Source organism: Labrus bergylta, chromosome 7 (genome assembly GCF_963930695.1).
Source record: "Labrus bergylta chromosome 7, fLabBer1.1, whole genome shotgun sequence".
In the NCBI taxonomy this organism is placed as follows: Eukaryota; Metazoa; Chordata; class Actinopteri; order Labriformes; family Labridae; genus Labrus; species Labrus bergylta.
In genome coordinates this window covers 20819315-20963493 of record NC_089201.1, presented here as the reverse complement: position 1 = coordinate 20963493, position 144179 = coordinate 20819315, and the positions used below count along the sequence as shown (strand labels likewise).

Sequence of the window (144179 nt, the reverse complement as noted above, 5' to 3'; positions counted from 1 at the left end):
GTGAAAAATGATTTTAAAAGCATCCCATTGGACCTTTCTGTGGATTATTAAACTGTCTTTCCAACAGGGAGCTCCTCTTACAAGTCATGACACAAGTCACCCTACCCCCCCAAAACAGTAAAATGTTTGTGATTGGACAGATCCAGGCCAGCTTAATTAAAAATGTTTTTGGTGAGAGCACACACAAACACATCTACTAGATCAAATAAAACATGAGATTAAAGACTTGGCTACTCTATCATGACAATTATGGGAAAAGTACAAAAAGTACACAGTGTGTCATCGCATATCAAGCGGTTAGAACTTGATTAGATAGCATTGTTGGTACAAGAATGGATATATGGATAAGAAATCTCCACCAGGATTTCAAGAGTAATTGAAGAGACCCTAGATTACTCTGCTTCCAATCCAAGAACCTCATTTCACTTCAAATCTCAATAACATCCACTGTACTTTATCTCACCCTTAATTCCACCTTTTCTCCTAAACCACATACCCCCTTCATCCCTACATGTGTCAATCAGTCAGTCAAGCAGTTGGACGGGCAGGCAGGTCTGTGCACTGTTTCCCAGCATGCATAGAGCCAAGGACTGGGCCCAGCGGGGTTGAGTCATGCTGCAGAAGCATGCTACTGGATGTTAAACAGAACAGTTGCTTCCTGCTGAGTCAAACCCGCAGCTCTCATTAAGTCATTATGCCATAATTAGCCTGCGTGTTAGCGGATAGGTAGCTTAGCAGGGGCCCTGTAGTACAATTCAACAGAAGAAATGTAACCTTCTTGGGTCCTTCAACAACAGGCCACGGGCTGATTATTGTTTTTTGATCAGTTTGTTGATGCATTTTTTGCTGACTTTGACATGCTGCCCTCACACTGGCTAATGCTTGAGTTTTATTTTTCCATAGTGGCAGGTTTAGGTTACAGTTACTGCAGGTCATTTTGTGCACACATTAGTGTTTGGCTCTGAGTCCAGATAAGGTTCTGGCAGTGCAACACGTCTACTCAGAGTGATGAAGAACCCCTGTGCGTGTCCGTATCCTGGCAACAGACAAGCCTATAAATCAGTACCAAGGGAAGGAAAAAGAGGACAGGCTAAGGACAAACGAGACAGCCTTTTAAAAGAGAGCAGTTTTTGAATCATACACTACACTCTCCTCTCATCTCTTGTAACCAAAGGTGTTGTTAGACCACTGACTTGCACTGGCTCACTAATATAGAGGAGGCCATGACCATGGGGTTATTACACCATCTTAACAATTTAATATGTGATATATTTGAATTGATAAGAGCCAGGTCAGAGCAAATGATACAGGGCTTAACATTGGTAACTGCTCAAATGGGGCGCAGCAACACATTGGTTTTGTTAATCAGTGTTTGATGCATACAGAATGCATTTAGCAGTCTAACTTCCTCAGTTGTTTTCAGGTTGAATTCCAGAAAACTGGATTTAAAAAGCAAACAGTGAATTAAGGTGCGGTTACTGACTTTTAACAACTGCGGTGTCTGAAGATTTTCAAATCAGAATGACCTCTACTGTAAGTTTTTTCAATGAATGCATGATATGTTTGGGACAAGCTATGTCTTTTTTTGCAACTCATATCAGAAAGGTGTGGGAGTCAAAAAGAACATCTTTTAATCCTCTCCCTTTAATTCTGTTTGTTTCGACCTAATGCCCTTACCTGTCTGCCTGGGAAATCCCTAATTGCAACATCAGCAGATGCAACCAACATTTAGCCTCTATTTGTGGTAAGGCTGGCATGCTTCAAAGACCTGACTGGAACAAGATGTTCTGAGCTGTCAGGAACTACTGTGAGGTGTTGTCATGCGGTTTTATGATGAGCCATGACCTCGGGGGTCATTTTTCACCAACCTTAATGCAGTTGCTCTGACTAAGTGTTGATGGTAAGAGGCTTCAGGGCCTGGAACTGAACCAGCGATGTGCCAGCCAAAGCAGCAGCTGCACACAGCACATGAGGAGCTGATGGCAGGTAGAGCAGGTGCTCTCCACCGAACCAAGGCTTTTATCAACCATTGCTTTTATCAAGCCTTAATGACACAACGATTATGATTGGCTGGTAATTTCGAACTTTTTATTCAGTAATGATTTCATTGAAACTTTCATCCTGATGTGGAAACGGTGCCAATGAAAAAGGTGACGAAAGCCAGACAAAGAAAGAGCCAAAAAATATGAATGATTAATTAAACTGTGCCAGTTATCTTCATAGATCAAAGGTGAGACTGTATAAAGGGTATTTTAGAGCCCAGTGGCTATTTCTGAACAGCTTGATTTTGTTCAAAGTTTGTAAAAGTTTGTTATTACTAGTCTATGTAGTTCCTTCCATCCGATGAGACATGGGAGTCAACATGTTAGTCACTTCTGCAATTATCAAACTGATGACTATCAGTTCATCCAAAAGCCTCAGAATAAACTGTGCATTATTGCACAAATGTGCTAAAGTATGTAATGTACATCAGCACATGTATTTATAATCTGCCAATTTTAAAAGTGCAGCTCTCTATTTTTCTCATACCATAATTCAAATCATAAATCCAAGGTTTTTATATATTTTAAGGTGAAGTGTGAACTGCACTTCATACGCATGTATTTTGCCACAAACTACCTTTACAGAAGAGTAAAAAAATATGTGCAACAATGCCATCCTGGCTTCTTCACAATCACAGTAATGCTCACACACATAACAGAACAACCGCAGATTATAGACCACTTCTGCAGTAATTACTACTGGCCAGGCCTAAGGCATAATCTTGCAATTTCCTCTATGATGCCCAAAGCATGCAAGTCCAGATGGGCATTCAACTCCACATGGATCCCCATGTTCTTTTATAAACTTGGAGTGCATACTTGTGATTCTTCCGATAAGAGATTAGCCATTACTTCACGTATGCGTGTTTCAATAACAAACTCTGTTTATGTGGGTACATTTCCTTGTGACCATGACAACCTATCTTTAGTCTTTCTCCCAGGCATACATCATACACCTTGTTGCATCACCATGAAGTGCTGGATGAACCACATGACCTACAAGGTTTCTTTTTCTGGTATTCAAGATATTAAATGTATTTAATTCAAAACATAATATTACCACGACCGCAAGGCTATTGCCTTGCTATTCTGCAACATGCTTACATTTTTCTTTCACAGTTTCAGTACTTTTCTGTTTGTCTGAGTTGGTTTTATAATGTTTTTAACTTTTGCATTACAGATACTTTCCAGCCTTTTCTAGAGATTGTCTAGAGGTCATCCAATCAATCAATAGGACAGCCAACAATCCACGACTGTGACAATTTTAACATTACTGTGTGGAACGTTTCCTTTGGTAAAGATCCAAGCACAGCTGTGTCATCTCTGACAAAATACTTCTTCCAGATTCACAGGGTGAAGATTGGGAAGCCTTGGCATTCGCCAGCTATGGCTGTCCTAGAGCCAAAAGTGGTGTGCTCAAGGCACCAAAGCCCCAACGAGGGTTGATCCAGTCATCTTATGTGGGGAAAATCAGGAACAGAACAGGTGAAAACTCTTGATGTTGAAGAAAAAAGTTAATTGAGGGATAAATCGAACATTACCTTATAAAAAAAAGGTTGAACTACACACATGGAACTTCTGTTGCGCTCCCTTGCTAAAAATGTTACATGCATGAAAGAATCTACACCCACAAAACACCAGCTCAACACCTCTTTCATTAACAGAGGAAAGTGCTACATCACATTACATGTGATTTTGCTGCATTGCCTTAAGGCTGGTTCACTTTGCAAAACTGGGAAACACCAATCGTCTTCCTTGTTCCAGTAACAATAACCGGTCATCCAGAATGAACTAATTTGCATAATCATCATAAACTGAACTACCGGCAGACGCTGAGCCTAAAACAACTGTGCAGTGTTTCCAAACTAAAGATTATGATAAAATTATGAGGACTGAAAAGAAAGAGAAGGCTGTATTGAAATGAAGTGAAGGTATTAGAGATCAAAAAAGGAAAGTAAAGGGAGTCAGATATGAAAATATTCCCTCTTTAGGTGCAGGGCACTGCTACTCCAAGGGTCCCCAGTATAGCTGTTTTAGGACATGCTTAAAAATTTATATCCCCGACTGTATCTAGAATTTCCCCTTCCAACAGACTAGTAATGTTGCAGCGAGAAGTTTGGCAAGAGCCAATGTGATAAAAGTCCCAGGAAAATTCACCGTAAGTGGGCGAGCAGCGGTGATGACACTTAAATCTTGTGACTGAAGGGCACCGGCGCGATATTATTGCATAATGAAGCTGATTCATACTCTTTTCTCCTGGCCAGTTCACTCAGTCATTGATACTGTGATGTCCAACAGCATCATGTAGCGCTGCAATTAGTATTACCGCCCCACCCTTTTCATTTCATGTCCTGAGACCTGCCTCCGCTCTCATCTGACAGTAAAAGTCTCTCACTGTGAGGTGGATATGTGAACAGCCAAGTCAGGAAGATTTTTGGGTCAGCCTGTCCTGAAATTTTCTTTTCAGGAATGTGAACCAGCTGTATTATTCTATAAATGAGTTTTAATAGAGGAATTCTGCATATTAAAGATGTGCTAAGCTTTTTACAGAGTGTTTCATAAAACTTAAGACAGGGGGGAGTCCAGACTTAATTAATGAATGAATTTGTAAACATGAAATTTCAAACACTTTATTACCAATATATATAGCGCTTTATTGCACGTCTTTTGTCGCATGAAGGATTCTCAATATGGTGGATTGAATAGCTGTGATATTTCCATGTCATTGGTTTATTTTTTCCTCCAACGAGCTCTGCAGAAACTATTATCAAAAGTGAGCATCTGTAATTATAATACTGTCTCTGTCATTTAATGAGCCACTTTGGTGGAGAATTTCAAAGTTAGTAATAAAGTGAGGCTGGAAAGCCAGGCCTGCACAATGAGAGCTAGACACCATACTGACACCTAGTGGTAGTGCAAGCAACTGAGAGCAAGAGATCGCCTCAGTCTGCCCGCATCAAGTTTATTGTAATGGATGTATTAACAGCAACACAAGAAGGTGCCTGTCAGTGATACTTAAGAATACAAGAAGTTTCATGTAGGTATGAAAAACATAAACAAAGTAGCTGCTCACTGTATGTTTGTGTTTCCCACGCTGAATTGTCAAAACAAATAGAAGGGAGGCTTGAACCAAAATATAAATTAGAGAAGAGGTGAGTGATGCTGATACAACTGAACGTGACATTGTTCTCAAAAACCACACAAAGACAAATACACACGCCTTCATAGACTTACTGTACACACTCACACTAACATGCACACGCACAGGGAGCCTCTCAAAGCGAGACAGCAGACACTGATAATTATGCGTGTAAATTCCAGGACCCCTCTCGGCAGCTCTGCTCTGCTGGCTGCTGTTGAGAGCTGCGTCCTCATGGCCCTGCTGATGATGGTAACCCACATACAGCCAGCTTCCAGCTGCTTCCAGTACCCCTATCATACACTTTCACTGCTACGCTCGAGTGTTGGCATAACTCACTATGCACAACATGAAGACGTACATGTGCATTTGGGTCTGTGTTGTGCTTGGACTAGAAAATGATGAGGCATGATGAAATGATGGTGATGAGGCACACAGGCATAAAATTAAAACTGATGTGCATTTCCCTTTCAGTTATTTTCCTTTGTCTAAAGTTTTAACTTTATTTATTCTAATGTAACTTATCCCTGTACATATTGCACATTTTGTGTGTTATACTTGATTTTACTTGTATCTGCCCTATTGTACCTTAGCACCATTGTAAATGATGGTTCTCCCTCAATGTCTTTTCTGAGGATTCAAATAAAGAAGTGATGATGATAATGAAATCAAAGTGGAGAAATAGTAATGGAAATCCAATCCAAAGGGAGATAAGAAGCTTAAATGACTTCTTCATTAGTTATCTCATCTTCAAAAATAGTCAGACTCCAGGTCCATGCTACATCTTTCTCAATATTTTAGGTCAATTTAAGTTAATGCAATTTCTTTGTTTTGTTATTTGTACAAACACATTAGGTAGATTGTGCTGCTGAGATTTAAATAACCCATATTAACAAATTTGTGAAAAGAAATCTACCATTTCCTTCAATTGTGCATCTCATTCTTAGGAGCCATGTTTCGATAGTAGATTGTGACTACTTACCAAGAGACATAGACACAGATAGATAAACAAAGCATTTCCTAAAATTGTTGCATCACTAAGAAATGAACTAATTTAAGAGACAGGTTTTTGGTGTACTCCCAAATATTTTCATCAGTAAGTCAGATTTGGTACATTGTAATTAGTGGACAAATTTTCATTATTTGCTGAGAACTAAACATACAGGCTATATTCACCTACACCTTTGTGAAACCTGTTGGTCAAACTTAGAAAATATATTGCCAAGTGTAAATGCAACAGCTGTCTCAGGCCTGAGCCTCTTAAAGGTCAACCCCTCATGAGAAATTAAAGCATTGGTAAGCAGGCGATGAACATTCGTCCAGGCATTTTCTATCAGTATACACCCACAATAATGAGGTGCCATGAAGTGACCAAGTCGACCTCTTCCTTCAATGCACATCCCATGAAGTCCATGAGGTCAGCACGACCACCACAACCACAGAGAGTTTTTTTTCCTCCATCATTTCCTCCCAGGGGAATTACAACAACATGTTTTCCTTTCTCTTCTGTATGTTTATTCTGGTAGGCATGGTGGTGCTGTGATATCTGACGTGCACTGAGCCAAGACCTACAGTATGTGAACACTTTCCTTCCTATACCTGACTGATGAATGCTTAACATGACGGTAACACGAGTGCTAGTGAACCACACCAAAGCTACACCTCTGGGCTCCTGTGCAGCACACTTAGCTGTTTCCTAAATACATAGAGAAAATGGGGCGTGACAAACATCGGGCTGAATTCACATCTGCATCTTAAGCAGCGTGTCTGGGATGCTGAAAGGAAGAATTTATTGAACACAGCCCATGTCTGGCTGCACAGATGGCAATCACATAATGCAACTATTTTAGCATCAGAGTGGCTAGCAGGAATCAGCTGGTTTAGTCTGGGAGGTGACTAAAAGGAACGGAAGAGAGGGAAAAGGGAGCTCTGTGGTGACTTGGACTGTACCAAGCTGTCAGCATAGAGCTGGATGACAAACACAGCAGAGCAGATGAGAGGGAAGAGGAGGGTGGTGGTGGTGGTGGTGGTGGTGGTGGTGTGGGGAGGGGGATCTGATTCCTGTTACATCATCTGTGGCTGACAGACAGTGTGGCAGACTTATCTGTCTGTGGTCTCGGGTGGCATTCGTCTGGACAAGCAGTGAGTCACACTTTCTGTTTACCTCAACGTGAACCCACCCCTGAAGCTCCTCATTCGCCATCCAAACAGCCTCCATTCAGCAGCCGCATGAGGGCCGGTAGCAGGGTGGCTTCAACCCGCGCGTTTGCATGCCATGCCAGGAATGTGCTGTGCCCACACCTTGCTAAACCATGACACCTCTCCTGTGGTGTAAGAGCTGGTTCCCTTCGAAAAGCTCTCAGATGGAACCAGGAGAGTAAATATAGCCCTTCTACTGTAGCCGCTCTTCCTCTGAAGCAGACGTAGGTCAAACAGTGTTGAAAATACAGTGCTGCTGTTTGCTTTTGCCTAGGTGCCAAGTTTATAGGAGTCACCACAAAGGACAGTGAATGAATCTAATGATATTTGGACAAGCGCAGGAAAGTGCTTGGAAAGAAAGTTTTTTCGACTTTTCAATGAAAACTTAACTGACTTACTGTATTCACCTGTTGTGGCAAACCCCAACCAGCTGGTGCTCTAAGTCTGCTCAAATAAAAACAAACTTGCTCATTTCTTGCCAGTCTGCCCTGTTGAGGCGATTAACAAAAGGTGATCTAATTCTAGCACTGCGGATGTCAAAGGAAGAGGGAGGCTCCCACACCTTAACTGTTTTATTGTTACCACTCATGCAGCTGGTTGGAGACGATTCAACTGAGATTTGTGCTGCAGTCTTACCATTGCAACCATGAAAGTAGAGTCTACAGATTTTCAGAGCTTATGTTTGAAACTTAACATTAAAGTATTGTATGTGTAGAACTACATTAAATAAAGGCTACTAATGTTTTGCAATGTTATATTAGCTGTATCAAAGAAACAGGGGGATACCAAGTCCCTTGCTTCCCCAGCATCCCCACCCGTCTTCAAATATGTGCACTTCCTGCTAAAGAAAAAACAAGCAATTCATCACATAAATAGTAAATTGTAGCTTTGAACGTTAGTCTACAAAACGATGAGCTATACCAACTTTGTCTATAATTGAATACAAAGAAACATTCCAATGGCTGGGCGATCAGAACCGAAACGAACTGAAAACTGAGGCCAAAAAACTGAGTTACATATTGAACCTTAGGCTGACTGTATTGTTGCACCTCTAGAACAGACGATGAGAGGTGTTTCTATCTTTTGATGGAACTATCCACAAGTATATTTCCTCTAAATGTCAGTACAATAATGCAATGAAACAGTAGGGAAAGCATTTAATCAAAAAAGTTAGCTGAACTTAAATGTTTCTATATGGTCCTCAATGTTGCTTGCGCTGCTTTCTGCAGTAGCTACTTGGCAGGGGCTCAAGTGACCCCCCATGAGCAAGTTCAACATTAACCAATGATGACAACATCCTCAACTAGTCAGGAAGCCCCATCAGTGGGACACAAACTCAGATTAGTGGCTCATCCCCGGTGAAAAGAGCTCCTGGCATTTTGCCCTGGCTTCCAAATCTAAACCAGGAGCGCTCTCATGAGAATGATGGGGGCTTGACTGCCTTGTGTTTGCCCCCACTTCCACCACTCCCAGGCAACTGGTTCACCCATAGCCTTATTTTATTCTCTTTCTCACTGTGTGTTTGTCTCTTTAATTAATCTAGATATCTAAATCTGTTTACAGTGACTTAAGGTTGCATTAAGAAGGGATGGTGGAGGAGCACATTGATTTTTTTTTTTTAACTGCAGTTTGGAAATCTTCCAAGTACACCAAAAATGTATCTTCATTGACTGGGACATTGACATTTTAAAACAGAAATCTGTGCAACAGCATTATCGCAAATATCTGCTTCTTCACGTTTGAACGAGAAAACCACAGAACAGCTAACACGAGAATGATAGAGCCAATCAAGGAAACCAGGCTTTGCATTTATTAAAGGAAGCCCAACAAAGGCCATGGACTCATGCCGTGGGGATGAGGCCACACTTCCAGTAGAGCAAGACTAATCATGAATGCAAATAAGCACAATGAAAGCAATGAGAGCAAGAGAGGTGCTGCGACATCCTTTGGTAAACCTCTGGGAAACAGCTCTTGGCACGTCTCAGGGGGTTCTACTTATCATTTAAAGAGAGACTGAAACACACTAACTGCTGAGACAATGATGTATTCCCACCATGCAGACAGAGAGGGAGAGGGTAATTGAAACCGAGAGAACAAGAGATTAGCAGATAACGCTTGCAAAAGGCAACGTAATCATCTCAGCTAATTTGTTCGCTGCAGTTTGAGGCAACCAGATCCACTCATTAGCAAAGAAAAAGCAGAGCGTACTGTAGAGATGTACACACCATAAGGAAAGATGTTACTGGTCTTTGACAAAATGCTTTGGGGGAATGAGTATGCTGTGAGGAAGAAATCTTTGTGCCCTATGTGACAGGTTTATTGGGATTGATCATGTTTGAGTTGTGTGGTGAAAGCTCTAGAGGGGTATCACTAACTCGAGTCTAGCTGGAAACTGATATTTCTTCATCTCATGCTAAGCTGAACACGCCGAGCCGGCATTTCTCTTTACTACTTTAGATAGTTAAATGCCATTCTATGCAATAATTGTAAACTGCTTATACCACAGACAACAAACAGATACACAGTAAAAAGTGTATAAATAGATGACAGAAGTAAACTGAGATCAAACTGAACATAGCTATTGACCAAAATTGTATAATTTAAATGTATAAACAAAATTATCTGTGTATTAAGTTGATTATGTAATTATCCATAATTATCTGATTCAGATATTTGTTTACGCAGATAGAGATCAGATACAGGTTTAAATGGCTCTACCAACCATAGTTGAAATTGTAAATCGATAGTTAGAGATTTCGAGAAGTACACAATGCCTTCCTGGCGCAGAGCTGAACCATTCAGAGCCACGGCTATGGAACGTGGAAGAGTGTGCCAGTTCACACTGAAACATAAGCAAATACTCAATGAATGAGCCAGCTTCCAGGAAAAGCCAGAGCCCAGTGGAGATAGCTGCTAATCTGAGCATGAAGCAGAAACCCAAACAGAGGGCAACCGCAGGGCAGGCCACCCGAGCACGACAGCCAAATGCATCAGACACCTTCGGGTGATACCAAACCGCAGGACGCACAAAAAGGCTGGGAGCCATGGCGCAAGCTGAGCAGCTGTAACCCACCGTTGAAATAACTGACCACATAGAAAACGTCGGTGATGAACACCCATTCCACCACTGACTTTAGGGAACTCTATACATTACACTTTAAACATGCAATGGAAGATGTGCACAGGAGTCAATGGCTCTCAACACAGCTGATTGACATTCAGGAAGATTTTCAATATACAATATTTCAATGGTTTTAAATAGTCTTGCAAAAACAGGGGAAAACAGAGGTTATTAAAGAATGTTTTGCCAAATGAAACAGAGCATTCAGAAAGGAAACCACATCATATTGAGTTGGAATTTGTGGTAATATAGTTAATCGTCAACATTATGTCGCTGGATAAAACTTGTTGGGATTTGATGTTTAATGCCCAAAATATTCACTGTTAAAGTTATGGCTTAAAACGGTCAAGTCCACTACTTTGAGACCTTTTGACGAGGGATAAAAACTGCCATCCCTTTGTGCCAAGCAGGCCTTGGTTTTTGACTCTGTTTGAATTGCAAACTACCTACAGGACTATGGCATCCCAATATATGAATGCAGAAGGTTTTTGGGAGAGGATACTTTATGCTTAATGGATATGCAGCCACATTGAGGTCGGCTTGTAGATAAGGTCTTTTCTGTACTGTGTCAACTTCATCAAAAAGAGTAAAGTTGTTCAATGTGGCAGCTTGTTTTCCATTTCTCTCGAGTATATTACATGCATTAATGATACACTGTCCAGTGGTTAACAGAACCTAGTGAAGGTGTATGACATACAGCAGTGGTCCCCAACCACCAGGTCTCGGGCTAGTACTGGGCCTTGGGTCATTTCAAACTGGGCCATGATCACCCAGTTGAAAGCAAGAGGGTGGATGTAATCGCTGTATAAGCATTTACTTTCCTGAAATTTGTTATTACATATCACAAGGCAAATCATTTCTATTTTATAAAACAGCACAGCTGCAACACGGACTCCTGTCCTGTGCTTGTTTTATGCTTTATGTGGTTTCTAATTCTCTTGTAACTGCAGGAAAGTCCAAGACAAATTTTCCTTTGGGGACAATAAAGTATATCTTATCTTATCTTATGCAGCCCAGGCAGGGTGATCGGTCACTATAAGTTAGTATCTTGTCTGGAGGAAACACGGAAGAAACAGACGCTATAATCAAGTTCTTTTACTGTGGCTGCTGAAAAAAGGCTCACAGACAGGACAGTGGAGACACCCTCCACTCATTCAGCTCTGACTGCCACCAAAACAAGACTCTGCAGCAGACTGGATGTTAGAAACATAACACCACACTGGGAACACACTTTGATCTTCGTCTCAGGAAAACAGGCTCAGGGCTTACACTGATGGTGAGTTAAGCTTTGATTTTCAATGTTTAGTAGTTCAGGCTTCATTATGCTGTTACTTCACTTATATCTTAACATGACACTAGTAGATGATTGCTGTAAGTTGTGTAGGTCTTTGTGGTCCTGGTAGTTTCTCCCTGGTCAATGCAGTGGTAAATCAAGGGTCCCAAGGCAGAAGCCTTCACCATCTCCAGGCAAAACCAATATCACTTACTTATTAAAGGAAAAAATATGTACTGCATCCTATCTGACGTCTGTTACTTCAAAGTCCATGAAACCTTACACAAGTTCAATCATTGGGGCTATTTTGCAGAAGAGCAATCATTTTAATCATGGAAAACTTTTAAACCACGTAGCAACATAAAAACTCACCCCATGAACAAAAACATAGCACTATTAGTTCACTACACTACCAATAAGCAGAACAAAAACAAAAGCTGAGTTGGGAACTTCTCCCAAAATACATTTTCTTCCTGTCTTAGAGAATATATGGACAAATGATGCAGCCTCTCTGGTGTTTTAATCAAAAATGTATCATCTCAAGGCAAATTATTACTGGAACTATGACCTACAGTGCCTTTTATAATATCTTTGCATGTTGCATTGCAACAAAACAACCAATACTGCAAAAACATACTCTTCTTTAGAAACCAAAATGAATATGGACATTCACAAGTCACTCAGGGGAATACTCCCTTCAGCAAAGTCCAACAGTATCCGGGGATTCCTTTCATAGGGAAACGGACGATTATTGAGGAGGCCAAAAAGTCCTCTCACACTACCGTAATTCAAATTGACAGGAAAACAATAACAGTGTGGTTCTTTCACAAACAAGCGGAAAACACGAATGTGGGCTTTCCCTATATTTTTGTTTGTGGAAAAGCCTGTTTGTCCTCAATATGTCACATTCTCAACCATCATTGGCACAACACACCACATGGCCTTGACCTAATGTTGTGGGTTTCCTGTGAAGCCAAGAATATTTCACCAGCTTATTTCACTCCACCATGTGCTGCACTGATAAGTTTCTGAGAGCAATTCTTGTGGAATGTTAAATTAAAAGAAGAATAGAATATCTTTTGGGTTGATTTCTTAAAATGATGCTTTCTAGCAAGCGCACACACCCACAACTACTACAAAAATTGCATCCAAAGACAACCCCGCCCACCCATAAGGAAGTGAGCACCACATGAGAAAATAATATGGTAAACAGGAAACATGGGCGTAAGAATGCCAAATGCATTCTGTAGTTAAAGCTCCAATCTGTCCTCAGCACAGAAGCACTCTGGGAAAGATTGTTAAAACAGCCTTAAGAATATTGCTTCGGAACTAAAATATCATTGTTTCGGAACGATATAACCAAATATTGAATCATACAGCCCTCAGACTGTTAAGATGGACAGGACAACAGACCCCTGGGAGTAAATCCAGAAGACTTAGAGCTCCTATTGCTGATTGGCTGCATTATGTCATAAATCCCACCTCCTCCACGTTAACAGATGAGTCACACTATGAAACCCAAATACAGTCAAATACATTTTTGTCAAACACCAGATTTGTGTTGTGATAGTTGTTAGCATGCTGATTTATGTCTAAGGACGCACTCACACTGGGCCAAGTTGCCCAGCTGTACTGTGTTGAAGCAGGATTTCCCCCTCCCTGCATCACCACTGGACTACATGCACACTGCTCCAGGTCCAACTGGGCCCTCTGTATATCATCATATACGTATAGTCCTGCTGGAGCGCACCTTTAGTGAGGATATAGAATATATTGCAGTTTGCAAAACAAAGTCTAAATTCATATACACTTTTTTTGTGCGCTCCAAGGTCCTATCATCACGAAAGTGTAATGCAAGAGAGACGATAAAAACCAACACAAAGCTCAGTTGTCATTTTTACATTGATCGATTCACGACATGAACTTATTCACTTATTCACTAACATGAAAGAAAACACTCCAACTTAAACTTTCTGCTTTGATTGCGGCAGGGTTAATTTACTCTTTCCTAGTCTAACAAGTGAGAACAACAGATAGAACATGCCTGCAACTTTACTGACATTGTGGATTATTTTGGGTAATTTCGTTCACATACGGCCCTGTTGCAATCCTGGATTTTTCAAATATGCAAGGTGGGGATAAATTATGAGTCATTTCCGTTTTGCGTCCTCGTACTTGTGTTCATGAGCAATCGCACCGTGCCAAGACACAACTCTTCCCATCATGACAGGAACAAGAAAGTGTAGTCAAAAAACTTGACTGTACAGATTGCCTACAGTTTTGTTTGAATAAAAATACAGTCCTTGAACTTTCCTTCACCATGAATTTTTGTTTGAAATGCTGGATACCTTAGCGGTTATATTATATGTGGGGTTCATGTACAGAGGATATAGTCCTGTAGCAGCGTCTGTGGGTTCAAATCTGACCTCGGCATTTTTCAAAACATCATCCCCCACTCTCTCCCCCCAGCATTTCCTCTCTCTTTAGCTGTCCTATCCAATAAAGGTACCCTCCCCAACAACAAAAAAACATATATAAAAGAAAAAAACCTGCTAAGCTGTATACTGTAACAACCTCAGGGTTGTTGATGTTTTAATTTAAATGTCAATGCACAATTCCATGTCACTAGCTAGCTCCCTTCTGTGCATATCTTGACTCAAAATTACATCAGAAGCAGGTCGTGTCAGCACACATTGCATGGATGTTTTGGTTCAACTTTTGTACAATGAAAGGAGATGGACACACATTGTCCATATTATAGTCCTATAAATGATGTGCCAATGATTGACAGTAGATACATAGATGTGGAGTTTGTGAGCTCAGTAAAGACCCTAAAGAAGGCTAATTTTCCTCATTATTGTCTGCAGCTGTCTGATCAAGTCACTGGCTCTGTAAATTGGCAAGTGGGCAGCATTTCTAGCAGACCTTGGCACTCTGCCAGCTCTCAGTTCCTGTCATTATTTGTGCTTTGTGTCTCAGTGATGGCCACATACACAGAATGAATAGGCAACTCTTTTCTATTAAAGTAATACCCTCATCAAGTGGGCTCCTGTCAGCAATGTTGCCTCTGTGCCTGACTAAGCTTCATGCTTCAAGACAGCTCAGAGAGCGAGGGCCAAAGGCTGGAATTTTAATTGTTTCACAGGAATCAATTGGTTAGCCATCCAAACAAGCAGGCGTAGAACTGCTTTCCATTAAAGATGATGAGCAGATAGAAAGGAGGGATCCAGGAAATGTTGCCATAAATTAATCCTGGATACGTTTTTCAATGCTGAAATGGACTACAAAGGGTGGACTACAAAGAGGAGTGGACTTGAAAGAAGAGTTTAGAAGAAGGTTGAAAGGGGATTGGCGGATACTTGTGAAAAGGAAAGATGCATCCTTTCTAGTCTCAGGGAGATTAGACATTGCTTTAAAGTGACAAAACACCTTATTAACCTCTGCCTGACCTCTGGGGATTGGCCTTTGACTTGTGGCCCTGAAAACTGCTGCGCCTCACTCCGGTTGGGAGTCACCAGCATGAGTCTTTTCATTATGACTACCGTGGGTTACAAAAAAATGCCAAAAAGAAAGAGAGAATGCGAGGATTGTCTGGGTGCATGTGAGGCAGACGATGGAGGGACATAAGTATAAAGTGATGACCCAGAGAGGAGAGTTTAATTAGAGACACAGCACCTCTGGTAATCCACTCTCCCTATTCACTAAAAGAACAGGGGTGGGAGGGATGGGCAGGGTGAGATGAGACATTTTTAACAAGAGGTCAGAGAAACTTTGGCTTAGAACATTGGCCTTTATCAAATCCACAGGCAAATCCGCAGATTAAGTCTATTCCATTGTTTTCAGGAAGTCCGCTCCCACCAACCCAGAATGCAGGAGGCGGATTTAGGTTTAGGTTTTTTAACTTTGCAAGAGCTCCAAGCCACTGAAATAGATGGCAGGGTGTGTTTGTGTGTTCACGTGTAACCGTGTGTGAGTGTGTGTGTGTGTGTGTGTGTGTGTGTGTGTGTCAGTGTGAGCATGGGGGGATGACACAGAGAGGAAGGGGTTTTCAGGAAGGCTTGGGCTCGAAAGTGAAGCTCTAACCAGAACATTCCAATGATCGCTCATGACTTTCTGGCCACCAAAAGCAGAGCAGATGGATGGCGGGCTGCTTTCCCGCTGTGACCTCTCCATTGATAATATGTACTTTGGAAACTGTCATCCTTCATGGTTTCATTAAACCTTTTGTGATATTTACACGGCCTGCTGAGCTGTTCTCTATACAGAGTCGATTTGGTCAAAATATGAAATTCTCCCCTTAAATAAACACTATGCTTTCTTCCATGCAGGGTCACTTAACCACAACCAAAGTCACTGGCATTTGATGTAGAGCTTTGGTCAAAACACTTGTGGACAGCAACAAACTTCAGTCCAGAACTATGTATCAAATATTCTTTCACAAAATTTCAACAAAACCCTACTCGTTTCTCCTTCTCTTCTTTACCTGTTACTTGTCACACTGTGTCTCCAGCACTACGCTTCCTGTGCTATTCAACCTGGGGAAATGGGGCATTGGAGTGATGACATGAAGAAAGAATCACTTGCAGGCAGTGAATATGTCTCAGCACACTCCTGCAACTATTTAAAGTAAGCCTCTTTCAACTCCGAAACCAGGATGGAGGAGAGAAAACACATTAGCGAAATAGGCAGAAAGCCTAGACACAAAAGGCAAATGATTTATTATAGCTTTCAGCAGAAATACCTGCAGAGGAGTGCGTGCCCTCAGGTGCTTTTCTGGCAGAGTATAGATGAGGATAAGAGAGTCAGTGATGAAAGATGCTCTGGAATGAGGAGCCAGGGAGTCTTTGGCATGAGGTAGGCAGAGAAGATGTTGGTACCTCTTTATGCAGGCGGGGATTTCAGAGAGAGCTGAAGGAAGGGTGCTCAAGCTGCTGAAGGGTAGCTGGAAAGCATTACTTTCCAGAGGGGTCTCAGTTGGTTTCTAAATCATCAGGAGGCCTATTAAAACCATCAAAAGAGCATGTTCTAATAAGCAAAGTGTATGTAGATATTTCCAACCACCTTTGGCTAGTTTAGTGGCTCACAATATGGACGCCAACTGAAGAACAGGGCACACTGAGGTTTGATTAAGGTGCTTGATTGTGCATAGGTGTGTTTTGGACATAACATGATACATTCAAAGACAGGTGCACTTGCCTATATTGCCATTACATGATGGTTTTAAGTCTTCATTCATTGACTGGGCTCTAGCTGGCTCATGTAACTTCTAACTTCCATTGTGCTGCAAAAAATTATGTTGGTCGTAGATTTAGGTTACATCCACCCAAGCATTCCCACAGCATTGGAAATAATCAGTGTCATTCCAAATTAAGGGAAACGCTGTGTACATTTAGTCACAAAGAACAAAAGGGTAACTACATGAATGATCAAAATCTTAGGACAGCAACGTCTAAAGCACAGAGGTGTTAAAAGGGGAAGAAATCGTTCTGCCCTTGTCCGCCATTGGAGGTGGTAACAGAGACGTAACACTGGAAAGAAGAAGGCAGAGCCAGCAGGGTGGAACAGTGAGTCTTTAGCCGTTTTCACATATGCACTCCGGATAATATCTAGATATTTACAGGAGGACTTCTCCGGAGATTCTCCCGAACTAGCCGTTCACATATGCTCCTCACAGCGGGGGACTTTCCCTGTCAGAGGGGAGGGGGGGAGGGGGATTTCCCGACGTAAGACGTGACGTAAATAAACAACGCGGAAGTAGCGGCCGAAGCAACAGAGTCCGCTACACGACGTTATAATGAGAATATCTGCCTTTATATCAATGCTATGTGTAATCCAATGGAATGACAACATCCACAAAAGAGAGGAGAACAACATACTGACGAACAGAAAACATAATGCAGCCGTTTAATTACATGCACAGAGATCGTAGTGGTCACATGCAGACACTTTAGCCGGTCACTATATAAACATCATTCTCTTTGCATTGGCTCGAATTGAAATCTCCAGAGTATTTTTGGTCGCGTTCAGACATCAGCTCACTTGGATATTCTGCGGATAAAATACTAGGGGTCTGGCCGGATAAACTCCGGGTAAAGTCTGCGCGAAAAATGCGGCTGTTTGCGTTCACACATGGCCTAAAGAACCTCCGGGTAGCCAAATCTCCGGAGTTTTTCAGGAGATTTCCGTATGTGTGAAAAGTGTTTTTGAGTATGTGTAAGTGAAGCTCCGGATGAGTGTTTACATGTTATGTCTCTTGAGTTTCTGCAAAACAGGGACACCAATGTTATGCCATTGTGGATGCAATATGTAAGCCTGAGGGGTAATAACGATGGAACTCGGTTACAACGCTGTGGAAGAATCGCAATGTGTGAAGGGTTTGAGACTTGACTTTACTTATCATGATGCTATAACATCCTGGGCCCAAAGTTTTCTTTAGATTTCCAGTTGAAAATAAAAAGCTTGCTGGCTAGCTGAAGACACGTGAAGATTCTTTCTAGCAACAACAAATGAATGACTGTCTTCCTGTGAAGTAATTGTTTTAATGATATTAGTCAACATATGTCTAAATCAAACTGATCATAAAAAAGAGCTTAGGCGGAGGAGAAAAAGGAGCAAATGGTTATGTTCAAATAATCTGTAAGACTTGCTGTAGTTAGCATTAGCTTTTTAGTCTTTCTATTCAGAACAAGCTGCAGTTTGATAATCCCATATGATCAATCCTGTTTGTTTATCAAAGAGCACTGGCGCCACTGTTCTGTTTGAATCAATGGACAAATACATATTTGCACACTGCTCTGTAAAGCAGATTTTGGCCACTGAGTAAACTGGATGAGATCAAACAGTTTTTATGAACCGCTGCCATCAGACATGCGTCAGAGCCGAAGCCGAATAGTCAGCCCACTGACGGCTTTGAGGACAGTTTTTACGTAATGGAGCCAGCCAAAAACCTAAGGAACCATTTTTAGACATATTGCACATTGTTCAGTTCACTGTAGCCTATGAAGATACCCACTGCTGAGTCAGATGTTCCCAGCGCTAGGTATCTTCATTTAGCTTGTGGACACTTGACAGATATCTTCCATGTTTATGGGATCTCTTTTGTTGTCCTTGGCAACATGTGGACATCCTCCTCCATTCTAAATGATGTCAAATTTGAGACATTGCATGGCTCTTTCATTCTTTGGAAATATGGGAACTCATTACCAGCCCCAGCCACTTCAGGATTTAGACAAAACAAAACGAAAAAAAAAAAAAAAAAACACATTTTGATGTTTCTCAGAAGAAGCAAATTTGTAACAGCTCAGTTGTCATCACAGGATCATTAAACATCAAGTGGCAAAGCAAGTAAATGGGAATGAGTTTATTTTATTCTATTTTTGTCAAATTACTGTTTTCATGGTCATAATGACTTCCCCACTCCTCTTGATAACAGATCATTTTTTAACACTTTAGCTCCTCATATTTTATTGATAGTCATATAGAACACGTCATTCAACAGAGTAAAAAAACAACTGAAAAGCTTACAGTTAGAGAGAGGGGAGGGATGCATTGGATGAGTTAGTACGTTTGACTTGTAGATAATGTGGTGTTTTTTCACATATTCTCTTAGAAGTTGCAAACACAACATAAAAAGCCAGTTTTATGTAAATAATAAAAAAATACACAACTTTAAAGAAAAATTCTAAAACTACCTGCTTTTTCACCTTCACACACCTTACAAACACTGTTTAAAAGACAGTGAATGTTTGATGGTGTCAGTGTAACAAGTATGAACAAGAGCTCTTGTATTTATAAAAAAAAAACACTTATCAACAGTGACACCAAAGGGAGCAGTAATAAAGAGAATATTGTTGTACGATTCAGTTTGTCCTGGTTTCCATTTAGACTTCACCCTGGATTTCTCCTCTGACTCTTCATGAATAATGTTATGCTTGTCTTGATCAGTGCACAGCATTTCATCCAAATGTTGCACACTGCTGCTTACATGATCAACACTAATTTTATTGATGGTTCTGTTTTGGTTCAGGCGCATGCAGGAATTCATGCTGTGGCTGGTTTTGGGGGGTTGCCTTGCGACACAGCTGCAATCATAAGCCTCATGTTGCTGTGGTTGGCTGTATTTACCAAGTCATTCAATACATTTTTTGCGTCTTTACAAACATTCAGAAAAAAAGAATATTTTTTTTTTTGGTGGACATAACTTATGTGTGGTGTAGAGTACTTGTATGTGTTATTAATTTTCAGAAATGTTCCCATTTTTTTTCACTTGAAGCCTTTAGAAATTTAGTTTGAAATGGGGAAAAATGCATATCAGTCTATTATTCACCATCCACAGAAATTTAAGTGCAAATAAACATCCATAACTATTAGAAAAGCCACAAAACACTGCTTTTTGTTCTTAAAAATTCTGAAGTCTATGGAGGCATGTCCCAAAATATTTTGATCAACATCTGCCTTACTCATCTGCACAGCAAGAGCGTATGAAACAATCAGTGTATTGAGCAATAAACAGTATGTTTATGTACAGTTCTCATAATCAGTTTTATTGGAGGAAGCAGAATCTCTCTAAATGATCTTTTCAACAGGTCTGTGGTGAGTGATTAGTTACAGAATGCACCGTCATTGTTAGCAGTTAGATTTACGTGCAATGTCACCTTACATGACCCCTTTTGTGCTCAAAGCCATGTATGCAATGCCATAATACAGTTATGAGGTGTTATCTAGTGCTAAACTGCCCTTAACTTCAGCTGCTTAAACTCAACAGCCACGTGCAATAATAGATCATCAAATGCTGCATTGGACTCATTAGCCTAAGAAAGACAATCAGGGTCATCACTCTCAACAGCACATCCATCAGTTATTACTGTAAATACTTGCCCAATAACAACACAGAGACAATGCTCGATTTATGCCCAATTCAAAATCCACTATCAGGAAAAAATTATAAAATGTATATGACAATAGCACAAATTTAGATTGAAACAAGTTTCATAAACTTCTCAGATGCTATTATGTATATGAGACCCTATAATATATCAGTCAAAGGCTTCTTAGAATCTTCTGACGGCTTTAATGGTTCATGAAGAAAGTGTGAGACTGGTAGAGAATTGTAACACTGCAATATTGAATCATCAGAAATGGATTTCTGCAGGCCTAGCTTCGAGAACACTCTCTTTACAATTTAGGAAGATGGCATCAATTGCTGTATTGCAGTGGAACTTAGCTAAACAGAGCTGCCCACAACACAAAGTTTTGGGTCAGGTTGATTAAACAGACCTGGGTTTTTGTTTGGGTTTTGCCATCGTGTCATCGATGCCAAGTTACTCATTTGTGATGTCTGCAGTTGTGTCTGTGTATTTTCACAATGTAAATCCTCGATGGAGAAAGGTTCAAACACTGCTGGGATGAAAATAAACAGGACTTTAATTGCTTGCAAAAATGTTCTCCTCTCATGTAGTAAATAAGCCTCAGTGTCTCCTTTCCTTTTGTTCAATCCTTCAGGTCATTCACAAGATCCCACATTCAAATCCAAAGTCACGTCTACCCAGTGTCAGCTGCTGCCTTAATTCTAAAAACGCCACTGAAGGAAAAGCAAATATTTAACCGAAACTTAAAAATAATTTTCCACCTCACTAAGAGGACCACACAGACACACACTCACAACCAACACAAATGCATGCATGCGTGTTGAGCGCAAAGCTGTTCCTCTCTCCTTCATACACCTCTCTCACACACACACCACACACACGCACTAAGTTCTGCTTTTCTTCAAAGCCACATCCTGAATCTCCTTCCTCGGGGAGAAGATTTACACTGTGGTTGTCCTTCAGGTACACCATAAGAGCTCAGTGTTAAACCCTCTACACTTACAACCCCCTGATTTTGGACTATAGGTTTACAGCCAAATTGAAACCATGGAAAGTAAGGAAAAAGTTGAAGTATAAAATCATATTAGTGCATTCACAGAAATGTGAAACTTCCATCTACAGTGGAGAGACTTATTTCTTTAAGACACAAAAAACATGACACATGGGCTAAAAAAGCATTTAAAAAGTTCTTAAGCCTCTATAGTATTTTTACAATTTGTACATTCCTGGGCTTAGCTCCACTTAGGGTCTCAGGCGCAGGTTAATGGGAGCTTGAAGAGGGCAGTCAAGGCCAGGGTGCTGGAGGAAGCAGTGGGAGGAAGAGGGGTTAATCCCAGTGCTGCACATGATCCAGGTTAACTATATTGTCTTGGCCTCTCTCATTGTGGCTTAAGTCAGCTGTGTAAGCAAAATTTATAGAGTGAGAAAAGGGCCATAGCCTTGGTTGGTACACATGTCCAATGAATGTCTGGTAATGGGAAGCGTTTACTGACTATATTCAAACCATAATAACTTCCTGCAACACTTACTTGTTTGTAGTAGTATGATTTTAAAGTTATGTGAACTTGCAAGAACCAAAATAGTAACTTTATAGAATCCACAGATGTTTGCTGTTGAAACATGGTAAATTACAAGACTAACATATAATTATCCCTTAATTTAATGATGTTTATAGGTTTTCAATGTGGTGAGTCCTCTGGAACCACAGGTGGTAATTTAAGTGAGTCAGATGGAAACCAAACTAGGCCCTGAATAATTTTGGATTTATTAAGAAATTAAGAATTTTAATAATTGTACAACTGAAAAAAGTACAATTCTCAATTTTAAGCCTGTATTGTTGTAAAAAAATAAATGTGAACTGTTCAATTAAATTCGATAGAACACAAAACTCTAAAGCCATTTTCACATATTCACAACGGAAAATATCTCCGGAAAAAAAGTACCGGAGATTCTTCCGACCTGGCTGTTCACATATGCACCTCACAGCGGGAGACTATCCCTGTCAGAGGGAGGGGGGGGTCTCCTGAGGTAAGACGTGACGTAAAAAAAAACAATGCAGAAGTAGCGGATGAAGCAACAGAGACACAATGCTATAATGACAATATTTGCCTTTAATGGAATGACAATATCAACAAAAGAGCGGAGAACAACATACTGACAAACAGAAAACATAACGCAGCCGTTTACTTGCAGGGAGATCGTAGTGGTCGCGTGCAGACACTTTATGCACCGTTCGTCAGTCACAGCTATAGAAACTGTTGAATAGGCCTGCACGATACTGTATGAGGAAAATATGCAATGTGCAATAACAGTGTTCAACATTGCAATGATGACATTAATGCGATAAATAAACCCTGGTCTATCCGGGATTTTTCCCTTCTGTTGTAGCCGACTGGGAACCACTGGATCCATGAAGGATTCAGTGTCCAGAAGTTCTTGTGTTGCTGGTCCATCATACTTTGATGCGTTGTCACTACCTGGAGTTTGCATATACGGAGCCTTGGTCTGTTTAAGATGGCAATGCTGTTTGGGCTGGGATGGTCATGTGGTCTGGTCAACTAGTTATGATATAACAAGTTCAACCCCTGTGATGTCCTGGTTCTTGTTGCCCAACAGTCTACATGGTTGAATTGTGGGGACCAATAGAAGGGTAGGTAGGGCATCTAGTATTGGCGTCGCACTACCTTGCTAGCTAGCATAAACAAAGCCTCGATCTGCTGAAGGTGGCAATGCTGTTTTAGTTGCATTGGCAACTAAGGGCCATAGGGTAGGTTATGTAACTTATCAGTAGGACATAAGGGCATAATCGGGATGAGGGGTATCTTCACTGAGCACTTATCCCTTCTTTGTGGCACAAGTGTCTTGTGGTTATTTCAAATACTGTAATCTTCCTATTTAGCAACAAGCGATGTCTTCAAGAGATGAAGGACTGGTATCAAATAGGAAATACTCAAATAGATTTTCCCAGAAAGAGCATCAGTTAATTCTTGCAAAGGATGTAATGTCAGATTTACAGACTCCAGCATATCCAGGTCATCTTTTGCCTCAAACCTCACCTGGTTGGGCAATCTGTAATGGATGAGTGCTCTGGAAGGCTGTGCACCATTTGTGCTAGTTTTAGTGCCGTCTCCCTGCTCTGCGAGATAAGTCCAACCAACTTTTTGCAAACTCCAGCAGCATGTGCAATGACTTCTTTAACAGCATTTTCTGTATAAAAGACAAGGAGTTGTAATTAACTGCATTATAGCAATTTTGTTATGACAATAAGTGATAATCCTGATGCTTTATAATTTAATAAATATTACAAGGTAATAATCTAAGGACATAGTAAACTGGATCAAAAAATAAAGTAACTCATGACACTTCTAGAAAGACTACCAATATGACATTTGTTAGATTATCTTTAGGCACAATTTCAATAAACCAAACCACAAGACAAGGGTTTTCAGGCTTCCCCTGAGACCTTGGCGCCCCTCTGTGGACGCACGGAAAAATGCAAGAAAGCAGCGTCATGTACAATTGTTTCCTAACCCTAACCCAAACTGAGAGCCATTAAATTAGATTACTCAATTGTCAATTTGACAGTAAGGTTGCACATTCTAAATATTTCAGAATTAGCTTAAAATCTTGTTTTAGAGATAACCAAATAGTGGGGAAATGCTAAGATTATTATTCTCATTTCATCATGATCGCATTGTGTTTTTTACGTTACAGCTCCACATCAGTTATATTCAGACAGTTGCATAAAAGCTACAACATGCTTTCCATCATAAAATAACTTAATATGATGTTACAGCCCGAATGAATTCATGGTTTGATACAAATCAAATTAAAAAAATAACAAGCAAGATCATTAATTCATGCTTACCAATTGCAAGATTCAGCCTACGGCCAAAACACTGCAGTCTGACCTTGCAGTTCAGTGCGGTGGCCTTCACAGTGTTCGACCCGTTGTCAGTGGTGATGAAAACCAGCTGGTCCTCCCATTAATGCTGAGAAAGAACGAGAGAGTGTACAGTGAGGCTAATGTATGGGTCTGAGGTCTGAATAGACCAAAGGTGCTATAGCATAGTTGTCAATTGGCCCAGTTCCGATTCCACTGTCCATTTTTGGAAGAGTGACTTCAGAAAAACTGCTTCACGATGGGATCCGATATCTAGACTAACAAAACTATCTTTGATAACTGTTTATAGGCATCATGTCCTCAGACAAACGGCCCAAGAAATGGATCTCTATTGATGTACGCTAGGTTCCTTTTTCTGTTAATGGGTGTGCGTTTTCTCCGGGTGAGATCCATTTCAAGCAGAACTTAAGCCCTGCTGTGTGTTAAATTATGGTCTAGTTTTTGGTAAGCATGCCAGAGTCGCTATGCAAGCTTACTCCATCTGTGATGTAAACAAACACCAAGATGTTGATCCTCCATTCCCCCTCGCTGTGCAACAGATTTCATTCTTCCCCTCTTTCAAGTCTGTGGCTTTAGATGTCTGTTTTTAATTGTACCATTTTCTTACTTTTGTCTTCTTCTATTGCAGAGAATTGCCCTGCAATTGATAAACGGTGACAGTGCTGGTCTGCAGGAGGAGACCTTCAGATATACGCAGTTGAAGAGAAAGGCAGAGATACTCTGTGAGAACAGTTTTACCCCAAGCAGGGAGTCTTTCCGAATTATCTGGATCAGATTAGTCCCTTCCAATTGAGGTGGTTAGAATGAAGCATTTTTTTTCTGATCAGGCTTTATTTCGATTATTTCGGTCCATGTAAAAATAGCTAGTGTTAAATGAATTTGGATTGTACAGTACTCTGAACACTGAATAGTGTTCTTACACAATATGAACTAAGTATTAATGTTATTCTAAAAAAGTATACATGTAATTGTAACCAAACATCAATACATTCTACATTGTAAATAAAAGTTTTTGGACAATTGGTGCTGCTTTTAACAAGGTACTGTTCATATTTGCAATTCCAAACTGGTAATCTCATTCAATTCATGTTGAAAATGATACATCTAAACCTGTCATTCAATGGTTGCCCATGCAGTTGATTGGTTGACAATAAACACCACCCACATATCACAGGGGCCACCAGTTTACAATAAATGATGCTTTAGCTTCCTGTGGTCAGCATAGTGTCGGCTAACACATCATCAGCATTCCTGATGACTTGCCCAGTGCAAACGTCTATTTACACTGCCATAAAAACAATAGTTCAAGTGGGCTGTAGAAAATATGAAATGAAATTGGAGAGGAATGGAATCCAGTCTGATATGCTTGGTTTCTCAGAGGAAGGAATCGTCTGTCTCGTCTTGTTTACTAAACCCAGGCAAAATAAATCATAAAGCTGACAAGTGTACATTTCTTTCCAAACTATGAGCATATAATGTCTTTGTGTGGTTTCTTGTCACAGGGCACCTTGTCAGATACAATTACGTAGAGCAAACCTTTTCCTTAGAAATAAACAATTGAAAACAGAGGCAGCAATACACTTGGTTAAATTGTTGCCCAAGGGCTGCAGTTAGGGTTGTTTACTTTGCAATGCAGTGAGTGCATGTACATTATATTACAATATTGTGTGAGAATTGCAGTTTTCTCTGACCTTGGACATAACACATGGCCTGAGGAGCCAGATTCCAGCATTTCTCTGTTTCATGCTCAATATTGTGGGCAGTGAAAAAAAGTAAAAGGCATGGAGCAAAAGAACATAAAAATTATTGAAGTGCAATACAGTTAGTTTAGTTAGGTACAGTTAATTAACAAATCTCCTCTTTCAGGTCTGTAATAGTCATTTCACTGTATTTCTTTAGTACAGGTCTCAATAAAACATGATAAGACAAGACCAACAGGTGGTCTTCAATTGTTTTCAATGACGAGAGAGCATTCGCAGCAGCAGGCAGGCGCTTGGAGAAAAAGTGCTGCGCCCAGCATCTTTTCCGAGTGCTCCACCTTATTTGTGTGGCTGTTCCAAGCGCACAAGTTGAAAGTCTTTCAACTTTTCAGAAAGGCACTTTTGACATCAACAACGCTCTTTTCCAAATGTATGATATTCCCTTAGTTTTGCTGCCTATGGATCATGTCTTGTACCCACATCCTCTCTGCTCCGTGTCTAATCTGTAAGTAAAAAATCTAAAATAAATTACGTACAGGAAAGAAATTAACAGAGCAGTGTCTGTCATACAGCCGCCGTTGTCAACAGACTGTTGTCATAGAGAGAGGACGGACATGTAGCGCTTCTCTTGTCAGCCCATGAATGCTTCATGCAAGCACTCCCGAGTGCGCAGCCAAAAAAGGCTAGGTGGACATGGGGCCTTATGATGTCAACTCTAGGCGTGGTTCTCATTTAAATTCCATGTGTTTACCTGCATTTTTCCTACAGTATTTCATTATCCAGAAATACTTCCGAATGTCGTCCCTATACTTCCCATTATCACTCAACATCTCCCCATGACGTTAAATGACTGGATAGTTTAACAATAGGTCATGCTAAGCCAAGCAATAGGTCACATTATACACAAAGCACAAATGGCCGCCAAGGAAACCATGTTATTGTCCATCAGTGGTTAGAGCCTCGGCTTCCCATGAAACAAGGCTCCAGAGGCCAAATGTTGCTGCATTTGTGGCTGGGTCACACTACAGTTTGCCCATCACATGTGTCATAGACCTTGTTGGTCCCCTCATGGTGGAACAATGTGTCCAGAGCTGGACTGAAAGGGAAAGCTTCCTGAGGTCAGGGGAGTATAATACACTAGCTGGCTCTCAAATAAAACTTGTTTGTTTTTCTTAAAAGGAGGTTGAGGTTTTTGGGTTTCAGTCCATCACCCCCTACACCACACCACCTCCACTCCTCTCCATTTGTTACAATGGAAGCCTTATGGTGTGTGTATTTTGACCTTTTTGATTTTAAAACAAGGTGGTGATTGGCAGAAAACTTGTTTCATCATGACTGGAGCTCTGGTTTGGCCCACCTAAATGTCAGCTGTGTATAAATAAGGTAGAAGGACTGTGGATATAGTGCCTCAGTTTGAGTGCCTTTTGGCTTTAAAAGTATTACACAGAATTTACAGTATTTTTTGTTGGACAACCTTAGGATATCAGCCAATTTATGAGGATCATGGTTAAACTTTATTTGCAAGGAAATCGCCGGCCATTTCAAAAAAAAAATGTCTTTACCTCTAGAGTGTAACATTTGCTTAACATACACTGGAATAAAATGAGATAGAAAATCTTTTAAGTCTACATAAACAGTATAGTTCAAAATGGAAAACATTGAGTCACTTCTTTTTATAAGGTCAAACTGGAGTAGATATTACATTTTTTAAGCTATATTAAAAATCAGTGGTTGCTTTTTACGTCACATCAATAGGTTGCACTTAAGTGTGAATGTACTCCGTTAACCTCAAGATAGCACAGATCCGAAGTAGTTAAAGCTCATTGGGTGTAATGGTCAACATTGGTCAGTAATGGCCAGTGGTTTGGCCAGATCTGCTCCTTGTTACACAGCTCTTCCTGTCCACACATGTGCTGTATAATAAAGACTTCCTCAACAGTTTGGAAACCACCACACTCTCACGAGCACACCCGAGTTCTTTTTCTCTCTCTCTCTCTCTCTCTCTACCCTCTGATTCTTCTTTCTTTCATTCTTAATTTCTTTCAATTGTTCCCATTCTCTCCATCTCTGTCTTCCCTTCTACACATTGACCTTCCCAGGCTGGCCTGGGACTTTATATTTCAGGCTCTGAGGCTACATCTGAAACAAAAGCAAAATTATGGGTCTGGTTTGGCTTGAGGAAAGCACAGTGACCCCGGCATGTGGTTTTCTTAGGCCAGACCAGAGAGAGGTGAGGTGGGGAGAAGAATTTGTGTGAATCTAGCTGCGTATTTGAAAAAAACCCTAACCACAGCTAATTTGAATGTGTCATTAGCAGGAGGGGGGATCTAAACTTGGGCTGGCCCGTGATGCAGTAAAATCCACAAACTACTTAAGATACCAATAGTTTTTCCTTTTTGTTGAGGGTTTTTTGGGGGAGTACATAGGGGCCCTTGCCTCGAGACTAAGCACACAACTCATCACCTCATAAATCTCACCTCCTCATCACTTGTCCAAGTCTTGAAACTTTGACTTCTGTCATTTGCAGCCCTGGGTCCTCCCATACAATGTGAAAGAGTCTACTGGAGTCTACTTACTCTAGAGGCAAGGTATGACATTAAAAGGAACAATGCAGAACTGTTTCCACGCTATGATGAAATTTGTTGTCTTTATATCAATGCTATTCAACAAGAGGGAGGAGAAGAACACAATGGCAAACAGAAAACATAATGAAGAAGCTTCATAAATTGCACGGAGATCACACCAGTCATGTGCATTCAATGGTTGTGTGCCCCTCCCAGGATGCAAACCTCATCATCCTCTCACGCTCACTTGCAGTGAATTTTCATGAATATGTCCTGCCTATTTTCACATGGGTTCAACCCAACTTCACTTGTAAAATGTATTACCTTGAAAATTTACAAAGGGTCTGTGCAAACTTGGAGTGAAATTTTATGCTGTTTGCATTCACACATGTAACTCACCCTGAAAATTTCAGGAAGTTTTCAGGACTTTTGTGCAAGTGCAAAAGTACCATTAAAGAGGATTACTGCAGCTGTTGCAACAAAAGCATTGCTTGATGAATATTTTAATACACAGAAAACACAGAGGTCACATGGGTTCATACTGAAAACAGAAAGGTGTACCACAAACTAGAGGTGTAGAAATAAAACCAAATGGAAAATTGTGTATTTTGAGACTTTACGCAGATGGATCTCCCTGAAGTAAAACAATCAGTGAAGAAAGCTCAGTTTCTTCCTGTGTCTTTTAGTCTTTCCTACAGTGGCATACTGTGTGGTCTTGAACCCTATTTAGAACTAGTGGGTGACCACTGTACAATTAGGTATGCCATGTTTCACAGCAGAAAGTGGAATTCCTGTCAATGGTGCAGACCTTCTCAAGAATAATGCTCACAGCCTTTCATGGCATTTCACCCAAACTTGCTTATGGTTATTGGTGTTATGCAATATGATAATTATATTTTTAAAAAGACACTTAAGATTCATGTAACTGCAGTTTAGAGAGAAATGTGTTTCTTGGTTTGAAGATGTTTAGCACAACTAATTTAAGGAAGTCATGGGTTGATGTCAGGTAAAATGGGTCAGCATCTCGATTTTGTGATTAGTTGATTAGACTTACAAAATTTAAAGTTCATAATTTAAAATAACCAATATGAAAAGTGCATTTCTATCTGTAAAATGTTACGTTAGGTGCTGCTAGGGTGTTCCCTTGTCACCAATTCTTGGGGGGATGCTACTTTCAAAATCATGCTAGTTTTTCGAAAATTACCAACCCTGCCTTTAAGCCTTTTGTCAACTAAAAAGCGCAAGACAGCTTGTTTTTTGGTGGCATTAACAGAATTAGTGCTGGGCGATATGGCCTAAATTTGATATCACAATATTTTTTTGCCTAATGTCGATATTCGATATGACTCCATATTTATCGCTTATTAAGTTTATAAATGTAGCCTATAAAACTGAAACTCCACTGTATAAAAAAAAAATATCACTGGCCCGACCATTGTAATCACTGGCCCAGGAACATTACTTTTGATTCAAAAAATAACAGTCACCAATTTACTCTTGAACCATTCTGATGCAAAAGTAAATTACAACTTTTAGTTAATTAATTGAGCTCTAATTATAAAAATATTGTGTATTTTTCTTGTATTTATGGGCTCATGTTTGTTCAACATGCTGGTAACTGTAAGAGTCTACTTAATCTGACTGATATTAATATGAGGCTGTGATAGAACTGGAATCTCTCCTTCTTTCTTCACTGTGAGAAACTCTTCATACTTAGATCTTTACTTTAGGAGCTCTCTTAACAGCTAAGATGCTTTGTGAATAACTTTTATCTTTACCATGATCTAGTCTTTAACTTTAACATGTTCCAGCTCCTCCAGCTGTCTGCCACTGTTTCTGAAGGTTTTTTCCGCTCTGTTTTCTTCATGTCCTGCTGTCTTTGAATGCTGATTTAAGCTTGGCTTTTGTCGGGATATGATGATTTTAAAACCGTTTACCAAACGTGTGTTTTAGTAGAGAAAACCTGTGCTAAAATTTGTGTGCGAGTGTACAATTCGAGTGTAGCGAGCGGAAGTGACAGCAGTGAAGCCGCCAGCTGAACGTGCAATCAGCTGGCACGGACTCTGTCAATCATTCATCCGGGCCAGCGGGACAGTTATAATGTCGAGCCCTGCGTTATGTGCCTTTTTCTGGAAGTAATTCGGCCTCGCTCGCATCTTTCTCTTTCTCCTCCGTGTTGGTCGCTTACAAGAGCTAGGCTACTCAGCGGCAGGAGTGGAGTCTCCGCCCTTTTGTCTCCGCGCAACAAGCGCTGCTGTGGAAATCTTGCGGAGCAACGAAATATCGCGAGAAAACTTTGAAGTTGATTTTCCCTTTTCCATATCAAGCATTAATTAAATATTGATCGAATCGAGCTTCACGATATATCGCCCAGCACTAAACAGAATTTTACGGAACGGAAATAACCTACAAGGGCAACTTTACGTCGGATAGAGGTTCTGAATGATGGTTTCGATTCATTTTCGATTCATTTTCCTGCTCTACTTACAACCATAAGCTCATAAGCTAGGAGGAGCCAGAAAACATTTATAGGATCAGCTTGGTAAACTTGCCTAGCCTGCCAATGTAGCCCAGCCATGGACAAGCAGTAAAAATGGATGGATGAAGCATCACATCATTTACATGAATAGCAAAGAAAAGACTAAAGGTTAAAAGATCTTGAAGCAAAGCTTCTAGGCAGAAAAGTCAACGCTGATGAATGACAGCGGACAAATTTCCCAACGACTAACAAAAAATACCTTGTCTTTAATGAGTGGGTTAGAAATTTAGGGGGGAAAATGAACGACAATGGAAAGGAAATCACATTATGGTTCAAGATGTTCCAAATGGTGCCATGCTTCATTCATGATGGTGGAAAGAAGACTCAGAGCCTCAATTTGCAGAGGGAGATTTTACACCCTTGTTCGTTTTGAGAAAACCCAGCAAAAGCCACAGCTCTACAGTCATATGTTAAAACTGTTAAAGGGTAAGGCCCCTTACCACTGTGTTGGTGGGAGGTTTGCTGACAGACCCTTGCAAAACTACTACTGCTTCAACACCCTGCAGCATATAAGATTTAACTCTAGATGCCTCCATAACAGCTTAGCAAAAGGCAAACCAAATGTAATGGCTTCCCAGAATCCACAGTACATTCCAACTGGGCCTACTCGCTCTGTACCACACACACAGTCCATTTAAAAAAGAAGCCAATATTAATTATAGACTTTGACTGAAAGGCAATGAGCTCTTTTGCTCAAGTGGTCATCCAAACCTGACAGTCTGTTCAGATCACAAACAATATAGTAATACGTTACGGTAATACACACTCATTAGTCCTTGACCCATTATCAATGAAACATCTCAAAGTCAAATTTGCTCTCAAATGTATTCTGTGTCTTTCCACATTCCAATCTATGGCTTCCTGGCAGCTCCATCTGTTGGACAGTGCTGATCAATTAGATTAATGGTGGTCACTGTCGGTACCACCCTCTCCCCACAATTTGAGAAAGTGTGTACTGGACAGTGCAAGTTCTGGGCAAAGAGCTGTATGTGGTCCATTGAGCTCCCACGACAGTCCAACGTTATTTTAAAAAGAAGCCAATGCCAAATTCACAATATACATTTAAAAAAACACAACATTTCCTCAATTTTGGGAAATCAAACATGAAAGTATTGTTTCTCTTACTTTGTAAATGACAATTTATGTGCCATCCAAATTCAATATAAAAATGAAGTATTGTCCTTGTAGTCATGTGTTGGGGGGAAGGCAAAGGCTGCTTTTCGACTTGTGCGTTCCTCAGCCCTTGGGTCTGCTCTTAATTGTCAGAGAGAACATCAGCAAGACTCATTCTATTCTTCATTTCATCCCACAGACACACCAGAAAACAGCTAGTAGTTTCTGCAAGCTTCATTTTCCACGGCAGACAGCCACAAGCCCAAAAAAGCAAAGCGCGATGTCATCACCCAGGAATCCAAGAAATACCAGAAAGTCTGACTTTTATTACAAAAATCATCTGTGAGTACAAACAAATGCGGAGCACAAACATGTCTTTTAATTGAGAAGGCAGATGGTCCCATCGCGGGCGGGACAGCAGTCAAAAAGGACTTTGGAAAACAAAGCATCCGCAGTGACCGCGGCCCTCCATTTGTGCCGATCCAACTGGGAGACAGGGTCTGGGGTTGGAACCCACAAGACTCAAACAGAACTCACCATTGTTGCCTTAGCAAGGCACACGGACAGACCAATTCACAGGAACAAGTTGTATTGGGTTTCCGGGGGGAATATTGTTTATCCACTTCATCATCATTGTTGTGTTTGTCGTCTGCTGGTTCTTTGATAGCTTTGGGAATGTAGCCATTTCAACCCTGACTTGAAATCCAAAATGTGAATAGATATTGGGGGAACAGTTGGTCAAAGCACAACATTTACATTGAAATAAACACAGCAAAGACTCTGGAAGTGAGCTACAGAGCAATCATAACATATAATCATTTTTTTCTTTATTGTAATTTGAAGAATTTTGCCAGTTGAAATGCTGTAGATGATTTGTTTAACATATGAAACGTTTTCTGTTGCCTGGGATTTTAACCTACTATTCTGAGGAATTAAATCTCCCCTTAAAGCTGTTTTCCCTCCCAGACTGGTCATAGTAACTGAATCCCCTGTTTAATAGTTTGCTGTAGCAGGGGACTGCCTGAGTGGTTTCCATTCCTCTGGGCTGTAACCGATTGTCCCAGCGACCACAACAAAGGATATAAAAAGGAAGGAGGGCAAGGGTATAGAGAATAACCCGGGGCTCAGTACAGATTGGAGAACCCTGAGATCAATGACTCAATGGCTTCCAGAATCTCCTCTGGCTTAACTACATTTTAACCCTGGCCTTATCTGCAGCATCTGCGTCCTTACCACAAAACAAGTAAAGGCTGTGTAATGCATAGTTTTTATAATATTATCATACACTCCGGATATGGTGTCAAACAACCAGTCTGGTTTCTCTGAACTCCATACTAATAGGTCAGAATCAGGAAGGCTTGATGTATTTAATTCATCCAGACATAAGAGGAAAGAGAAAAAGACATCATCACGGCGGTCTACCAACAATGTAGGCCATATGTCCATTAAGTTGGCATTTTGTTCTGTGTTGTAAAGTAAATGTGTGTGTTAATAAGGGTGACTTCTGAGACGATGAAGTGGCTTATATTGTCAAGCCTGCTCTACATGCATCCATACTGTTGCTGGTAACCATTAACTAAACCTAAATTGTGTGTATTACAGAGTACTCATAGAAGGAACATTATGATAGATTTCCCCAACCCTGTGAAGTTACAAAGGCTGAAAACACCCTATTGAAAGACAACATGTGATATTAATTATAATTGGAAATGTTAAGCTCTGCTTAGTCTGACAGAGAAAGCTCCATCCTAGTGTGTTAGATTCATAAGCCTTCTACTCATTAATATCACAGATGACCTTCTCATTGTGATTCCTAGAAAACGTCATGATCTCATAGCACAACGCAAAAAGTGAAATGAAGCTTGGATCAGACAAAGACAAAATTATATTAATGGGAAGGAAGGCAAATGTATTGTGTCTGTCACCAAATTACAAATGTGCCCTTTGTTGCTTTAAATCTTCTTCATGATAATTCCTCCATCAATTGGATAAATAATTCTCAGAATATTTTTTGTTAAAATGTGAGTGTATGCAGAGACGGTGGTTTAGGAACAATGACATACAGATGTGCTCTTGACAAATCAGTTTTGAGTTACAAACCCATAAATATAATTTCTATCCAAAAGAAAATCCTTTCTTATTAAGATCAGAAAAAGGAATTATTTGTTTCATTGTATCTTATAGTGTCAAATGATTGATCATATTCCCCTCTACTAGTGAAGAGAACAAACTCAGAAGGATTCGTTCTGTTTAATTCATTTGTGTTATTTGTGGTAATTCGAAAGCCAGTTTTTCCAGATTTTTTATATTTAAGGTGTTATCCAATGTCTGCTAATAGGAACTAAGCAGTTAAAGCTTGGTTCATTACACATTCTGTTGAGTGATGTAGTGGTGAATTACAGGGTGTAATGCTGACCACTGAAAGTGATGATTGTAACTGTGAAACTCAAAGGGCAAGTGCAAAGTGAGTTCCTGATGATTACATATTTGACACCTCATATCAAAACATACAGTTGTAATGGTTTCCCTTGTTACAAACGTGCCAAAATCCACTGACAACTCCCTGGGTTTAGAGAGCAAATCTCCTTTCTGCTGATCTGTTCTCTGTCTGGTCACCGCTCAGGGACCCAAAGACATCTGACACGGTACAAGCTCTCCACTGAGAGGTGACACAGTTGGGTGTGTGTACTCAGCCACAGACAAAACAACACTTTGGCAGACACAGCAAACTCCCAGCTCATTTTCACCTTCAATGAGAGCTCAAACATTTAAGGTCTGAAGGCCACTTATGTCGGTGAAGCCTTTCACAGACTTGCCATTGTCAGGGTGTATGGCTAAAGTCCTCAAGGTCCAGGTCTCACCACTGGACTAATTTTTCAAAGTGAAGACAGCTCCTTTATGATGTGTGTTTGATTTGGGAAACATATCCCTTCAAAACCCTAATCTACAAAAAACTGAAAAATAGCATGGTTGCCTTATCATTAGGGATGGCAGTCTGATCTTATTCAAAAAGTTGGGTCAGGTATCGGGGACAATGGAACAATCTATGTTGCCGATCTATACAACCCAGTTCTATGCTATTCTTAACAGCAAACAGGTGTGTGCGCTACGTCAGTGTTTAAACAGTGCACTGGTGAGCCTGTGCATTTTGCAAGGTGAAGCTAACATAGCACAGTGGATGCTAACAACAAAGGCTAAGCAGTTTGGATGTATGTGACACTCGTTGCACCAACAAGTAATATCTGCACAGCTCATGTTTCAATGGGTGTCGGTTTAACGATGAGTTAAAACAAATGAAGAAGGCAGATGACATGAAAATCAAGGCTTCCCAGTGATGTTTTGAAAGCTACAAAACACTTGAGACCACAGTACAGTTTGCCATCACGTCAATAATTTCTAAAAGCGTTCTGCCTGGCTTCTTATAGAACGTATGAGAACACTTATCAGCAGAGTTAACAGATGTAAAAGCTACTAGCTTCATCTGAAGCTATGACATTACCGTACAGCGCAGTGCTATAGGCTAAAAAATGTCCACAGATCACAAACCAATGACTAGATTTCAATTGCCATGAAGGAAATGCTGTATCAGTTTATTAAAGTTCATGACAATTTGAGAGACATTGCTAGCAACATGAAAAAGCCATGAACAACAAAGAGTTGCACACCTTCAGGCTGCAAGTGGAACACAGAATGTGGGTCAGATTTTGTAGTCAGTTTAGTATTTATTCATTTTACTTTTTTTTTACAAAGTTGGGAAAAACCTCACAGCTCACAGAATAAGAATATTTTTTTTATAAACAATGTGCTTTTTGTCTTTTAAAATGCAACAACATGCAGTAACAGTAGACTGTACCAAATAAATGCCACGTTAAAATCTCCCATTCCATTTCAGAAAAGATGACTATAAGGTCACAGACTATTTTTGGTGGCCATCACACCGCTGTTGTATGTGGTTGGAATTGTTTCCCTTCCTTCCCGATGATATGTATACACTAAAGCACTATAGACGTCACAGTGTTTTCAGAGCTGCTTGTAACAACAGAGAGACTGCACACTGAATTTTCATGAGTACAGTCTCGGTCTATATTCCCAAATGTGATTGATCCTCTGTGTACTCTGGCAACAGGTCAGGTTCAGTAGCGGTTGTAAATGGTTACGTTTAAAATCTGTAAGTTATGGAGGGGCACACTTGTGTGCTTTGTGTTTTTCTTTGGGTCAAGGTGGAGCCCCTGTATAATTGGTGGACTGTCTCTCACCCTTAACCTCAAAATATTTAATTGATTTAAGGGGAGGCAATAATAGGACTTCCTGGATCACACAGACTGTATAGAACTTCTAATGAAATATAGCCCTGTAAAGCCAATCATTTATGATCCTATTTCAGGGGATGGTCCCCTTCTACTGTTGTGTAACACTCAGATCAGACCCTCAACATATGCAATCCATCACTTTGTCAAACTTAAATCTGAATCTTAGAGGGTTTTAATGTTGTAAAGGTACTCAATGGAATAAATTCAAAAATGATGGGCATGAATTTCAGTGAGTTTAGATTTTATAGCAAAGTTTGTCCTTCTGGATGGAAGGCTAGATTTACAAGGGGATTTTCTTTTTTACAGAAAAGTTAAAAAGAAAAAAAGAACTGGTCTTATGTTGGCTGTTTCTGTCATTGTAATGTAAAGTGGTGACAGTTGTCTGAGGAAATACACTGTTAAAACTCTCTGCCTGTCGCCTGCCTGTGCACTGTTGTGTTGTATGTGTCTGCCATCTATTGGACTTCCATGAAATACCACTTTGCATGTTCATTTAAAAGCAAACAGACTTCAACAATTTGACACAGGTGAATGTGTAGGAAACATGCTTATCATTGGAGATAATGATACTTTGGTAAATGTTTCTTGATATGGGGTGCGAGATGGCACAGAAGCCAAATTTAAAGAAAAAGGCATCTAGAAAAAAAGCGTATCAACACATCATACATAAAAATAAGTTAATCTATTATCTTTGTGAACATGAAATGAACAGCAAATAAGAGTATCTCATGCAGACGAGAGCAAAACCACACTAAGCTGGTATTGCCCATCTAAAAAGAAACATTTCTGTGTTTATGGTAATGAGAAACAGTGGTTTGTAAAATAGAGGAAAAAAATAAATACCCCCAAATTTATTAAAAGAACTCACTTATATCCTATAACATGTGTTGCGGTGGGAGCTGGGGTAGGACGCCAGGAAAAAGAGTGGGTGAGACCAGGAGTCGGCCGAGCACGTGCCTTTCGGAGGTCCTCTGGTCTCTGTCTGGATCAGTCTGCCTCGGCAAGCCCTGGGCTAGACTCTCATCAGACCCATACCTCGTCTACTCTGGGCCAGACACCGCCATGACCACTTGTATTGAGAGGCTTGACCACTATTGTGCCACAGTAGTGTACACAAACAAACAGTGCAGACACACACAGGTCTGCTCCACTGCCATTACGTCGACTCATCAAGCCCACTCGGCTTAGTCATACAATCGCCTTCCAGTGCAAGCAGCTCCCTCTTGGCTTTCAGATGGACAATCTGGCAGAAGACATTTGCTCATTTGTCCCCACACATGTATGTGGTTTGGTAACGCTGCTAGGGACTGCTGCCCTAGCTTTTCTAACTGTCCAGATTCAGAAGGCAGCCAGGCCTTTCCTGCGTAACGTCCTACCACATTGTCTGCCTGTATGGCTTTTTAGTGCTCTTTTTCAGCTCTTTTTGTCCTGACAATGTGTTTCAGTTTTGGTATGGAGCAAAATTCCAAGCCTTGTTTCACATTGTTGTTCACAGCCAATTTTGTTTAAAAGTATTTCTTGACTACAGCGTGATTGAGCAACTGATAAAGAAAGAGTCAACAAAATGTTTTTGCCTAGTTCTTGTACAAAGGGATGTGGCCTTAATTCTTCTTAAAGATGTGTACAGCTCTTTATAGAATAACTTGGTTTTTCGTCCTGTAGATGGATAAAAACTGACACTTTTTAAGCATAAAAAAGAACAATCTATAATTGTACCAAGATCTTGGCGTCATTGTGTTTACTTCCTTTATGAATTACCATTAAATCCTTGTGAATTGGGAAAAAATACATAATTCACCTCTTTTCTTGGCCATTTCTAGTAGTTTATATTATCACATAATTTTGGTTATTTACTTTTAATAAGCATAAAGTAAGTCAGTTGTATGAAAGGTCTTGGAAAACATAACCTATAAAACTTTGACTGAAACTGTGTGGTTTTAGGGCTCCTAAGCTAACAAACACACACACACACACACACACACACATGCATACACACAAACTTCCAAGCACACACACACACACAAAGCATTTCTTCCCTCTTTTCATGTCGACCACAAGGATGACCTGCTGGCCTCTATTTCCGCTGAAGAGGATATCCCCCTTCAGTAGAGCCTTAAAATCCATCACAGCAGACGACTTGAAATCCTGATGTATGCGCCTCCTCCTCCATTGTCTTTGAAGAGTTGGGAGGCTTTGGCTCTGCCCAGGCACAGTGATGATTAGAGTCTCATAGTTAAGACCTTTACTGACATGTGTTCAGCTCACTTTCTGTCAGATTCCCCTCCCCCCCATGTTTGATGGAGAGAGGATTTCTGGTTCACTGATAAATCTAATTAGGAATGTGGTTGCTGCTATCCATGCCCATGGTCTTTAACTACTACTGCCACCTTGCCCCCCTTCTTTAGTCATTCGACAAAAGAGGATTTCCTGAAAATCCTACCCCCAAACTCCCAAAAAGCCAAAAAAGACCATGAATGAAACCCATAGTCAACATGCACGCACAGTGAGTATATCTTGAGTAGAAGCTTATGTGTATCCTAACTTAACTGAGGGCATTCTGAGGACAAGCTGTTAAAATAAAATGTTACTGCCCTTCAACAGATAGCCTATCATTGGGAGCAAAATACACATAAGATGTCACCATGGAAAACTGACCGCCATGAATGAATTAAGTAAACTGGCAGAGATAGTTCTGTAGTTATAGTTATGTCTTTGTTTGTTGGCTAATATTGACATTTTTAAATAAAGTTTCCTGTCACTGGGTTATGACTGTTTGATACTAATGAAATAAAAGAAAATGTAGGTTATCATATAGGCAAAAGTTCAATAAAAACAGTTAAAACAACTGTTATTTTTCCCTATAGTGAACAGTTGATAAAAATTAAGACTCTATGAAATGTTATGATTTGGTGTTTTAATTGGCAGATGTGGTGCACACATTTTGAGGTTACTCTATACGGTTTTTACAACACACCCCCCCACACACACTCAGTTTTTCAGGGACTCCTTGTTAGCAGCAAGGCACCACAGTGAGCATCTGTGGATTTACAAAGTCATTCAGCTGTCACCATACTGACTGCAGGATTTCTAGAGTTGAGCATCTTTATAGCCTACTGATTTCATAATAGGAAAAGAGATACACCTGTGCAATAGCTAACAGCTGCGGTAGCTAATATTAATCATAGACACACAGCACATGACAACAGTAGCTTACTTTCAGCACAAAATGCTAACTTATAGTATTAACGCAGCCCGGTCCGACAACAATCTTCCTCGTCATCCTCCTCATTATCCTCCGTCCAATGTCCTCCACCATGTTAGCATGAATACCGTCAGAAGTTTGTGCAACGTACATACGGACTTGCGCACTCTCCTAAGTTTTCAGAGGCAAAAAAAAAAAGGTAACGCTGCTAATTATGAGCTGGTTAGCTTTAACACACTTGAACGCCCAAACTTCTTGAGTTTAAAAAAAACTTGACACTTGTTTTAACTCCAATACAAGAAGCTAGTAGAATTGCATATGTTTGTGTTATCCCTGACATGCAACTCAAACAAACCAATCAAAATGCAGAACGAGGCTAGGTCAAAGGTAATCATCACTGGCGTTCCAGGGACGTCATGGCGTCATTACGCAAAAAATATGCAATTACATTTTTATTCCACAGCTCGGTATTTTTCGTGGACTAATGTGTGTCAAGTATTTTGTGTATCAATATATTTTAGCTGGAAAAAAAGAAAAGAAAATAATTTCAGAAAATATGTGTATTTTTTTCTGTAAGTGGCATTGCAAGTGGAATATGTTTATTTATTAACTCCATAAACCCATAAGTGTATATTTATTTAAAAATAATGTACACATTAATCTTTTCAAGGAAATACAAAATACAAGTACAGTAAATAAAATAGCGTTTATCCATAGAAAAAAATACCTCATTTAATGCATACAGTAAGAAAGGAAAAGTGAATGTTACAAAACAAAGGCTTAAAATGTTTTTTTAAATGAATATTATCGAAATAAATCATCATATCCTTTCTAAATGCATGCACTGTCGGTTTAAATATGTTATGGAAGCCTCAATTTATTATAAGATAAAGCTTCCCATATTGAGCTCCATACTTCCAGATGCAACACAGAAGTGAACTTCTGGCTGAGCTTGTCAAAACATCACAACCTTTCATCAGAAGCAGTGTGTAGCCTTTCATGTCAGAAACTGTCAGAAGTGATAAAACATAACATTAAAACCTTAACACTGATCTATGCATGGCTATAGCAAAAAACAATGTGCACAGCGTTGACAATGTATGTCTCAATAAAGGTTGTACAATTTTGAATCCTCTTCTCAGAACCAGAACTCAGAGACAAAAACATGAACATTGACAATGTTCTGGCCGGAGTCCCCCTGAGTTGTCAGGTTCCGCATGGAGAGTTTGAGCACTGTAGTTACCGGACCAATCAAAGGCTTCACCTGGCGAACAACACCTGGAGACAGAAAGGAGAAAAATTACATCAGATAGCAGAGGAAATGAGGGGAATAACTTGGGCTTTATGATACAATGATTGTCCTAACTTTTTTTTAAGCATTGGGGATAAACTTTCTTTGTAGTGTTTTGTTGATTTCACTACCAACAATATCAATTTTGTCACTTTTTTACAGAATCAAATTTATCTAAAAGAAAGACTGTTATGAAGTTTTCATTGAACATACAACTGTCTTTGTGCTTGTTTATTCGGATTATATTGTGAAGGTTTGAATGTTTGTATGACTATGTTGGTCAAGAACAACCAAACTATTGTCTCTGTTTTCCCTTAACGGTACCAAGAAATGTAGATAGTTTTGGTTTGAGTGCTAAAAAATCACTGACACCACGATACAGTTGAGGCCAATAAAATTGTGTTTGTGCTCTTGAAAAAATATGATAATACGAGGATTGGAAAAATACATTTGCCTTCAATGTGTCTTTTCAAAAACAATATGTCTGGTCACAGGCTGTGTTAACCAGACATGCATTTGTTAATAGAGTGTCTCAGGAACATCTGACAAATCATTAGATTTTATTCATTTCAGTTTTACTCAATGCAGCTGTCTTTATTGGTTGGATACCAACTTGCACTTTGTGCTGTAAGACCAAAGCACATTTTTAAGCTGTAGGGCCTTCATTCGTCTGTTTTAAATATGTATCAAGCAACAAGGGTTACCTAGATTCAAGACTCTTTAGAGTTTTTATCACTACTTGGACTGAGTCAACACAACTTGAGATGCAAAGATTTCAATCTGCTTCTTTTGCTAGTTGGTTTATACAAGGCAGTTTTAATAAGACTATGTCTTTGGTTGAAAGAAAACTGACCCATAAACTAAATGACCTGTTAAGGTAACACTTGGTGGTTGCTGTGATTAAAAGGGAACAAAAAATGGTCGACGGACTCTAGTAATGCTAACATCACTTACTAACAAAAACGCCTGTGTTCAGATGTGCTTAGTATTAGCTTAGTCCTCAAAGCAGGTGGCCGGATTGATTCCGACCCTTGGCACTTTGTTGCATGTCACTCCCCACTCTCTCACCCCAGTTTCCTGGTCTATTCACTTGACCTCTACAACAACAGTCATACGAAAGCCAAAAAAATGACAATTGAACTGAGCTGTTGACAACTAAACAAAAGTCCAGTGATGTAAGAACTTTTCATGACAATCTGAATTTGTTTACTCCGTGTTTCCAACTTTAAAAGTATCCATGAACAGGAGACCCTCCATCATGTTAAAAACAGATGGGAGAATAAACATACAGCGACAGAGCATTACTTAATGCCCATGGAATCCATTGGGGGCTCTTTTTAAGTGAACATGAGATTACAGGGAGAGAGAGAAAAAATGTGTTTATACAGGCTGTCAGTGGGCCTTTTCTCTGCCGAGAGCTGGTGACATTTCAGCTCTGGCCTGTTTGAACAGCCATCCCCAAAGTTCAGTCAGGCTGAAAAATCACTCCACTGTCCTCCTATCACACCTTTAACACTCCTAATTCTTCTCATGGAGACCTTCTGGTTTCTCTTAATCGTCAATGAGTCAGTGATGTGTTGAAGTATTTTGTATGATGACTCATCATGGATTAAAATGACGACAAATCACTGCTTCCATCGATCTGAATTATGACACTCCCCTCTGTGGTCCTCGAACAAAGCAGTAAAACCCTTTTGGTTGTTGTTCACCACAGGACAAATGATGATCCTTTATGCGCCATCCGCCACGTCCTTTGGGACCCTGGCATTGTGTGACTGAAGATCCCTCCACCCACTCATTCCTTCTCTTCCTCCCCTCTCTTCCCTTGCTGAGGGGGGGCTGGTGTTTGTGGCACCATCACTACGGCCCACAAGGGTAAATGAGTCCCATGTGTTTGATGGAGGGGAGCAGTCGCAGTCACGCGATTCAGCCATGGAGGCATTCCTCCAGGAATCCATCTTTAACTCAGGGAGTGCCGAGCAATGGGAGCTCATACCCTCTCTCTTTCTGTCGCTTTCTTCTGCTCTACCATCCCTTTAAGAATCTGTGGGCGCTCAACAGATTCCAGTAGATTCTGGCGATAAGCACTTGGAGGAGTGTGGGATGGGGCCCATTTCTACCAGGGTTGCCCCCTTGTTTTGGTGTTTTGGTACTCTGTTGCATAGTGACTATACATGGAGGGGAGCAGGGCTCAGATTTGACTGTTTCCGAAGCGTCAGCACCATCAGAATGGGCTGACCTTTGCTTCAACCCAACAACAGCAATATATAAGAATCATCAACATGGAAAAAGAGATTACATTTTGAGCCTGAAAATTATTCTCAGACATACCCCAATTGAGATGGCACGCAACTGACAATAGTTGACAGGAGCAAACTCAAAATGAGTTCAGAAGGTTCATGGATTTTTTTTCATGTTCTTGAACCAAAGAACTCTGTTAAAAAGCTTCTGCGCTGGGTTGAGCAAGCGCACAGTAAGGATGAGTAAGATGTCATTATGAGCCCAATATGGACCACCGCAAAGACAGATGGGCTTCAGTCCACATTAAGGCTGTTTAAATTGCAGGAAGTGTGGACTGTGTCTAATGAGGACCAAACACTCGGTAATGAGGATCAACTAAGGTCAACTTTTTCCACTGACAATGTTAACGATTTTGTTTCAATGAAAAGAAGCAAAACAATTTTACCGCATAAATATATGATAAAAGTTCGGACAAACTGTGTGTCTTAAGTGTTTAAGTATTTGGTACAACTAAATAGTGCAATATGTGGAATGTGTTTGCGGCTAATTAGTGTTTTGTAAATTTGTTTGAGGTCAAATTAGCACATACAGAGAGAAATACTATTCTCTGAGGAACACAAATTCTGTTACAGTTCCCGATTGCTCCACCAAATACTTCAATTTCATTCAAGCTTACTCTTTGTTGGAGGCATAACGTGTTTTTTTATTTATTTGTATTCATTTTCACACCTGGTAACACAAGCATGTATCACGGAACATGGAGTGGAGCCTAAGTTTATGGTGTGTCCAAAAAGATTGCATCGGGTGTGAATTGAAAGCAAGCTGTTTTTTTAAACTTACATGGCATGCTGCATCGTTACCAAGAGTTTATCTTATCGCTTTGTTTGTCATTTCGGATTTGATGAATGAAACCTTGTTGTCTTGAGTAAGCGACAATAGGCTGGTGAGACTGTTAATAAATAGAAAAAAATAAATCATCCAGTTCTTCCTTCAGTGTGTTATTTACAAAAATGTAGTTTTATTGAAAGTCACTTCACACTTGATTTGATGATTTGAAACTGTGTACACATTTCCTTACATTTCATACATTTAGGCAAACCAAGGAGTCTATCTTCACATTTGAGGTGTATCATGGTTACTGTGATTTAGTGACAGAGTAAGAAGCACATCAAATGTCTAAACATGTTTTATTTAACTTTCAGCCTTTTTTTTTGCTCAGCCTTGAGGGCGAGAAAGCCAATTATGTTATTATGATGTGGGCTCATTTGCTCAAATCTGCACAATGGAGGTTGATACTGAAGTCAGTGTGTGTGTGTGTGTGTGTGTGTGTGTGTGTGTGTGTGTGTGTGTGTGTGTGTCATGATGACTCTATGTTTCCGTAAGCCTCTCATCAAAAGCACAGTGGTACTGAATGAGGGGAAAGCATCAGCTAACAGCTGGGCCTCTACATACTCACAGTGAACCTGAGGTGAAACCACAACCCGCAAACTCATCTTTAACTTTTTCATCTGGGATGTGAGGCAAAAAGCCAACAGCAACACAACAGGTATACTTTGATTGGCTGCCATACCACCTGAGATTCAAATAAATAAACACGGGGAAGTTTCCAAAAACCCTATAGCTGACAGTTTGCCCTGTGTCTGGGTTGCAAGGTCATGCCATTCAGGGGCCTGTAGTACCCGCTCAGGAGATCCAGTTGTTGAGCTGGAAAGGTTTGTGGCGTCTTTCCATCCCACTGAGGTATCTGCAAATGTGACTACGTTGGCCTGAACGGCAACCATCAAACAAACAGCTGTATAATCTGTCTGTTCTCCAAAAACATGCTGCCACACCATAAAGTAGCCCTTTAAGTAGAAAATAGCCTTAAATAAATGCATGCTGGTAGCAGAGACACTGCCACAAAACAAAGTCCAAAGCCAATGCCAGGAGGCATTTGTCATCCTTCATGGCTATGGGGGCTGCAATATTGAAGGGTTACATGTAAACAGTACAATTTCAGGGTTTTCTGGTTTCTACAACTCATCGAGGAAGTGTATGACAAAATCCAAAATGAACGGGTTTAACACCAGAGACAAATGAAAAATATGCATTGGCCTCACCACAGTATTGCATAATGACACACTGGTTGTGGCGCTACGCATGCTCACTGCAGTGAAACCACTGGAGAGTGTCCAGGTGGTGTACAAAGTTGCAGTTTTGCAAAGACGGTACTGGAGGGCATTCTGCAGCATCATTATGCCTATAAATGTGTTTTGTTTTGAATCTAGTCATATCACTGATGCTTGCCTGAGTATGGCTGCACTTTCTTTTTCAAGGGTTCTTTACTTACTGCATGGAACTTTTTCTCCAAAAAGTCCATAAAAGCTAAGAGATGTGCCAAGAAATGGCTAACTAGCTCCCTTGTTACCCTATTAGCAAAGCAAACAATTTAAGTTCTGATTATCTGTCTGCGTTGTTACTATATAATCCCTTCAAATGACTGGCTTGATTTTGATGACGATTTGGCTTGGTCATTGGTCACTGGTCTAATGATGTCCAGTCAGGTCAGACTACCCAAACACAACTCTGAACACTCCAAAGAAAGGTCTGAAGCTATGCCCACCCCTGCTCCAAAAGATCCGCATTGGTTGCTTGATATATGAAGGTCACAGCTGAGCCATATCTAGTTACAGATCTCTCTATTTGCCAATGGGTCATTGTTGGACAGTGTCATTCACTGGGCACTGACATCATTAAATAGTAGTGGGGCATTGGACGTTTCTTTTCTTGGACTTTCTGTTTTAGTAGTTGTGGGCCTATGCAGCTGAGATGATATAACATGCACTATTATCTTCGCCACAACCTTTTCGCTGCAATACAAGTGACCTTTCAAAGGCTAAGACCAATAACCAGGAAGCAGAAAATAAACTTGAAAACAAATGAAAGATTCGGCAGGAAACATCTGCTATGTTTGCAGTTGCATATCAGGATCTGACTTATATTCATGCTATATATATAAAATACATGGAATGAGTTTCTCAGTAAGTTGTTTAAGTACTTAGCTATCTCTTTTGGCAAGTTCCTACATGAACATGGATAAAACAAACTCACTAATTTTGAGCTATTACTTAAACAAAGTTACATTTTCTAAAAATCACAGGGCCAGACAGCAGAGAATGAATGGAACAACCAAACCAAGGGAGATAAGTATAACTTGTGAGTTATTGAGACAGTTTTATTGCAAGGAATTATGCTCTGTGTGTACATACCAGTGTGTTTTGGACTGTGGTATGTCTCTGGGAGCGTGAAATATCTGAATCACTATCTCTTCATCAGTACATCGATAGGGGACCACCCGAGGGGAGTTTGTGTGTGTGTGTGTGTGTGTGTGTGTGTGTGTGTGTGTGTGTGTGTGTGTGTGTGTGTGTGTGTGTGTGTGTGTGTGTGTGTGTGTGTGTGTGTGTGTGTGTGTGACTATGGGGATCCTGTTTTGATTAGCTGTACTGTTCAGAGTCCTCATGGGTTTGGCGCTCTCTGGTGGGCCAGCCGCTGCCAATGTCATGATTCATCCCAACGACAGCGGCTCAAACTTGAGGTGCTAGTTGTCTGCTTATCTCCACTGCTGTCTTCAGCTCCTCAGCAGCACAGCCACAAGCCAGAGCCACAAGCTGCACCGACTCTGAAGAAGTCATGTCTCACACAGTCCGCTCACATTCCTCCAGCATCTGTGGACGGCTGCACTGACTACCTGCACAGAGACAAACTTCCTCCTCCATTCATCTTTCTGTCTGGCTCACTGGCTGCCAGCCCTGTACCCATGGTAATTCAAAAAGAGTTTAGTCTCTGCATAGGATATAAACCGCAAAGGCATATTTCCACCTGCATTTAAAAAATGAATGGAATTTAGCTGCAGTGTCTCAGATTTACGAATTCACCAGAGGATGGGTGTAATTCACGAATACAGGATGTATTATATGTTGCTATTAAATAATACTAAAATAAAAACGACATAATGGGTATATTTCCTGCAACAAAAGGGGGGATTTATGGCACATTGGAATCCTTCCAAGACATACCATAACCCATTACAAGTCATAAAGTCAAGAGATGGTTCATCATGTTTGACTGCTGATTTAATTGTAGTTTTATTTTTTCACATTGATACTCCTCAACCAATCTCAGAACCATCAGCTATCAGGCACAATGACCATTTTTTAAAGTCTGGAAAAGCCATGAAGGAAATAGAGGCTGAAGCCTTTTTTCCACACATGTACTCCAGAAAATTTCGAGGAAATTTCAGGACAGGCTGCCCCTGAAATCTTCCCTGACTTGTTCTCATATGCACCACACAGCACGAGGCTTTCCCAGTCAGACTGGGGGGGCTGTGGTGGTGTTCATGGAGGGGAAAACATGATTTTACAGGACGTGGTAAAGTGTTGCATAAGCAACAGTGTCTGCTGCTATAATGAGAGTTTTTGCCTTTATATCAATGCTTCAGGTAATTTGACTTAAACAAAGTATCAATGAGTGGTAAAGAAAAATGCAAATAGAAAAGAATATGGAGTGGCTTCATTCCGTGCACAACATTCAGTGCATTGCTGGCCACTAAGAGCGGCTGTGGGCCAGTGGTAGAGTCAGGGGTTTGATCCCCAGCTCCTGCAGCAACATGTCCTATGTGTCCTTGGGCTGTGTACTGTATGAATGTGTCTGATTGGATTAGTTAACACTGATGGACACTTTACATAGCAGCCCCTGCGATCAGTGTGTGAATGGGTTGGTGTGACCTGTAATATAAAAGCACTTTGAGTAGTCAGAAGACTAGAAAAGCGCTACACAAGTTCAAGTCCATTTACAATTTACCTTGTAAGGGCCATGTGGTAGGTAATGTAACAAATCAGTGCAGGGCATTAGGGCACAATTAAGATGAGAGGTTTCTTCAATATTGGATAAGTGGTTTGTCAGTCATGTCTTTTCCATACATATAAAATATTTTTAAACCAGTACTTTGTAAAGGTTCAAGCAAAGCTGAAAGAAAACACGAATGCTCAGAACGCTGACCTTGTTACATGAATGTTAAAAAATGCTTCACTAGCCCATGAAACCTTTACCGAGAGTTTTTAAAAACAATATTGATCCCCACAATGATGTATGTTTCTGATAGATTAGAAAACAGGAGACGCAGCAGCATTTTGTCAGAGGTGAGAGACTCAGCCTCGGACTCAACCCCGCGCTTCCCGTAGAGACCACACTGTTCTCCAGTGTTTTCGAAGGGAGGATTCATCCATCCACCTGCTGACTGCCAGAATCAATCATCCCATTATCAACCCAATCCAAAACAACCTGTCGCCAATCAGAAGTGGATGACAGCGTAAGCATGAGTAATGCCTTCACTGTTTGTGTTTCTGATTTTGTGTGTGATATGTGTGTTGTCTTTGTTGCAAGGATGATAAAGACAACTTTGGTGTCTACACAACTGCAGGGATTTTGTGTGGTCGCCCAAGTCCTACTGTTGTTGTCACGAGAATCTGTAAATGTTAGTCAGTTCTGATTGTGTTTCCCGAGTGCTAAAGGAATGGTTGTGTTTGAACAGATGCGTAAGGGCTGTCAGGGTTGTCTTCCAGATGCGATAGTGCTGGGAAAGCCAGTGATGGATGACCTGAACTAGGAAAGACTGATGCGGTTCTTACACAATTTGGTGTACTGTCAGCCTCTCTGTGCATTTGCATAAGTCTATAAAGACACTGCATGATTGTGTGCGCAACAGACGGTGTTTAAAACGGCATAAGTGAGCAGAACGGAAAAGAGCGTCAGCCGATCAAACCTTTTAAGATTACATTTTTCATTTTAGCAACAGATTCTTGGGATTGCTAATTGCCTCCTTTGTCCCTTTCGAAAACACGAAAGGGGGCCAAAAACAATGGACCAAAGTTTGCACGAGTACACGCACTTGTTCATTAGTGGAGCCTCAAAGTCTGCTTCTCCTCACATCCCACCAAGCTGTAATACCACTGTTGGAGACACTGGAGATACTGGAAACTAAGCTTCCTTAAGTGACACGTCAGCGGGCTTCATACAATGGTTACGCAACAGCAGCATCTGCGGGCCAAGGCACCAGCAGCACGGCCCACTAAATAAAACCAAACCAAGAGGGCCTTCATTGCACCGTGGACGCCACACTTCACGGCGTGCAGGCGGTGACCGAAAGGCTCCAGTGCACAGGGCTTCAATTTGAATATGTGATGGGGAAACTGGTGCTAACATGCAAGAGCTGCATCCAATAAGCATCCATCAAACGGGTTTGAGAGAGAAGTGGCTCCTCACAAACACGCCTTTCATGTGGTCGTCGGTTTAAGTGCTCTAATGCTCGGCGAGACACTGAGGCCTAGCATGGGGAAATGGAACAATACATTTAACCACATGAAGCAAAGCACCCAGGATTACTTCTGCACATATTTCTCTTTCTCTCTCTTTCCTCTCTCATTGAATCACAATTTCTCTCTTTGTCTTTCTCTCTCTGGAATTTTATTCTCTCTCCTTTTGCACACACACACACACACACACACACACACACACACACACACACACACACACACACACACACACACACACACACACACACACACACACACACACACACACACACACACACACACACACACACACACACACACACACACACACACACTTGCCCTTGCAAACAAGCAACACTATAAACAGGGAATTTCTCCTAAATCCTTTTTATACACACATAAAGACACACACAGTCAATGAAATGTTACAAAATAAGGCTTATCTCTAATGCAGGCTGTTCCAACTAAAACAAACTATTACAGGACAGTATAATATAATTTCAACCGCTTTACGTAACTGTAAATTTGGTCAATTATTGCTTTTTTTTCTCTCATTGCTTTGTCAGAATGTTGGTACATCTGATGAGAATACATCTGTTTCTGCACAAGTGTACAACACTTGCGTGCACCCACAATCCAGCCTGAACCAGCGACAGTCACACTTTCTCCTCCTCCCTCCTCTTCATCTCATTCTGTAAAGACAGATGTGCATACCAATGGGCCATCCCTTCATCCATCAGCGAGAGAAGAAGAAGAAGCAGATGCTGTCCTTCCACTACCACCCTGCCTGCATCTCTGCACGTAACTAAAACAAAAAAAACACCTAGATGGACCCAACAACCTCATCCACAAAAAGCTGAGGCTCAGATCAGCTCTCCGACAGGACAGCCCTGGGTCACCCCCAGACTAAAGGATGGGAAGGGCTTCCACCCAAGAATGGGTTGATGTTACACACCACTGTAGGTGGTATCTGCTGCTACGACTTGAGAGCTACTCCAGAGCTTCTTTTTTTGCACTCTATCCGTGGCTGAACAGGTAGTTATGATGAATGCTATGCTTGTCAAAAGTAATCAATCATGCAAATGTGCATGTGAATACCAATTGCTGGTTTATACACTCCATTACTGTTCATTCAGACCACACTAAGTTATTGTGGAGAGTAACGATCTGCTCTGGATATGCATAGCCATAGATAAGTGAATTAAATTCTGCTTTGTCTGACCACAAGACTGTAAAAATCGATGCCAAATATTTGGTTGGACAGAAACAGGCCTGCGCCTGTCTAGAAGAGCCACTCAGAGGACAACCTTGTAGAGACACAGACGCTGAGATACCCCCATGAAGACGATGACAGCTACATGATGCCACCAGACTGCACAGACTGTAGCAGGCTGTAACTAGCAGATGTAGTTTAGTCAGGGCATCCAGACATTCCTCAGGGGGAGATTTCTCTGTGTCCCTTCTCAGTGTGCACATGTGAATTTGATTTGCAATAAAAAAAATAAAAAAAACACGTATGTATTTCAAAATGAGGATTGGAAAGGAAAAAAATCCTCTTTTGTTAAAAAAAAAAAAAAAAAAATGCAATTTCCAGTCAAGGAGCCTGTCAGGCTGCCTGTTAAAGCTGCTTTTGTTGCTAATGTTTGCACTAGCTTGTTTCATCCAGACTTCACAGCAAAGTTAAATCTCCGTACTCACCCACATACATTCCATTCTCCACCCGCTTTAAGATGTCGAAGGCGTTCTCCACGTTGCCCTCCAGGATCTCAAACTTGACGTCGTAGCTTCCTAAGTGATAGGACCCGTAAGCCGGCACCGTCGTTCTCAGGAAGACAATCTCTGTTGGAAGATAACAAGGAGACACAAAAGCTTTAGTAGCATGAAGCTCTATGGTCACACTGGGATTGCCGCTTAGCTAGTACCAACTCTTTCTTTTCTCCTTCTTTTTTTTTTCCTTTTTAAGACAAAGGCAATAAAAAGGGAAATGGAAAAGTGTGTGTTTGTTGTACACTGAGAGGGTCACATGAAGGTTGAGGCTTTTCAATGGAGTTTGGCTGAAGGGCCTTGGGTTCTTTGCACCCATTGTCAGAGCTTACGAGAAATGAGCTAAACTTCCCATGACGTTGAGCAAGAGTGTGTCTGAAACATGGTCTACACTCCGGCCAATAGATGCTTGTCAGCTGTCACTTTTTTGCGAGTGATTACCAAGCAGCATGGAACTTACTCTCTGACTGCATGGAGGACATCATGGAAGAGTTAATTCTGGGGTCAGAGGGAGAAGTATGGATTCTGACAACTGCAGGGAAACACATTTGATGGGAGCTTGGCGATTTAGGGAGAGATAGAGTCGAGCTAAAGAGAAAAAAAAGGAGGAGGAACACACTGACACTAGGAAAACACAAGATAGCATGTTGTTTTCAAACTTGTTTCCAAAGAATGTAACACGATGTTCTATCAGTACTCGAAGCCACAAATTCTGTGTTTTGAGGGATAGTTAAAATGTAGAAAAGTAGGACACAAAGAAAAAGATGATCGGTTGTTTTAAGGCTTGGTTTTTAAAGCTTCCAGGGCAAGCTGCTGGCTGTGACCCACTGCCTGCGACTGTCCTTCAATCATGTTTTACCATTGATAACCTGGTGCTCTCTTTTGATGTAGCTCTACTGTGTCTGTTTTATGAGGAATACGTTGTTGTTTAAATGTCATTTTTGCACATGCAAGACAAAGACACAAATAAAGCATATTTTATTCTTAAACTCAACATTTTGGAGGGGGAAAAATTAGCTTCCTCTCTAAAAACTGATTTTATTAGATAGGACGGCTGAAGAAAGACAGGAAATGTTGGGAGGAGAGAGTTGGGGGTGACATACAGCAAAGGATCAAGGCGGATTCGAACCCACGGCCGCTGCAACGAGGGCTACATCCTCTGTACATGGGGCATGCATCATAACCGCTAGGTTAGCTGGTGCCCCTTCTTAACTATTTTTTTGGCAGAAAATGGAAAATCCATATTTCCCAAATGATAAACCCTTCTTTAAAGCCTTTATTCGTCCTCAGGAAAGTTCCTGCAATGAAACTTGGGTTCATTTTGTCCTCCTTTTTTTTTTTTTTGTTACACTTTTGCAGCATGTTTGCCTAACTGGATTACTCCAAACCTTAAGAACAGAAAAAAGTCTCCTTCTTACCCTCTGGCCTGAGGAACTCTCTGGAGGTGGGCAGGGAGATGAAGGTGTGGGAGATAGAGTGCGTGGGGTTCAGAACACAGGCGACGTCATTTGGCTGACAGGTCTTTATACAGCGGATGGTGTCAGAGCGTTCAAGCCTCGTCACTCTAAAGGAGAGAACAAACATACACACCCACAAAAAAAAAGGAAAAAACAAACACATGGCCTCTGACCTCTAGTAAATGTCTGCATAAAGACCAAAGAGTCAACCACCTTTTAGTTTTCAAAACATCCTTAAGAGCACCCCATGGTGTAATCATGAACTCAGTGGGATAACTCAAATGGCCCGCCATGGATAATGGCTATAGCAGTCAACATTAAAAACAATCAGATTTCTTTGTGGTTTGGAGGAATATTAAACCAACAATGGCCCAAAAGTTCATGCTGAAGCCAAACTTTGCAGCCTGTGGAGACAAGCACTGCCATTGATGCGTTTCTGATGCACTTTTTTCAAGCATTGTGGGAAATGAATTACTCCACTCACAGAGAATGATCCACAACCTGCTCAGGAAAATATTTGGATTTGCTGAACATCCCCGGCTTCACATCAGATAATCTCTTGAGGAGGATTTATGTGGCGGGGGAGTGTTCTAAAAGTCTCCTAAATTGTGAGCAACATGACTAGACAACTCCCCAACCTCTCCCCGGGGCAGCTCTCATCCTATTATTTAGGGCTTTGTTTATTCCACAGACTAATCACTGACAGGTCGGAGGGAATGGAGGGCCCCTGCTGGCTCCTAAGGCTAACACCACCTGAAGTATCGCTATTCACTACCTGTCTGCTACATAAGACTCTGAGAGAGGCTCATGCGGCATTAACAAGCTCATAAATCAAGGGTTTGTCTTTGAAACCATGTGGAACTTGTGATCATAAAGCGCTATTGAATCTAAATAAAAGCCCCGACTTTGACATCCAAGATCTTAAATTGAAGCTTTGTCTTCGCAGAGGAGACAAGTCAGTACATGGTTATATTGGGTTATAAAAACAGCCAAGCTGCCATGTATAAGTCCACTTAATGTGCATGGCAGCCTTATAGCCTCATTGTGAGTCATGTGAGCCGTAGATCTCTGGAGTTCCTCAGGGGACCTATAGGCTGCAGCTCAAAGCACAGGCCCGGCTTGGGTTGCAGGGCTCCTTCCATGTTGAGCGAGAATAGAGAAGCCCCTGACAAAAAGTCAAGCCACCACTGGGTAGGGGCTTGTAATTAGCAATTAGCGGGTGGGTCCAAGTTTTGCTTTGGCCCAGGCCAAACCCACAAAATGTTCTTCTAGTTTAAAATACTGCAGGCTGAGCTGCAGAAAGGCCAGAGCGGGGCTCTAGACGAACAAGGTGAAAGCTCTGTTGGGGTAGAAAGTAAATTTACGAGAAGATAATGACCCAGGGTGAAATGCCCCCCCCCCTTAAACACAGATGGGGCACTTCAAAGCAGGGGCAGCAAGTTGAGCTTACTACAGCCCCATCTGTGTGTTTGTGCACATGTATCTCTGTGACAAGATTGCATGTGTGTCTGTATGAGTGTTTGGTCATTTGTGCATGCAAACATGCTTGTGTATGTATATGAGTGTATATGTGTGTGTGTACATGCACAAATGCATGTCTTCTACATCGCTCCATGCCTCACGTGGCCCAGCCCAGGAGAAAAACCCCAATACTTTCAGCCCAGAAAGAAAAACAGACTTTTTGGATGAAAGTCCTCTGGTCAAGCGTAAGGCCTTTTATTTTTTTGGTAATTATTATTTATAGTCGGCACATTGATAACGCCCCAACACAAACACTGTAGGGCATCATTCATTCTGTGCGCGGTGATGTTGCTGTACCACAAATTGTTCAGACCACCGGCCAGAGCCCAGAGCCCCATAACTCAATGTCAGAGTGGAGGAAAAAACCTTCTGCGCGCCACTATGTTCTTATTTTAAGGATATCCCCACCAGGGACCGAGTGCATCCTTACTGGCCCTGACAGCTCAGGACAGGAGGAACCTAGGACATCTGAATTTACAGTTATTATAAGCCACAGCCCTCAGGCAGCAGCCTCACAGCATGTCAGACTATTTATACCTTCTCCTGCTGGTGCACATTTCCCTTTCTGTTGCCACTGCATCCCATCGCATGTCACTTACTCAGCCTTCATTTGGATTATCAGTCTGCTTTGGGGTTTACACCCGCAGAATGCAGTGGAAAACTGTGCATTTTACATTAAGCTGAGAATATGACATGAGGTAAAGAGATGGGCATGAAAAAACCTGCCACAGAAAGATGAATTTGCGGTGCAAAGTAACCGATGTTTAGGAAGTGGAAGTAAGAAAGCAATAAAAGCCCCAAACTGGCTCAGTTTTGACTTGAATATTGGAGGTGTAGAGTCACTTGGTTGATCCCCCCCCCTGTAAATGCACACATTGAATATTACTCAAGAGTTTGGCTTAGAGATGCTAATATGTATATTTTTAAAGAAAAAGTTTGACTCGGTCATTAAAAACATAATTGTTGCGGGAAAACTTAAAATCATCAAGAAGCAATGCAAACTTTGAATCAGAAATGTCATTAATATCAATAAAAGCTTTTATGTGGTTGTTTTAAGACCTCGTATCAGGTTTTAAATTACCTTATTTATAGGTTTTTATAGCTGAGCAACTTCCGACGAAAGTAAATGTAACTTTTAAGCTACAGATCATTTGATATCCTTTTCGTCAATGTTGTCTGGACAATAATAATATGACGCTATGTGAGAAAATCTTCATGCCCCCATCTGGGATTCGGCCCTCACATTCCTCACAACTCCCTTTTCTGTATTTGAGTAAACTCCACAATGCACCATGATCAAAAACAGGATTGGACTTGAACATGTGTTACTTCTATTTCAGTTTTAATAGAAAACTGTTCATCCAACACAAAAACCATAAAATGCTGAAGAAACGTCAGACTTTATCATGCAACCACCATCCAATTACACTCAGTCATAGGCAGACTTGGGACTTCTTGTTATTTACCCTGACCTAGAACGCCACCTAGAGGCTGTCACGATGCCCTTCCTCCAAGACAATACATTCAAGTGGACCCCATTCCTACTGCTGAATGATGATCCTTAATTCTAGCGTTTAAAAGTTGATTAGGTAAGATGCTATAACATTTTTAAAAAAATAGTGCTTTTGATTTTGTGTGTCAACTATTTTTTTAACCACACTTAAAAAATGATGTGTCAGCTTTGACACAACTTTCAGGCAATGAGCCGAAACATAACAGTCACAAGTAGCATAAATCCATGCATGACTGCTGGATTTAAGAATAATATTCAATAATCAAGAATTGACTTTATATGCACCTGCCATTTCCATCTATGACTGTGGATTTATACAGATAAAGAATTAAATCTATATTTTCCAGCATCTATCTATGCAGTTTGTTCTGCAATCATCCATACACTACAACACATGATACTCAATGTTTCAAAGAACATAATCTATGGTTGTCTTGGATGCATCTTGCGTAATTCTTTATGTAAATTTTGTAGGTGCTTATGACACGTCTTTTTTTTTTAAGAGTGTAGTAACTTGTGTCAGCTTATAACTCTTGTGTTTATTCTAGAAGGGGATTGTAAGGAACTCTGGGCTCCTCCTGGGTAACAAACACCAGCACCTTAGCCAGGTAAGTGCTGAGCGTGCCGTAGCGACGCAGCCTTAGCTCCAGAGACAGATCAAAGTCCTGCGGTTGGTCGATGAGCTTTCCCACTGACATCACTCCGCCAGTGGGCACCCGTTCTGTCTTGAAGAAACCGCCCTCGTTACCGGCGACGATAGCAATCTGGATGTCATCGCCGGGCACGGTGTGCGAGGGGCCCATGCGGAAGATGTTGGTGAAGACGGGGATGTTGGTGGGGAAGGTGAGGTAGTAGTAGGTTATTCTCTGGGGCATGGTCAGGCACTCGACAGACTCATTGCAAAGCAAGCGTTCGCATCGACTGCAAATAGAGAGGAGGTTGGGGGACAAAAGAAAAAAGGGACGAAACACGACAGAAAACAGGCACAGAGAGAAAGAAAAAGAGAGACCAGGTGTAAATTTCATTTGCCGTGCGTGACATGCAGTGGGAGGAACATCAGTCTGCAGCGTAATATTTCACAGGGCAGTCATGGTGCTCTTTGTGGGGTCATGCAGGAACTTCTGTCACCGGGTGGGTGATCAAACGCAGCCTCTAATGTAAACGAGCCAATGAGAAAATATCCATATGCATTTCATCATTCTAAAACAACACAACATGCTACAGCCGAAAAACGCTTTTGAAGTCATTCCAGCTGTGCGCAAACTGGACATGCAGAGCCTTGATCCATACATATGAACACGTGTCAGTTTTAAAAGGCCTGGAAGTGTTTACTGGTGTTCAAAGAGCTCTTGATGGGATGATCATTCAGACTTGGCTGTGAGGTACATGGGCCTTTTATGTGTGACTTTTGTGTTTTCAACATCTATTATTTCTCATTTTACTGTAAGAACAGGCAACGCACAAGATCACATCATGGTCGGGTTCTGAGAAGAAAAAAAGTGCTTCGTTTTGATCCTATATTAAAGGAAAAATGTGCGAGAACGTGCTGATTCTGAAGCCTCCGCTCTCCTCCAGCGGCACACCTCCTACACCTCTCCCCTCGCATTTGCACAAAGGATTTATCAATAAGAACGCACAATAATTAAGCACCTTTAGGCGCAAGCAGCGGAAAACATGTACCTTGGCTCGAGCTGCAATTCTTTTTGCCTGCATTGTTGTGTTAGCAGGCTAATGTTAGCACACTTTGGTTAACTCATAGCTTCCTATTGTACCTAAATTGATAGGGAACGACACTTAGGTGACATCCAAATAAGCAGTGAGTAGGTTGTGTTATTCTTCTTTTCTCTAGTCCTAGACTAAAACAGCTTTATATGCAATGTAAACATGATGTTAACACGTCTCTGACAACGGTACAGCTGGTGGGACTCAGGCTTCTCACTCAGTCATGACTCAGAGAGACATTTAATAGGAAATTTAACGTGATGATCTCTTGATTAAAATTGTAAAACAAATTCATACATTTTTCAATCATCAGGCTCAAAACGAGCTTTTGGTGGAGATTGGGATCATTTTCTGTTCAAAGGATTGATTTGTGGAAAACTTGATCTGCAGAACTGAGAGTGGGATCATTTTAAACTCAAACTGAAAGGGTTATTTTTTAACAGGTGTCAGTTATGTTGTCTTTTATAATCAGGTAGCTTCATGGTATATGGTGTCTCATTTAAGTACAGTTCTTATCTTGGATTATATAGTTTTTGTAATGTAACTTGTTTTGTTGATTACTTTGTACTGTATTCAAAGGCCTGCCCACATACAGTAGGGAGAGGCATTCACAAATAACTTGTATGCATGGTTTTGGGTCACAAGTTCCTTACTTGTCCCTACATAAATAATTATCAAGTTAAATGTGTGTCTGTGTGATCTTTTCAGTGACATTGTGTGACACCTAGACTAAATGAAGGTACTCACATCTCTCCATGACGTCTGTAGTTGTTCGGACACTCAAAGGACAGACATTTGAATCCTCCCTGTACATTAAAGCAGCTCTCATTTACGGTGCATGTGTGTGTGCCCGTCACACATTCATCGATATCTGCAAACAAAACAGACAAAAGTTAGAAAAAAGCAATATTCATAATAGTCAAAAAATATATATTTGTATTAAAAGTGACGTAAGCCATCACATGTTAGTGACTAATATGTGACAACCCATTAAAGATAACTTACCCTGACAGCTGCGTCCGTTAGGAGCCACAGTGTAGCCAGTGACAGGACAGGAACAGTGGAAGCTGCCAGGAGTGTTGTGACAGCGATAAGAGCAGATATGACCTCCAGTGGGCAGAGCACACTCGTCTATGTCTACAAGTGTCACAGAAACAAAAAAATCAAGACAAACCAGAGAGTACAATTCAAATATTTATCTCAACTTCATCATTTTTGATATTCAACTCGTTTTGCATCTATTTCCATGAAGGTAGTTACTTAAACGTATGTTTAAACAGATGCAGGCTTTCTTCATTGAAGATTTGAGCAGCGGGAACCTACTGTACTGAATACAGGACAAACTGTCGTACACTTTGGAATACAAAGGATTTTCTTATGTGTTGCTGTAATTTCCTGTTAAAATGGTTGTCTGCACCTTCACAAGTCAAGCCATCGATGTCACTGAGCTGATATCCGCGGCGGCAGTAACACTGATAGGAGCCGTACACGTTGGCACACTCTTGACTGCAGGGGTTGGCCTCACATTCATTCAGATCTACACAGAAAAAACAGACTAGTATGAACTATTCATTCATGTACAGATATGATTAGAATTAGAACAAAACTTCACCTTCAGAGCAGGGGATCCTATTTGAAAAAAGTACTGATACAAGAACAGCCAAAGTCAAATAGATCACTGAGACACACAGAGTATTTTTATTTCCAGTGATGGATCTTAGTTGTCATTTTTACCTGAATGACTGAATGACTGAATATACCAAGGACTTTTTTTTCTTTTAAAGCCTTTAAAGAATTAAATAATCTCCAAACTAAAATGAAACTTTGTACAGACTTCCACATTTTCTCCCATGAAGTAAATAAACTGACTTTAAGGAACAAGTCTTGTCAGGATTAACTTGTCATCTAGACCAAGCTAAATCTGGTACAAAGCTTCTCTTCTGAGACTAATGTTTTTTTGTTGACCCTAACCCCTAATCCCCTGATTCAAATAAACAAATAAACAAAAAACTAAACTTAAACTTTATAATCCTATTCCTGGAAAGTTTTAATTGTTGTATTTTGATTTTTATGCATATCCTCAAGTAAACAACCAAACCAAAACAGCTTGATTCCATTGCCGGGATTACAACTGATCTGTCAGCCGGGATTGAAGCCAAAAGGTTGTCTACCTCGGATCTGAACAGAAGTAATTATTTTCTGTCACTGGTAATATCTGCTCAGTAAAGTCTAAAGCACACAAACACACACTGTAGAAAAAGTTGCACTTCTTCTTTAGCCTGAGTTGCATATATCATATATCAAACTGTATTGTGGGCTCATGTTTTTTTGTATGGGTGGGATATGTTTGTATATATATGTGTTGTGTTGTGTGTTTGTATGTATGCTGGCTGCTGGAACACCTAAATTTCCCTGCTGGGATGAATAAAGTATATCTTATCTTATCTTATCTTAAGAGATTTATCTTACCGTCACAATTCCTGCCGTCAGGAGATAGTTTAAAGCCGGTGGTGCAGCTACATTTGTAGGATCCCAGAGTGTTCTCACACTTATGGGCACAGAGACGGCCGGGGTAGTGCCTGCATTCATTGATTTCTAAAAAACAGAGTCCAAAAAATGACAAAGTAAGAGTAAGTCAATTCTGATTAGATTGATTTATGTTGTATTAACATGCCAGGAACATTAAGCCACCTATTTGAGTAGTTTAAAGTGTTATCTATCACATTCTTACCCTCACAGGTCCGACTGATGCTGTTGAAGATGTATCCAGGCTCACACTCACAACGGTAGGAACCCACCAGGTTGATGCAACCATGACCTTTACAGACCTTCTCAAGACCCTTACACTCATCGATATCTGCAGAGATGAATACAAATGTCATTCAACACCGTCTTTTTGACCTCATCTGCATACTCATTTACACTGTTTGTATTTATCACTGCTGTTCATAGCTGCAAACATGACTATGTTTATAGCTTTATATATTCACTACCTGTTTACCATCAAAATCATATTTATTCCTCAGGGAAATGCCTTTCTAAGTTCTTTCATTTTATTGGTACTATTTTATTTCACATTTAAACAATTCTAATCATTTATTCTGGCCTCTGAACTTTTAAACATGGTATGTGTTAGAATGCAGTTTGATTTGGTTCGGTCTCTTTATCAGCCGTACCAACACAGCGTGTGCCCTCATCATTCAGGTGGTATCCTCGACCGCAGTTCACAGAGTTCCTGTGGCAGATGTAGGAGCCAACTGTATTGATACAGATCTCCCCTCTGTGACACGGGCTCGTTTGACTGACGCATTCGTTGATATCTGAAAACAAAGACAAGACAAGAAATTGAATTGTTACATTAACTGAACATACCATCTTTAAGCTTCTGCCTAAATGTAACACATGTATTGGCAATGGTACAGCAAAGGAATCTGTTAATACCAGTTCAATTAGGATACATGTTTTTACTAAATTATATATGAGAAAAGAGATATTCCTGACTCAGTGTGGAAAAAAAAAAGTTCATAAAGTATCCCAAGTGTTGAAGATCATCTGTCAGGATTGACTAGTAAAATCACAATGAATGAATTAAGGTCTGAAATAAATAAACCCTAACCCAAATCACGATTAACTGATGCTATTTTGTCCCTTTTTGCGCACCGTAGATACACCTCTGAATTGTCTCCCTGTAGTCGTAGTGATGGAATAGAACTACACTGCTGCATCTTTGAATGTCTCACATCACCCTAAAACACTCTCAGACAGCTCAGCTGACCAGTCTGAAGTAATATCCGTTTTATTAAAGGCAGAATATGCACAATTGTACACATAATTACAGCAGGAATCCAGTATATCCTCTGTAAATGACTCTCTGAGTCATGACTGTCTAAAATGAGTGAGAAGCCCCATCTGTACTGTTCTCAGAGCTGTGTTTACATCATGTTTACATGGACGAGACGGCCTTGCGTATAAAGCTGTTTTAGTCAAGGACTAGAGAGAAGAAGAATAACATAGTATACTCAGAGCTTATTTGGATGTCACATAAGTGTGTTTAGATCTCGGTCATTCTGTGTCAGTTAATGCTCAGTATGAAGCTACGAGTTAACAAAAGTGTGCTAACATTAGCCCGCTAACACAACAATGCAGACCACAGGCAATTGCAGCTCGAGCCAAGAACAACTTTGTCTGCCGCTTGCGCTTAACGGAGCTTAATTATGGTGCGTCCTAATTCATATAATTCATTGTGAACGTGAGTGGAGAGGGGTTGGAGGTGTGACGCTGTAGGAGAGCGGAGGTGTCGCCAAACAGCAGTTTGTTTTGGTTTAATGCTGGAACTCAAGGGCGACATCTACTGGATCAAAAAGTAGCACATTTGTCCTTTAAGATCCATTTCATTTTGTTACATAAAGAGTTACCTACCAGAAGGTTGTTACATTATTTCAAAATAAAAGCAGGGTTTAATTCAAACAAGTAAAGCACTCTGAGCTTAGGACAGTGCAAAAGTTCCAAATCAAAGCCAGTCAATTTTTTTATTTAATGTGAAATAATTGAATTTGAAAAATGTGATTAATCGCGATTAACTATTAAAGTTTAGCGGTTGGTATTTATTGGTAAGGGCTGTTGTAATATGGTGCTTACCAATGCAGCTGCCGAGGGCGTCCTGGACATATCCAGCACCACACTTCATCTTAGGGAAACATCTGAACGACCCCTGAGTGTTTTGGCACTCAAACTGTGGTTCACAGTTATGGATGTTTGTCTCACACTCATCAATATCTATGTTCAAAAAATACAGGGGAATTGAACATATGCTCCAGATACACAGTTACAAAAGGAAACTAGGAGCAGGTTGACCGACCTTTGCAGTTGTTGTTGTCCGTGAGTTCATAGCCGGTCCCACAGCTGACCTCTCTCTGACAGCGGAACGAGCCCTCTGTGTTGATACAGCGCTCTCCTCCTCGACAATTACTCGCTCCAAGCAAACACTCGTTGATATCTGTAAGCGTTTGAAAGCAGAGAATCTTTTTTTTTCATACAAACTAAAGCAAAACAACTTGAATTCAAAAGTGTGAGCCAGGAAGAGGATTGCTTGCCGTCACAGCTCTTTCCATCTGGTTTGAGTTTGTAGCCTTTGGAGCAGGCACAGGTGTCATTGCCCACACAGAGATGAGCACATTTCCCTGAAAGGAATTTAAAAACCTGATGAATACTGACACTGGACTTGCAGAATGTAATCATTTAAACTAAGAAGAAGTGTTATTGATGATACTGTCCTCTCCATACCATTGCACTGATCAGTTAGTCCTGAATTATCTCCATTGTCCTGGGTTTCATCCCGGTTCGGTACTGCATAAAAAAAAAAAAGAACACAGCTCAAACGTGCTTATGTACATTAAATGACTTGATCTTATACCGCTACTTTTTTTTATTATTATAAAGAAGCAGCCCAAAGACCATCAAATATGTTCAGTAGATATTTTAACCTCCTTCAAGTATTCAATGCGATGAGCAAAATGCAATGAATGTAGTTATCCAACAGAGGGCAGTACTGACACCCTTTAATAGCTTGAAGAAATGACAAACCGCAACAACTATGTTCATCCAGAGGGGGGCAATGTTGGCTCATATTTGACAACAACAAAGGCTATCCACAGTGAATAGGCTACTTCAATCTGACACTAAAAGGGAGCCCGATCACCTTCAAATATGTTGCTAATTAACCTCTTTCAATAATTACCAAAAGCGCAATATACCTCCAAGAGAGGGCAGTGTTGTCCTATATTTTCCAAAATCATTGGCACTTTGATTTCTACACGTTATGCCTCTATTTTACAGTAAAAAGCAGCTGTAAAAACCTTCTTTTTTTTTTTAAATTGAAGCAAGAACCAAAAAGCAGGCACCATATACTTCCAACAGGGGGCAGTGTTGGGCTAAATTTGACAACACCAGTGACACTTGATAACTGAAGTTTTAGTTTTACAGTAAAAAAACATCCCTGAAAACTTCAAATGTTTCTAATTTTATAACTAATAATAATTTAAAGTAGCCTAATGACTAATAAACAATGAATGTATATATGCAACACGGGGCAGTGCAAGCCAGTGTTTGACAACAACAGAGATTTTTTATTTCTGCAATAAATTTCTCTATTTTAGAGAAACAGATGGCACTAAAAAGCCCTTGGTCATTTAAATATATTGCAAAAGGTGTTAAACTATCTTATATAACTTGAAGCAATGACGGAATAACAATGACCATGAACATCCAGCAGAGTTTTGATATCGAGACTAAATTGGTCTTCTCTTGTCTGTTTCGCCACTGAGATTTAGAGAGCTTTAATGCATTTGGTCAAATGACTGTTTTTAAGTTTCTCTAATACAAACTAACTTAAGGAATAAATGTAATATCTAGCCTACTCCATCCTTGTTTTTTCCCAACCCACATTCAATTTGTCCTGCGGGCGTGGTCTGGTTATCATGGGTTCCATACTCGCAGCAAGCCCTGGATACCAGACCACACTGGTAGCCAACGGACAGGCTGTGGTCACAGGAGAGGCCCTGCTCCTGGGCGGCCTTCCCCAGAAGACAACAGTCACAGCACATCTGCAGAAGACAATAGAAGAAGGCGCATAATGTCAACTTAACCTGCAAAAGGAAAACATGTGAGAAAGAGAAAAACACTACATCACAGAGACGAAAGAAGTGTCAAATAAGAGGAGGCAAAAACTAAAGACTGAAAAGAAAAGATCAAGATGTGAGATGATGCGGCTTTGTAAAAATGCTGCAGACATTTACACTGCAAAATGGGGCAGGTGTATTTCAGACAGAAATCCAAGCTCTCAATCAAGCAGACAGGTGGAAAGGAGTTTGATTGAGAAGTCAAGTGGACTGACAGGATTCAGAAAGATTGAGTGACAGAAAATAAGTTGCATATCAGCAAGAAGACGGGCTGACAGACGGTGATAAGATGACATCATCCCCTCTGGCAGAAGCAAACTCTTATCAATCATTATGGCAGCCTGGTAGTGTCAGTCCAGGAGGGGGAGGGGAGATGAAAACAGCAGAGTCTGTGTGAAGGGTGTGTTTGTGTTTAAGCTGGTGCAATAAAGTAATATACCTGAAATGAAGCCTTGTGTGATATATCTGGTTTGTGTTATAAATAGTGACTGGGTGCATGCATGCCATAGGTCTGTCAAATATTAAACAGGGGTGCATATCTGTGTCACCTTGACACTGTCCTTGAAAACTTTACGTGCATTCGGCAACTTCTGGAAAGACATTCTTTCCGTGGCAGCTTACACAGTAGAAGCTGTGTATATTTGAAGGCTTTGCATGTTTGAAAAATGTGCAAACAAAAGTGCCCACATCAGAAAGCTTTACTTTTCCTGATAAGTGAGTGTGGTTTTAATCTGCTTAAAATACCATGTCAGCAGGGTTCCCTAAATCAGGCTTGGTCACATTTTGCCTTTACTTGTCCTCCAACTGTGTAGTCCTCCTTACCTCTCCTGAACGGTTTTTAACCCCAGAACTGTTTTCTGTATCTTGTTTGTCTCTTTTTAAAGGAATTCAACCACAGCAGGTTATTGATTTAAAAAACACAGTAAGCTACCTGCAGAGAACTGAATGTCAGACAGACACTATCGCTAGCTGCTGGACATGAATTGAGCCAAATCGTTTCCCACAGTTGTGATCAAAGACAACAAATGTACTTTCGACAGTTTTCCAGTGTATATGGATGTTGTAGGGCAATTACATGTTTAGAGCTTGTTTTTGCTGTTCTATGGAGTCAAAGTAAGTCAGCAAACTGTTGTTGACTTTTGCCTCGTGTTAAACATAAACAACAAATTCCTTTTTTGTGGATTTATGAGAAAGGTGGGGGATTGTCATTTCTTGATTCATAATGTCTTCAAAGCCTTTGTTACTGTAATTACAATAAAACAGTACACAAATAAAGCAAAGCTATTATGTCATCGATGAAGAGTGGATGAAACCCGCTCCTTCTCAAACATATCTTTTGTCTTTTTCAGGTAACACCTTTAAGCGTGAGCCAGCAACCTGCACTTTCAAGTGGATCAAGTAAAGACAAGCTGTCCCACAGACAATTATCTCATCCTTTCCAGAAAGTGTACCAACTTGCATCCCAGCGTCTCTATACTCTGCCAAGCGTTCATCTCTGTGATGCGTTGGTATGAAATATGTTGTTAAAATAAAGAGGCACTCTGAGGGGAATTAAATAAAAACATAAGGGGGCTGAAAAGTGCTTGGACGTCCGCCTGCAGAAGATCCCAGAGTCAGAGCTCAATTTACAATGTATCTGACAGCAACAAGCTCCATTCCTCCCCAGAGTGACATGCCTCATCCTGCTTACGCACACATACACAAACTTACACACTATGGCTCTCATTAATCATTAGCCCTCCAAACTGGCTGTCCAGCAGAGTGATATATTGTACACAGATTTGAGTTAAGTGGTGTTTTTAAGCCCGTAGTGATTTATTGTGAGCTTTTCTGACACACCTTTGTAGTCTTGGTCTCGCAGGTGTTGGTGAACAAAGAGTCACAGGCTCCTTGGTCTTTGGCCATGTTGATGCCAGTGTTGCACATGGTATCCTCCAGCACTGCAACACAGCACTGCTCCTGCACAATCCTGTCAGCAAGAAAAAAAAAAAAAAGAAGAAGCACAAAACACAGGTGGTGCATTTACACTCAGCTCCATCCATAACCTCCACAGTGCAATACATCTCTGCCTTACAGAGTAGCCCATTAAAATTAGCCCGAGGCACGCCTGATGGGGATCTCAGGGTTGTCACACTAAAAATGTCTTGATGAGTGGGTAGAGTCGGTCCTGTGTGAATTCAGAGGAGAGTAGTGTGGAGGTTTATTGTGATTTGCAGCACTGACATCACTTAAACTGTTAAACTGGGTTGTGCAGCACTCCCGGAGGCTTTTGCTGCTCTGTTTTTGACCAGAGTTAAACAACTTTTTCAGTCCCAGGATGTCAACCCTCTGCAACTCTTTCTTCGTGTTGACTTTTTGAAGACATAGCTTGTATAATAATAACCACTATAACAAACCGCTCCTTTAAAATAAGCATGCTGTGTCCTGTTAGAACAGATGCGTGACTAACAGTTGCCAGTACATAACAGGTTACAGGTTAATGATGTCACTGGAGTGCAATCGTCTCAAATGTTCCTCAGAAATCAAAGAAAAATCATATCAAGTAAAATAATGCAACCAGCCAACCTTCTGACTTTTGTGCAAATGTGGATCATAAAATGTATAATTATATGAATCAATAAAATGATTCGTATAAACAGGGGTGTGTCCAGACTTTGTGACTGGGGTGGCCAAACTGTGGTAGTGACCAATGCAGGGGTGGCCACACACACATTTACATAAACATAAAAGATTTTTGTATAGGTTTTGTATTCCGGTGTATAACTTTTTAACTTGTTAACACAACGGAGTGGCAGTATATACACTTTCTAAGCTTCATTCATTAAAGGCTTTATATGTGATATTTTGATCCAGCAGATGTCGCCCTTGAGCACCAGCACGAAACCAAAACAACTCGCGTTGCATTGGTGGGTTATCTTTATTATGCTCGTATCTTCACACTGCATGTAAATGTACCCGAAATAAGCGTGATCTAGAAACGCAGTTAAGCAGTGTGTACAGTATGTTATTCTTCTTTTCTCTAGTCCCTCAATTAAACAACTTTTATTCGCGAGGGGAGGAGTCAGCCGCCATCCCGGCAATATAAACAAACTGAAAATATGACTCGGAAAACTCGGAGAACATCACAGACAGGGGGACTCGGGTGTTACACCCATTGTAGACAGTCATTACTCACAGAGTTATTTTCAGAGGATATACTTGATTTCTATTATATTTAAGTGTGAAAAATCACATATAAAGCCTTTAAGGACTCTAAAGAAGACGTGAGTCCCAAGCCATTCAATCACATTTAAGTACGCCAGGAAACTAGCGATAACTCTTAATTGGCAATGTGCCAGTGACAAAAAATGTATGCTTAAAAGGAGTTTGCTTGCAATATTTTGCAGACTCACTCCTCTTATGTCATATGAAGTATATGTGGGAAGTATTTTTAAATATTTCAAAGTTCTAGTAAAAGAAAATATGCTACACTAAAATGCAAAGGAAGCTACTAGCAGATCGGTATAACATTGCAAACTGGTTATTTTAACAAACTTTGACAAAGCAAATAGCCAATCATAGCATATTTTGGCATGGCACACAGGGTGGCCAATCAGATTTTAGGGGTGGTGTGAGGTGGGGGGAGGGGGAAGACACGACCCTGCATATAAACATGTGAAAGGGAGTTATTGGACCGAGCACACCCAAGTAAATTCAATTCAATTCAATTTATTTTGTATAGCGTCAACTCATAACAAGTGTTATCTCAAGACACAAAAAGCAGGTAAAATACCTTACTCTTTGTCTGTTAACATTACAAAAGAGCAGGTAAAAAGACCTTACTAATGTGAATGAGTAAATGTGCTTATTATTATAAAAGTATCAGTTGCTTAATGTTTCTATTTGATCAGATTTCTTTGTATTGTCTAACTCTGGCTGTGTTTAAATGCAGTCCAGTGAGTTAAGAGAGGATGACTGTTTCTGTCTGGTCTTGATCTGTGTCACTGTAACTTTTCCTCTCCGCCTCCTCTCCCTCATTTCCAACAAGCCTCTTTATCAAATCTCACCAGAAACTTCTTTCCACATAAACTACTGGGGATCTCAAATTCACGGCAGGGCGCACACCTCCTCTGCAGAACCTTTTAAGGGCAAAGTCAAGCTCTTGTTTTTCTCCTCCACCTACTATTTTTCTCTCATACTTTTCCCCTTTGGTGTATGCAGTAATCGTTCAGATTTCCTGTTATTGCCTCTCTCCTACCGTCCTACGTCCCTTCTATGTCGCATTTCACCTCTGAGGTATTTCCTGGGGTTTTAGAAACAGCCCCTTCTCTGACCCCCCCTCACCTCTCTTCCCGTCTGCTCCCTCCAAAACCGCTGCCATTTCCCTCTCTGCTCCACATTTAACGCTATAATTAAGACAAATTTGGGATCACTCTGGGTTCCTACAGTAAATCTGTTTGCTGTCAGTGTTCACAGCAGCAGATCACCCTGGTTTATGAGCCCTGAACCTGTGGTAGCACACCTCCTAGGGTTACCAGCAGACCTGTTATTATCCCATCACGATTAGCGCTTCCTGCTCTCATACGTAGTGAATAATGTGCCTGGAGATTTTGGTAAGGCAAAGTAATCTAGTAGCCCTTTTCCCATAACATGGTACATGCCAAATTCCTGAGGGATAAAACAGAAAGAGCAGTGCAATGCAAGATTATGACAAAAGTTGCAGCAGGTAATGACTCGTCAATCTGAACAAGCTCCAGGCAAATCTGGTGATGTAAAGATGTTCAATCAATGAACGCAGCATGGTAGATAACATCTGCTTACATGCATGTGCTGGACCCCGAGATAAGAGGGAGTGACGTGCAGTCTTGGTTATCATTTCCCCGCTTCTGGCCATCTTTACAGCAGTCCTCAATCGAGATCTGCTCTGCTCCTGCGGGCATTAAAAAGCAGAGAAACGTTTTTACATGTGTGATCAGATAATAAGGTGACACAACCAATTTACCATGAACTGCCAAAAGAACTGTTTCTTATCTGTCAGTTTCTATTTTACACAAGTAAAGGGACCCCCTCTTGCAGCATGGGACCTGTAGACCCCAGATGTTAGAATGCAACATCTAGTCTTAAAAAATCTTCATGCAGTCACAAAAGACGGCTCACTTACTCAACTTAAGATTGGCTTCCTACCAATTAAAACAGACATGACAAGAAACACTTAACATGGCTTGGTCTTAAGAATAGTTTAATGAACATAAACTGTATATAAGAAGCTGACCAAGTCACTTGATTTCAAAAGAGATGCCATTAATGAAGTGCCTTAAACCTGCATTTTTCTAAAGACCAGTGGTGGGCGACTCCACTATGAAACCAGATAAGTAAATTGGTTGAATTTTACATACTGTAGGTAAACATTTTCCAAACAAGACTGTGGTCACAATTACTCTCCTGTAACTAAGCCAAAATGTGCTTCTTTGTTTTTTCTGACTTTAACTAAATGTCAAATGAAATTACATGTAGCAATGATCATGTATTTATTTGCATGTTATTTTAATACTAAACACCAGGTGGAGCGACAGCACGTGGCAGGCTTAGAACTCCGTATTGAACACCCAGTGATTGACGGGCAGTGCAACATGTCATGAGTTTCATTTGAATGTATGCTTTTGTATTGGATTATTAGAACCACCTTTATGGAGCTGTAAATTAATGGATTGAAGTGTTTTTTTGTTAAGTATAAAGTTGCAGGGGACATTGTTTGGATTGTTGAGTTGTTTGGTCAGAACACACGTCTCGATCTTGTCTGCCAATTTGTCACTCAGTGATTTATTTGGACAATATTGGGTTTGTTGAATTAGTCTTTAGGGTGTGGCCTGTCAAACATGATAGAGATGTGGTGTGCTAAATAGCCAAACATTTATGACGCAAGCCCCATGTGAGGAGGCTACAATCCTCATAGCAATAGCCGTGGGATCAAATCCAGCCTCGGCCCTTTGCTGCATGTCATCCCCCACTCTCCCCTCCCACCATTTCCTGTCTTTCTTCAGCTGTCCTATCTAATAAAGGCATAAAGGCCTAATTTTAAAAAATAGACACGTATAGCAATATGAATCCAGCCTGCTTTCCAAAGATGGCAACTTGTTTTAAAAGAACAGTGCTGCCACTTATTTTACCCACTTTATCGTTGCAAGCATTATTTGTTCTCCAAAAAATCACATTTCTGGCAAAAAATGTAACTTGCTGATAAACATACTCTTTACTCGGAAAGTGACTTGTGATCAAAATTCAATTCTAAGCCAAATCAAGAAAGGGTGTGCCCTTTCCTTCTGAAAAAGCTGCTCTTTAAAAGATAAAATCTTTGCAAATCAAAATGCCTTACGGCATAACTTTTGCCTAAGACAATGAATTATAGATATGTCGTGGCAGACAAGAGAAGCTCTCTACCTGGATCTCCACCAGCTCTGTGGTTATCTGGCTGTTTATTCGTGTGGATTACAGCACGTGGAATGTCTCGACTCTGTAAACAATCAACCGTCGAAATCACATCAAGTACATTCATCCGTCTGTGGTTTTTGTTTGATCAGCCAAACATGAAATTGTTTTGGCAGATTGTTTCCTTGGAAATGTATTTAGCCTCCAGCTCAAAACAGGATCTGTGCATCAATTTGTTAATAACAATAAGTCCCTGGAGAGAAAGAAGGAGAAACAAACTCAACATGAAATCGTTTTGTTGATTCATAGTAAAAGAATACCAGTTGTTGCTGGTTACTCGCTGAAACTCAGAATTAATAGAGAAAAGTGATTGTGAAATGCACTGAGCAAATCCAGCTGTTTGAGACAGAGTGTCTGCTGTGAAAAGTCTGGCAAGATTTAGCAACTTCAGATAAAATGTAGATTTGGTAGGGAGGACAAGTGTCTGGAAGAGCAGACCTCAGTTTCATTGATTTGCTGCTTTCTCCCCAAGGAACAGGAGGAATTTTATTACACCTATTAAATCAAGGATGAAGCACAAGCAGGAATAGTCATCACTGATGAACTTTGTAACAACACTATGGAAGCAGCAGTCGCTGTAAAACTTTAAATTTCTCAGAGAAAAAAGTCAGAATTAAAACTTTATGGCCATCGCAATTACAGTATGTGTATCAACCTGGCAGAAAGGACTAGATATGGGCTGAGTATTAAATAGGCTATTAGCTGACTCACTACTGACTTGTGGAAGTCTGGCATTTCCAAGAATCCTCTGGCCAACAAACCTTGTAGGGGCTGGATGAAATGAGATGGCATTTTAAAAGCTTTTAACATGGGCCTACCAAGTATGTTGTCTGAAAGTCTCTCCCTGTCTCTAAATGTGAAGGGCTTCTGTCTGTTTGTGAAGAATGATGTTTCAGAGAGACCATAGCAAAACAGGCCTATCTGTGCTTGAATTATATGATAGCATGTATGGAAAATTGCACTGAGTGCCTCATATGAAAGTGTTAATCAACTCACACCTGGGGGCAAATCATCCAAGTTTCAGTGTCTATTAGCATAATTGCTGGAGATGGTCCAAAACCTGGTATTGATTGCAATACCAACATGGAGTAATGGCAATTGGCTTAAAAATAAATGGAAAATATACAGCAGACAGCTTTAATTATAATCCTAAGGAAAACAAACCGAAAGGCAAGTTAAGATCACATTAGCCAAAGACTGATTCCTGATGCCAAGTGTCATTCCAAAAGAATTGATTTTTAACGAGAGGCTGCTTGTGTTTTCAATAGTTTAAATTAGCTTGCATATACATTTAAACTGACATATTGCCTTAAAATGTATGATTGGAAGACAGTGTTTGCCAATGTTTTGCTAGCTTTGCTTTACTTCTCACTCCGAGCTCAGTTATTCTCTGCTGATTAAAAGTGTCGACGACTGCTTCTATTTGTGTTTTAGTGCAATAATAGTCTCAGCTAGGCCTGTGCAGTAAAACAGTGCTTTGTTGGATGACATTGTGAGCTAACTTTTTGCTAGCTTTGCTATACTCCTCATGTAATAATGGTCTCAGCTAGCCCTTATATCGTGCTTTGTTGGACGACACTGTTTGCTGACCTTTTGCTAACTTTTCTCAGTTTTCACTAGCAGAGTTCATTCTTCTTTGCTGGTTTTGGATCATTGCAGTGTTGATAAACCCCATTTCAGGTAATATGATAGCATACTAGCATCAGTAAACAACTCTGCAGACAGCTTTTTGATATAAAAACACATTTGTATTAAAATATCGAAAAGGATAATAGTCACCATTCTAGATTAAAGAATAACAAATCTAAAATCTTTCTCCCTGGGGATGCAGCATGTAAAAGTTGGTCTCATACTGTAATTCTCCCACGTCTCTGTCACTTAGCTTTCTCTTAAATGTAGCTCTCCACAGCTGATAACTAACTCTAACCCACCAGGCATCACAGACGCCACGACCGTCTGCTGCTCTGAAAACATAAAGTGAAAGACCAGAAGTGCCTTTAAACTGTGTGGTGCTGGTTTATCAAAAGGAGTAAACCAGGCACAGCCGTGTCCCTGTCTACAGAAGAGTCTGCCTGGTTCTCTGGTCTCTGTGATGCATTGTCTGTGAGGAGAGGGCTGATTTCAATCTTGGATGGCGGTGCTGGTTGTGAGGGCCATTCTAGTCTTGGCAGAGCAGCACATGGCTTGCCTGTGTCTAGACGCCTCATGTAAACAAGGCTTAATGATCCCAGTGGTGGAGCTCCGCCCAGGCAGAGTTGGTCTTAGCCAGACATCACAACAGCAGTGTGTCTCTTTCACAGACTCCCCGTTCTCCAGGGTTTTATTAAGATGGTTCTTGCTATCTAAAATAAAGATCTGGTTACAACTGGAAGTAGGTGTTTTTCTCTGTCTGTCCATATTTGTCTTTCCATCTATCTTGAATAACGCAATCCAAGTTCCCCTGCGATACCAGTGTAATACAAATGTACATAAGATTGTTGGTCAAACACTACTGACATTTTGCTAGCTTTAATACTGATACCAATACAGGTAGTGGAACAACTCTTCTCTCTATGGGCACATTTATCTTTCAACCTATCTATCTGTCTTTCTCTATCCCATTCAAAATTCCTACCTGAGTATTTGCTCATACCAATCCCTCCAATACCAGTGCCACTAAAACAATATATTGGTGCAAATATACTGAAGGATGTGGACATTTTCTAGCTTTGACTTATAACACCATCTGCTGCAACATACTGTTTTTTTTGTCATTTTCACATAAAAAAATTGACCTGGAAATTTGATTTTTACAAGGTTGATTGGTAATGATGTCATTGAGATGCACGGGCTAGTATCATGACTGTAAAATCAAATATTGGTATTGAGGCCACTCTGCTATCAATCTACCCAGCTATCCATCCAGGTATGTCTGGGAGTTGAATTCATGTAACTGGTCGCGTTGATATCTGACCTGTGACACGATCCCACCAAGAAGGCAGCTTAAGGAAAAGTAGTCCCGCTGACTGTGAAAACTGTCCCATGTGTGTCCAGGGGACCATGGGGGTTTGGATATGGCTCCTACCCTGCCTGCATGACCCTGCTGTGGACGCTTTAGTATAAATCACACTTCTGTCTCTCCTGGTGAGACGCTGATCGTTCTGCCACAGCATCGCAGCATACCAGGACACTTGGCCTTTGACTTGGAGAAAGTAAGACTATATGGGTGGTGAGAACTCTTCCAACTTATGTGGAACTGCATTTTAACATGCTTAAGAGTATGTCATTCTTTCTTTTATCACTTGGCTGAAGCATGAACCACATCTGATTAATGACACACAAAAAATTCAAGCCACAGGACTATTACCTATCCAGATTTTGTGTAACACAATGCAGTGCACAAATAGCATTCTTTATGACTGTTAAAGATGGCTTTGTAGAACATTTTACTTTCTGACCTAGTACAAAACCATGAATGAGAAAACAACCCCCCCCAAGTTGGCTTTTTCTGAAGCAATCTCTGTTCATTTTTTTTTTACATTAGTTTTGTAACAGAAAGGGGAAATTTGAGCCCTTCTTCATTTCTAGACAGACCTGAAACACTTTGAAGCACCCAACTCTGCAAACTGTGCTTTTATCACATGCCCCAACTAGTCCTATGGCAGACTCGTCACCTCCATGGGTCTTACTCTTTGCCAGTTTGATTCCTATAATCCACAGTCTTGATGATAAAAAGTATTCTTGCAATAAAAAACATACTAACAGACAATCGTAAAAACGCAACAAATCCAGCCTGCCGCTTGATTTAGCTCGCCTAATAACAAGACAACCCGCGGTATAAACAGTAAACACTTCAGAAAGGTAACTTACCTTGACCAAGGAGAACTCCGAACAGAGAGCACAGCAGCACCACACACGGACCCATTGAATGAAAGTACAACTCAAATAAAGCGGGTTTCAAAGATGTTTGAAGGGTTTGAGCGTCTCAGTGCTGTGTGCTGGTATGCCTGCAGGATGTGTGAACAAGCAGCAGGGCTCCTTTGAAAGACAAAGCCAGAGTCCGAGGCAGAGAGGTGGATGTGATGGAGTTGGGTGAGTCGCAGTTTGCAGCGTGACTGAAGGAATGAGCGTCTAATTATGGCACAGTGAGGGGCGGGCTGGGGCCACAGACACCGACCACTTATTGCTAATCATATCAGCTTGTGTTTTTATTTTGAACTCCAAATACAAGTCGTTAATCGTGTGCTATACTTTCAGTTTATTAAAATAAAATAAAAAAGAAACATAAAAGTTTGTTAGGCTGACATGCACACTGAAGTTTACACCAGAGGTGATTTTATGCAGCATATGGCTGTTCCTAAAATTCTGAAAGGACTGTTTACACAGAAGTCCAATTCATTCTCAAATGTCCAATATGATTGATTCATTTATGTTGGGAATAATAAGACCTGAAATACTACCTGGGGAGCTGAGGGCTGCCTTAATATTTATAGCCTGGCGGCAGGAGGACTTGCAAGTGTCTTCGGGCTACTGTGCTGTGAGGTATGCATGCACACATGGAAATTGTCTCCCCATCAATGCCAGAGTACACTCTTTTTTTTTTTGCCTGTGACTAATGACTGTGCTGATTATTCAACATCTGGAGCCAGTTTTGGGGTATTTTAAAAATCTGTTGTGGCTACATCCAGACTATAAATTTCGAAACCTTTGAATTTTTTTCATTACAAGAAAAAAAGGGATTCAATTATCTCTAAATAAGCATCTCGCTGCTATTTTAATGCACACTTTGGGAACATATGGGGAACAACGCTGTGTGCTGTTGCATCCTCCATAATATCCTCTACTGATACTGTATCCAGTATTAAATGTCTCTATAAACTCAAAGTTAATGAATTAAAGCGTTTGTAAAAGTGCCACAGATGTGGTGCTCACCATCAGCCAAAGTGATCATGAACTGTGAGAGGGAGCTGGGTATAAACAAGCCACAGACACACATACACACACGTACACACACACACACTCTCACACACACACAGGAGTCTACCAGAGTTGGCAAGAAGTGCAGAAATAATTGCGAGACTGCATTATAAACATTTTGTACCAACTAAAGCCCTCTGCAAATTCAATCAGTCTGCTGACTCTGGGCATGGTGACAGAGAGAGGTTAAATGATCTTCTAATCAGAGCCATATGTCTCCACCACCAGTCTAGCCGGTCTAGAAACATCACCAAAGACTTGATATCAGGACACCACAGACATACAGGGAAGCCCACAAGTAAATGGCAGTTATAAATGGGTGACTGGTCTGTTTTAGTGGACTGTGTGATGAGTGCCGTCTCAATCTCGGTGCTCCTTTAGTCCACCACAGTCTGCACTTTCTGTTAGTAATTACACTCTGTTTACAGTCTTCTTAAAAGACCACATTTTAACAGAGCATACCAGTGTTTTGAATGTTTCAGCCCATTTAAATGCATGATTTACATTTACGAATGTTTTTCTAATTTTCCAGACTCCATTAACAAAATCCTGTAGCATCACTATTAAAGAGCTGGATTAGGCTATGTGGGATAAGGGATTTAAGTTTGACTTTCAGGGTATTTGTCTTCCTTATTCAGACGATACAACTGCCTTTTTCAATACTGATTTGTCCATGATCCAATTTATTCTCATAATATGCTACTCGAAAGACAACACACTGTGGTGTAAGAATGCAAGTACTTGCTTGGGTCGGTAATCCATCACAATAAACATGTCTTGTTTTTTGTCCATGCTCTGCAGTCGCATGGTGAATCACGAAAAATCCTTCTGCAATGACATTGCCAGGTTAAAATATGATTTGACTTGACATGATAACAAAAACAGACATCGTGTCTGATATAATGGATGACCTATTTTGAGCAGATTTCTGCAAGTTGGTGTTGAAATGAAGACCTCTGGAAGGTAGAGAAAAGCACATCATACCATGAAAAGTAGTATAATAAAGAATTAACAAATAGAGTTACATTATCCTGGAAACCCATTTTAACTGTACAATAGGACTTTTAAGTTTAGATTGTTGCTGTAGAAGCATTTCCTAAAGATATATATTTGTCAAGGATGCCCCCACTTGTAGTTATCACAACAGAGACCATCCTGTCATGGCTGATCTCGCCTCTATCTTAATTTTGCCGTGGTGTACAGTTGAAAAGAGATAATAGGTGTTTACAGGCAATAAAACAGATGAAGAATGCACCAAAATGAGAGCCAAGCCAGTGCTAGTCTATCAACTCTCCAAATGAACATCTTACGCCAACTTCTCATGTCTGCTAACTTTCCAGAAACTTCCAGCCCCCTCCCTCCCCTCCAACTCCAAATCCACTTCTGGGCTTTAACAGGAACCAGCAGCGTGCACTGACCTCCTCGCTCACAGGTGGAGGAAATTGGAGTGGCCAAGGTCGCATTCAAACAGTGTTAAGCTTGTTGTTTAGGTTGAAGTACAGTTCCTTTGAAGCTCAACAAAGCTTGTCCTGCCACGTCTGTGTCAATCAACAGAGGGCCACTGACTCAGCGGGGCAGTCAGCATGCATGCTGCACCGTGGGGCCCAAAGGACTCCATCGCTGTTAGGAAACAACTGTGGAGGCTTGTTAAAGGAGAAAGTAGCTTTTCTAGCCTGTAATGTGTGACTTGGGATGACTTGTACTTTTTAAGTAGGACATAAATAAACTAATGTTCATTTAACAGGCTGAAAAAAACTGCATATTAATGAATAATCATTGACCAAAATGATTTTTATTGAACCCTTTAAACACCTGTATGACACCTCCATGAAAGCAGGTTCTGGCTCTTTGATTTGACAAGAAAAATTTGACAAGATTTGACAAGAAAAATTATATATATATATTTATAGAAAACTTCACAATAAAAGTATTTCCTTAAATAAACGTACATAAATAAAACCTAATAAAACAAAATAAACCTTTACAACATCAAATGTGTGGTATTATCACACAACTTTGATTCCTTTGATGTTCTCATTTTACCGGTCTCAAGGAGCTTCTTGACAGATCCTACTCCTCATAAGACGAGAGACATTAAAGCTCATCATCATCATCCTTCCTGCCATGACTTCTATTTACCCACCAAAAGTTAAGCAGGATGAACATGTGAAAAACTGACCACACCATCTATTGGCAGGACTGATGTATACTATAAGCAGACTTATCACTCGGTAAGAGCAAACTGATTCATCAGATTGATTATGTTACCAATAAAAGGAGAAGTTTAACCCTGTATACACCAAAAAGAGCTGCATGTAAGTGCTTTTGAATGAATCCCAAGTCTTTAACATTTAGCAAGAGAGAAAAGGTACGTCAACTGGTACGCTTGCAATTCAACTTAATCATTAAACATATGAGAAACGTTAAAGGTACCTGAAGGTAACTTTGTATTATAAATGCTCGTTATAAACCGTAACAAACCCCATATAAACTGGTGTTGGCAGTGTTGTCAAATACCATAATGATTCAAAACGATTATTTTTCCCTCATACGACTCCCTTCTCTCCGTTGGGGCAGTTTGGTGTATCCTGGGAGTCTGAACATGAGCGCTGGCGCTTTGCAGGCTGGGGTGTACCGTCAAGAGATGAGAGTTTGAAGTCAGAAGGGGCAGCAGGAATCATCTCTAGTTTGATTTCTGGAAAGGTCTGGTCAGGGAAAGTGATTTTAAGATGCTCTTCAAACAGATCCTTAAGCTTCCTGCCTGCTATGGGGACCTCAGTGTCAGCCTGCCAGGAAATAAGAGGAAGGAATGAGGGTTAAAACATTTGATTACGAGGTGTGAAGAGCTGTATAATACTGTAGAGAGGGGCTTCTCGCAGACGGCTCTTTCTACCTCACTTTCACAGTTCCCAAGCACAAGCCTGACGTCTGATACAAACTCTGCAGGGCTTTGGTAGCACACATTCAGTTGAGCCTCCAGTCGTTTTCTCACACCGGGAAGGTTCAGAGGTCCCTTTATAGACCGCCTGTCATTAGCACATACCTACAGTATTTAGAGAGGGAGAGATAATGCACCAATAAAATGGCACTGGGCGAAGTTGCAGCAAAATGAAGATTAATAACTCACACACAGTTTATATTACACGTCAACATTATGCACAAGAGGTTACTGATTTTACCCCGATTTTGTTGTAAATGTGCAGAAAAAAATGGCCCATGCTGTTAAATGCAATGCACAAATATGACATCATAGATATTACATAATCAATCAGAGTTAATGTGCAATAACAGTCCCTACACTCTCTGTGTCAGCAAAAGAAATACATGTTTATTTGTGTTATCTTGTTAAAGTTGCTCTGACTCATACTCATACTTCCTCTTGCTTTATTGATAAACACGACATATTTCACATCATTAAAATGACAGTTACAGTAACACCCTGCAACGTTAATCTTGTTAACTTGTTGTCTGTGGTCAGCCATGCTTTCAGACTCACCGAGGGGGATACGGGTTCTTTGAAGTCTGATGTCAGGTCACTGCAAAACAAGAGCAGCAACAGCCTCTCGCACTTCTGCAGCCAAAAGAAAGACGTCTGATTTAATGCATGTCGATAAATAAAGGAAGAAAAACGTGTACAATGGTCTGTTGCATGTGTTTATCATTTTAAACTGACACATGACAATAATGCTGAAGTTTGCATCTCAGATATTTTCTTATAATGTTAAAGATTTCTGCATTATAAAGTTAACATTTTAATACTAAAAGAGACACTGAAACCTACAATCTTTCATTCCCTTTGGACTTACATCTAGATTTGATCAATTGGAATATTGATTGTAAGATTCTTTTTCAGTTAGTTAAAGTATTTGACTTAGCTTCCTACTTTCTCAGAGCAAAAATGAGTGCATAAAAAAGCATCATGACTCAAAAACAACTTCTCTACTCCATCATCAGTTCTAAAGATTTGCCAAAATAATTCTGATTGTGCAGCTTTGGTTTTTTAGCAACCTAAGCCTACAGTGCTAAGGTTGTCAGTGCTCTTCTGTATACTCTAGAAGAGCACTGCCTTCATGAACATTTGTGCCTGACCTATATGTAAAGTGCACAATTGTGCCTGACCTGAATTCACAGCACCAACAGTGCCCCCAGTGGATAGGGGGGTCATTACAAAAAAAAAAAATTGATCTCAGGATTTCCCTGAATCGATATTGAATTGGGAAAATAATGCATTTCAATGCATTGATGAATCGATTTTTTTTAACCAGCCCTGTTAGGTAATTTGACCTATGGGTCTGAAATAAAGTAGAAAGTAAAGTAAGAAAAGTTCATCAATAAACTGAGAATGGATATTAAACCGTTTTACTTAAAACCAAACTGGATCTCTAAGACTTACTTCACAATTATTTCTTTCTAGTTACTGAAATTCCATATTCTCTTGTTGAAAGCAAATCATTATTTTCATTTGAAGATGAATACTGACTCTTTTGTCCACAGGGGGGAATCCTCCTTCAGAATCCGGCTCCCTCTTCACTGTATTGGCTTCAGGTTTGCTTTCATACTCCATCTCAGGCACTAACAGGTCACGACAGAGAGAGCAAAACCATTCCCCACTGGAAAGAGACAATCCAGACACAATAAATCAACGTTAGAGCTGGTTAGCAGGAACTTCTATTAACAACAGCCCTACAGTCAGATGTAAACCGCACACCTCCACAAAGTGAAAAGGACTTGTAAAAAAAACTCATTGTTATACAGCTGGAGGCTCATATTTCATTCCACAGAGGATCATAATTCCTTGATTCTGGTATAAACTTGACATTTCACAACAGCACGAGTTATTGGTTTTCCATCTTAGAGCAGCATTAAATACATTTCCCCAGACAGAACTTGCCTGTGAGATTTGAGGAGAGTTGGAACGTGGCATGAAAGGTGGAACACCTTGGGACACTTATCGCAGCACAGCAGCTCTCCCCCAGTCCGACACACAGCACAGACGACTTCATTAGAGGCTTCTAGCGGCGCCTGGTGCTCGTCTGCCTGCTGCGCTCCTCCCAGTGAAGCGATATGGTTTGGAGAATTGGTCTTACTCTGGTCCCAGGGGATGTTTGGAGGCTGTGCTCGGCTTTGGGGTTTGTCATCAGGGCTTCGAAGAGGAGTTGGGATTTTGCTCGGCTCGCCTCCAGCACAGACTTGGGGTTGATCACCTGTGCTGTCAGGGAGGCTGGCTCTCTGGTTGGCATGTACCTGGAATCCACAAACAAAGAGAACACAAAGCTCTGTTAATATTGCAATCAATAAACCTACCAGTGTTCAGGTAATGAAACAGAGTGAAATGATTATTGACACAGCAAGATGACCTTCAAAAGCAAACGAGACCATCATCAGTGACCAGATCACTGTGGTCTGTGGTTTTTTAAAGCCTGAAGTCGTACTATCCATCGTTAAAATAACAGAGATGGAATTAAAACACGTGGTATTACAAAATACAGACGTAACAAACATTTTGACGACCTTATCATGAAGGCAGTTTTTTCTGTCTAAATAAGGATTATTTCGTACTTTTAATGTGCCCTAATCCTGGTATTACCTCCAGACAAACAGATTTAGAAAATCTTGAAAAAAAAACCTCAGTTTTGGGGGCGCAGATGGCCTAGCTGGTGGCACAAGTTCAAGTCCGACCTGTTGCTCCTTTCCTGCATGTCACTCCCCACTCTCTATCCTGATTTCCTACTCTATTCACCGTCCTATCAAATAAAGGCAAATAAGCCCAAAATTAACCTAAACAAAAATATCTTTATCAACTGTCTATGTATCTTTCCCTGCCCCTAGTTCATTGTAGCAACGGCCCCTTTGTTTCCAGATGTGACCATTTACTGTGGATAGTACAGTATTATGACTAACACAATGATGATGGCTTACACTCCCAAAATAAGACCTGAGCTGTTGTAATTATGCAATTCTATTTTCAATTCCCACTTCTTAAATGTCTAAATCAAAATCTACAATAAAGATAGAATACTTTTCGGACTGTTTTAATTGTCTCCTTACATAGCTGCTGTCATCGTCTGGCTCATCTTTAATGACTATGATGGGCCCTGGTGACGACCTTCGTCTCTTCTTGGCAGCTGATCCCACTGCTCCATTAGCCGGCTGTGTTTCTGGAGGTTTCCAGGAAACACACCTTGGGAGAAGAGAAAGAACCAATCAGAATAAAGCGAAATTCACAGGAGAGAACAAAAGTCAAAAAGGGACATGGGCTGTTTAAAAGCAGAATAATTAGAAAAAAAGAGAGAGAACCTGTGCTTTTTGTGTGAATGTGTGAATGTGTGAGTGTGTGTTTGTGTTGTTGCGCGTTTGCAGCTGCGTCCTCACCCTGGTTTCTCCTCCTGGGATACAGCAGCGTACCCTGGTGAACACTGCTGTGCTTGCACTTGAGAGAATTAAAAATATCCTTCAATAAAAATCCTGCTTTATACACAGTCTGCAGAAAAAACAAATCAGTGATACCTATGGCACAGACTTACCATTTCTGTGTGGGATAAATGGCAGCAGGCTCTGGGGATAGTTTGTTTTCAGCATATAGACTGGACCACCTGAGTCATTCCTCCTATTCAGATATGTAGGATCAATCTAAACACAGAAATGCATGTTGTTGAGTTCGCATGTCAATATGGTTCACATTTGAAGGTGGAGTCACTTGCCATGAGCCTAGATTGCGATGAGCTGACCCCTCCATTAACGGTCACTGGTGTAATGTGTGTGTACAGAGGTGAGGAGGAAACCACGTCCATGGGTTTTGGTTGGTAGCTGGGGCTGCTTCCCTTCATCCTCAGAGGCTTCAAATAAAAGAAGGACAAACAGAAGAGATGAATGGAAATGATGCCATCATTTTCATGCTACATTCCTGTCATGTTAGGATGGAGGTGGAGATGAAAGGCTGCACCTTTAATACCCTGATGCTGGCTCTGTGGGTCGAGGTCCCCTGGCAACAACCGGAGCAGAGAGAACCAAAGAGCAAGGAAAGAAAGGAAACACCCAGGAGATCCAGGTAGATCTTTTTATGGACTGGGAGATGTTGTATATTGAACATTATTGTTGACTAATATATTTGCATACATGCTGTAGGTTTTCATTCAAGGAGCTGATCATCTTTCTTTAGCGAAAGGACAAAAAATATTATGCACGGGTCTGATTTACTTTTGTACATCACTTAAAGGACCATAGCAGCATTTTTAAAGTTTATAATCTAATTAATCCAAGCACTATTTTAAATCACATACACTTACTTAAATGGCATGTAAACCAATTTCCTAAATAAGTTTATTAGCAAATCTGCCTCTATGAACACAGCCATTCCTGAAACAGTTTAAATTGTTTCAAATAACAAAATATTTTAAATCTGAAACCACACCATGAGTTTATGGGTTTGTTTGATATTATTTTAACTTATTTTCATACAGGCTTATGTAATCATGGAGACGCTGGACTTGAGCTTGCACTTTTCTAGTCTTCTGACTAATCAGAAAATCTTTTACACCACAGGTCACATCTACCCATTCACACACTGATGTAAAGTACTCATACAAAAATGTCAAAAAGGCACACACATCCGGGAAAGTTTAAGTACTGGGTGTTGGACAAAAAAAACATCCAAACACAGAAAAAGTACTGTCTGATGAAGCGCGAGGGCCCGAAACGTTACATGTGATATTCCATTAAGTTCAATTTAATTGGAGCAGCTTCTGGTGTGCCGTCTCAGTACTTTTTCTACTTTTGCTATGTAATCAGAAGTAACTAATCCCATTCACACATATTCAGACGGCGCAGATGAAGCAGCGGGAGCAACTTGAGGTTAAGGGTCTTGCCCAAGGACACATCGGACATGTAGCTGCAGGAGCTGGGGATCGAACCCCCCACTTTCCAGTTGACAAACAACTGACTCTACAAACTGAGCCACAGCCGGTGGTTATGTAAACCATAACATGAGGAAACTTGATAGCTTGTCAGCTCTTCTATGTATTAAAACTACATGAATGCTTTAGTGTCTGTGCCAGATGAATCTGCGCCTACAGCTGCACATCACTAACAACACAAGAACAGGCATGCTGAGATATAAAGAGAAACAACAGCTAAAGTATCATATAAAAACCAACTCAGGAATGACTACAGCATGCAGCCCAGTCACAGCCCAGCGTGAAAGTGAAACATATAACAATTGGCTGTTCCTCCTGTAAGGAGTCCATTATGCAACGATAGCAGCTTGTTCACATCGGTACAACACAACTTATGCGTGCACACACATTCAAGTATTGTGTGTGAATGAGCCTTTACTTTAGAGCTGGAACCAAAACACCCTGTAGAGTAGACTAAACAACTTGGATGACTAGATAATATCAACGCTTTTTTTATTGAATCTTTGGCTCATCCTCTGTCAAATGGTGGTCCCTGTTGCACTGCAGATTTAGCTCTTTTATTAATGATTTTGAGCTGTAAACTTGTCTTAGATTAAAATCTATCTTGACAAGGAAAGACATAGATTGCCCAGGATGTGAAGGCTGTCAGCTCTATTTAGGACAGTGCCATCTGCCGTCCAAGCGTGTTAAGAGGACTTGTCTGTCAAACGGACACAACACAAAATGCACACTCACACACAGAAACACACACTAACCTGGGGCGTAAACCCAGGGCTCGATAAGCTGCTGGTTGGGCTGACATGGCTGGGTGGAGGCAACGTAAACCTGCGGCCTGGTGGGGGCTGCATACTGTGGGAGGGAGTGGCTCCTTGTAGGGACCCCGGGACAGTTCTCTGCAGATGGACACTCTGGTACCAAGTCCAGGGAGGAGGAGGTGGTTGGGGCTGCCAGCGGACATGCCTATTCAGCTTGTCCACCTGCATTTGGAGCTGAGCCAGAGTATTATGGGGGGGTCCCACGGCAGAGCTGTTGGGCGAGCCTGAGGGTGCCTGCCCAGAGTGGCTTCGGGGATGAGGAATACCCTGAAATCCACCCAGCTGGTGGCCTGGCACATTCTCCACCACTAAAGAGCCTGAGAGAATATGAGAGAATATACACAGAGACAGGATGAGCATTACAAGTAGGGATGACAAATACACAATGAGGAACAAACTTTTGCAGAGAACTGTGTGAAAGATAAGACTTTTTAAAGTTTACTACAAAACACTCAGAATCAGTGGTTCCTCCTTACACATACATTTAAATCACTTAACCATGTAAATTATTGTTTACATGTGCTGCTGCAGATAAACATCATGACATGCATTTAAGCTCCCACAGTCTGAACTTTTGTGGAAATTATCAATCTGGTCAGACGGGCTCAAAATTGCTGGTGAAGTTGAGGTATTGAAAACTACAAAAACATAAAAAATAATTACAAATGTAAACAATGTACAGACCTAATAATACATTCTGGGGCTCTAGGTGTTTCTTACCCAAATCAACATTTGAGGCCCAGTACGAGGCTCGACACTGGAAGCGAGCAGTGCTCTGTGGTACAAACGAGGTACTACATTTTGCCCGCAGGAGGTTTCCAATCTGAAACAGAATCTGCAACAGACGGGGTGGTATTAATAATTTTCAGAGTGGGACACTTGTGAGTTACAAAAAGCATGTGTTCCCACTTCATCACATCTAAATACAACAGATTCCAGACTGACTTTTAGAGCTGAGGCGAGTTTCAAGCCAGAAAAAACAAGACTATGATGAATGAGCGGATAAATGATGGGACAACCAGTCCTTACCAAACGTTTGCAGTACAAGAGCCCCGTGCCCCCACTCCTGGCTGTGGCCCATTTGGTGAAGTTGATGACATGATCCAGGTGTCTGGAAAGATAGCCGATGTCCTCCTGTTGTTTCCGCAAGACGCTCTCATGATCCTTTGTTACGGCCTGTGAAACAATGAATAAGTGAACATCTGCAGTGTTCAAACAGCTTGAGGGTATGCGCTCGAGGCCTCGGGGTAAAACAGTCGACTCAGATTGCTGCATGTAATGTTCTTCTGGATTCAACAGCACAGGAAGATACAGAAAGTCTACAGCACGGGGGTAAAAAGTGATGCATTATTATTTTTATGATCTGCTGCAATATACATCAAGGTTTTAATCATACCTCAAGGTGATTCACCAGCATCTTGCCCTTCTTGTTTATCTCCAGAATCAAAGTGCAGATGGATTTCTTGATTTCATTATGCACAGACGTACGGTTCTGATCAACCTGGAGGAGTCTGTAAAACATTCATCAAACTATCTGTATCTGTTTTTTATGATTCTATGCAGAATCAAAGAGTTCACATTTTGGAATAAAAAATGTAAAGCCAACTCCTTAACTCCCTACATGTTTTCTTTCTTAATGTTTAATACATGTTTTCTTTCTTAATGAAATTACCAGACGTTCTTGTTTATGAAACTTAAAGGTCATTTTTTCTAAATAGAGCTTTCAATAAAACGAGAGCTGAGAGCTTTCATTTTTTTTACATGTTCTAGCATTTTTATCTGACTACGTAATCCTGTGGAAATACATACCCATTGTTGATGGAGTTTGATACCTCTCCAATCACTTTCTTTTTCTCCTGCAGCTGTTGGGTCAAGTTCTCCATGTGCTGTTTGTGGTTGTTATAGGCATCTTCAAGGAACTGGTAACTAAAGGACATCAGCATCAAGTCAGCATACAATATCAAAGTTACCTTGACAGAAGTAAAGTTGATTAGAGAAGAGTTACTGCAGCACTCCATAAACTATTAGGGGTTCAGTGACATATTCGCTCAGTGAACTATCAATTGCAAATCATTTACATGATTAATGTTTCCATTTGTCATAATCAAAATGCACATCAGTATGATTTCAACCGTCCACCCAAGGTTCAAATCCTTGATATGATGTCTGCTTAAGGTTGTAAATTATCAACTGTACTTGTGCTCCTTGTGTTTGGCCAGTTGGCAGTCACGACAGGTGAGCAGGTCACAGGTCTCACAGAACAGCTTCAGAGGTTCTTTTTTGTGGATGTCACAGAACATCTGCCTCAGAGTAGAAACACCATGGACCTCTGGAAAAAAAGAAAATACAAGCTTCATCATCTGGGTTACATGGCAAAAGCGGTTCCATCTCCATCCATCAAATGTTGTTGGATTTAAAAAATTAAAAAAATCTACTCCCAGAAGAAATTGTGAGACCACAAAACTGATCCCACAATAGCTCTTTCCTTTGCCATGGAAACACCAAAGGTATTCAGAGAGGAAAACAAAGAGAAAGAGACAAACTGGTTAGAACCAGGTTAGAATACCTTGTGACACTTCTGCTTTCTGCCTGATTGTGTGGTCTCTGGTGAACTTGACTCTCTGGTGGGCCTCCACGCAGGTGGCACACAGGTACTCAACACAGTTCACACAGAATCCTGCAGCTTTGGTGTTGTCATCACAGGTCATACAGAGCTACAGGTGGATGAGGCAACAATTCATAGCTGGCTGAGTCCACAGATAGGTCGAAAACAAGGTGACAAGCTTATTGGGTACTGTATGTCATTGATCCTGCGATGAAGCAGTTTCAATTGAATATAATAATAAAACAAGAATATCAAGTGGAAAAATCAGACATATTCAAATACCCCATTCCTTCACATCTTCCCAGTTCAGACCCTCCAACCACGAGACCATGCTTATATATCACGTAGGTGTATTATAGCCATTCTCCTAGTAGCATTGTTGTCCATATGTAATAATGTATTTTGCTAACTTACCTGGACAGTCTTCTCCACTGTGCTGCTTGGAGCCTCAACTGAGTCCTTCACGAAGATGTTTTCAATCACATCTACCTCCATACACTCCTGTCTGCACACAGGGCAGCGGATCACATTCACTGCAACCACAACAGAAAACACATCACAACAGAATCTCGATTAGTATGACCGGATTTATGTGTGACTCATAGTATAGTAGAACTGACATGGCACCAGATACAGTCCACAAGCATAACTACTCAAACAAAAAAAACGAAGAAGAAGAAATTCACTCTCTTGCATGAATGGAAGGTCGTCAGTGTTTGTAAACAAAGTGACTCACGTGGTTTGGTCGCCCTGTCAACCTGGGAGTGTGGCGGCTCCGTCATGGCCAGATTCCTGGAGGGTGGAGGTAAACACTTCTTACAGAAGGAGTGTAAACACGGGAGAAGTTTGGGCTCGCGACTGTGGAAGTTCAGACGGCAAACTGGGCACGTGTCCAGGTAATTCTGCCCGGTTGTGCCGGACCTTCCCTCGTGCACTTGCATGCTCTCAGCTTCGTTCTCCACAATGATGACAGCAGCATCCGTCGAGCACTGCTGTCCCTCCATGTTTCAACCCTGTTGATAGTCTGACCCTGTTTTTTTTTCTGTGACTACGAGATATTCTCAAACAGGTGAGCAGAACAGACTCAAAATCCTTGTACCGAGTGGAGCATCTTCACACAACTGCGCTCCATCTTCTCGTTATTATTATATTTTACTCACGTGTCAGGTTCTCGTAAAACGAGGACTGGCTACATCGCCAACAAGACGCACTTGTAACCAAAATATGACATATGTCCATGAGAGGATGCAGCTCACTGCTGTGCCGCGGATGTTGCTCAAATTGCACCGCTCGCGCTCGTTGCGGCACGAGAGGGGTGGGGTCAACGAGGAAGCTGCTCGACGCTGATTGGTCTTCCCGACGCGTTTCTTTTGTACTAAAGGGGGGGGGGGGGGGGGAAGAAACCTCAGATTTTGAGATTGAAGTCGTAAATTTACGCCAATAAAGTCTTAAAAGAAATTAAATCATAAATCAACGGGATTCAAATCGTAAATTAACGAGATTAAAGTCGTAAATAACGAGATTAAAGTCGTAAATTTGCGAATTTAGTGTTACGCATTTACGAGATTAAAGACATTATTTTATTCTACTTACATTAGAAGAACAGCAGCCGGAACGTGGAGCATCTTGTGAAGTTGTAGGCTAACAAAGATTGACTTGAGTACTAACTCTCTGTGGTGTGGACTTGCTATAAAATAAGTTTGAAAAGAAAAAAAAAAAAAAAAAATCTGTTTTACTTGTGCAGATATGAAACTACACATTCTTTTGGCACATCAGCATCACGTTATAATAAGTATCAGGACCCTGGAAACTGTGGCTTTTCCAAAGAAAGAACCACAATGATTGTCTCTTTTGTGGCAAAAGGAAATGGCTCTGAGGATTCCCCTTTCATCATTTTCCCCCGCAGGCTCTTCTAACCTCGATTTATGAATTAATTTTCGTAAATCTACGCGCTAAAGACGTGATCCCTGTATATGTACGACTTTAATCTCGCAATTTAAGAAAACAAATCTTTAACGTGGCCCAGATACTTTTGATATCTAGGCTATAGTTCTTTTAATTTGTATCATAAACATATGTGATTGTCAGGTTGTACTGCTCTACACTTCTGATAAAGCCATAAGCATTTGGCACTGGTCTGACTTAAACACTGCAGTTTATGGAACATACTAAAAAAAAGTTATCCATTAGCCACCGTTTTATGGCCTCAATAAAGAAAATAATCTAAACTTTCCAAATGAAAGTCATGATTTTAGTAGATTAAAGTCGTAATTTTGAATGTGGATCATATTAAAAACCCAATCCAGTCTGTTCTCCCAGAGGATGTTTATGCTTATGCACCCCATAAGGGTCCCACCCCCCCCTCCTCTGATGAGTCTGTGTTTGAGCTCTGCACTGTCCTCATAGATGGAAATGATTGTAGAGCCCCTAATGTTGCCAAACTGTATCCCCTCTTGAGAAGAGAAATACTTGAAAATATAATCCTTCACAGTGTCCACCTGTTCTTTTATTGCGAGGAAAAGACAGTCTAATATGAAGTCATTAAGAGGCTGTTACAAAAGACCTCAATCTTTATAGCTTTACAGCCAAGCCAAAACATGTGCACACAGTATGAACATGTAGTTGTGCCAAAGACACTAACGCATGTAACTGAGTACGAATGATGCACAAGATATGAATAATCAAAGATAATCTGTCAGAATAAGAATCATTTAAGCACACAAGCAGTAGACATTAAGAATAATCTATCTTAATGAGAGGTAGGCCTATCTAAAAAAATGACCCATAGAAATCATTGCCTTTTGAAATTACTTTGAGAATGTGTGCCCTCCTGCTTTAAAGGTGGAGTCAGTAGAAATGTTTGTTTCGGCTTGTAAACACAACACTGAAACTGGGCCGCTCCTCCATGGGCTCCACGCCACAATAAGTGCACGCCCACTGCAGGACTTAAGCGTGTACGTTTACTGCCTGTACTAATAATGCGAGCTATAGACCGGGGCTGAAATAGAGGCATGCTAAAATACAGGATCAGAGTGGATTGTTGTGCAAAAGACTTCACAGACATGTTTTGTGGACCTTTGAGACGTATTTAAACTTGTTGAAAAGAACGATAATACGTAACCTTTAAACAAACAATTTATTTCTTGAGCATTTCCAACTTTAATCTTGTAATATTTAGACTTTCTTCTCATAGATTTACAGCTTTATTCTTGTAATATAACAACTTTATTTTTGAAAACATTAGGACTTTTATATTAATTATGTAGCCCAATACCTCTTTGAACGACATAACTACAAAAACAGCATGATTTTTTTGTTTTTGTTTAACTATATAAGAAGACTATTTACACAAGACAATTAAATGACGTAATATGTTTCAGCCCACTAAAGTGAACCCTTTGACTTCACCCTTTGTCTCATGTAAGGAAAACATCCTTAAAACCTGTCCAATTGCACAAAGTACAACAGAAAATTCCAGCATCATAGTCCACTTGTTTGGATAAGACTCTGTAAGTAAGAACTACAAACATTTGTGTATGTAGGCTAAAGTGTCAGGGTTCAAATTTCATGGTCCCTGAATATATTACCTATTAGGCAGGCTACAGCACGCTTCAGTTTATCAGTGTTAAAGGACATGAATCTGACTGCAGAGAGCCACAGTATCCCTCTCAGTGATGGGAACAGGATTCCACTGCTGGGACTGGGCACCTATGGGGACCCTCGAACGGTCAGAATATCATTTGTGTTGCTAGATTTGAATAAGAGCTTGGCTTGATAATATCTGCTCTACCACTCTTAGTATGTAGGAGTGCTGCTGCTTATTGCTCTCAGGAACTGGATAAACATTAACAGTTATTTAAATCGTCTCAATGTGAAAGCAAATGTCAATCCAAACCAGGTCAAATGATATTTACATTTTCTGTGGGTTTTCAATAGACGCCCAGAGGCACAGCTCTTGAGTGTGTCAAGCTGGCCATAGATGTGGGTTACAGGCATTTTGATGGGGCTCTGGTGTACTTCAATGAGCATGAAGTGGGTCAAGCCATTAGACAGAAGATTGCTGAGGGAGTCGTGAAAAGAGAGGACATCTTTTACTGTGGAAAGGTAAGACGATAGGTAACGTGCTTCGCTTCATGCCATTTTTTATCTTGTTGTTCTTGAAGTAGCTCTATTTTTCAATCTGCCCTAGCTCTGGAATACCTTCCATCCACCAGAGTTGGTGAGACCAGCCTTGGAGAGGACACTGAAAACCTTAAAACTAGACTATGTGGATCTCTACATCGTTGAGCTCCCTATGGCCTTCAAGGTATCTATACCACTTTTATATAAATGTTAGTGTACTAATCAGCCAGCTGTCCAGTGTCTGAAAATGTTCTTAATGCACAAAGTTGATGTTTTATTTAAATACTATTTTTTATAGATTTGATAAATATCAGTCATGGTAGACCATTTATTAAAACATTTAAATCTCACAGTTGTGTGATATGTTGCTGATGCAACTCTTAAAAGATTGGACATTCATGCCTATGTTTGGATATGATCGGAAAAGTGCAACTTGGTGTTTAGGTCATAGTCTGATATTTGTTTATTTAGTCAAATGAACCCAACATCACCTCACCTTTAGGATAAGGTGCTGTATACATTTATAGGGACATTCCCCTTTAATAATATAATCATCATGGTCAGGTTGTTTAAGCAACAAGAATATGTATAAATGTTCACACAAGTGTTTGAATTATGCTTCACTTCCAGCCTGGCAATGAGTTCTATCCAAAGGACGAGGATGGAAAATACATCTACCACCACACAGACATCTGTGCAACATGGGAGGTGAGGTCTGTTGAGGTCACAGTGGATGTTTAGTGTTTAATGACTTCAATTCTTCCCCCTGTTGTAATGTTCTGAGAGGGTATTTTCTCACTTTTTGTAACATTCATTCATACATTTATGTGTAACTCTGTTTCAAAGAGTTATATACATACAGTATGACTTTGAATATTCAGACACAACTGAGCATGGTGAGATGGTGATTAACTGCATAGAGTTTATAAAGTATTATATTAAATTGAACTAGAGGTTATCTCATGAAATGTCAAATTTCATTGTGCAACATGACTTCGGTTGTTCCTTTCTCCAACCTGAAGGCTCGGCTAAACTTGTCTACATTTTAGACGTACTTGTAATAACTCATGACTGCCATCCTGAAATAAACCAGACATCGATAATTATGACAGTAAACATATTTAGAATTGGATTAAAGGAAAACCACTAAGTATGTGGCGTGATATTCCTCTGAACTTAAAGACTAATGTGTAAACATTCTGTGATTAAGTATCAAGGTCAATGTCATAAACAGCCATTGTGTGTTCAAAGGTCTGATTGTTCTTCTGCACTGTGTGCTGTAGTTTTTTTCTCCACTATCTCAGTAAGTCTGTATAGATAATCACGCCCATGCTCTGCAAGATGTAAATCTTTTCCTCTCAACAGGCCTTGGAGGCTTGCAAAGACGCAGGATTGGTCAAATCTCTGGGAGTCTCCAACTTCAACCGCAGACAGCTGGAGCTGCTGCTGAATAAACCCGGCCTCAAACACAAACCTGTGTCCAACCAGGTGACCTCCACTTTAGATCCCTGACACCTGAATGGTCAGAGTCATTAACAGAAGAGATAACAGTTTCTATAGAAGAATATTATGGCAGTATATACAGCAGTGTATTAGACATGAGGCGTTCTTAGCTTGTTGTGCTTCATTTAAGAAATAAACTTCACATTTTATAAGAAAACTCTGACAGAAAAAGTTACTTTGTTTAAAGGATTATCCTTTACTGGTTGAAATTACAGGAAGGATTTTCTTCTGTCAGTCTACTTAGATAGATTAGTTCTTTAGTGGTCTTTGCAGGATGCTGTCATTCCCACATTGAAAGAGTTTTCTGAAGATGTTATATTAAAAGGGATACATGTAGCATACTGAGTACTCAACAGATATTATCGATGAAACGTTTTATTACAAAATATTCTTTATAAATAATAATGATTGGAAGTCTTTATTCTATTCTCATCCAACTGTCAACCCAGTGTCTGACCACTTTGGGCCAAATGTCTTCTTCTTACATACCTGTAGGTTGAATGTCACCCGTACTTCACACAACCCAAGCTCATGGAGTACTGTCGCCACAACGACATTGTGATTGTTGGATACTGCCCAATTGGCTCCTCCAGAGATGCATCCTGGTATGTAAGACAAAATGCACTTTTTAAAGCAGATGTGATATTATTAACAGAAGATGATGTTAAAGAGGATAAAGAATCAATGTCCAATAACAAAACTAAGCAGATAAGTCAAGTTTTTCCTCTCTGGTTCAGGGTGAATGTGAAATGTCCCCCCATGCTGGAGGACGAGCTGCTTGTATCCATCGGGAAAAAGTACAACAAGAGCAGTGCTCAGGTGGCTCTACGCTTCAACGTCCAGAGAGGAGTCGTCGTGATCCCCAAGAGCTTCAACCCAGAGAGGATTACACATAACTTTCAGGTGGCTTTTATCAAAAATGATTACCTGATAAGAGCTTGTATCAACTGTACACAGTGAAAACACTTATCAATCCGATAAGTTATGGTGCTAAAACTCATATTATATGCAGTGATTTTAGAGTAGACATACCCTGGTTTAATCAAATCACATATTTTGTTCCAGATATTTGATTTTTCACTCACTGAGGATGAAATGAAAGCTGTTGAAGCACTGAACAAAAACATTCGATTTGTTGAGCTGCTGATGTAAGTATAAGCATTTATAGATTATAGTCAAAGGAGAGTTCAGCCTAATACTTACTGTACCTAACCTGGATGTATTTATATAGGTCCTACTTCATACTTTAATGCATTGTGTTGTGTTTTTTGTTCTGAAATGCAAGAACAGTTTTATTGAAGTCTTATTAGTCCTCATCATCGTCCAGCTCAGAAGTAATAACACTTTTTGTTTGTCCTAACACAGGTGGAGTGACCATCCCGAGTACCCATTTCATGATGAATACTAAACTTTGGGATGTTTTTCTGCCTCAATTCACCAATAGTGTTTACAATGTTTACACTGAACACTAGAGGGCACTAGTTCACAGTATATGAAACGTACAAGTAAAGGAACATTTAAAGGGGTTTACTTACAGCTCAAATATGTGACTACAAAGTTGTTTTTTACTTTCAGTTTCATTGGACAATCACATGTTGCTCATTAAAATAAATAAATAGATGATCGTAAGCTAAAACTGATTTAAATGGAATTAATGCAACTACACACAAAGCTTTTGAATTCACATTGGCAAAATATTCAGTTCAGAGAAAAATACCAATCACAGCAATCCAGATTATCTTTCAAATATTTTCAGATATGCCAGCTACTGATGTCCACATTATCACTATAGTATATTTTAGTTTGAATGGCATGCTGATGTAGAACAAAACTGTTTGTAAGCAGTTCTGTTTGTAATGTTGGTTGTGTTAAAACAAAATTAAAACTTGTAACTTTGGTTTATATGTTGAATGTGTCGTTCCTAATTCTTATTACACACGTAAGAATAGCAAATGTAAAACAGGTACCGGTAAATAACACACATTGGCTGATGAGTGCTCTTTGTTTCCTGAAAGGTTTTTTTCTTTCTCTTCTGTTGAATTGAAACTGCAACAGGAGCCAAATGTTCAATGGTCACAGATGTTTTGGAATTAAAAATTTTGTTAATGCGGGCATATGAATCTAGAGAGCAACTACACCAAGGTTTCAGATGTCGCATTATCCAACTTTCACAATGAAAATTGAACCTAGGAACAGTCTCCTCTCCTTACCATGGTTCCAGGTATGGTTTATCTCAGTCCAGACTACAAATGAGTTGTAGGCAGACACGTCTAGTATGTTATAAAACATCACCAGTGAGACGTGAAGACACTGGCAACCTGCATCAAAACAAAAAAACAACACAAAAACTCAGTCAAGGATTGAAAATTGCTCAGTCTATTGCAAAAAAAATGCAATGCATTTGATAAGCTATTTTTTATGCACATTAAATCTTGCAAAAACATGGTAATACCTTGTCCAGGCTGTCAACTGCCCCTTTGTTCTTGTTGTAGTCCAGGATGATTTGGGGCTTTTTGTCTTCCTTGTTGCTCACAGCAGTATCTCTGTGTAAAGTGCTCATCAGAAGCACATTTCCTCTTCTTTTGGGGCAGTAAGACACGAGTGCATGTGTTGCAGAGAAAGCAAACTTTGATGAGAATGAGAGTGCCCTTTCTCTGGCTGCCAAAAGTGCAGGGGGAAGCTCAGGTTTTTTCTTTAGAACTGTTCCCACCATGGTCAACTTTCTTTTTAGTAACTCCTACCAAGGGCATGTGATGTAAAGAAGTTGTTGCACGTGATTGTGTGTCCGTGGAGACCTTCTGTCATCTCCAGGACCACTCGTTTGCCTGGATTCTTTTCTGGTCGTCCATCAATAGGTTTACAGGTGTAAATTTGCATCTTGCAGGCGTAGTTTGTCCTCGCATCGCAAGCAACCCAGATTTTTATGCCATACTTTCCTGGTTTACTTGGCATATTCTGTTTGAAGGCATTGCGACCTCTGGAGGAGACCAAGCGCTCATCTACTGTCACATCGGCTCCAGGATTAGAAATCAGCTGCAGGGAACAGCTTTTCAAAAAGTTTAAATCTGGATCAGAATGATCAGGATAGGATTAAATCTCAAAATTGGGTATTTCAGAATAGAAATATAATTTCTAGAAGCTCAGTATTCAAGGTAAAATTGCAATGAAAGCATTTTGACCTATCAACCTTGATGTGTGTGTGTGTGTGTGTGTGTGTGTGTGTGTGTGTGTGTGTGTGTGTGTGTGTGTGTGTGTGTGTGTGTGTGTGTGTGTGTATGGGTCTGGACACAAAAGTGGACAACAAAAGCTATACTTTTTTACAAAACACTCATATACCCACCTCTATATATATATATATATATATATATATATATATATTGATCTTAAAGGGCTTTTGCAAAGGTTATGATAGAGAACCATCCATGTTATTTTTAGGTAATGAAAGTAGTAAAAAAAGTGGTAAAAAATGGCCCGAGAACAAAATAAAGGTTAAAGAGCTAGCTTTAGCACTTAGCAGGGGGTGACTTATTAGCCCCGAAAAAATATTTAAATTTTTGGCAGTTATGAATCTATTTTAAATCTTAGAAGAAAAGAATCTCAGTTTTTCCCACTTCTACTTACGAATGCTCACTTGAATTGTTAAACACATAACACAGTCGACACATCCGATGTGACAATTCATCAAAATGAAAAGAAAGGAAAACTGGAAAGGTTTTGAAAAAAAAATAAAACACCTCTAACGATAAAACATCCTGAAGCGGCTCGACTCTGTGATTGGTTTGTTTTTTGTGTCTCACGTCCACTCAGTAAGCCGATACAAACAGTTTGTTCAAGTTAAAAGTCTTTCAGTTTTATTTACATCTTTAGTCTTCTGTAATGTACAGGCGTCAAAATTCTTTTTTACTATACTCATTCTATTACAGCATCTGTGAGTAATGAAAAATAACACATATACTGGGAAACAAAGTAAGTGTTTTTAACTTAAAATCAAGCTAACAAAAAGCCGAAGTGATTGTTGTATAAACGTGTTCACCCTGTTTCACTGGCCAGAGAGAATTCCAGCTCGTCTTATTCAAGTATATCATTTTAATTAAAAAAAAGAATAAATAAAATAAACACATAATAGTCCAATACTAATACAGAAAAAACCAAGACAGATATTGCACCATATGATGGCACGTACCAAATGTAGGATCTTGGCAACAATAATGATGCAGACGTCAAATACTTACAAATTTAAACGAGTAACCAATATTCACAAATGAAAAGACAAATCACATTTCTGTTTATATGTAGTGTGCTAAAAGAAAGTTACAGCAACAGGTTGAACCAAACGAGTAAAAAGGAACAAATACTTTCCAGGGTTCATTCTAATTGTACCAACAGACATATAACTCCTGCCCTTTGCTCCTGAGTGGTTAAGTGCAATGTGCATTATGTTGACTTTTATCTTCAAAGAATAGAGTAAAAACACATAAAGTTTCTTTCTTTGACTGAGTCTACTTATATTTGTCAATAGATTTGATATTCTTATGGCTGGAATACAAATGTGTGTTCAGATCATATAGTTCTTCTTGAGTACCTCCAAGTACTGCTCCGTGGCCGTGCTGACAGGGTCCAGCTCCGTCCTGGAGGAAGAGCCCCCTGTTGACATCCGGGCTGAAGTGACATACAGCTCTGCTGTGGCTGAGGACCAGAGAGAGAGAGAGAGAGAGAGAGAGAGAGAGAGAGAGAGCGTGAGAGAGAGAGCAAGAGAGAGAGTGAGTGAATGAGAGAGGGAAAGAGAGCGAGAGTGAGTGAGAAAGAGAGAGAAAGAGAAAGAGAGTGAGTGAGAAAGAGAGAGAAAAAGAGAGAGAGAGAGAGAGAGAGGCCACAGTTACCATGAGCAGCTGCAAGTCAAATACTTCTACCATCTAATAAATTGAGGTTGGGCAATATGGACCAAAAAAAATTACATCTTGATTTTTGTTTTTTGAATGGTGATACACGATATATATATCTTGATTTTTGTTGTTGTAAATAAGTTAAAACAAAGTTAAATCCAGATGGGCCACATTAAAAATGTCACACAGGCACACTTAACAGCCAGCTGCATAATGTCAACATGTACGTGGAAAATGATTTTAAAAAATAACTACTTGATTGTGAAATAATAAGTAAGAATTACTACACAATCATATTTGTTTTTTCTTTACGTTTTTCTCAGAGAGGGAGAGAGGTGGGCAGGGTGAGACGTATGACTTTGTTATAATTCATATAAATGATACTGTCTTACCCTATATCTCCTCAGAAAATACAACATATCTTAAAAGCTTGATTTATTTCCCTGCCATACAATAGGTGAAAGATGTTGAGTCAGCATTCCCAGCTTCAGTCCACTCACCATTGTTCAACTCTTTTGATATGTTTTTATCCAACTCACTCTGCATCTGAACACAAAAAGGAAAAAGTTGAGTTAGTTGTTTTTTTGCCATCAAAACAGAAAAACAAAAATCTTTCATTAACTGAAATGAATGGCATTAAACATGTGTATTCACACGTTTTAAAACTTGGAAGGCAACTATGCAGAAAGTATCAAGAGTAAGCTGAATATTGAATGTATTCAACTAAAAAAATGCCGCCACCGCGCGCACACACACACACACACACACACACACACACACACACAGCTTGTTAGATTCAGTTGTGGAAGACTTCTTCCTTGAGTCTCTGAGACAAGTGGTAACGATTTCATTTATTTTCAACTCTAAAAAAAAAAAAAAAAAAAAAATCAGAATAAAAAAATAAGTTGCTTACCCAAGCTTTAAATAAAGACACAGATATGGTATTCACCACCAAGTACGATACCATAGTAAAAAGTTAAACACTTTTTACATAAACCATAAGAGTTTTTAAAAACACGACAAGAGTATGAGATGAAACACAGCAGAACATGCCAAGCATGCCATGCTAGCGCTGCTTCAGTGTGACATTCCTTCAGGCTTTTTGACACTTCTGCTGATGCTTCTATCAGTTTGGTTAACTAATACCAATTTCTTCAAAAAATGATGAAAATATTTTCTACAAGATGCATTAAAATGCATCATAACTTTGGTTTAATGACGGAGGAAACGACAATTTGTTTAATAAAAGTTACTTCAAGAATTCACATCAGTAGGTTTAATGGGCTGAGTTACTGCTTTATTTTTATTTTACTATTCCAGAATGAGCGTGCACCATAAGAGGGAAATTATCTTTTTTGCAAACTGTACTTTTCTTAGAATAGTTTTTTTTTTAAATCATAATTATAATAATAGTAAGTGGTATGTGATACAACTGGTAGAGGTTATCACACCAGTTTTAGTAGGCGAAGTAACAGAGTACAGTGACCTCCCTCAAAAAACAAAAAGCCAAATAATCTCGACTACAGCATGAAGAAAATGAACTCAGAGCAGCGTCAGAGATGTCAGCTGGAACAAACAGTCACCAACCACACAATGCAAACCCCAGGGTTCACTCACATTTGAAAAGGAACATTTTATACAACGCCTCACTTCTTGGATGTTTCCTTTTTGGAAGGTTTCTCAACATTTGGCATGTCCACTTGTTACATATTTTTGTTTGTTTATAACATTAACTGTTGAAATCCTGAAGTATCGAATTCCTCAACAACAAACATGGACAGGCTGAGTAAAAAAATGGACCACTGTAGTAGAAATGCACAACACAATCCTAACTTTGTAATTTTACGTTTACTTTCAGATATTTGTAATATATATATTTGAGATATGAAATGAAATCTCAGTCAAAATGATCATTTCAAATGCTTGTTCTATTTAAAAACAACATCTGCAGTTTGTTTCCTCACTGTGCCGACACTGAACATCACTGTTTGGATGTGAACAGAGCCATAATACACAAGCAGAGTGAAGGGAACAGCAGCCAATCATTCACTGAGCTACACACATCTACACACCTGGTTATGAGTCTGGCTGAAGAGAGGACAGATGAGAGACAGACTTTTGAGCTAGAAGCTAAAAAAAGTGAGAAATAGAAGACGGGTTAGAAGGAAAGTCCTGCTACAAAAAAAGTCTGAAGATAGAGAGAGGAAGAAACAATGTGAAAGAGGGAAAAAAATAAGAACACAGTGTGAAAAGCACACTTCTCACACAATAACACCGACAACCATGACACTATGGAGATGAATATGGCCCAAAGTAAGTAAACTTCATCTTTTAAAGTTGCCTCCTCTGACAGAATGAGAGTATCGATTCATGACTGTACAGACCTTGGCTAGGTAATCCTCCACCCTGCTGTTCTGTCCATCAGTCACAGGACTGAGGAGGGACAGTCCCAGGCCGAAACTCCTGTTAAGGGGCCCAAGTGTGTTCCCGTAGTGTGCAGGGGAACCCAAAGAGCCAACGTCCAGCGAAGGCCCTGCGAGGCTCCCGTTTGCGATGCTGCTGGTGATCAGAGACCTGCTGCGCTCATTGAGCAACTTAGAATTGGCTTCTGAAAGACGAGTGTTGGCCCTATAGGGAAAACACAGCAAAGGTTTATCACCATCAGCAGCGTTGTCTGATTACACCACAGAATCAGGTATTGAAGGATTGGTCAGAGTGTATCCTCAAGAAAACCTGGAAGTTTTACAAACAAGCTCAGACCTTTCTAGTTTGGCAGCCAGGGACTTGCGGAGGCGTAGCTCCTCAGCGTAGAGTTGCCGGTATCGCTCTAGTTCTGTGCGTGTAGAGTCTCTTTGATTGAGGCTGTCATGGTGGGTGGTGCGGGCCCGGCCCAGGTCCCCCTCCAGCTCCCGGATCTTCTGCTCCAGTTGGGAACGCAGGTTAGCCTCATTGGCCGATTTAATCTGATCCAATGCTTCTTGTGATGCTGCCTGAGACTGGTGGACGAACATATACAATCATCAATCAAAACTTGATGGTTTTAGAAGTCACACGTGCATAGCAACAGTTTTTTTTTTTACCCAACAGAACTTTTACCTGCAGGAAGAGGTTGACCTGCTCCAGTTTCTGTTGGATCTCCTGACGTGCCCTCTCCTCTGCATCACGGCGGTACTGCTCCACGTTGCTCTGCTCCGAGTGAGCTGCCTCCATTCGACGCCTCAGGTCCAGTACCTCCTCTTCCAACTGCCTCTTACTCCTCTCCTGCTGGTCATTACTGTGGCTCAAGCCTCTCATGGAGGCCAGCTGATCCTTAAGCTCCCCGTTCATCCTCTCGAGCTGACTGCGGCGGGACGCTTCCTTCTCCAGCTGCACCTGCAGATCCTCCACCTGGTAACAAAAGAAGATGGGAAAACTGTTGGAGGCTAATGTCTAACAGCTGAGTTTTGGTTGCTAAGCACAAAGTTTCCAACTCGTAAAATTAAGTGTACAAGACACACTATTAATACCTATTTTTTCTAAAAAGTTGGCTGCATCCCATATTATATTTCAACAAGTGCAGCTACTATCTACTGCGCTCGACCAGGCACTATTACAAATCCGCTCCCATTCCTTGTGTATTGCAAGCAGTTGCTTCACTACTCTAAATATGCTGGGATACATAACAGGCCTGGACCAGGGTGGGGGCGGCACTTGTTAACAGCTTTTCTACCTCATGAGGTCATAAACCTGTATTTAAGGAAACCTGGTATACTGTAGAGTAAATAAACCTTGTGGAGCACAGGTTTAAATTAAAATGATTCCTCAATTATTAACGTGACCAGCAGAGGTGGGCAGCATGACTCGTGGGCTGTGGCTGTTCTTCACAACTATCATTGTGGGCTGAGAGCTCAACTAGCATGTTGGTAGCTAGCAGGAATGCAAACTCCACATTGCAAAAAAATAATTTTGAAAAAACATTGCACAGAAATGGCACGTTCTGGACTCTCCTGAACGCATTGGAAATCGTCAAGCAGGAAGACAGTGTAAACCTTTGTTCTCTCTGGGAGACCACCACAACAGACTGCGTTTTAAATACTTGTGCAACTTATTTACAGTAATTACAGACAAACCTTTTCTTTCATTCGTCCAAAGGAACCCTCAGCTTGGCTGTGTCTGCCTTGGTCCATCCGTAAGCTGCTCATTGGAGAGCCAAATTCTGCGCCACCTGTGTCTTGTTCCCGCAATCTTTTCTTTGCATTCTTCACTAAAGTACGCAACCTTAAACACAGATGAAAAAACACTTCAGGTAAGAAAAATAAATTTGTTGATGCAACAAGTTCTGATTTAAAAAAAAAAAAATCAACACAGTAAACGCAAAAATTCTAACACTTTACTCAAATTGGACATAAATGTTCGCCAAAATGAACTTTGTAAAGAACAAAATTCACAAAACAAGACAATTAAATGAGCACAAACATAAACAAAACCACGAAGACCACAGATACTTAGAAAGATACACACACACTGGTGCACCACTGCCACAGAAGCCAGGACAGATTGTGCTCTACTGGATCCTAGTGGTGTTTAGAGGGATGAAGCTCTGCCCAGGGTGAGGAAGGGGCGAGGAGGAGGTTAGGAGTCACCTGTACATTTCTTTTTGAAGATCTGTGTTTCTCTTCATCTCCTGATCCAGCCGCTCATCAATAGCCTTCTTCTGCTCTGCTATTTTCTTGGCTTTCTTTTTTTCTATTTCCATCTAGAACACAGGCAACAGACCAACATTTCTTAGGACACTAAACGCAGTTTTTAAATCACCAAACATTTTAACTTAAATCACCAGCCTGCATGTAAATGTCTAAGTGTGGTCACCTGGGTGCTTAAATCTCCTTTTTCCTTTTCCAGCTCTGCCAGACGCAGTCCTAACTTAGAGCGGCTCTTCAGCTCCTCCTCCCACAAGGCCTTCGAGTCCTGGGCTGTGTGAGATAACATGCTCTGCTTCTGGACCTAAGAAAGACAGTGAATATGTTAATAAAAGAATCTTCTTTTAGCTTCTTACATTGATCACAATTTAGACATTGATATCATCTTACCACAGAGAAACTCTTAGATATACCATAAAATGTAATCCAGGTTTGTATAAGCACTGGAATACCAGAGTAAAAACGTGTAATATGTGCATGATTGAATGTGTGAGTAGAAGAAAGTCTAAAGAGAATTTGCCTCTGTCTTAATTTCCCCCAGCTGTTACTAAGTTTCTCTCTATTTTTTTAATTGGAACACTGTCTAGGACATTTGGCTGGCAAGTCAGTCATTTATGAACTCCCTGCTCAGACTTGACAAATATATATAAAAAGATTAGAAAGTAAGAATCGAGTAAGAAATGGACATCTAAGCTGAAAGTTTGACTTGTAAGGAAACAAAACATGCCACCAACCTCCCTACTGAGTTGGTCTTCCAAAGTCATCTTACTGCTCTGTAGATTTGTAACCAAGTCCTCCAAATGAGTTCTGACCTATAGAAATACAAAGAATTGTAAAAAAATAAGTGTCTTTCGAAACGTTTCATTGAATTGCTGCTGATTTTTTTTGTTGTTGTTCATCTTTTAGGACAGTTGAGATACTGCTTTGGACTAAAGGAAGAAACATGCATCATGCAGCTTGAGACTCAAAGGAGAGAAAGACCCCACACACCAAGATCAAGCTAAAAGGGAGAAAATACGTGTTGATGTCACCAAGAAAACCCAGACCTAAATGGAATCAAAGCTCTTACTTCATTCATATATCTAAACTCCTTCTCTAACAGATTGTACCAAAATAAACCACAAAGTCCAAGTGCTACTTATTCTTTACACCCATACACAATGTGAGTTCAGTCACATTAAAGTATCTTTGGGAGAACAGAGGTACAGCCACACCAAGAAACTAAGTCTACATCCAAAATACCAACCCCTCCTCCAGGTGAGCAGTCAGATAGCTGAAAAAAGATCAGATGGCTTAAAATAATAACAATAACCTCATAATGTTGATACCTGAAGAGATGAGTCTAATAATCACAGAACTGACAAAAAAAAAAGAATAGTTACAGAACCAAACATGTCCTTTGTAAAATGACTAACGGTAGATAGTTCTATTAATTTTGCAGGACTCACCATGGCAGCTTCTTGAGCTCCTTTTTGAAGTGCATCGATCTTGTTGGACTGTTGCTTTGCAGCAGCTTCCAGCCTTGCATTCTCGATCTCCAGCCTAATGTGATATTAGATTGATATGTGTCAGTAATTTATCTTTATTATTGTGCTACGGAGTGAGCTTTTATAAGCCCTGTTTTACACTTATTTTGTTAATGTGAGATATCATTTTTTTTAAATCAAGAGATCAACATTCAACCAAACTGCGAGTGTTTGTTTGAACAGCACGTGTTCACAGTAAATACCTTTGCACGGCTTCCTCCAGCTGTTTGATGGTGGAATCAGAAGCTGCTGAAGTAGACAGCGCCTCCTGCAGTTTCTGAGCAGCTGTGATGAGTTCTTTTTCCTTTTCATCCAGACTACTCTTAAGGCTGTTTATCCTTCTCTCAGCCTGCACATACTGGTCCTCACTTTCCTCCAGCTAAAAAGACAATCAACCACCTCATTAGCAATGTTACATTAGATTGAACAGTGAGTTCATTGATGACAGTGATTGTTGCTTATAACTTAATGACCTTATCATAAAGACAATGAGCCATCTGATTTCAATACAGTGTTTTTCTTCATAAATACTGGTACAGCTAATACAGAAATGTAGTAAAGTTTTCTTCCACAAGGGGGCACTGTTTCCTTCCATTACCTTTCCTTTGAGCCTGTCCAAGTCTTTAAGGAGCCGAGCCTTCTCCTCCTCCAGGTCACTGCGGTAGCGTGTGTTGACCTCTAGAGAAGCTTCACTCATTGACAACTTCTTGAGGGAGTCGGCGAGCTCCTGCTGCAGCTGCCTCAGATTAGCCTGAATCCAATCAAGATGAGACAGAATGCAAAGAAGGCAGAGTTTTTATGATTAAGCATGTGGAAGAAAGGCTAAAACTTAGTCTGGAGGCGGAAATTGGCTAATCCTCTTACTCTGAAGGCCCCTAATCTTACCTCTCTTTCGCTCTTCTCTTCTTCTAACTTGTAGATCTGATCTCGTAGATCAGCAGCCTTACTGGCCAGCTCCTTATTTCTCTCCTCCACTAGTTGTGCTCTCTCTTCATAGTCCGAGCGCAGCTTGGACAGAATATCTTTGAAGCTCTGTTGGGCGTCAGTCACAGCGCGCTCCTTTGCCTCACCTTTGTTTTGGGACTCACTGAGCTGTTGCCTTAATAACATTTCCTCACTCTTGGCCTGGGCCAGCTGCTCCTTTGCGGCTTCTTCGCGTGCTGCTGAACGGCTGACCAGCTCCCTTTCAGCATGCAGAGTCGATTCCATCTCTTTGACGCGTATAGCTGCCTGGTCCTTCTCTCGCTGTAGGACCTCCAGCAGCAGGCCTTTCTCCGTCAGCTGCAGGGTGACTCGGTGCACTTCATTCTCCATGCTGTTTGCACGAGCCTCTGCCTTGGTCAGCTTCTGGGACAGGCTGCTCACTGCTTCACGTTGTGTGGCTGCTTCACCTGTAGAAATAAAAACATTAGGAGCTATAAACATTCTTTGAATCAAGCAACACATAAAAATTGTAGGACAAAGATGTATGAAAAAAGAGACAGGCACTCTGAGATCACAGACCTCTGACTAGTCCAGTGGTTCTTGAACTTTTACTGTCACCCCCCTTAGAAGAGGGAAGCTTTTCACTTGTAGTTTTTTGCTGAGTAATTCATCAATCCTTCAGTGAGAATGCAGCTAAAGAGAGTGAAGCAGTAAACGTATCTGTTTCTCTTAGGTACATTAAACAACTTAGGAAATGGAGTGTTAATTATAGCTGTTTAAATCCTTTTACAAATATAAAGAGTAATACATATAATATCAATATTGTGGGATAAAAATCAACAAAACTACAGAAAATAACAGGTTAAATACTCAACATTATTTGGGGGAGATTTGTTTGAATGAGAATGAAACATGTAACCTAAGGCAGTATCAATGATGCTTATTTAGTTTCATATTAAATGATATGCCGCAGACATCTCGTTGATATTGTTGCTTGCTTACGGGTTGGATCCTGGATTTGCTTTAATATATAATGGGTTCTTCCGACCTCTCTACGACATCTGGCAAAGTTGCAGGCCAGCAGTGTTCTTTCCTTTATCCTGCTGAGGATGCGGAGGTGATAATCTCCTTGGCGGATGTAAAGAAAGGCTGCTTATGCAATTAAACACAAGCCACTAAATCCTGTCCATACACAGCAGGAGGTCAATTTGTTTTGTTCAACCAAAGATGATACCAATAGAGGCAACTGGATCAATTAAATAGTTGTCAATGATTCAAATCTGGTTGCCAGTAGTAGGTGCTACAGTCAAGCTCTTTGTACCTGATCCTTCCTTATATACAAAGAGCAAAAAGCACATTTATTAAGTGACACAGAAAGCCAACTGATGATACAAAATGTTTTCCCAAACTGGTGAGCATGTTTGACAAATACATTCTTTAAAACTGATATAACAATGCAAACAATCTTTCACAGTTAGGCACTGGTTTGTGTTTCACAGAATAGCAGTTCATGAAATAATAGCTTGGAACTGTCCAGACATGCCTACTAACCCGTGAGTCTGTCTTTGAGACGCTGGTGTTCGTCTTTCTCCCTGAGTAGAGCTCTCTCTGCGTCAGTGTGAGCTGCCAGGCAAAGCTCTGCCTCCTTTACGGCTCCAGCCAGGCGGGTGCGAGTGGACTCAACCTCTGCCTCTAATGTTTCCCGAGTCTTCCGCTCATTTTCAAAACGAGTCGCTGTCATAGCTAACTCAGACTTCAGGGTGGTGATCTGGTTATTGCAGTTGAAGACAGTTTGAGTCAGGGCTTCATTGCTCAGTTTGAGATCTCTTCGAGCATCTTCGATCTGTTCCTTGAGGGTCTCGTTCTCCTCCAAAAGGTGGCTCTCTTTGAGACTGCTGTTGGACTGTGAATGCTGAAGGTCTGTTCTCAGGATGGTCAGCTGCTCCTGTAAGGTAGCCGTTTGTTGCAGCAACTCCCTCTCCCTGTCACTGGCCTCGGTGAGCTGAGACAGAGCCTATGAAAAAAAGTTAAAAAACAAATAAAAACATGTTAAGATAGCCTCAAGTCTGCAGATTATACTACAAAATGTTTTATTTATTTTCAAAAGTTTTTTTTTTAACAACAAGCAATATATTAACAACATACTACAACACCCTGACTTTGCATCCCTAAAATCTAATTATCTTAAACATTATCTGTTCATTTACAGCAACTCAAATGACATCAGTGGGTGCGGACTGTTCAAAAACTGTTCTAGTTTTTTTTTCTACAACCAAATGAGGGTGAGAATTACCTCGCTGCTCTTGCTTATGTTTCGTTTGTTCTCGTCCTCGATCTCTTGCTGCTTACGGAGATGACTGCTGAGCAGGTTCTCCTGCAGCGTCCGAGCACTTCTCTCCTGAGCCAGCAGTCTCTGGGTCTCACTATGGTCCTCTTCAAGCTGGGTTGTTGACATAAACAGCAAACCAATTGTGTAACAGTCATGTGCACATTATGACGACAATAGGACAAGATAACTAATAATGAAAAAATCCAATGTTTCTCATCATATCACCATGTTTTCCAACTAAATACTGTATTATAAATAACAGTTACTAATAAGCTACAAACTAAGCGTGAAATTATCACAACATAAAGATAGCTATATTGATACTTATAAAAATGTATGAAAGTTTGGATGGTATTTTGTAACGAAGTACCTGCTTCATGTTATTAACTAGTGTTCTCATCTCCAGCTCCAGATTCCTGAGTGTGAGCTCCAACTTCTGCCTCTCCTGAACCTCAAACTGATGCTGCTCCTCCGTCCTCCTCAGCTTATCTTTGGTGTTGTTGTACATCATGGTGGCATTGCGGCGATTTTCCTGCTCCTGTTTCAGTTGAAATCTAGACCAGGTGTCAGAATAAATAGTTTGAGTCAATCAATCAATCTTTATTTGGATAGCAACAATTCATAACAAATGTAATCTCAAGAAACTTTACAAAAAGAGCAGGTCTAGAGCGTAATCTGTATTAAATTATTTACAAAGACCAAACATTGATCCACCATGAGCGCAGCACTTTGCAACATTAAACCCAGTAAAAGTGGACATAAAGAAACAGCCTTTTGAGAGGCAGGAACCTCGAGCAGAACCAGTAATTAGAATAGAATAAAATAAAATAAGCGAACAGGCATTTGCACAATATCATGATGTAGAGAAATATTAGAGGGGAGACCAAGCTGAAGCAAAGACATGAATATGAAGTGAATCAAGCTTTTCAGAAAAAGAAGACAGAATTCTTACTTGATGTTTGTGACTTCAGTCTGCAGTTCCAACTGGTTGCGCTCCAGAGCAGACTTAATATCTTTCACTTCCTCTAGAGAGCTCTTCAGTTCTGTCCTCTCCATTTCCAGCTGGCTCACTTTGTCTACCAGGTACCCATGTCGGCTCCTTGCCTTTTGGATGGAACGCTCATACTCGTGGAAAATGTTCTGCAGCTTCACCATGCTTCTCGAGTCTGTGAGAGATAACATAGCAGAGTTTGTAAGGGAGCTTTCCAAGAGTCCAGAGTTGGATTATTAAAAAAACCCACACATTTGTTTGCTAACTATATCAATGAAATTATTAAGTTACAACATTCTATTGAGACAGAAATTGACCATTAAACAAAAAGATAACATTTCAAACAGATGAATCAGTACCAAAAGTGGCTGAGTCCAGCTTCTGAACGAGGAGTGATGCATGACGATAGCCCGAAGTGGGAGAGTCCATGTCATCTGTGGCTGTGTCCGATGACTGAGTGAGTTCATCAAAGTCTTCTGCCATTTCCTCTTCTCCAGGTTTCTGAAAAACAACATGGATTCTGAACATTATCCAGCTTTTTGGTTGTTTCGTGTATTCAAACTTCAGTTACTTCTAGAGTTTTACCTCATTTTTCTGTCCACTGGTTGATCTTCACCCAACACACAGAGAGAAGAAAATCAGGAGTTATTAGGAAAATTACGAGTATGTTCTCAGGTTATTAGAGCTGCTTAAAGCATAATGGTATAATGCAGTATACTATTCTAGTCTGGGGAAATTAGTCGTTAGTCAGGCAACTATGTGGGAAGGAAAGTAATTTAATGTAAAAAGACTGCATCTTAATCATGGCCCACCACCAGTACAGTTAAGGTTTGTTTAGACTGAACACAAAGCTAAATTTGGTCAGACAATTTGACTTCTGGCCTTTTCAAGCGATCAGATTTTACTCATCATAAACCACCTATGCACAAACATGACCTTTAACAAACAACTCTCATTATGTTGTCATATGTTCCTTTTGTTTCTCTTTCTATACATGCTAAATATATAATATACAAGTATATTTAATATCCAATTTAATACATTCTTCTTTTGCACAGAGATCTTTATTGGCTCTCGTGCAAGCCAATCCCTGAAGTGCTTCTCAGTAATGCTGTCTGCATGATTCTCTTGATGTTCAGACTAAACACACCTAATGGTTAGTGACAGAGAGGTGAAAAGAAAACGGCATACTGCATATATACCTTCCTTCATCGTCCGACACATCACTTAAAGTGCTATCGTCAAACACTGAGAGAGGATCTCCATTAATATGGGTGTTGGTCTGAGGGGCTCTGCTGTGCCGGGCCCCTCGGACCAGCTCCAGCTGTGAGGTTCCCTTTATAGCTTCCCATTCCTGTTTGTTGCTATTGAGGGTCTGCTGGAGTGGAAGGTGCAATTGCACTGGTGCCTCGTTGGTGCTATGGAGAGCAATAAATCTAGTAGTCAATGATTTGTGACAACTACATTTTGGACACCTTGGAGGTATTGCTTAAAACATCAAATTAAATCAATAAGAGAGAGTTAAAACTGGGCTCTTTACAGTATGTTGAATGTGTCACCAACAGGTGGATTAATTTTTTAAAAAAAAGGAGAATTTAATATGACTCACTCACACAAACAAAACAGAACTCAAATCTTTTCTTGTAGATAAAATCTGACTTCTAAATTTAGGTAAAGGATTGTGGATGTGTTGCTATGAATTTGCTTTAAAAGCAAAAGTCACCATTTTCTGATGAGAATTGTCAAAGACTAAAAATGTGCAAAAGAAAATAATGCATACCTCTTCATAGCTACATGCTGCCGTTCCTGGGGAATGGCTCCAGCTTGGCTCAACTGGGATCCCAAACTGCTCTCAGGTTTCTCAGAACTCACTTCTTCTTCCAATGCTGCTCCACCAGTATCCCAGGAAGTACTGGATTGTTGAAGATCCATTGCAGTCTTTGCCGTCTCTTGGACTACCTGAAAAAGAGAGGGTTAAATATTTGATAATGGTATGTGAGAGATTATTCCTATCAGAAACAGTTTGGGGCCAGCCTTTTTAAGATGCATGTTGGAGCAGGGACTTGTACACTTTGTCATACATAATTTAGTGTCACCCCTCCCTTTGGAGACCTAACACCTTAGTGTGCTTACTCTATTTGACATGGTATTTTTAGGTTAATTACATGCATGTCCAGGACATGCATGATTCCTATAACATTCTTAATACCTGAAGTGAATCAAATGTCAATCTCACAATTAAGTCAGTATTGGATAACTTAAAGGTCACACATCATACTCCATTTCAACAGGTTTAAATAAGTCTCAGTCTCCCCAAAACTTGTCTGTGAAGGTTTTTTTTTTTGTTAAAAATCCACTCTGATCCTGTATTGGATCGTGCCTATAAACCCCTCTATTTCAGCCCTGCTCAGAACAGGCTGTTTCTGTGTCTGTAGCTTTAAATGCAAGTGAGCTGTATCTGACCACGCCCCCCTCTGGAAGGGGATCTAGCTCTGGCTTTCTCACTCCATGCCTGATTGTTTACGGTGAGAAGGCAGACTCAGAGGGCAGAACAAACACCTAGCTGTGGGAGTGTCATCCACCTGCGGGAGGGATTACTTCTTTTTGTGGTGTCACAAATGGAAAATCTCCAAACGGTCTGTTTTAGCACACGTTTTCTGAAAAGTGGAGCAGGCAAAAGACGGATAGGATGGACTTTTCTCATAATTGGGGTGTTTGTACACAGGCTAGGGACCCTTATTAGTGTTAGAAAAACATGCTGTGTGTATTTTGCATAAAATGTGACCTTTAACATTTGAATATGAAACAATTGTAAGAGTTGGAGATCTAGGTGAGATCTTTTTGATAGTGTAGCAAATTTTTTAGAACACCAAATTAATATTTTTTTTATCTATTCTTTCTTCCCACAGAGACCTCCAAATACTCAAAAAGGCTGGCCAAAATATAAATCCGTCCGTATCATAAGGTTTCAGTTTTCAAGAAATACCTGCAGGAATAAAGACAACCATCAGTAGTAACTTTCACATCATCCATACAGCACTTCTTTTTAAGGGACAAAAAGGAGGCATATATTTTTAGTCACACCACAACACCTAAAAATAGAGAGTTTAAACAACAGTGCATATTCAACATCAAGATTCATGCAAAGTTCATGCATGGGCAAATTAATACTAAAGAACACACAAGACTGAACAAATGTTTGTCGCTGCAAGTCACGTTCGAGTGCAGAGCAAATGTTCATTAACAATGTGTTATAGTTTGTTAAAAACAAACACAAAAACACAAGAGAAACATGCAAGAGCAACTCTTCTATTTGAAATGAAAACTTCAGAAAATAAACATGAAGGCGTGGGAAAGGAATATCAAACGGAAGGACACCAGATGAAGTGATGATATGAGGCCAGTGCATGGGCACGCTAAAACAGATGATTAAAGGAAATTCAATTAAGCACATGGATAAAGTGAAGGAAAGTGAGGCGATCTAGAAGAGACTGTTTTGAGGGGGCGGCCATCCTCTACCTCTTTCTGGAGTCTGGCTTTTTCTTTCTCCATATCCAGGAAGACAACCTTCAGCATCCCTACCTCAAGTTTAAACCTTTCCATGTCCTCCTCCAGCTCTTCATCAGAAACACCTGGGACCGATGATGAACGCCTACACAGGTTGCGAGATTCAGGGAAATCCTCAGGTTCCTCTCCTGGACTTGTACTCTTCTTCTCTGCTTCACTAGCATTGGTGTCTTTACAGGTATGGTTCAGATGTGTGTTTTTCATTAGTTTGGCCTCATCTTGTAAGAATGCACCATGGCCAGCAGAAGACGTAGTTATGTTGTGACCATCAATAAAAGTTTTGGTAGCCATCTCTGTGCTGTCTCTCTGTGCTCTGGTGAGTTGTGGTGAAAGAGACCTGTACTCTTCTTGGGCATTATCAACGAGCAGATTTTGTTCTCGATACAGGCTGCTCTCGCGCGTTGGGTGCTCATAGACCTGCATCCTGTCCTCATATGCTGACCCTTCAGTTGATTCTGTCGCTGAGTCCTCCAGTCCAGATTCCCTCTGCTCAGGGATTGTGAGGAGGACAGTACTCCTCGCTCTGGCCGTTGGGCGCACAATGATTTCCCCTTCTTCTTCATCACTTGAAGAAGATTCAGCCATTCCCTCTTCATCTTCTGCTGGAGATCTTGACTTGAGCAGTTCCCCAAACTTCTCTTTTAATTCACAAGCAACATTCTTGAAATTTGATTTTACATCTCTTTTCTCCACTTCTACCCAGAGTTTCTCGTATCTTTTCTCCCATGGGGGGTCATCGCTGGCTTTCCCTCTTTCATCAGGTCTGCATTGATCTCTGAAGTCATTATCCTTTTCTCCACTGTCAAAGCCTGTGTAGCCGGATGCGATTGGGCTGTCTAAATCTAACAGACTGGTATCTACGGAATCATCTTTCTCCTTTGATTTCATGGATGGACAAGGAAATCACAAGACAGACAAGACAAAAATGCAAAAGCAACAATGGACTTAGAATAAGAAACAAAATGTTCAACATTGCTCTCTCGTACCCTAACTTAAAATGTTAACAAATTAAATAATTCAATTACAGATCAAAGATTTACTGGGAAAAATTGTCACTTGCTTATTTGATACACATAAAACCTGAGAATCCTGACAAAGTAAAGATCTGTCCTTGCTAAACATCTGTCCGAAGATCGGGTCAGAGTCAAAACTGTATCAAAAACTACAAAGTTGTAGGTTTTTTCCAAACATGGCAAATGCATACTTTAAAATGTTCAACCTAATTTTGGGATACGGATTGACCAACTTAGTTACTGACAACAAGCAAAAGCAAATACACTATGGGCCAGATTTACTAAGCTCCCAATTACAGAGTACTAAATTGTGTGTTCACTCCAAAAGTTTGCATGTTTGGTTGGTGGGCGTTTTGCGGGTGATCTACTAAGAAAATTTGTGTGAATGACAACAGGTGCAAACCTTGTGGAGGCGGCAGTATTTAAGTTAGGCTTTTGCGTGTTCTACTGGTTTACATCACAGAGAATGGACAGAAAGCAGGATGACTGCAAGCCCAAAAAAGGTATTAGTGGGAGAGGCAAATAAACACACAATGCTTTCGAGTTATAGGATATAAATCTGAATATTACAAAGAAAATGGCTATGAATGTTCAGTTTTGTTTGACTGTAGGCTATGGCAACAATAGCCTGTAATTTAATCATGGTGTTTCTCTTCCTTAAAGATTAGAATATTGAATCAAATTAAAAAATAAATGCATGTCATTTATTTTTCTGTCATTTGAAACATGTAAACACATGTGGGGTAAAACGTGATCTTTATGCCTTATTTTGTTGTGCCTATGTCTCCTCCTAACTACAATAACAGCAGCCTGTTGTGCGTAACACTGGTCTCCTGGATTAGCATGTTCCTTTCAAAGGTGTTAAATACAGACACCGTCACAATCACAGCAGTTTTTGTCAGGCTTGGTAAATCACAATGCGTGTACTAACTTAACTTGTTTGCATTTTCTCCTCCCAGTATTTTGCACGTTAGGGCAGAAACGCCCCATATTGCATATTCATGAAGGCAAACGTACTAAATGGTCAATGCGTGTTGTTTTGCTCATGAAAGAAGCAATCCTCACTGCGCGCCATTAGTAGATCAGATATCACTTTGTTTGCTGGTGTTATCAAGTTTGCACATGTTTTAAGACATGCAAACCTTTAGTAAATCTGGCCCTAAGATCTTAGAGGTTTTAAGTACAAATCATTTTAAGTGTAAACATACTGAGCCAATAAAGCAGATTTTTATTTCACTTTTTGAATTACCAGTAACGTAGTGAAAGGGAAAACAAATATTTTGTGGATCCTCAAAGTCTCGGCAAGTAATGACAAAATGTTTTGAAATTTAGAAACCTTGTTTCTAAAGATCAGAAAAACTCTCTGCTTTGAAATATGCACAACGTTATAAATATGAAGTGATTTTGTATTTTAATTTACTGTGACTAAGATACAAGGGATAATGTTACGTTGTGGAAAAAACATACTAGTGAATTAAATAATGGGATAAGTGCATTATTATCTTATAATTCTCACCTTTTTTTGCTGCTCATCAGACTCAGCATTTCTTTTTCTTTCTCCGACCCTCGGCGAAAGCTCAGGAGAACCTTAGGAAGAAGAAAGTCTTTAACTTGAGCGCTTGAGCATAGGAATGTCTTTAGACCTTTTTATTAAAAAAGAAACCAATGAGCCTTACCTGGTGAATCCATGACTTGTAGCTCAGCAATGTCCTGCTGCTGATTGTCAACTTTGGTTGTATTGCAAGAAGTTGCCAAATTGTCGGGCTCCCAATCTGATTCTGAATGACAAAAATTCATAGTAAGAAGGAGAAACATACTGTAAACATGACCTGCAGTTAAATTGTAAGGACATGTAAAAAAAAAAAGAAAAAAGAAAGGTCAGGTCAGACCTTCTTCACTCTCTGGTTTCTGAAGCACCATCTTCCTTGCTCGAGGTTGGGGATGGGGCACTGGTTGTGGGGGTGTGTCGGGCAGTCTGTCGTTGGAGTTTATGGTTCTCTCTGGTGTTACGGGTGCTTCTGACGCCACATCTTCATCCTCCTCTTTAATTAGTGGACTGGAACATTCTGGGAGCTCCTCGATACCAGGGGAGGCCATTCTGCGGCCAGGCAGGGTTCTCTTACTGGTGGTACTGGCCGAGTCCCAGTCTGATGCATCTGTGCCATTAAGACAAGCAGCTGTAGGTCAATAACCACTACCTCCCCATGCCATGATTTTATTCATGCACAGTGGCTGCTCTATCAAGCTTCTCTATCAAGTTGGGGTCTCAAAAAAGGAACTACAGTGACAATTTGATATAGTTCACATCATCTAATCAGCTCATTTATTTTTACTGACCTGCTTTGTGGGCTTCAAAAAGGACAATGACAGGAACATACAAAGGGTTATAAAGTCATCGTTGCATGCAGACAGACAGTTAAAAGACACTAAGTGCTTCAAAGTAAACATATAAACATATTGACGAAAATAGTTTAATTCCAGAAGATCAAAATAAGCTTGAACAATTAATGACAGAGAAGAACTGTTCATTTTACCTTCAAGATCATCAACATCTCCCAGACCAAGCTCCTCCATCAGGTCTGTAAAGGTGATACAAAGTAAAATACAGAACTCTTTTTTCAATGATTCTTACAGTTCAGAAATAACAGAACCTGTGATGTCCCAGAGTAATTACCTGTTTGCTCTTTTTCTCCTTGAAGTTTGCTCAGGACAGTAAGTGGTTCCCATTTGGCTTTTTCTGTCTGATAGAAAGAAAAAAGAACCAACACATTTATTTTTGCAACATATTGTAATGTGTTTAACCCTTTTCTGCAATTAGTTGCTTAACCTACCTCTTTCTGTTGGGCACAACCCTGATCAACCTCCTCCTGTTCCCCTCCGTTATCATCACTTGTATCGTTCGCAACTGTAAGAGAGATGAAAAATGTTTGTGATGTTTTAGACTAAAACGGTTACCTGTAAAATAAAATGCAACATTCTGATCAAGCAAGATGAGTTTGAGCAATGCATTCCCATACAAATGAGCTGATGGTTATTAACCAAAACAATGCATTGTTAATAGGCGTAAAACAAGCATATAGATTCCCTGCTGGGGTTCAGCATCAGCAAATAATGCTGGTACTCACCTATTAATACTATCTGAGCTAAAACCTGAGAAAACCAAGCAAGCTGAGAAGAACCAGTGGCCTTAATTTTGGGAAAATGCAGTTATGTGGTAACAGGCAAGGTGGAGTATTAGTTTGTGATACATGCATTCTCTTATGGTGAGCATGAGCTGATGGTCAGGCTCCTGTTAGGTTAACATGCTGTTCCTACAAGTCAAAACATTCATACCCCCTTCCTGGCTGCCTCTTGGCCTGTCTACATTCCTCCAAGGTTCTAGCACTGCCATCCTATTGCTTCCTTCCCCTCTTAAGAAAGAGGGAATATAAAAGAAGTCTACAAAAGAAATGTAGCATAAGGTTGGAAAGACTGCTTTGATCAATGAAGATTCCATTAAATATAATGTCATGTCAAGTCTAACAACTGAATGTTTGAACATCAGACTGAATTTATGCATGCATTACTTTACCAAGTATGGTTTCCTACAATTATGCTTAACGGAGGTCAAACTGATTCTGCAGCATGAAATGATGCATGTAATGATTTGACTGCTTTGGACAAAAAAGGAATAAAGAAAATAGATCTACCTTTTTTAATCTCTTCTTTAACAGCAGACATCTTTTCTTGATCCTGAGAACGTAAGCTTTGGTTCTCCTTTTGTGGCATTGTTGGGCTGTCAGAGTGGGACTGAAAGAGAACAATCGGTTAGGAGCTTTATGATAATCTTCTATCCCAAGCAGGTGTTCCAAAATGTATTATCGTTATACCTCAGAGTCCCAGGTATCCTGCTCTTCCTCCCCCTTCTCTAGACCCAGCTCAGACAGGAAATCTAGATGCAGAACGATATAGATTAAGAACAATGAAATAAATGAAAAGCAGTGGTAGCTTCAGCATCATTTGCTTGCTGTTAGGACATGATATTTAACTCTATGGGTTTTGCACAGTACACTTTGAATCATTTCAAAACATGTCTTGTTGCATCTTTATCCATTCACATGTTTACAGTTAATACTTTTCTTAATGTACGAGCACATTAACTATGGTCTATGGCAATAACTACTGACATGCAGTTCTACCTGACATGTTCTATTAAGATTCGCTCTTTACAATACCTCTTTCCTTGTTTTTAGAACCTTCTGACTCAGGCACAGGCAATGAGGCTGGAAGGGACCCCTGACTCCCTTCAGGTTGTTCATTTTCCTCTGACAAGTCTTCTTCCTCCTCTTCATCATCATCATCATCATCATCTCTCATTACCTCATCTTGTTCTTTCTCGTCGTCATCCTCAGTGTACTCTTTGTCCTGTGTAAAGAAAATAAATGTTATCTCATAATCTTGTTCTTCAAATCTATTTATACTACTGGTGTGTCCATATGCCATTATTGATGAATAGACTAGGGAGTTCAAAAGAGAAAATTCAGGGTTTATTGGGGCCACACCACAAACTGCTACACTACAGTTAAAAATCATCTTTTCTACATCGATTTTACCTGAATGGCATGCTCTTCAACATTTCTGAGCTCTTGACTTGGCTCTTGAACTACACTCTCTACATCAGGTGAGTCTAGATCAACATCATCAATGTCAGTCTGAGGTAACTCTTCATCAGACAATGTGCTCCTGTCTGAATCATGGAGTTGACCATCAATGACATCTTCTTTGGTGGGAGGGCATGACGAAATCTTTTCCCTTATTGGCTCTTTATGGAGGTCATCACTTGACACTCCTTCCAGGGGAACAATGGCACTTTTAGTTTCTAGTGGAACATATGCAATCAATGTAGCCTCGTTTTCATTGTCAGATTTGTCACCTTTGAACACATACCTATCATCGGACACTTTGACTGTTGCGCTAGCAAAATCGTACTGCAGCTTTTTGTCCATGCTGTCAGAGTCCTCACTTGGTTCATCATCTTTGCTGGCATTGTCTTTCTTAACAACCAGCTGTTGTTCCTGCTCATCCCCTGAAGTCTCACCATTTCCTTCATCATCGCCTTCATCTTCCCCAGGGTCATCTAACTCTGCTTCATCCTCTGGCTTTGTGTTGATTACACTTGAGGGCCTCGACTTTGGGGACAGCACATTGGATGGGGTAGTAGGACATGTTTTCAAGATGTTACCACATTCTGCTACTTCATTCTTCACCATCTTCTGCTGTTCTGATTCACTTACTTCATCGTCATCATCCCAACTATCATCGTCACCTTTCTCATTCTCTGAGTCTACTTTTCCTTCGACTTGTGATAACTGACTAACTGGTTCCACATCATCATTATCTAGCACTTCATCCTCAGGTGCCGGCGACAATGCAGGGGAGGGGTCATTTGACTCTTTGTCAATACTTTCGTTCTCTTCATCTTCCCTAGAGTCATCAGAACACGGCTGCTCTCTAGTCTGGTTTACTGTGACAATATTTGTTTCAGTATCTGGTGGAAGTACATCACCTCTAGTGATGAAGCCATTATCATTGCGGTTGTTGTTTTCAGAGGTAGAATCCCAATCTGATTCATCTGCTGTTGTTTTTGCTGGTCTGCTCTCAGGCTTAGGAGTGCTTGTTGGAGATATCTTCAAAGAGTATGTAGGTTTATCTACTGCCCGAGGTGAGGCACATTTTGGAGATTGTACCACTGCTGAAGAAATATCCCGGGAAGGATTTACAGGGTCTTCATTTGGATGAGATAATGTTGACTTTGAGTGCAGTGTTGATGGTTCTGGTTGTAAATCTGATGGTTGAACATCACTTTTGTGATCTAGAATCGCTTCTTGGACTTTATCTTCTTCAGGCAGCTCAACGTCACTGTCCTCCAAGGAAGAGCCCCATGAGGATCTCCGTTTATCTTTTTTGGAAGCTTCTTTTTTAGATCCAGCATCAGTGGAACAGTCTGTATTTTCCTCCTTGTCCGCAGGCAGTGCCCTCATTCGATTAGCAAGGACAGTCTTGCGACCAATTCCCCCTATTTGATTTTCATCATCATCACTGTCGTTCCAAAGCGTCTCACCACTGTTTTGTTCATCAATCCAGGAGTCATCGTCTTCTTTTTCCACTTCTCTTTCACAGTCTTCCTCTTTAATGGGGCCTCCTGATAAACCCATGTCTGAATTAATGTGATGGGCTGATGACTTTACAAAGTCCTTCCCAAGACTATCATCTTCATCAGAAAATTTTGACTCTACCCTAATTGCTGACACAACACAATCCTCTGCTACATTTAATGTTGCTGGTATTGCAAAACTTTCTGTCACAGCTGGGCTTTCATGTTTTAAGTTCTCTGTTATGGAGTCTTTCTCAGTCTCACCTACAATACCAGAACCAGTGCCGGGTACATTTTGAGGATCAGAGCCATCAAGAATCTCAAGGGCACTGGCAACAGAAGGTTTTTGGTTATTTTCAAATTCAGTAGTTTTGGCCTCCACAGTAGCCACATTGTTCTCATCCTCCTCCTCTTCACATCCATTTTCTTCTTCATCCTCTTCCTCACCATCCTCCTCACTTTCCTCAACATCCTCTTCATCTTCATCATCTTCTTCTTCTTCCTCCTCCTCCTCCTCTTCTTCTTCCTCCTCTTCTTCTTCTTCATCTTCATCATCCTCTTCTTCCTCCTCCTCCTCCTCTTCCTCCTCTCCATCTTCTTCCTCAGACTCCTCAGGTTCTGGGCTTCCTTCTTGAGGGTTAGATCTCGCTTTGCTACTTGATGGTTGCTCTGAGCGTTTGCTTTTCTCCCGCTCAGCTACACTGTCAGCTTTTTAGAGTAGGGGAGAAAAAATAGGGAGGGAAAGATGTCTTAGACATGCAAATGGAGAAGTTGTCAAAATTTTAAGTTACCTTTCTATAGCTTGGAAGAGGGCTAGAAGTCATCTGGGGTGCTTTGGAAAAGAAGGAAACAGGAGAGGGATCTACTGGTTGCTGCTGAGCTTTGCTTGATGGTAAAGCGTGTGGGAGGTATGGGATTCTCTGGACTCTATTTTCATTCTCTTGCTCTGATTCTGTACCACTCAAGGATCTGTCAGGCATGGCAGATGCTAAAGGCAGGCAGGGACAAAAGATTACTAACAAAAAACACAAACTATGGGAAGACACAAACAAACCAGTAAGTTAAAAGATATTTAGTACCTTGTCCTCTTTCCGATGCAATCAATTTTCTTAGGTTTACCCTCTGTGGTTTCTGAAAGACAGCATATCCTGTGAACACATTTTTGGAAAATCACACCAGAGACACACATTACGAGAAAAAATGATGTACAAACCTTTTCAATTAAAACCGAATCATCATCATCATCTGATGAAGGCCACTCATCTGCTGCACTTTTTGAAACCCTGATGGAAGGAGAAAAGTGGTATGAGTTTTGATGTAAATTGGAAATGTAAGTAGAATATCTTTGGAAAAAAAACAAAAAAAACTTTGCTCACCGGCTTAGTGACTCAGACTGAGAATTGTCTTCAAAATCTGCAACAAAGCATAGGAACTTATTTCCAGCGAATCACCACTTAACCTCATTTGAAGAGGTGATGTTATATCTTAATGTCAAAACTGTCAAAATATGGAAATTCAGAGAGCTTCTACATCTAAAAAACAGAAATTGTTGCACAAGTCAACAATTCTAGCAGCAAAACAAATAGCTTTTCCTGCAAACAAGAGCGTTTAGAGCACCCATCCTCAGTAAATGTTTCTGGAAAGAAAGGCAGTCTTTGACTGAGTTTGCAGACAAGGTTCAGCTAAGCAAAGTAATACCTCCCCCTGCTTCATTTGCTCCATGCTCTAGATCCAGTCAAGAGGTTATGCATGAGGAATGAATGAAATAATCCAAGTCAATAATGAATAGACACAAATGTATCCTCGTACTACTACGCTCACCTTCATGCACTTAAAACTTATATCCTTACCATCTTTGTCAGTGGCTGGTCCTCCCAAAGAAAAGCCTGCTTCAACATCCTGTGAGGGACTTCCCAACAAGGTTTTTTTCTTCTTTTTGCTTGGGCCTTGAAGTGATAGGGAGGGCCCATCGTTCCTTTGGGTACTGTGCTCAATGATCAGGAGGGAACATCTACAAGAGAATGAAGACACAGTAAATGTCTTAAGCCTTAACCTATGGACTATGACCCTACCTACGTTGTCAGATTCAGGTGTGTCAAGGAAAATTACAGAAATAATGAAGACCAAAACTGATTCCTTGGGCACTGGTTTAGCTCAGTGCTTAGAGGTCGTGGGTTCTAATCCGACCACTGCCCTTTGCTGCATGTCATTCCCTACTCTCTCCTCACAACATTTCCTGTCTCTCTTCAGCTGTCCGATCAATAAAGGCCCAAAAACATCACTTGAAAAATATATTTCTTATGAGAAAATTTAAACTTGATAATAAATTGTGTTTCTTTTTGGGCTTGCTCGCTTTCATTTGTTAACCTTTACTGAGGAAGTACCACTCAAGGAACGTAAGTGTAAGAATAAGAGGCAAAGCTTACGGGTGATGGCCATTCATCACTGCGTAGTCATCAGCTGACCATCCTTTGGTATCCTTTAGAGTGATATCTGCTTCGAATCGCAACAGCAGCCGCAACATACCGATTTGTCCATTGCCGGCAGCTATCATTAATGGGGACCTGCAGGTAAGACCATGGCCAACTTTAAACTAAGAATTCTCACATGTCAAGTTAGTGGACATGTAACAGAAACGCATCATTATTTAGAACTCACCTTTGGGCTTGGTCGATCACATTTACATCAGCACCCTCCTTGAGAAGAAACTCAGCCATTTCAATATGGTCCTCACGGACTGCTACAGTCAGAGGTGCGTATCCCTCCTAAAATTAGATAATAGTGAACATTAATTTAGCAGCAAGCGTCACCAAAGTACATGAATAGAATATCAAAGTTTATAGGGGGCAGAAACATTCCAAATTACATTCAGGAATAGAATATTTTCAAGTACTTGTTTTACTAACAATTCAAATAAATATGCTTTCATTTCACCAGGTCTGTTTGAGCGGAAAACAACTTGATGGTTAGCCTAAGGCTGAGAGGTTGCATTGTGGTAGACAAAAAGATAAAATCACCTTATTTTGAGCATTGATGTCAGCTTCATGTTCGAGCAGAAGGACAGCAGTGGAAATTGAAGGGATGTTTGCTGCCAGATGTAGAGCTGTATTGCCATTGATATCCACCAGATTAGGCTCGGCATGATTCTCCAGCAGTATGCTTACACAGCGTTCATGCTGGCCTTGCACTGCCTGAAATATGTAATTATGATCATTATGATATTTAACATTTAATAAGGAATCATTCTGTGTTGGATGTTCATCGTAGAGTATTACCTTTTTCAAGGCGGATCTGTTTTGATTGTCACATAGGTTAAGCTTGGCTTTGCTTTCGACAAGGAATTGCACCACCTCAACATGTCCGCTGGCGCAGGCAATATGAAGTGCTGTCCTAAAACAGAAAGGAGAATTTCTCAGATGCAGACATTCTTGTTCTTTACCATTTCCTCAGACATTTGTTATACCCCTGCATTACTTTACTAGTCCCCTATCCAAACAACTTAATGACTTCAAAGTTCTATGTATTCAATGCAGAGCCTGTCACATCATTTTAAAGAAAATGTAAAACATTTTCTAGATTTAGCCTCTTTAACCTCAGAATATATAATTTATTTATCTTAAATAAATGCAAATCAAAGTTTTTTTATGCTTTGTACCATATGTGGTCCATGCAAACACACACAAAAATAAATAAACGTATTAATATAAAAAATAAAAAATTAATTCAAAACATCAATTTGAGCTCTGGGGAATGTATTGAGGTTTTTTTCTCCCTTTTTTGACATTTTGCAGACTAAATTATTAATCGCTTTTATCATTAAAATAATTGGCATATTATTTAATTTAATGATTTGATAATTATATGATGAAAATAATCATTACTTTCAACCTATTCGATTCTTCCCCATATTTGTTGTTATAACATGTTAATTCCACTTACAACTATAGATGCAGTTTTAAAGCTTGACATTTAAATGGTTTAATAATTATTGATCAACGGGAACATTTCACAAATTCTGACAAGCCATTCCATATTTTCACCAATTCCATGCATCCGGGCAAATTGGCTCAAGTAATCCACTTACACTGCTTAGTTACTTTTGACACATACCGATTGCATTCGGTAACTGGATCTGACTTTGAAACATAAGTAGTAAAAAAAAACACAGGGGTGTCATGTACATTTCAAACAGCAGGTAGCGTGCCGTTAAAAGTTTTATAATGGACATAATTTTAACCCAACCCAGCTCAAGTATACAAAATGTGTTTACATACCGTGAACAATACAAATACATTGTCTGTATTAAATCGCTGCAATTAATGAAATAATATGCATTTCTGCAGTCATATATATAAATATACTTATGAGTTCAACAAAAAAATCCTTGAACCATACAGTATATCACAATTATTAGAAAAGCTGTAACTTTTTCAGATAAGGAAAACTTGTATGTACACTAATGAAAAATGTGTTGAGAAAAAAAGATGCCAAATGTGTCCCAGGAGACAAGAGGATAAAATGATCATGCCAAGTAATTATAACATTTAAAGAACCATTTACATAGCATAAGGTATTATGCTAAAGAGTATTGTAGGCAAATAATAAATACAGTAAAGCAAATTTCAAGAAAGAGACAATTTGTACTGTTATCCCACATACCTGTTCTCCTTGTCAAGTTGATTGATATCATTCTTTTTAGCAAGCTGCTTCAACTTTGCCAAATCACCCACTGAGGCTGCCTTGTGAACCTTGCCAAGGTCCTTGTCTTTAAGTTCATAGCCGACTGAAAGTACACTCCCATTGTCAGGGGTACCGGACGGGTGTTTCTTTTTCTTTGTAAAGCTGAATATCTTCTTCATTTTACACAGCAGCACAGCATTGCTTTTTGCACCGTCACTACCTGACAGTCGTCTGGTGCTGGAGGATCACCACAGGCGGTTCTTCCATCCCTATAAATAAGACGTTCAAAGCGGATTAGAAGCCTATAAAACCGTACTTAGGACGCCGCAGTGTTGCTTTAAGAAATATTACTTACTGTATCCCTAATAATATCCCACTCAGTTATATACAGTAGGTAGCTCTAGCGCATATATGGCTAAGTAAACAACTGAATATAGGAAAGCTTTTAACACCAATTTAGTATCTACGCTAATTACTTGACCACAGCGTCAGGTGATGGTTAAAAGACAGTTTTCAAGCTAACGACAGCGGTGAAGTAGAGGCTTAGCTTCGTACACCATCATTTACTTGACCGTACCTTCAAGCAGGACGTCCTTTACAAGGTTATTCAAAACCTTTGCTTAATGAAAAAAATGTAAGAACACAATAATACACAAAATCTGATGAAATAACGACGCACAGGAAGCTCTAGTTTGCTAACGTTGCTCAGTGTTGTTTAAATGAACGCAGTTGAGCAAGTGTTATATCTTGTGGCTTGTTACCATGGAAACTGATTGTGCGAGAAGTACGCTAACATATAATATCCTAATTGCTAATGATAAAATTAATAATAGCACCTTTTTGTGTTACTGTGCAATGCAGCCCTCGTCAATTTATTTCATCGCGTCTAACGACAAAGTGTGTTACAGTTTAATACGACGTTACATCCGTATTTATGTGCAGAATAATATGTTGCCTAGCAACATAAAGGTTAGCCTCAGTTGGCTCCGTGCTGCGCCTCCCACGTCGTCACTTCACAGTTCATGCAAACCGCCACATTTAAACTGGATTTGTAACGTAAACAGAGCCGAGCACCGCGGGGGAAAGACGCTTATTTCACCAAGACACTTTACGCAACCTAGCAAGACTCGTTTTCGGTTCAAAGAGACTTTTGCTGGGTTCGTTAGTTACTAGACTGGATGACACAAGATCAACCATGCTAACTCAAAGCTAATTAGCGAGCATTGATGTTAGAGCCAAGATGCTAACTAAATCTACTTTACAAAGAACGGTAAGGCGAAGGCAAGGGAGGTGCGCGGTGGTGTAGCAATATTTTTCTTATAACAATGTGTGTGTAATTAATGCTAAAAACAGTGCATTAAGTCAAACACCAACCTGTTGATCATCGGACTTAAGACCACCATCAAAAGCTAGCTAAAGCTAACGAATATATACCCAATGACGCATGCTGGCTGTTTGGTTTGTAAAGAACCAACCAGAAATGAGTTTGGAGGAACCACCGATTTCCCTGACCAATAGGCGCCTTCGGTTTCTGTAAAAAAGGTTGGTTTACAAACATGGTGGCTGCTTGCTGGCGAAGTCTTATTGTGTAATGGAAAAGGTTTACCACTTGATGGCAGCATTTGCATTGGAAATTATACTAAGTTTTTCCCATAAGTAGCGCAGTAGTTCTTAGTGCAGCGGGGTAGAATAAGTGTTCAGACCATAGACTGTTCAGACCTCCCACTTAACTAAAAATATCAATAGGCTTAAGTAAGCAAAAGTAGGTTATTAATAGACAATCCTCTAAAGTAAAAGTATACATCTGCTTTAAATATTGCCTGTCAGTGTCTTACTATTATACTGTGGATATTACATTATTTTATTGTAGATAATATGTTTATGTTTGTTTTATCTGTAGATTAATCTAAAGCAATGTATCATAATATGTAAAACATCAGCATGTTGGTAGTGTTGCGGTCTTGTAGTGACCATGAAGATGAATAGCCCTGTTTTTTTTAGTTTTGTTTTATTATCCAACTAATCTAGCTTCAAATTGTTTATTATAAGAAGTAGGGTCATCATTTTTCTCAACCCACAGAGGAACACTTAATCTCTGAGTTTATCTTTCAGAATCATTTCTTTTTCAGTTGGCAAATTTGGAAATAGGCCTGGGTAAAAATTGTAACCAAAGAAGAGCTCAGTTTAGCTTTCAAAGAGAAGAAGACAAAGTGTAATATTTTCTTTTTTGGTGTCACAGAATGCAGAAACAATTAACATGAATTTGTACTTTAGGGCAGTGGTTGTCAACTCTTCTAGTCTTAGGACTCAACAACCAACTCCTTAATTAGAAACCGTGACCCAAAATTCTGATATTTTTCAACCAGCAAGATTTATTTATTGGCAAAAAGTGCAAATTTGGACCTCAGGTAGCACAAAACATGTGACAGAACAAAGACATTGTACTAAACAATCATGTTGTAAAATTGTATAATAGAATTTTAGACAAATTCTTTCCCATGCACACATTCGCAATCCACTGAAAATGGCTCTGCGAACTACTTTTGTGTCCCGAGTCCTGACACAGTTGAGAACCATTGCTTTAGGGTGTCTCTTATGTCCACTACTAGGTCCCTAATAACAGGATGTTGACCTTGGCAATTAGCTTCATTTCTGTTTATAACTGTATGAAAACCTTATTATACCAATTTTTTCTTTAATATTTTCTTTCTTATCCATTTTAACGTCAATGCTTGAACTGTATACTATCTTGTCAAAGGAGTAGGTGCTAAATTAAAAAAAGAAAAGAAAATACGCTGTTTTTAAGTTGAAATAAGGGGCACTGGTGGCGCAGGGGTTAGTGCGTGCATTCCCTGTATGGAGGCTATAGTCCTTCAAGTGGGCGGCCCAGGTTCGAATCCCACCTGTAGCTTCTTTCCCGCATGTCATTCCCTACTCTCCCTCCCTGATTTCCGAGTCTATCCACTGTCCTATCTCTCCAGGCACAAAAAGCTCAAAAATAAATCCTTAAAAAATCTTTAAGCTGAAATAAAAAAATGTTTCCTTATTCCTTTTACTAACACATCTAGTTAACCTTTTAATAGTTCATCTTATATGCATGTTCTTTGCATACCAGATTTTGTAGTTTCCAACTAAGAACAATGATACTTTAGAAGGTAAGATATTAAACATCAACAATTCACACAGTTATAGCCCTGACAGGATAAATGCATAGCAAAATAGCAATGTAATGACTTATGCATTTGAAAAAAAAAAAAAAGGTTATGAATTGAAGCCAATTGAGTGTTATTATAGCAGGATGTCAAACAAAAAAGCACCTCTGCCTGGCTTTGTTCAAGTGTCATATGTGAGATCTTAATTAGAATTATAATGGAACAAAATGCAAAAGAGATACAAATCATTAAATTGGAATACGTTCACCTTCACTGGAGCACATGTTCAAAATTGCTTTGTGCTGCGTCTTAACGTGTAGTTTCAGCCCGGATACATATTTAACATTAAAGAATCATCATGCATCTGTGTTGTTAAGCCATGTGAAATTGTCTCAGGAGGACAGGAACGTAAGAAATGAAAGACATGTACATTTATTCCAAAAGACATACATAAATAGAGAGCACAGGAACATTGTCAGACGTTTTCCAGTTTTGTAATTGATAAATGTGTAAAAATGAAAATTCAGTCTTGGGTAGCTTTCAGGGAAAATAAATCTAGTTAAACAAAATAAAAAGTTAAAAAGAAATTCAGTTTGAATGCTTTGAAGAAAAATAACTCAAATACTGCAGCTTAATATTTATTTGTATTTAGAATAAATGAATATAGAAATCAAAACAGTAACATAAAGATGCCATAAATATTACACAAAATTGCATTCCCCCACTCCAAGATATTTCCAACATTTCTTTCAAAAAGATAAATAAATATAATACCAGATGATGTACTCGAACACATCTCACCACAGGAAATTACCAACTGTGGGACACTTGAAGTTATCACTGCAGACCCATCGTGACCCACTATCCTGTTTTTAGAGGCAATATCTTGAGTCAACACTCAGTTGAACTCCCATGCTGCTGATGTCATGAGTTGCTGGAATCTGGGATATTTTTGAGCCAGGTATCAATGAGTCAGAGTCATATTTCAATCCAAGAGCCAGGTGAGCATTCTCTGTGAACTGTTGAAGGATCTATGAGATACAGTAGCACATTATCAAGACGTGAGGCATATCCTACCTACGATCAAATGAAAGGAAAAGGGAAAATATTTTCTTGGTTCTGCAGTGGCTTTGGCTAATACAAGTATAATCATTTTTAGAAGTCTGATCATCCTATTGTGTCATGAGATTTTGATCAAAACACAAAAAAGTGTTTACTGAGGTTCTTAAAACATGATCCAGGTTAACTTTCTGCAAGTCATTCACTCTCATACAGTCTTCAGGTCTGTGTGTTGGCCAGTCCTCAACTGTCATTATGTCTTATTTACATAACCTACTAAATCACAAAAGATCATCATTCCTTGACGTTTGTCTACTGTATTAGTTTTGACAAGTGACGTCAAAGTATTGACAAGGGGTGTCAAAGGGTGATTCTCATGAAATCTTGGTTTTATAGAGTTACAACATGAAATCTTTAAAAGACTAGATTAAACACATTTCTTTTTTAGGGATTAATATCAAGGTCTTAAGTGTTTATGGGCATTAATTATAAAATATTTACTGACAATTTAGCATGTTTTAGAACATATTTTCCAAAACAAGTCCATAAAAATCTCATTACCGCAATGGTCCCAAAACATCAGGGATGTTCAATAGAAAGGTCAATAGAAATAAGAATACATTTTCAAGATCAATAGAAATAAGATCAATAGAAATAAGAATACATTTTCATTTTTTTTAAAACTGATTATTAACAGTCATGCAAAGTTACTTGAAACTCTGAATTATATATATAATTAAATTAACATTTTTATTTGATTTAGACTGATTTCTGTCATTACCACAACACCTTCCACAATCTGCAACCTAAAATATTTGATATTTTAATGAAATCTGTAGGTATTTTCAAAATGATGTGATAAACCTGAAAGGCATAATGTGTATACTATGCACATACATTTTAAAGCTATTACTATTATTATACTCATTAAATTGACATTAAATCAACACCTGTTGAGGTAATGATACATGGGTTTCGGAAATGAGGTTGAAGATTTCGGTAATGATAATTAAGTATACTATAAGTAAATACTAAGACTGAGGTATGGTTAAAACCATTTTATATATTACAATTTAATTTGTAATAGATTGGATTCAAGTTTAATCATTTACATAACATACATACCCAAAATACATTACGCAAAAATGAATGCATCAATACTTTTTTTATTTTTTCTATTTTTTTATTCATCCTTTATTTTAGCAGAGAGGACCCACTGAGACCGAGGTCTCTTTTCCAGGGGTGCCCTGCAGCAATACAAAAATAGAAACAGCATAAATAATATAACAGTAAACAATAATAGCATCTAGACACTGAAACACATATTCACACATGTAAACCATGTCCATTTAAATTAATTCACATTGTGAAACAGTTGCAATTTCCTTCCTGAGGTAGTTTGGGCACTAGGTCTTTAAACACGCTGTATGAAACAAGAGAGGGCAACTTAGCTGTCCTCTGAAGGTCATTCCATATAATGGGTGCAGCAACACTAAAGGCAGTCTTTCCCCATTCAGTTCTAAACCTTGGTGTTTTCAAAGTTATCCAGTTTTGAGACTTAGTCGGATGGCTCGATATGTTTATGGACAGGAGAGTAGTAAGGTAAGAAGGGAGTTTACCTATGAGTCCCTTGTAAATAAACAAAATACTGTGCTGCTTTCTTTGTTGACCCAACGAGGACCAGCCTACAGAGCGATAAAGGTCACAATGATGAGTTTGAAATCTGTTGCCTGTGATAAAGCAAAGAGCACTGTGGTATAAGGCATCTAAAGGCTTCAAGACAGAAGGAGATTGTGTCTCCATATTCCAAAACGGGCAGTATTGTGACCTGGACAATCTTTTTTCTTTTGTGCACTGTTAGACAGGATTTGTTCCTATACAGAAGACCAAGTTGCGGTCTTATTTTTACAGATAAACAAGAAATGTGAGACCTATACGACAAATCATGATCTAACCAGATACCTAAATATTTTAACTGTTGAACACACTCAATGTTTACATTGTCTACTGTTGACAATGTGGCATTAATGGGTTCAACGTTCTGTCTTGAGAAGATCATATATTTAGTTTTTTCGGGCTTCAGTTTCAATTTAAGATAAACAAGAGTTTGCTGGAAAGAGTTAAAATTGGTCTGTAGCAATGAAAGGGCTTGCGTATTGGAGGGCGCAATGGCATATAATATTGCATCGTCAGCATACAGGTGAATTTTACAGTTTTCAATATTTTCTGCAATGCTATTTATATACATTGTAAATAGAACCGGTCCAAGGATAGATCCCTGAGGTACTCCTTTGTTGACCTCCATGAAGGGGGACTTTACATTATCCACAACTACTGCTTGGGTTCTGTTAGTTAAGTAGTTGTGGAACCAGTTCAATGCAGTCTCATCAAATCCAAAAGATGCCAATCTACTAAACAAAATAGGGTGGTCGACTGTATCAAATGCCTTGGACAAGTCAATGAAGAGGGCTGCACATTTTTGACCATTATCAATTGAATTAATTATATCATTTATTACAAGGGTTGCTGCAGATATTGTACCATGGCCCAGTCGGAATCCTGATTGATGGGGAGTAAGGATGTTATTTTAAATTTTTAAAATTGCACAGTTGCTGATTTACCAGTGATTCAAAGACCTTTGCCAAGCAAGAAAGTTTAGAGATGGGTCAGTATTTGTTAAAATCACTTGGGTCCCCCCCTTTGAATAGTGCATACGCGCTGGACTTTTAAATAAAGTGGTGCACCATAGTGTGTGTGTGTGTGTGTGTGTGTGTGTGTGTGTGTGTGTGTGTGTGTGTGTGTGTGTGTGTGTGTGTGTGTGTGTGTGTGTGTGTGTGTGTGTGTGTGTGTGTGTGTGTGTGCGTGTAGTACTGTATGAAGGCATACACTTCCTATTGAATATATACAGTAAATGCTAATTGCTCTTGCTGTGACCTCTCTCTCTCTTTCCTTCTGTACTCTTCCAGTAGTTCTGGGTTGGTGTAAATCTTTTCTCTGAAGTTTGTCAGCCTAGCCTTAGCTAAAGTGTTCTTTCTGTCACTTGCTGACTGTCTGCAATGAAATAGGACATAAAGCAAAAATATCAAGTTTGTATATAATATTGAAGTTCATGATATTTATTTAAAAATATAGTTTCTATGGTTAAATTCTCATTACCGAAACACAAGTTCTCTCTACCGCTACTGGACTTAAATTGTAGCGGTAAGTGAGAATGGTGTTTCGGAGGAGGAGCCATAGCATGTTTTGCTAACTATAGGAGAGCCATAATGACTAAGCAAATTTTTACTCAATGAACATAATTAGACATTAACCAAGTACATTTCCAAAGAAAATTTTAAAACTAAAATTTTTCTTATTGTAGAAAACGACAATATTGGTAATGATAATCAATACTGTCGTGTATGCAGTCTGATAACAGAATGTTTAACTTTTAACTGGAGAAATATGAAGAGTTCTACTTACCTGGTAGCCATCTTGAACGTACTGGCAGATGTGTTGCTTCATTCTAAATCAAAATGTATCAAAATTCTTTGTGCACGTGTAAACAGTCTTTCAAAAATGTTGCGGAGTATGAGAAGATCAGTCAGGGACACTTACATTTACCATAATTATTATACATGAATATTCAGTTTATACATTTTCTGCCATTTGAAAACATCTAGTATAGATTACGTTTTTTTGGGGGGGGGGGGGGGCTTTTCGTGCCTTTAATGCAGAGGGAGGACAGTGGATAGAGTCAGAGAGTGGGGAATGACATGTGGAGGGGGGCCATGGGTGGAAGCGAACCCGGGCCTACCGTTTGAGACAAGAGTCTCAATACATGGGACGCGCGCCCTAACCGTTGCGCTACCAGCGCACCCCAAGATTACATTATTGTTTTTCAGAATATTTTCATTTTACTGTGATTAAATTACAAAAAACATAGATTCAGTCAGAGCTGGACGAGTTGCGGTAATGAGAATTTCAGCAGAAAATGCAATAAAATACTAAAATAATTAATTTTTATGTTGAAATTACTCTTTGTGCAAGGTAGAGAAGATTGTTGTCTTTATTATAATATTAAGTTATATAACTAAACTTCAAGTTATATATTTAGAATCATTACTGCCATTGTACTTTAATGATTTCATGAGAATGACCCCAAAGTCATAGTCTCCATGCTGCAATATATATTTCCTAATTCAATTCAATTCAATTTATTTTGTATAGCGTCAACTCATAACAAGTGTTATCTCAAGACACTTTACAAAAAGCAGGTAAAATACCTTACTCTTTGTCTGTTAACATTACAAAAGAGCAGGTAAAAAGACCTTACTCATTGTTATGTCACAAAAAGCAGGTGAAAGACCTTACTTATTGCTATATTACAAATCCGTCTGTAAATCCATCTGTAATCCATCTGTAAATCCATCTGTAATCCATCTGTAAATCCATCTGTAATCCATCTGTAAATCAAACTCACCATCAAATATTTATTTTTTGAGGTTATGGATGATGCAACTACCTTCATTATAATGCTTCTCTGCTATATTCTCCGGCACACCTTTGTCCATTAATCATGTCATTATTTGGGTTGGCAAGTATTAAAGGTTAATTCCCAAGGTGGTTTTATTTTTTAGTCTGGCTCATGATTGACAAGCAATTATCCTGTTTGGAACCAGTCAACGCTACAGCAACAAAAGAAAAAAAGATAAGAGGAGGCTATTATAATAATGAGCTACAGCAAGTCTTTGTTCCGTAATAGAGGACACAGTCAATAGTTATTTTTATCAGAGTCACACTCTAGTTCAGTGTAACCTTTGCTTTTCTTGGACCAAAAATGTATCACAGTTTGACAAGTGGGTGGATCAGTAGTCAAAAAAAGACCATGCGTCTGTGGCTCAGTCGTAGAGTTAGTCGTCTCTCAATCGGAAGGTCGACTGTTCATTGGTAAATGGTTAATGGACTTGAGCTTGCATAGCACTTTTGTAGTCTTCTGACTTTAAGCGCTTTTACACCGCATGTCACACCTACCCATTCACACACTGATGGCAGTGGTTGCTATGTAGTGAGACCATCAGAAGTAACTAATCCCATTCAAACAGATTCATACGCCGCCAACGAAGCAGCGGGAGCAATTCGGGTTTAAGTGTCAGGACACATCAGACATGTTGCTGCAGGACCTGGGGATCGAATACTCGGCCACAGCTGCCCAGAATCCCCAGCACCAAGGTGCTCCCGCTGCTTTGGAGTTATAGAAATGTATATGAATGAGTTTGGCTAATACTGCCTGCCACTTTACATATCGGCCTCTGCCAACATCAGTGTGTGAATGGGTAGTTGTGACCTGCGGTGTAAAAGCACTTTGGTTGGTCAGAAGACTAGAAAAGTGCTTTACAAGCTCAAGTCCATTTACCATTTAACACTGTTACCAGTCTTTAAAAATAAAAACATAAACGCATAGATGCACGTTTTTATCACATCTCTTGTTCCCTTTTCTCCCTTGTTAAGAGGAATATTTCACTGCAGATGCACTACCTGTATTTTCACTCATCAGGCTTCCCATCCTTAATAAGCTACAGTCTCAAATGAAGAAGGACGTGTCTAAAAGCAATCCACGCATGTTGTGTGATTTCAAGTAGTAAGCTAAAATTCAATTCCTTTCAGATTTGACTCATCTGTTTAAATTTTTTTATAAAAGGGCCAAATTAACATACACATAAATATGTTTTTTGTTTTTATCAATGCAAACCTTATAATGCAGGAGACTGAGGGCGATAACAACATTGTCTCTACACTCTGCCATTTTGTCCAGTATGTCACTTGACAATATGAGTTTGTGCAGAAGATCACTCTAATCCACCATAATCCCAAAGAACATATTGTGCGCTCCATTATGTACACAAAGTACAATATCCTCTTTGTTGCATGCCCGCCGGCATGTCAGGATGCGTTATTTGTTCCCTTGGTTGTATTAAAATTCCAATGCTGACCTATAACATAACATCCTTATTATTTCAACCTATGTCACACTAAATCGGTCATATTCTCTTATGTGGCACGAACATGCTTTAGCTAAAGTATGGAACATGAAGTACAATACCATACCCGAATCATATACTTAGACCTACTGAATCCTTCATTCAGATAAGACTTTTAACATTTCAACATTGAGTGTCGTTGTCAAGGTCTTTCACTCGTATGCTGCAAACCTCAAGGTCATGAGGCCTCAGAGGAGCTTGAACATGCTTAAATAATGTCAAAACAAAGCAAACAAATGATATTCAGTATTCACGTCTTCCCATTAAAACAGGTAAACAGAGTACAGGGGTTATATTTGCCGATCTCACTTATAATTCATAATGTGCATTCTTGCATAAGGTTTCCAAATAAACAAAACAACCAAACCTAATAAAAAGAGTGTTCTTTCACTCAGTTTGCACGTGTTTACACAGAAACAGCTCGAACATAAATTCATCACAGCCCACATCCTTCTCACGTCATGGGAACCAGTGCGTGTTTTCCTGTCAAAACACATCCCCACTGATGGACCCAACGCTGTCTCACGAGAGCTTTCCCTCACATGAAGCCAATCAACTCTGGATTGATTGACAGTCAACAAATGGACCCTGTATCAGAGCTGTGGAAGGTGTTAGTGTTAAAGGTGAGTGTGTGTTTGTGTGTGTGTGTGTGTGTGTGTGTGTGTGTGTGTGTGTGTGTGTGTGTGTGTGTGTGTGTGGGGGGGGGGGGGGGGGAGGGGGAGTAGAACAACATTCACATGAGAATTCATCAGTAACCTTTTCAGTGATTCACAGTTTTCCCTCCCTGAGTGAAGAGCCGGGAACTAGGAGATACTGTAGAGCTTAAAGTTTTGTTTTTAATCCATTAAAAGCAAATGATTGATAAATGCATTAAAAAAGGACATATTGGATTAAGTGTCCTATGTACCATAAACCACACTAAATTTGTATTAATCTGATCACATCCTGCTTCAAATGCAGATAAATTGGCCTGTTTTCATTTGTCACATGATCCATATTTATTTTGCAATTAATAAGCCAGGAACTCAAAGTTTCTTTGACGGTATAAGAGAGTGAGTAAGCAAAACAATCTGGACGTTTGGAAATAAACAGTGGGACTTTATTCCCATGGAGCTGCCTTTTGTTTTTAAGGCCATTTGGTCGAAAGCAGGAAGTCAATTATTTCCCTTATCTGGGCCATCTGTTGTTTGTCATCAGAGAGCTGATGTCATTTATGTTAGCTAGGCATTTTGGGGTATGGTAAATCAGAATAACTGAGGAGGCTTTACACTTAAGGCCACTTCATTTTTAGCTCTGGCTAAGCTTTCAGGAAGTGTATGCAGAAATATTCACTTCCACAAATTGTCTCTTCCTGCTCTCTCTGTGACCCCAAGAATCCATGGAAGGATATACTTTGAATACTCGTGTATACAACATATGGTGAAATAAAGGGTAAAGAATCATCCGCAGGACACATTGTCCCTGGTTATAGAATTAGAGCAGTGTTGCATGGAGAAAAAATTCTGCATCAATATCCTGGAAAAGCTGAATTGTCCTTTTAAGACACCATGGAAAACTTGTTGGATCGATTCAATCAGCACCCACGAGCACAGCCAGGCAGGGCGGAGCTCGATGGATCATTGTGCATACAATAACTTGTGTCAGCTAAAAGATTGCAGAGTTGAGTTGCTACATTGATTTATTTAGGCTTTCTTAATAACAATAATAAGTCAAAATACATGCTTATTGCTTCATCACGCTTCTCCTTAACAGATATTTCACCTCCTTTCCCTGAAAAATGCTAACCAAGACAAGTCATGGCTTACATAGATTCTGCTTGCAACTGTTGTTGTGTACAACTTTTTCCATAAGGGATGAATCTGCTTTATATTGTTAAACTGTAGGATTGCTTGAGTTGTGATGCCCACAACTGAAGCATACATCAGTGTGCTTTCGTGGTGACTTTGATTTGTATGGTGATTGATTGTGATTGCTTCACAAATTTAAACTGGCTTTGTACTTCAACTTAATTTCATTTTAGCTTTAATTCCTAGATATCTGAATCCTGTTTTTCTGTGGTAATATTGTGCATTATTGCTTGTCAACTACTGCTACAGAAGCTCAGTCAGGTGTGAAATAGAGAAGCCCAGCATTCAGGAATACGTGTTTTGGAAAGTTATACAAAAACCTATATGCATGTTTACTTGCCCTATTAACTCCCTTGACATTTCCCATCTAGTTTGGGGTCAAAATCGCAGCAATTTTTAAAGCTCAGGTTTCCCATTAAATAGTCGTTTCTAAGAATAGACAGAAGCTGGGTTTGATTTCATACCTGTAGTCAGACACGCTCGGTTGACTCAGGCAGGTGTCAGCAGAGTTATCTCTTCTTGCAGGAGTGCATGTCTGTCTTGCCTGAGTTCTTGAAAAAACAATCAAACTGGCCAACTGCATTCCCAAGGTAAACCCACAACTGCTTTTTCATTTTCTGAACAAAACAAATATAAATGAAAAAAGTAATTATGTATCGCTGGAAATTATCTTAAAAGTTTTATAAAGTTCAATCCGCTTGTGAATGTCAAATGTCACCAAAACAATTTTGATTTGATGTTTTATCAAACTGCTGGTAGATATGAATATGAACATTTATTTTTTTGTGATGCCTACTTTATTTCAGGGCTTTTCTAAATCATTCATTTAGTAAGGCTTTGGTGTTGGATGTTTGACAAAGCTGGTGGAATAGTTTTAAAGCTTTAACAGCCCCAAGACCCTAATCGTACAGCACCAATAAAAAGTACAAATCTGGAAAAACCATTAGATTCACCAGGGGATCTTCTCTGTTTATTACCCCTCAGTCCAGACATATAGTTTACAATTTGTTAGTTGCTGTTGCCTGAATACAAAAGTAAGGAATTAAATTCAAGGCTGCTCCAATGGAGTCATTGGAGGCCAAAAACAAAATGGAACACATTTTCACATCTTTGCTACATCACAGCCTATAAAAATCCATGAAAGTCAGCCCACAGTGGATTAACATGCACCAGATTCAGCCAATTAAAAAAGAAAAAAACCTATATATATATATATATACTGTATATATATTAGTATCAGAAAAGTATTTTATCTTATTTTTATTCTGTCCAACATCCAGTACAGAAAGTACAACTGCAGATTGACATGATTCATATTACTCCACTGCTATAATGAACACCTTAAGATGGAGTGTGGTACCCTCTGACATCGCAGCTTTGCACTTGCTGCCAGTGTTGTGTGCTAATATACATTCATGTATTTATGGAGACTCTAAATATGGTCCACATCCCTCTGAGACAAATCTTAATATATTCATGACTGGGTACATGAGGGCAACATTTGTTTTGATTTTATCATTAAATGAGATGAGATGACATCCTTGCACTGACATTGTACTAATTAGTAAAGCACCAATGCTGATGAAAGGATAGAATAAAACTGATGCAGTGACAGGTTGGAGGTTGAATAAAGGTCTAAGCTGAAGTGTTGTTATTAAGAATTTATTGAAGGTGTTTGTAACAAGTGTACCTGAGATACCTCAAAGAGCTGCAGGTTGCTGTCCAATAAGTGATGATGAAAACCAGTAGCAGAATTCCGAAATGTGCTCAAATACTTTGACCCTCTTCCAAGTGATCCTCTCTGGAACATCCTGACCTAAACTCTGCGTAGTTTCTCATGTGAGTCTGTTTCCTATCACACACATTTGAAAGCAGTTTGTGTTGAACTTGGAGAAGCCTGTGGACAAAGCGGTGCTTAATATCTCTTTGCTGATCTTATCAGCAAAAAAATCCACCCCTGTTTTTAACAGTTAAATATATTTTAATCAGGAGAGACTTAATTAAGAGTTTACAATTATTTATTAATCAGTTTAGGAAAAGAGAAATGTACAATGTCTTTGGTGAATGGACTCTGTCATCATGACTTCATGCACTTAGAGGGGTAGCGAGGCCGACTGCAGGATAGGATTCCCCTATGGAGTCTAGACACCGGTGATGGTGGCGATAGAAGAAAAGGATGTGATGAGGAGTGGGTTTTCTGAGGCTGTATCTGAACTCTGCTGAGCTGGAATGGAGGTGACCGAGACGGAGGAGGGTCACAGCGATAGAATTGAAATGACAAAGTGACTAAGTAATAAACCAGCCAGATTCTGCCACAGCCTCTCTCAACCAATCATCCTGCTGCAGTCAAATTTTAAAATCTGTTCCCTCTCTTCCACAAAGAGTAAACACCCCAAATCAGCTGATCACCATAGCAGGAAGATGGTGGAAGTGGTAGAGAGAGAAAATTGATTGAACGTGTGAAAGAATATAACCAGTCTTCCTGCTTGACCTTACGCTGAGCTCCATTAGTCTCTGCTAATGTCATTAATTTGGGGTGGCAGGTCTTTCTATTCCAGTGTCTCTTGACTTTCAACACAGACACGTGATTTTACTGAGTAAAGTTGTTGATCACGTTGTAATTTTAAAAAAGCGATTTTCCAAAAATACTTGTTTCTTAACTCTTCATTAGTTCATTTGTTTGTCCCTCCTGCCTCTTGTTTGTATAGGCATGGTCACTGCATCCTTGGTCAACCAAGGACTTGAAAAGTTCTGCTTGTTTTTCAAGAAAAACAAGCATCACAGAGTGTTATCTTCCAGTAGTGTAGATAATTATGATGGGTTTAGCCAATACCATTTCAAGTAACATGTGCATATCTGGCTATGCAAGAAGAATCATTAATCAATTTCTCTTCAATGATTCTTGCCCATATTAAAAGCAGCAATTTGTTATTTTTATTGCAAAGAAACGTTATGCTCACTTGCCTGACACAAGCATGGTGGCCCACACGTGTGTTATAGGAAAAGGCAGGAAACAGTTATGCAAGTAAGGACAGCTATATATTGGTGCAGATGTCTGAAACCTCAAGAGCACAAGCCACTAATTCTAGGTTTATTTTTCTATCACATCAAGTTGTCTTCTCTGTTGGGTCTCAAACAATATTCCTTTCATGCAGTGAAAAGATTCAATCTGATGCAATGGTCAGATGTACTTCTCTCATTCCCCTCTGTTTTAAGTAAACATTGTCTGCTGGTAGCATAAATCCAAGCTCTGTGCACTGACAGGTTTGTGTTATTTCAATTTATGAGGCATCCGCAGGGTCAGGGGGAGTAAGGCCACCATCCTTCTGGGGCACCAGGGGAGAGTCTTTCTCCTTTTCGAGGGAAAGGAAATCAGCTCTGTGTTTTCAAACTCCGCTGTCGATAAATGAGGGTCGTTGGTTGAAACATCTGGAAAGGATTTGCCTGTTTCTCATCGTCTGCTCGGCTGGGAACCTTGGCATGCTGTCAGGAAAGCACAGCATTACCCAAAGTCACATCAGCTGAGAATAAAGGAGGTAGGAGGGAGTGTAAGACCCTGAATTTACTCAATGGAACGGTTTAATGTTTAATGAGACAACAGCGACCATGAGAAAACACTTTAAGGACAACTGGATTAGCAGGGTCTCACAGCAGTTAAAGAGGCCATCGCTGAAATGGACAACCCCGATCCCAGCCACATTTTGACCGTCATCCTCCAGACTTTACTTCATTTAAGCAGAATTATTTATATCTTTGAGCAAAGCATCGTGGGTGCATCAGTGAACTTTGAGCCTGAGAGTGGAAAGAGGATGTCCCTGTTAAAATGTTGAATGTTGGCAAGTTTGATACATACTACTAGGGATGTTATAGTGACTTATTTACCTGTCAATTAAACACAAATCAAATGCAGACTAATCTACTCGTCAAAAAACAAGAAAACACCCAGAAAGTTAAGCAGTTAAGTCTTTACAGTACATGGGATTAAAGCATCTGCATATAAACAATGTAAAATATTTGCCCAATAGGCTAACATTAGCAGTGCTAGCAACGCCAACCCTTGGTCCTTCTTGCAGTCAACATGCCTGTGCTGGTAATCGTTCCCTTCCAGAGGTTATATGCTAGTTTAACCTGACACATCTTACATACAATTGTATCTCAATTTTCTAGATTAAGACACTGCTATGAGATGATTGGTCCTCTGTGCCTGTTTACATCCAGGTAGTGGGGAGTAATGCAGAATGGCTGTAGTAACCAGAACTACAGCCCTGGCTTATGGTGGGTGGCTGCTTTACAGTTTACACACAACACTTGACCAGCATTGCAGGTCTGAATTAAGAAAGATGACTTATTAAAATTAATAATTAGTTCAAATAAGTTCTGGGGCTGACTAGCGAGAGTGACGATGTTTAAATGTTTCGTCAGCTAGTCGTGCAAATCCCCAATTCAACAAAAACTCAAGCCAGTGCAGGTCATTTTCTTTCCAAGATGTTTGCGACTGAATAGATAAGCATCTCAACTTAAGTGAAAAATTATTCTTCAATGTATGATAGTTCATGAAGACTACAGAAATGATTATCCTGATCTAAAGATTGGGAGCATCCAAGTACAATTTAAAAAATTGGATTTTTACAACTAAAGATGGACTCAAACCATAAAAAAACAAAAGCTAAATACCATCCAAAATAAGGAGTATTTCCCTTTTCTTTTCTTTTTTCAAAAATAGCAACAGAATTTAAAGCACTACTGTAAAACATCTTGAGAAGCAAGTTCTGTTTTTCTGAAATAGTAAATGCTAGCAAGAGCTTTTAATGCTTTGTAAAATTGCACAGTATTTTCTTCTTGGTTGTCAGTTTCTATGGTACAACTCACCAAGATAATTTACGACATTGCTTAATATAACCTATATTAATGTTCAGTTTTTGTTGGTGACATGTTTACGAGGTATCGATGCAAATGCAATTCTCTAGTCTATAATTTATAGTGCCGTTGAATTTTATAAGGAAACTGTAGAAGGAATCTAAAAAATGTTTTCCAAATAACTTACATTGAGGGACGACTTTATAATAGAGACACATTTATGTGTGTGAGCGTGTGTGTCTGTGAGCGTGTGTGAGTGTGTGTGTGTAACAAATTGCAATCTCATTATTTCCAAATGGCCAACCCATAAGAAAATATGTATGACATGCAAATTATTGTTTAGTGTGCGAATGCAATCAAGATTCCGTATTCCCACCATTTTCAAAACAAACCCTCATGACCCACTGATTCATAGCAACAAACATAGAAACAGTAAATCCCTGGCAACCAAAACATAACTTAATAACCTCATAACATAAACACTTCTGATGAAGTCCAACTGTTCCCACCTGTTGTGTGCTGAGTGTTTGGGGAATCAGTCATAGCGGGAACCCTGGCTCAGTGAAGGAGCTATTCATCCTCACATTTTCTCATTGGAAGCCAGTCCGCCACTCAGCCAACGTCTGCCAATGTTCTGAGCTAAAATAAGAAGAAGACAACAACTCTGTTCATGGATGGGATCCCAAGTGAAATCTAAATGTTACGATGAATATTCCTTCAGAGGCATTGGGGAGAAATAAACACCCTTTCAAGTTTGGATTCAGTATGCTGTTTTAGAAGATGAACAGGAAACGCTCATCACATTTCAAACAGTAAACATCCTTATGGAAAAAGTATTCCCAAACATTGAATTAAAAACAATTGAGCTTCCTCAGTAATATGTTAAACAGATCTGATTTGGTTAGCTTCTTGTCATGCCTACTGCAGTGACAGTTGTTCAGAGGTAAGTCCTGAGACGTTGCTATACAATACTTTTCAGTTTCCACATTGAGTACATACATTAAATGGTTGTACACAGCTTATGCAAGAGAGAAATACTCAATTTTAAACTCATCAATAAGGTTTTTTTACTGTAAAGACTTAAAACAAGAGAAGATGTCAAATATGCTGATTGAGATATCATCATGAACAATGGAAGCTTGTTATCATATAGGGCTGTAATGTAAACAAGTCAGAAATGTGAAGCTCGATGAAAATCTAGCCAAAACATTTTTCCATACTTCCTCTGACAGATGGATAAGTAAACCCTGACCTACATTAAAGAAAAAAGGGAATTACAGATCCAGAGCTTTCAGAAGAAATTGGATGACTATAATGTTTTTATTATACAGAGAGAGAGAGAGAGTGTAAGTAAAGAAAAGCTCCCGTATATAAAGCTGTGTGTTGGTTTGGTGCAACCCCTTTACTTAGTAATGTCTGAAATCTGGTCAAAAATCTCTGCACAGTTTTTATTTCAATATTGATGCATAGCCTAAAGCCAACACGTGCTTAAGTTTTTTGCCTTTACTCTGGGTCACTATTAGAAACCATTTGCATTGAATCCCATCTGATTACAACTGTTGTCTTTCAACATCTTGAGTCTAGAAGCACTGAGTGCTGGATATAAAATATTTGTTATTAGAGAATTCCTTTCAGAATATAAAAACGATTGTGGTAATTAATAGATAGGTTAGAAAAATCAAATTATATGGCACATAAAGTATTAGATGGCTCGCAAAGAGAAGCTTTCAGTGTTGCTGACTGCCTCAATCTTACATTTTCTTTCTTTTTATGAGGGCCATAAGACTTCCTGCTGGGGAAGTAAATGTTTCCAGTGTACATATATTGCTATCTGCAAATGTATTCATGTAAGTCCTATGAGGGGAAGAATGCTCATTGTGGTGAAACCTTAAGGGTAAATCATCCGCTTGTTTACTGTGTTGTATAAGATGAGACCTTAGGATACATTGATTTAATGCTAATGCACCCTATACAGAATTACTGTTTGAACTGTTTTGCAATTAGGAAAGTCTGAGCCATTACTTGTGGTGTGCTTCCAGTGCTACATGTTCAACTACAACAGGGTTCACTTTCTCAATTCAAATTACCTTACCATCTTGAACTGCTTTAGTGGTTACCACAGTGCCAAGAGTAAATCATCACAATTTAATATCGAGGTAATGGACTGACTGTACTTTGCCTCTCTATGTGAAAATGTCACAGCTTTGTCTGTGACAAAAGTGACTCATTTGAACAATCAATAAGCCTGGCAGACTTGTATAGAAACCAAGACCAAGCAACAACAAAATCACCCATCTACTTTTAGAAATGTCAGCGCAAGTATGGCGCACATGAAAGGGAACAGATACAGCCAGCATTCGCACAAAATGGTAGGTTTCAGACACTATTGGTTTCCGTCCATTTCGGTGCTCCCTGTTGTCAAAGCGGTATATCTTATTGCTTCTCTTCTTACTCAACCTGTCTTGTAGATGTCCATCCTTCCATTATCTATACCGCTTTTCCCGTTCGGGTTTGCAGGGCTGGAGCAGATTGGGCAAGAGGCAGGTGTACATCCTGGACTGTTCACCTGCCAATCAAAGGGCTGACAAATAGAGACAGACAAGCAGTCACACTCACATTCACACCTACAGCAATAACCATTGCACCAAAGTGCAGCCCTCTTGTAGCTGCGTAACGATTTTTTCTGACACCCTTTTTTTCCCCAATCCAGTGCACAACCCTTCTTTCTTTAAACTGTCAACTGTATCACTCTCTCAACCCTGACAGAGGTTTTAAATATTTGCCAAATTAGAATTAAAGATCATACTTTGGTTCAAATGGCTTTGTGCATTGACAGCAACGCAGTGATTGAAGTGTAGCCATGCATTAAATTTGCAGATGCTTCCATTAATGAGGTTAACAGCATCTGTGACCGTGCCTCAAACTTCATTATCATCAAAGGTTTCCTCAAAGACTTTTCAATTGTGTTCCCTGACCTGAAAAGGCCAAAGAATTCCATTTAGCTCTTTACATGAGATGACACTTCACGTGTTAGTCTCTGATTACTTTGCCTTTATAATCCATAAGAATACCACAGTATTATCTCTACATTACCACACCTCTGGAAAAGTAAATACTTGAGGATTATTACCGGATGTAAGGCAGCTGTTGAAGTAAAAGTCACTGAGCTGGGAAATAGGACGGAGGGATGTGCTTTATGTCCATGGAGGGTGAAAATCTGAAGTGACAGGACGGATCGAAGACATTACTTCAGTCATCTGGTTTCTCCTGAAGTAGGCTAATGAAGTAACCGCATGAAATAAGTGATGTCATGTGTAATGTAAGGAAATATTACTATCTGTATTTTACTAGCAATATATACTTTCTGAACATGACTAACCTTATTAGACTGCATAAAAATTACTTTATTGTACAGCTCTGGCAAGTACTCAGTGCTGATTGGTCGCTTACGGCATTTTAAGGTCAGCTTATCCTGTTAACCAGACCACTGCTATAAAGGATGCAGCTCTGATTACAGCTCTGGAGGACTGACTTTCAGAGAGAGAAGTCAGTTAATTTAATATCAGTCTGTGCGCTTTGGCAAAACTGATAATAATCAAGAGAAGAAAACAGAACAATATAATAGAAAAAACCTAAAGGCATTTACAGACAA

The 144179-nt window shown here is 39.9% G+C and overlaps 4 protein-coding genes across 8 annotated transcripts; 1 reads left to right on the top strand and 3 right to left on the bottom strand.

Annotated features, from left to right (window-relative positions):
- Nucleotides 1-40590: 40590 nt before the first annotated feature.
- Nucleotides 40591-75056, bottom strand: fbln1 (fibulin 1). 2 transcript variants are annotated; one of them, XM_020660854.3, is made up of 17 exons: nucleotides 74803-75055; nucleotides 69289-69397; nucleotides 66328-66457; nucleotides 64254-64413; nucleotides 63095-63157; nucleotides 62905-62991; nucleotides 62670-62807; nucleotides 62450-62587; nucleotides 60988-61131; nucleotides 60543-60668; nucleotides 60281-60406; nucleotides 59229-59348; nucleotides 58817-58948; nucleotides 58559-58682; nucleotides 53017-53162; nucleotides 51533-51673; nucleotides 40591-41251 (listed from the first exon to the last, which is right to left on the bottom strand). In XM_020660854.3, exons 1-17 carry the CDS (start codon nucleotides 74855-74857, stop codon nucleotides 41112-41114), a joined length of 2079 nt encoding a protein of 692 aa, XP_020516510.2. In that variant the 5' UTR covers nucleotides 74858-75055; the 3' UTR covers nucleotides 40591-41111. The 2 variants fall into 2 exon arrangements, with proteins under 2 accessions (XP_020516510.2, XP_020516518.2); XM_020660862.3 differs by lacking the exons at nucleotides 40591-41251; nucleotides 51533-51673; nucleotides 53017-53162 and adding an exon at nucleotides 53489-57010 and having other exon boundaries at nucleotides 74803-75056.
- Nucleotides 75057-77671: 2615 nt separating this feature from the next.
- LOC110005259 (transcription intermediary factor 1-alpha) lies at nucleotides 77672-88548 on the bottom strand. Of its 2 annotated transcripts, XM_029282825.2 has the most exons (19): nucleotides 87979-88548; nucleotides 87657-87775; nucleotides 87204-87351; nucleotides 86834-86966; nucleotides 86447-86563; nucleotides 86034-86148; nucleotides 85667-85813; nucleotides 85358-85472; nucleotides 84578-84954; nucleotides 82853-82891; nucleotides 82611-82745; nucleotides 82434-82539; nucleotides 82282-82339; nucleotides 81958-82090; nucleotides 80801-81153; nucleotides 80390-80519; nucleotides 79406-79480; nucleotides 78803-78952; nucleotides 77672-78695 (listed from the first exon to the last, which is right to left on the bottom strand). In XM_029282825.2, the coding sequence occupies exons 1-19, from the start codon at nucleotides 88244-88246 to the stop codon at nucleotides 78456-78458; spliced, it is 2958 nt and encodes a 985-aa protein (XP_029138658.2). In that variant the 5' UTR covers nucleotides 88247-88548; the 3' UTR covers nucleotides 77672-78455. The 2 variants fall into 2 exon arrangements, with proteins under 2 accessions (XP_029138658.2, XP_020516327.2); XM_020660671.3 differs by lacking the exon at nucleotides 82853-82891 and having other exon boundaries at nucleotides 87979-88546.
- Nucleotides 88549-90808: 2260 nt separating this feature from the next.
- Nucleotides 90809-94764, top strand: LOC110005275 (aldo-keto reductase family 1 member D1). The gene is made up of 9 exons (XM_020660672.3): nucleotides 90809-90969; nucleotides 91179-91346; nucleotides 91432-91548; nucleotides 91995-92072; nucleotides 92730-92852; nucleotides 93363-93472; nucleotides 93605-93770; nucleotides 93933-94015; nucleotides 94233-94764. The coding sequence occupies exons 1-9, from the start codon at nucleotides 90877-90879 to the stop codon at nucleotides 94273-94275; spliced, it is 981 nt and encodes a 326-aa protein (XP_020516328.1). The 5' UTR covers nucleotides 90809-90876; the 3' UTR covers nucleotides 94276-94764.
- Nucleotides 94765-96319: 1555 nt separating this feature from the next.
- Nucleotides 96320-125042, bottom strand: si:ch211-272n13.3 (ankyrin repeat domain-containing protein 36C). 3 transcript variants are annotated; one of them, XM_065956997.1, is made up of 46 exons: nucleotides 124170-124282; nucleotides 123572-123861; nucleotides 122188-122302; nucleotides 121930-122103; nucleotides 121571-121677; nucleotides 121339-121476; nucleotides 120763-120923; nucleotides 120611-120637; nucleotides 120289-120325; nucleotides 120126-120195; nucleotides 119992-120043; nucleotides 119704-119900; nucleotides 116994-117183; nucleotides 116649-116710; nucleotides 116469-116568; nucleotides 116113-116217; nucleotides 115611-115684; nucleotides 115454-115520; nucleotides 115314-115358; nucleotides 115117-115128; nucleotides 114669-114935; nucleotides 114456-114557; nucleotides 114296-114366; nucleotides 111782-112642; nucleotides 109980-110158; nucleotides 109402-109617; nucleotides 108785-108809; nucleotides 108559-108700; nucleotides 108161-108374; nucleotides 107579-107762; nucleotides 107173-107319; nucleotides 106431-106893; nucleotides 104841-105346; nucleotides 104554-104706; nucleotides 104159-104334; nucleotides 103878-103971; nucleotides 103676-103702; nucleotides 103164-103241; nucleotides 102599-102733; nucleotides 102373-102485; nucleotides 101860-102007; nucleotides 100847-101137; nucleotides 100511-100746; nucleotides 100135-100378; nucleotides 98251-98296; nucleotides 96320-97553 (listed from the first exon to the last, which is right to left on the bottom strand). In XM_065956997.1, the coding sequence occupies exons 2-46, from the start codon at nucleotides 123769-123771 to the stop codon at nucleotides 97423-97425; spliced, it is 7182 nt and encodes a 2393-aa protein (XP_065813069.1). In that variant the 5' UTR covers nucleotides 123772-123861; nucleotides 124170-124282; the 3' UTR covers nucleotides 96320-97422. The 3 variants fall into 3 exon arrangements, with proteins under 3 accessions (XP_065813069.1, XP_029138652.2, XP_065813070.1); XM_029282819.2 differs by lacking the exons at nucleotides 115117-115128; nucleotides 124170-124282 and adding an exon at nucleotides 124967-125042; XM_065956998.1 differs by lacking the exons at nucleotides 116113-116217; nucleotides 124170-124282 and adding an exon at nucleotides 124967-125041.
- Nucleotides 125043-144179: the final 19137 nt, after the last annotated feature.

Coding starts and splice junctions, on each gene's coding strand:
- LOC110005275 (XM_020660672.3), top strand. CDS start 90,877: ATGAATCTGACTGCAGAGAGCCACAGTATCCCTCTCAGTGATGGGAAC. Junction 92,073..92,729: donor ACATCTGTGCAACATGGGAG/GTGAGGTCTGTT, acceptor TCCTCTCAACAG/GCCTTGGAGGCTTGCAAAGA. Junction 93,771..93,932: donor GGATTACACATAACTTTCAG/GTGGCTTTTATC, acceptor ATTTTGTTCCAG/ATATTTGATTTTTCACTCAC.
- si:ch211-272n13.3 (XM_065956997.1), bottom strand. CDS start 123,771: ATGAAGAAGATATTCAGCTTTACAAAGAAAAAGAAACACCCGTCCGGT. Junction 115,359..115,453: donor AGGAGAAAAAGAGCAAACAG/GTAATTACTCTG, acceptor TCACCTTTACAG/ACCTGATGGAGGAGCTTGGT. Junction 102,486..102,598: donor AAGGAGATTTAAGCACCCAG/GTGACCACACTT, acceptor CCTGTGTTCTAG/ATGGAAATAGAAAAAAAGAA.
- fbln1 (XM_020660854.3), bottom strand. CDS start 74,857: ATGGGTCCGTGTGTGGTGCTGCTGTGCTCTCTGTTCGGAGTTCTCCTT. Junction 62,588..62,669: donor GGACAACAACAACTGCAAAG/GTCGGTCAACCT, acceptor TTTTGAACATAG/ATATTGATGAGTGTGAGACA. Junction 59,349..60,280: donor TGACGGCAGGAATTGTGACG/GTAAGATAAATC, acceptor TTTTCTGTGTAG/ATCTGAATGAATGTGAGGCC.
- LOC110005259 (XM_029282825.2), bottom strand. CDS start 88,246: ATGGAGGGACAGCAGTGCTCGACGGATGCTGCTGTCATCATTGTGGAG. Junction 82,340..82,433: donor ATTTATCCCACACAGAAATG/GTAAGTCTGTGC, acceptor AATTCTCTCAAG/TGCAAGCACAGCAGTGTTCA. Junction 82,091..82,281: donor TCCCAGGAGGAGAAACCAGG/GTGAGGACGCAG, acceptor TCTTCTCCCAAG/GTGTGTTTCCTGGAAACCTC.